The sequence below is a fragment of the Salmo salar genome, chromosome ssa02, assembly GCF_905237065.1.
Source record: "Salmo salar chromosome ssa02, Ssal_v3.1, whole genome shotgun sequence".
NCBI classification, from domain to species: Eukaryota; Metazoa; Chordata; class Actinopteri; order Salmoniformes; family Salmonidae; genus Salmo; species Salmo salar.
In genome coordinates this window covers 29,125,768-29,269,946 of record NC_059443.1, presented here as the reverse complement: position 1 = coordinate 29,269,946, position 144,179 = coordinate 29,125,768, and the positions used below count along the sequence as shown (strand labels likewise).

Genomic DNA, 144,179 nt, shown 5'->3' with positions numbered 1-144,179 from the left:
TAGGTGTCAGTGTTAGTATCATAGAGGTCGAAATTGGGAGAGTGAGCTGATTGTTCAGGATTATTTTTGTTTTGTCATGCAATGTTAATACCTTACTTGTACTTTTTTGGTGAAAATCACTACAATGAGTCTAAACCAAGCTTTAGCTGTCACCTTGACAAATTGGCTACGCTAGCTAGAAGCTAGCTCTCTGGCACCATTCAACATCCTTTCTCAGCTCGCGGGTCTCACGCAGTCTGTGTCCTGAGAAGGTATATAAAGGAGCCAGACCCTGTTGAATTATTTGTCATATCTGATATCTATCTGATCTTTTCCTTAATGTGTAAACAGCAACAACAACAAAAAACATGGAATCTGATCTTTTGAATTCATATTTGATCTACATCAGATTCTCAGACTTTTTGCTCTGAAGTTTTAGTTTTTTTGCACATGACCTGGAATTACTAAGACAACTACTCCCACATTCAAAGGAACAATGACAGGAAATTAGCATTGCATCTGTGTACTACTTCTGAGGCTACATCAGTGCGCATGTGCAAATCTGATATAGGTAAAATATGCTGTTTACACAGGCAGCCCAATTCTGATATTTTTTTCACAAATTATTTTTTGGGCCAATCAGATCTGAAAAAGATTTGATGTGAAAAGATATGATGTGATTGGTCAAAAGAACAATTAGCGGGAAAAATATCAGAATTGGGCTGCCTCTAAATGCAGCCACATGAAACTGAGTGTAGACAGTCAGAAAAAAAGATTCGATATGGAAAAAAATCTGAATCTGAACTGGGTTCTCAGGGTGGCTGTGTAAACACAGTGTCTGTGACATCTGTAGATTTGTGTGAATCCCAGTGGGATAGGCTACAGTGAAACATCTATAAAGTTGGCTTTGGGCTCTACCTTTCATACTGGGAGGACTACAGAGACACAAAAGAGCAGGAAGCAATGTTCCTATTTTTAAAATCACAAATTGTCCAATTGTCATGCAGGATAATGGGATTATATTTGGTTTTCCTATTAGTTGGTTTCTTAATTGGTGTCCAAACTGTGCGCACAGCGTGACCACGAGGGATTCCCTCAATCGTGTCGGCCATTATTGGTGGTGATTATTCTGCATCAACAGGCAATACAGTTATGCAAAAGTTACATTATTGACTTCAATGATAGATTTCTGCTAAAATCCAATTCATGCACAGAAATCTTAAGACTCGGCTCTGTTAGAGATTGCAGCCTAGTTGGACACCGACAGTTGTTGCTCTGTTAATATTAGCACTTGCTATCTTACCTTTTGTCAAATAAATGTTACCAATACGAATGTACGAAGAGCAGATGTTTTGGTAATTAGACCGCCATTTACATTTTGTAGGTACTGGTGGAACGTCTACCAATGGCATGCCCCTCTTTTAGTGAGAAATTACATTGGTCACTGAAAACGTGTAAAGCATAAATATCTGTCACTTTAGATTAGGGACTGCAAAAATACTAATGATTAGTAAATGGTTGATAAATGTGGGAGTAAAGATTAATAAATGGTGAAAACACTTTATAAATGCCTTATAAATAGTTTATTAGAGACCCTCAAAATAAAATGTTACTAAAAAGGGTATTCCAAGTATAAATACAGTAAAGTACACACACTAAATGGTGAAAAAAAAGTTTTTTAGACACAACTGCGAAGTTCAAGGATATGGTCAGATGGGAATCCATGATGTCATTGTCCTCCCCCTTGCTTGAGGAACAATAGAGGAGAAATAGAGAACAAAAGAAGAAAGGCCCCTCCTTGTGCTACTGTATGAGCCATGATTTCTTTGTCTCTCCCTCTCTGATCATGCCTAGATTATGAATGCCTTAATGCCAGTGATGCCTTGTAACTTATGGTTTTGCCTTGTATTATTTGACTTGCCTAATTAAATAAAAAATAAATAATTATATATATATATATATATATATATATATATATATATATAATGGAATCCATAAATTTTACAATGATATCAAATATTTAGTCTTATTATTAGGTATATACTGTATGAAAAAGATTCAAGCAGTACAATAACAAGAAATGTCTGCAAACTTATCTGTAGTTGTCACGTCCTGACCATAGAAAGCTTTTATTTTCTATGGTAGAGTAGGTCAGGGCGTGACTGGGGGGTTAGTCTAGTTTATTATTTCTATGTGTGGTTCTAGGTTTGTTTTTCTATGTTGGTGATTGTGTATGATTCCCAATTAGAGGCAGCTGGTAATCGTTGTCTCTAATTGGGGATCATACTTAAGTAGCATGTTTTCCACCTGTGGGTTATGGGATATTGTATTTTGAGTAAGTGTATGTAGCACCGCTGTAGTCACGGTTCGTTGTTCGTTTATTGTTTTTGTTGAGTTTCACTATTAATAAATTGGAACGCTACTCACGCTGCGCCTTGGTCCGATCATTCCAACGAACGTGACAGTAGTTTATATTGTCAGAATTGAAGAGGTGAATTGTGTATTCCTCTGTTGTGCTTGGGTAAGGGCTATGGGGTTTGAATTTCAGAAAAAGCTGCATCTCGGAAGCACCAATGGGTGATGGGTGGGGACGTTTCTAATTGATCAGTACTGGTGTGGTCCAGGTGAAGGCCACGTTAGATGGACATTTTAAGTGCCTTTATTTCTGTCCTGAGGACAGAAGGGAGACGTGAGGTTGATGTAGTTTCAGGCATTATTTAGGCCAGGGGTCTCATTTAGCAAAGGTGCGCTTGAATTAGCCAAACGTATTATATGTTATGAATTCTAGCTTGGTGGCTAAGTGGCTTAGGTTAGCTGGGTTAGGGGTTAGGGTTAAGGTTAGGGTTAAGTTTAGGAGTAAGGTGAAAGGGCTAGGGGAAGGGTTAGCTAAAAGGGTTAGGGTTAGGGGAAGGGTTAGCTAATATGCTAAGCAGTTTTAAAGTAGCTAAAAAGTAGTAAGTACTAATTAGCAAAAATACTCAAGTTGTCTGTGATGAGAGATTCAAACTCACAACCTTTGGGTTGTTAGATGTTTGTGTTATACGCCCACCCAATGAGATTCGAATTCACAACCTTTGGGTTGCTAGATGTTTGTGTTATATGCCCACCCAATGAGATTTGACCTCACAACCTTCGGCTTGCTAGATGTTCGTGTTATACGCCCACCCAATGAGATTCAAACTTGGGTTGCTAGATAATTGCGTTATACGCTCACCGATCCACCCCGACCAACCACCCCACTTTAATTTTTGCCTTAAGTAACCATCTGTCTTATGTAACCATACCAAACGTAACATATCACTCATTTACTATGTCACATCTAGTCCATGAGACCAGGCTGGCCTCATTTCTCATATGTGCATGTATACAAAAAAAGACTAAATGTTGCGTGGGCCAGTTTTCCCACAAAGGTTGGTATTTATCAATTTCGAACAATTCTTATTTTACATAGATGCAGGGGCGAAAATCTGATATCAACTTTGGAGGGGACAATTACATTACATTTTCTCAAGAGCAATTCCTGAGGGGGACACCAAAAGTAGTGCTGTAACACATAGCCTACGTTTAATATGGTAAATATATATTGAGGAACCAAAGAAATAAGGTGTTTGCCGTACTCCTAACTACCGGTACCCAAAACTACACAACTAATCACAACAGCAATACCATTGCCTTTAACAAATCTTAGTTCAGTCACCAGTTTAAGTTGAGAGTGGGGGTATCCATGGCATTTTCCAATTATGTTCCTATTTTACAAGTCCAAAAAATTGAGAACCTTTCATAATGTTGCCAAACAAAGACTCAACAAACTTACCTGAGACTCCCTGTCTCTGCCAGTCTGTCCCTGCATATCTGTCCCCAACTCTGCTGTCTGTGTGCCATCTGTTGCCTGCTCTGCCTAATGACATCATTGTGAAACATTTCCATTAGAATTTCATTTCTTTCTTATGAACATTTTATCAACTAGTCTTTGAGATATTAGGCTACTAGGGTTCTTACTTTGCGTTTTGGTGTACTGAAAAATACTCTGATGTCCATCTTTTTTCTGCCATTTTTTCTGCCATTTTTCTACCTGGCTGGCTACACACACACAGTATGTAGGTTATTTACAGTAGGAGATGGGCTTCTATCATCTTATCTTCTATCATTCTATATGGGCTTCGATCTAAAAGGTAGCTAGCAAATGTGAAACGGATTGCAGTGACAAGAGTTGACAGCTGTATGAGTTCACCATTTACACAACATATGCTGCAACCTTTTGTAATTTTAATCGTTTGTTTCATATTAGCTGGCTTCTAACAATAGCTGAATTTGCAAAGCTAGCGAGCACCAATTCAGTGGTGTTTGCTATAATCTTTGCTACCCGGGTTAAATAAAGGTGAAATAAAATATATAAATAAAAGTTCCCTTGCGACAATTTAGCTTTTGCAACGAGACCATTAAATATATTTAAAACAATGGTACAAGAGAGTGTAGTTCTGTTCAGTTTATCACTAACCTTATCACAGGGACTTTGAAGCACTAACTTACATGCATGCTGCTCTTGGAATAAATTGACGATAGCAAAGATTCCATCTTTGATGACGCCACATAAATGGAATAGGTACTAGCTAGCTTAATAGTTAATATTTGCGCGCTAGCGCTGCATATTCAGCTAGTGTGTGTGCGCGATTGACTGGATTAACCTCACATCAGTTACGTGCATTGAGTGCCTTTCAGACAGTAGATACGACCTCTACGTTACCTCGCAAGCTAAGGAACTGGCAGTGGATCAAACCATTGTGAGGCAAAGGGTGGGGGGGTCGCAATCTTTTGAAACTTAAAAACGAGCTATTAAGTGTCTATAATCAGCACAATTGCTTTCATTGCGTATTATTAATATTATTTAAATTACATAGTTATGTTTCAGTGATATATTGGGGGGGGACAAATCATATTTTTCCCAGGATGGGGGGGTCGTGTCCCCCCCGTCCCCCCCCGGGATTTCCGCCCCTGCATAGATGTGTGGGCTGTAGAATTTACTTTTAAATTGTTCAAAGGACAAACAATCTTGCATAATGCATGGCCAGTGTTTGGTACTTGCTAGGTGGCATGCATTTTTTTGTTTGGAAGTCACTGCAACATTCTGCCCACACCATTGCACTTTCTTTTAGGAGCTATCATGGCCCAGTTCCAACATCTCCAAATCATGCAGCAAATTAAGGTGTTTTTGTTATTATAAAAGGTGAATGGATGGTGTTTTCCATGATGCACAAATATTATACTGTTATTTCAACAAGGAACACAGACTGAGACCAAGGTCTCTTTTACACCTGGGCCCTGCGTATACATGTTTACACATACAGTTTAGGTACAATGATTAAGAAACTACACAAGACAAAAAAACGATCACAGATAACACAAAAAAATACAGCAGCAGATTGTTACATTTACACATAGGTTATTCCCCTAACAGCACAAGAACTTGCATTACCCGAAGCAGTTACAAGCAATACCCCCCAAAAATCCTCCAATAAATGTTTAAAATGGGCAAGGGGGACAAGAGTCTCAAGTTTAAGTTTAGTCTGCAGGCTATTCCATAGGCAAGGAGCGTAACAGGAAAAGGCATCCATACCCAACTCTGTGGAAATCACATGGGCCTCAAGTGTAATCCATGCTTGAGACCTGGTTTTAGGAATTCTAATTCTAATGTTGATGAGTGATGATAAATAAGAATGTAGTTTATAAAATGGCTCTACAGTGCGGGTAACATTTAAGATGAGGGAGGACGATAGATTTCTTATGAGCATGGCCTTATTTCTATTACAGCATATTAGATGACTGTCATACCTAGCTCAATGTAACATTGATAGGTTTAGGCTACTACATGATACTCAAATTTTCCAAATACCCATCATGAGGTTGCTGCAACCTAGCCTAGAGAAAAATTTGAGTACTCACAGACAGTGACACATTCAATACCGCCTTGCATACTCTTGTCTGCATCTAGCTAATCAAGGGTGTAGTCAAATCAAATCAAATCACATTTTATTGGTCACATACACATGGTTAGCAGATGTTATTGCGAGTGTAGCGAAATGCTTGTGCTTCTAGTTCCGACAGTGCAGCAATATCTAACAAGTAATCTAACAATTCCACAACAACTACCTAATACACACAAATGTAAGTAAAGGGATGGAATAAGAATATGTACATATAAATATATGGATGAGTAATGATTGAGCGGCATAGGCAAGATGCAATAGATGGTGGAAAATACAGTATATACATGTGATATGAGTAATGTAAGTTACAAACAAGAATTTCTATTGGGCAAATTCAGGTATGTTCAGCCCTGTTTTGTTCCATTTGCTTCAGTTTAAGAAATATTTTTCAACAGAATCGGTGGAATGAATACACCCCTGATCACATACAAACAGCATGATCATTTTACTAGTTGTAGAATTACTTCTCGCGACTAGGTGCTGTGCTCCTCTCACCTTTTCCCTTTGCTTGTGGACTTCATTGTACAACACATCAGCTGTCTGTGACCAGGCCAAAAATTATTTTCCAAGCCAAACCTACATATCATAACCGCTATCCGCTACACACAGCCTACCGACATAATCGTAGCTACTAGAACTAATGTGTTGGTAAACCCGCTACAATCATGCAGTACAGTGTAGGCTGCAAGAAGTTTAGCAGTTACAATGGCAGGCCCCAATGGCAATACGTTAACACAACCAAAATCTTACCTTGACTTGGAAGAGTTCCAGTGTTGGATAGCCAGTTAGCTAACATAGCTTCCCTTTCTGTTTGAGCCAGGTGTTTGAGTAGGCTAAACTAGCTAGCTGCATTCACTAGCTAAGTGAACGTGAGAGAAAAATACAACGAAATATAGCTATCTCTCTCTCTCTTTCTCTCTTGCTTCTCCTTCATTTTTAAATAAATAAATTTGTTCAAAACTGTTTATCTATTGTCTTTCTCTTTCTTTGAGTCAACTACTCACCACAGTTTATGCATTGCAGTGCTAGCTAGCTGTATCTTATGATTTCAGTATAATATTCATTCTCTGATCCTTTGATTGGGTGGACAACATGTCAGTTCATGCGACAAAAGCTCTGATAGGTTGGAGCACGTCCTCCGGAAGTTGTCATAATTACTGTGTATGTCTATAGAATGGGGTGAGAACCATGAGCGTCCTAGGTTTTATATTGAAGTCAATGTACCCAGGGGAGGACGGAAACTAGCTGTCCTTCGGCTGCAGGACAAGGGAAAGCTATAACTACAGGCAAAATGCTGCGTGTGGTCACAGCATTTCAAATAAAATCACCACACTGTTCATACCTGACAGACAGTTTGTTTATTTCCCAAAACTAAGAGCAGTCACCACATCACTGATTCACCATCATCATCCCTTTCATGTGCCAGTGTCATTTCTGACCCCAGTCATCACAGCCCTCTGTCCTGACCGTGCTGGAATAGAGAGTAAGATAGTGGAGCTGCAGGAAAATTACTAAGATCTGATGTTACCCATTTCTGGAGCCTTGTGTCAGACATAGAGTATCCACTTCTGAAGCAGTGTGTGCAAAAGGTGACATCATTTGTTGTCAGCACTTTTTCATGTGGAGCAACATTTTCAACAATGAGCATTGTGAAACAAAAACAGCGAAACAGACTGATCAATGCACACTTGGATTGCCTCACAAGGATAGCAACAACAGAATATACATTTAGAATGAATTCAGTCAAGGAGCAGAAGGGACATTTTCGCTCATCCAGCTACTGAGGTAACCCTGAATATTGGTCTTATACATGTGATGTAGCCTATTTTATGTGTGTATGTATATATTTGTGATGTGCTTTACATCAAATCAATTGCATGTATTTGCATATTGCTCTGAATTTGCTCTCAATTGATAATTGATAATATTGGATGAAAAAGTAGAACAAATTAAAGATATGTGTGGCCCTCTGAATGATTGTCTCACCCCAAAGTGGTCCCCTTACAAAAAATAGTGAGTAATACTGGTCTACACCATGGTGCTACCCTACAGAGTGCTGCTGAGGCTACTGCAGACTTTCACTGCAAAACAGTGTTTTTTCATCAATTATTTGGTGACATGTACAGTGCATTCGGAAAGTATTCAGATTCTTTGTCTTTTTCCACATTTTGTTACGTTCAGGGTTGGGGAGTAAGGTATTAGAAAAAACGGTAACTGTAATCCGTTACGTTACCAGCAGAAATATTGTAATCAGATTACCGATACTTTTGAAAAACTAGATAGAATCAGCATTGAAAAAAGGTGCAAATTTAAGTTTGTTCCACCTGAGACCACTATGATGACACGCCAAATGTGTTTGATGGATCTCGGGAAAAGAGCAGGAGTAGGCTTTTGTAGGCAACAGTCCAAGCTATGTCTTCCAATGGTGCAACTGCTGTCGGCATCCAAAGATTATCCAATTTGAATAAACGCTTGGAGGTAAGGATGACAGTAGTGGTGTAGTCTACAACATACGGATATCAATTATTCATGATATCTACATAGCGCATTGATGTGAATCACACTGCTGCTCTCTCATTTAGCTATTTGTGCCTTACGGATTGCGGTTGTTGCAGATGGCTGTTCACAAATCTAAATGTGTATTTGAACCCAATAATGTTTGAATTCAAGATGTTTAAGCTGCCTATACATCATTGTTTTCGAAACCAGTGGACAGCCAGTGAAAAATGTGCTCTTGCAACAGCTGCATAGTGCGGATCCCAGCCTATGGAATAAAAGTGGGGCTTTTATTGTTCAATCTAATTCATGCTGATAAAAAAATAAATCCATAGGCCTAATGGACACATGCTCAAACTTGCACACTTTTGATAGACTTAAAGGTAGTTGCTATCTATTTTTGGACGTATACATCATATATACTGTACCAGTCAAAAGTTTGGACACATCTCACATCAAATAAAATGAAATCAAATGTTATTGGTCACATACACATGGTTAGCAGATGTTAATGCGAGTGTAGCAAAATGCTTGTGCTTCTAGTTCCGACAGTGGAGTAATATCTAACAAGTAATCTAACAATTCCCCAACAACTACCTTATGCACACAAATCTAAAGGGGTGGATGAGAATATGTACTGTACATATAAGTATATAGATGAGCGATGGCCGAGAGGCATAGATGGTTTAGATGGTTTAAAATACAGTATATACATATGATATGAATAATGGAAGATATGTGAACATTATTGAAGTGGCATTATTTCAAGTGGTATTGTTTATAGTGACTAGTAATCCATTCATTAAAGTGGCCAGTGATTTGGTCTCAATGTAGGCAGCAGCCTCTCTGAGTTAGTGATGGCTATTTAACAGTCTGATGGCCTTGAGATAGAAGCTGTTTTTCAATCTCTCGGTCCCAGCTTTGATGCACCTGTACTGACCTCGCCTTCTGGATGGTAGCGGTGTGAACAGGCAGTAGCTCGGGTGGTTTATGTCCTTGATGATCTTTTTGGCCTTCCTGTGACATCGGGTGCTGTAGGTGTCATGGAGGGCAGGTAATTTGCCCCCGGTGATGCATTGTGCACACCGCATCACCCTCTGGAGAGCCTTGCGGTTGAGGACGGTGCAGTTGTCATACCAGGCTGTGATTCAGCCCAACAGGATGCTCTCAATTGTGCATCTGTAAAAGTTTGTCAGGGTTTTGGGTGACAAGACACATTTCTTCAGCCTCCTGAGGGGCTTCTACACCTGCATTGCTTGCTGTTTGGAGTTTTAGGCTGGGTTTCTGTACAGCACTTTGAGATATCAGCTGATGTAAGAAGGGCTATATAAATACATTTGATTTGATTTGATGGGGCACTATTGCGCCTTCTTCACCACACTGTCTGTGTGGGTGGACCATATCAGTTAGTCTGTGACGTGTACTCCAATTAACTTTCCACCTTTTCCACTGCTGTACCTTCGATGTGGATAGGGGAGTGCGCCCTCTGCTGTTTCCTGAAGTCCACAATCATCTCCTTTGTTTGAACACAAACCCTTGTGGGTTTGTTTTGAGGGTCAGCAAAGTGGAGATGTTGTTTCCTAACTTCAACAACTGGGGGCGGCCCGTCAGAAAGTCCTGGACCCAGTTGCACAGGCAGGGGTTGAGACCCAGGGCCTCCAGCTTGATGATGAGCTTGGAGGGTACTATGGTGTTGAATGCTGAGCTGTAGTCAATGAACAGCATTCTTACATAGGTATTATTTTTGTCCAGATGGGATAGGGAAGTGTGCAGTGTGATGGCGACACCTACTCATTCAAGGGTTTTTCTTTATTTGTACTATTTTCTACGTTGTAGAATAATAGTGAAGAATCAAATCTATGAAATAACACAAAGAATTATGTAGCAACAAAAAACTGTTAAACAAATCAAAAAATATTTTAGATTTTAGATTCTTCAAAGTAGCCACCCTTTGCCTTGATGAAAGCTTTGGCAAAGCATGCCATTCCATGAGCGCAGCATTTATTTTTCAAAATCATAAACAACAGAGTAGGGCTGGCTAATAAGTCCTTCGTTTTGGGGTCATGCTCAAGTAAAACAATTTGGCTAATCTATACGTCTATACGTCCACTCCTGCATTGTCTTGGCCATGTGCTTAGGGTCGTTGTTCTGTTGGATGGTGAACCTTCGCCCCAGTATGAGGTCCTGAGCACTCTGGAGCAGGTTTTCATCAAGTATCTCTCTGTACTTTGCCCCGTTAATCTTTCCCTCGATCCTGACTAGTCTCCCAGTCCCGGCCGCTGAAAAACATCCCCACAGCATGATGCTGCCACCACCATGCTTCAACATAGGGATGGTGCCAGGTTTCCTCCAGACGTGACGCTTAGCATTCAGGCCAAACAGTTCAGACTTGGTTTCATAAGACCAAATAATCTTGTTTTTCATGGTCTGAGAGTCTTTAGGTGCCTTTTGACAAATTGCAAATGGGCTGTCATGTGCCTTTTACTGAGGAGTGGCTTCCGTCTGGCCACTCTACCATGGAGGCCTGATTGGTGGAGTGCTGCAGAGATGGTTGTCCTTCTGGATGGTTCTCCCATCTCCACAGAGGAACTCTGGAGCTCTGTCAGAGTGACCAAGGCCCTTGCACCCTGATTGCTCAGTGTGGCCGGGCGGCCAACTCTAGGAAGAGTCTATGTGGTTCCAAACTTCTTCCATTTAAGAATTATGGAGGTCACTGTCACGTTCGTCTGAAGGATGAGATCAAGGTGCAGCGTGGCAGGCGAACATTTTCTCTTTATTAAAATGAACACTGTCAAAACAACGAAATACAAAAATGAACATAAAGTTCTGCAGGCTTTAAAACAGCTATACAAAAACAAGATCCCACAATCACAGGTGGGAGAAGGGCTGCCTAAGTATGATTCCCAATCAGAGACAACGATAGACAGCTGCCTCTGATTAGGAACCATACTCGGCCAAAGACAAAGAAATAAACAACATAGAATGCCCACCCCACATCACACCCTGACCTAACCAAATAGAGAAATAAAATGACTCTCTAAGGTCAAGGCATGACAGTCCCCCCCCCCCAAAGGTGCGGACTCCCGGCTGCAAACCTGAACCTATAGGGGAGGGTCCGGGTGGGCATCTACCCTTGGTGGCGGCTCCGCAGAGCCTGTAGTGATGATCGCTCTGCCCGCTGATCCCTCCGCTTTTCTGTAACCGGACTGTGGATCGTCGCCAGAGGAACCGGACCGTGTATCATCGCCGGAAGCTCCGAACTGGGAACCCCCGCTGGAGGCTCTGGACTGCCAACTTTCACTGGAGGCTCTGGACTGGGGACCATCGCTGGAGACTCTGGACTGGGGACCGTCGCTGGGGACTCTGGACTGGGGACCGTCGCTGGAGACTCTGGACCGTCGCTGGAGACTCTGGACTGGGGACCGTCGCTGGACACTCTGGACTGGGGACCGTCGCTGGAGACTCTGGACTGGGGACCGTCGCTGGAGACTCTGGACTGGGGACCGTCGCTGGAGACTCTGGACTGGGGACCGTCGCTGGGGACTCTGGACTGGGGACCGTCGCTGGAGACTCTGGACTGCGGACCGTCGCTGGAGACTCTGGACCGTCGCTGGAGACTCTGGACTGCCAACTTTCGCTGGAGACTCTGGACTGGGGACCGTCGCTGGAGACTCTGGACTGGGGACCGTCGCTGGAGACTCTGGACTGGGGACCGTCGCTGGAGTCTCTGGACTGGGACCGTCGCTGGAGACTCTGGACCGGGGACCGTCGTTGGAGACTCTGGACTGGGGACCGTCGCTGAAGACTCCGGACTGGGGACCGTCTCAGGAGGTTCCGGACTGCGGGCCGTCTCAGGAGGTTCCGGACTGTAGGCCGTCTCAGGAGGTTCCGGACTGTGAAACGTCGCCGGAAGATCTGGACTGGAAACTGTCGCCGGAAGCTCTGTGCCATGGATCATCACTACAGGCTCTGCGCCATGGATCATCACTGGAGGCTTCGTGCCATGGATCATCACTGGAGGCTTTGTGCCATGGATTATCACTGGAGGCTCCGGGCCATGGATTATCACTGGAGGCTTTGTGCCGTGGATCATCACTACAGGCTCCGGGCCATGGATCATCACTTGAGGCTTCGTGCCATGGATTATCACTGGAGGCTCCGGGCCATGGATTATCGCTGGAGGTTTCGTGCCATGGATCATCACTGGAGGCTTCGGACCATGGATCATCACTGGAGGCTTCGTACGTGGAGCCGGAACAGGTCTCACCGGACTGGGGAGACGCACTGGAGACCGGGTGCGTGGGGCTTGCACAGGATATACTGGGTCGTGGAGGCGCACTGGAGGTCTGGAGCGTAGGGCTGGCATAACCCGTCCCGGCTGGATGCTCACTTTAGCCTGGCAAGTGCGAGGCTCTGGCACAGGATGAACTGGGCTATGAAGGCGCACTGGCAACACAGTGCGTAGAGCAGGCGCAGGATATACTGGGCCGTGGAGGCGCACTGGAGGTCTGGATCGTAGGGCTGGCACAACCCGTCCTGGTTGGATGCTCACTTTAGCCCGACAAGTGCGGGGCGCTGGCACAGGACGAACTGGGCTGTGCAGGCGCACTGGCAACACAGTGCATAGAGCTGGCACAGGATATCCTGGACTGAGGAGGCGTACTGGAGACCAGGAGCGCTGAGCCGGCACAACCCATCCTGGCTGAATGCTCACTTTAGCCCGGCACATGCGGGGCGCAGGCAACGAGCACACCGGCCTGTGAATGCGCACCGGAGATACAGTGCGCATCACCGCATAACACGGTTCCTGACTGGTCACACGCTCCCCACGGTAAGCACAGGGAGTTGACTCAGGTCTCAACCCTGACTCCGCCAATCTCCCCGTGTGCCCCCCTAAAAAATATTTTGGAGCTGCCTCTCGGGCTTCCGTCGTTGCAGTGACTCACGATCTCGTCGCTGTCCTCCCTCACTGCTTCCACTTGTTCCCATGGGAGGCGATCCCTTCCGGCCTGGATCTCCTCCCACGTCCAGGATCCTTTGCCGTCCAGGATGTCCTCCCATGTCCAACTCGTCTTCCCTGTAGGCGCACGCTGCTTGGTCTTTTTGTGGTGGGATCTTCTGTCACGTTCGTCTGAAGGATGAGACCAAGATGCAGCGTGGCAGGCGAACATTTTCTCTTTATTAAAATTAACACCGTCAAAACAACAAAATACAAAAACGAACGTAAAGTTCTGCAGGCTTCAAAACAGCTATACAAAAACAAGATCACACAATCACAGGTGGGAAAAGGGCTGCCTAAGTATGATTCCCAATCAGAGACAACGATAGACAGCTGCCTCTGATTAGGAACCATACTCGGCCAAAGACAAAGAAATAAACAACATAGAATGCCCACCCCACATCACACCCTGACCTAACCAAATAGAGAAATAAAACGGCTCTCTAAGGTCAGGGCGTGACAGTCACTGTGTTCTTGGGGACCTTCAATGCTGCAGACATGTTTTAGTACCCTTCCCCAGATGTGTGCCTCGACACAATCCTGTCTCAGTGCTCTACAGACAATTCCTTTGACATCATGGCTTGGTTTTGGCTCTGACATGCACTGTCAACTGTGGGACCTTATATAAACAGGTGTGTGCCTTTCCAAATCATGTCCAGTTAATTGAATTTACCACAGGTGGACTCCAATCAAGTTGTTGAAAGATGTCAAGGATGATCAATGGAAACAGGATGAACCTGGGCTCAATTTCGAGTCTCATAGCAAAGGAAACAGAATATTTATATAAATAAGGTATTTCTGTTTTTTATTTTTAATAATTTAGCTGAAATTTCTAAAAACCTGTTTTCGCATTGTCATTATGGGGTATTGTGCGTAGATTGATGAGAGACATTTTTTTATTTAATCCAATTTAGAATAAGGCTGTAAAGTAACAAAATGTGGAAAAGTGGAAGGGGTCTGAATACTTTCCGAATGCACTGTATATAGTTTTATAGTTTTTAGAGTTTCATCTAAAAAGGATAAATTTGTTAATGTTTCACTATTTTTATGAAATTCACTGAGGAGGATTGTCCTCCCCATCCTCCTTTGAGGAGCCTCCACTGTGCTCTGTTTATCAATGACAACATGTGTAGCCTCTGGTACATCCTAGCATCTCCACGTATGCAGAATTTAAGTAACAAATGTGCGCATGGTTGATAAATGAGGCCCCAGAGTAAGCCTATTGTATTATGATTTGAATTAGGCCATTTCAGTTTTTGTTTGCGTCCTGTTTGTTATTTTTATTTGTAGACTCCATTCTGATCCTCACTCCACCGCCAAGAGCGTCCTCATCATAGGCACCAGCCAAGGCTCAGGCTTTAGAAAGAAAAGGCTTTTAGATGTGTGGGAAATAGAATCCATTACTCTGGAATATAATAAGGCCTAGATCAGAAGCTAGGCAGAATGTAGACCTACATGTTTTACTCTATAATGTTTCTATTTTGTATAATGTGGCCAGTTAAAGACCCAGTTGTTTATTAACCCCTGCCAGAAGTTATGCTTCCAGTGTTGCAGGTGAACAAGTGTAATTCTTCTACAACGCCCCTGTTAGGCCATCTGTTTTTTAAAGCCTACTTAGACAAGGCCCCACAAATTACCGGACTATTAAGTCCTTCACTGTATTTTGTTCATTACTTAATGTTGTTCATGTCGAGGGGACACAGCATGCATTCTTTCTTGGAGTTGGATCAATTGTGCCACAATTGTGCCTGTCAGCGAGAAAATGTAATTTGTCAGCTTGCTTGGCTTCTCTCCAGGAAAGACTTGACCTCGCGACCCTTCCCAGCAGGAGGTGAGCCAATTACCGGAGGTATAAAAACCCTGTCTGTCCCCGGAGACTCCAGTCCAGTGGGTTCTGAAGGCAAGGGCAACATTAAAGAAGTACCAAACTTACAAGGCTACGGTAAGACTTATTTTATTTGTCATTATAGTTTAAAAGTTGAAGAACAGAAGAGTAGTGAGACATAATGAGATATAACAATTAGCTTTTTAAGAATGTAATAATTTGTTTATTAATGTCACTTCTTAAATTGCTTTCATCATTGCTTAATTTTCAGTGAATAAATCCTTCTATTCTTTTTAGAGATGACGATCTGGCAACTGCCTTCCATGCTCCTTGTTTTTATATCAAGTGTCTCTCCTCATCCTCATCACTTATTTGAGTATGATGAGCTGAGCCAGTATGTTGACAGCCATCAGGAGGAATATGTACAGGCAAGTTTCTAAACAGAATAATGATGTTGTCTGATTTATTATCTGATAATACAATATTCATTATAAATAAATAGTGTGTGTGCATTTGTGTGTGTGTGTTAGACTCTGAGGGACTGGGTTGCTGTAGAGAGTGACTCCAGTGATATCTTGAGGAGGCCAGACTGCCATCGCATGATGGATATGACGGCTGAGAAACTACAAGCCATGGGAGGGAAGGTGGAACTAGTGGACATCGGCGTACAAGAGGTCAGTTTTCTGAAATGTGGTCAACTTAATGATTATGTTACAGGATCTTTTTGTTTGCTTTTAGCTTAGTCTTTAAAGTCCTTTGGTAGCAGATCAGACTGGTTTGCAGAAATAAATACTAAAAGTTGGGTGTTAACAGAAATGCTCCCTGCCTTGCAAACTGTATTCAGGTCATTTTCTGCAGCTACCGTGTCTTTTATCATCATGCTTAGCTGCCTGATGGCAAGACAGTGGCCTTACCCAAGGTGGTGACAGCCCAGTTTGGCAATGACCCCAGTAAGCAGACAGTCTGTGTGTACGGACATGTGGATGTCCAGCCTGCTAAGCTAGAGGACGGCTGGACCACTGAACCCTACAACCTGACAGACATCAACGGTAGGCTATGGCTTCCAACAGTAGTCTATGGTATCCAACGGTAGACTATGGGTTCCAACGGCTGGGTATGGCTTCCAATGGTAGACTATGGGTTCCAGCGGTAGGCTATGTTTCAAGGGTAGACTATGGGTTCCAACAGTAGGCTATGAGTTGCACCAGTAGGCTATGTTTCAAGGGTAGGTTACGGGTTCCAACTGTAAACTATGGATTCCAGGCATTCACAATCACTGCAATCAAATGTATTATAAGGATTTTTTACAGTGCTTTACAGTAATCCATTCTAGACCCAACGCATAGAAACATCTATCTACAACTAACAGCCATGAGATATTGTAGCTAATGTGAAGGAATGAAGTAAGTACTTGGGTGTGGGATGATTTTTACCATACATATTTTGAACCAATGAAATGTAACTGATGCAATTGAAACATGCATGTTAAATGTCAATGTGAGCTGAACATAATGGACATTTATTAGAAAAGAATTACTTTGATTCTACCCCTAAGGAAACCTCTACGGCAGAGGGGCGTCTGACAACAAGGCCCCTGTCTTAGCCTGGATCCATACAGTGGAGGTCTATCAGGCCCTCAGCATTGTGAGTGTCCAATAAGAAGAGATATCAGAGTGAACTCATAGGAGATGTAGAGACAAGATGTGGTGAAGTTAAGTTGCAGTCTAACTGACCATTATTAGTGAGCTTTCCTTTGTTATAATATATATATTTTTTCCCTCCTCCTCCTTTCCTCCTCTCCCCATGCAGGACCTGCCAGTCAATGTGAAGTTCATCATCGAGGGGATGGAGGAGACCGGGTCCAATGGCCTGGACGCCATGATCGTGGCGCAGAGAGACACGTTCTTCTCCGACGTCGATTACATCATCATCTCAGACTGTGGTTGGCTGAGCCGACGCCCCGCCCTCACCTACGGGACCAGGGGGAACTGCTACTTCTTTGCTGAGGTAGGATGGGCTGGGGGCATTTCCAATCTGTGGGACGTTACTTTTTCAAGATCATTAATGAATAGCCATGGTGACTTTGTATGTTTGGTAGGTAGAGGGCCCAAAACAGGACCTACACTCAGGGGTGTATGGAGGCACTGTTATAGAGCCTATGACAGATCTGATCGGCATATTGGGTGAGTTTTAAACCTCTTTGAGTGACAGAATGTAATACTATCTTAACACCTGCTGTATCATGTTTGCATGCAAAGCTATCGTCCGTGTGTCTGTATGAGCTCTCTATTGGCAGAAATAATAAAGTATTAGATATCCCTACAAATGTGTGTCCATAAGGACTGCTTGTGTGTTGACCTATCTCTCCCACACCCAGACACACTGATCAGCCCCAGTGGAAAGATCCTCATTCCAGGCATCAGAGAGGCCGTCGCCTCACTATCAGACGAAGAGTGGAAGATGTACCAGGACATTGAGTTTGATATTGAGAGCTTTAAGTCCAAGATCGGCGTCAGCCAACTCATGTACAGTAACAAGGTGATTCACAGGGGAGTGGATTTTTGTTGGGAAAGGGCTCGTAAGTAAGCATTTCACGGTAAAGTCTGCACTTGTTGTACTCGGTGCATGTGACAAATAAGATAAATTTGACAAATAAATTTGATTTATCAGGTAGATCTGCTGGCCCATCGTTGGCGTTACCCTACCGTTACCATCCATGGCATCGAGGGGGGCTTCTCTGGCCCTGGCTCTAAGACGGTCATCCCTGCTAAGGTCATTGCCAAGTTCTCCATCCGACAGGTCCCCAACATGGACCCAGCAGTGGTCAAGAAACAGGTAGGTGGTACACGCCTCTCACCCAGTGCATTGTACAGTTGCATGACAACACAATTACATACAGTTACACACACATTTCTGGAATTGTTCTAACCTTCAGACTCTCTTTATACAATACATCAAAGAAAAGGGAACATTCATCCAGGTTACACTATTATAATATACCTCATTCTGCTCATTCAGTTCATTTACTATTCAGTTATTCACTATTTCAGTTTGGTTTCAGTTAATGAAATAGATGTGAAGACTGCATGTATGCCTGTTACATATTTGTTCTGTTGTAGGTCACAGACTACCTGAACTCTGTGTTTGCCAAGAGAAAGAGCCCCAACAAGCTGAAGGTGACCATGATCATCGGGGCTAAGCCCTGGTTAGCAGACACCAAGCACCCCCTGTACGAGGCAGGGAAAGCAGCCGTGAAGAGAGGTACAGTTAGTCAACTCTGCTCTGGACAAACCAAAGGACGTTTCTTATGCTGCCTCTGTGTGTGTGTGTATGAACAGTGGTCATAGGGGTAATGATTACTGTATATTAGCTGACTGTGGACATTTATTGCACAACAGTAGCTTCACAGTGACAGGCCTATCTGTAGTCTTTAAAGTTACCAGACATAGATACATATCCTTATCGCTAAAAGAAGCCAGTGTGCTGTGGTTCTACTGTAGACCTATCAGTGGTTAAGGCATGACAGTGCAGCAGTCTTGTAATGTTTGTGTAGCAGAAAGGATTTGGAATGACAATCTCGCGAAGAGGCAGCCCTGTCTGATGCTTGTATTCCCAAATGACACCCTTGGACCTTGCAGATGAACTCTTGGTCTAACGGTTAAGACATTGACTTACTGAGCAGGAGACCTGGCTTCTAATCCCACTGGTTACAGTTGGTTTTCCTCTACTGCAGGTATAATGCATTATGACGCAGTCAGACTTGTCATTGTTTTCCTCTAGTGTTTAACGTGGAGCCAGACCTGATCCGTGAAGGGGGAACCATCCCCATCGCCAAGACCTTTGAGGACGTGACCGGGAAGAGCATCATCATGATGCCCATCGGAGGCTTCGACGACGGCCTCCACTCCCAGAATGAGAAGATGAGCAGGTTAGCCCTTCAGTGTCCTAATACAGTATGTATTAAAAACAAAATGACGATGAACATTTATAGATTTTTACGCATGCACACACGAACACATACATATAGACGTATCAACAGTGTCTTATTTCTGTTTATAGGACTGGTTGAGGACATATTGTTTTCTCTCACCCATTCCTTTCCCAGGTACAACTACATAGAGGGGACCAAGTTGTTCATCGCGTACCTCCATGAAGTGGCCCATCTCAAGAAGGACTGAGAGCACCTCTTTTCACCACCACCGTTATAAGACAGTTCTATATTGTTTAGCTTGTATGTGATCCCATCAGTGGAGTCAGGCTTTGTTTAGCCTTTTTCCTGACATCAACTTGTAACTTTTCTTGATTCTTTCCCTCTAAGCAAAACATTCCAGAAACCCTGTGAGTTCTTGGCATCTGATATAGCCTCAACACTCTCCCTCTCTCTCTCTCTCTTGCTCTCTCTCTCTCTCTCTCTCTCTCTTTCTGAATCTTTCTTCCTCCCTCACGTTCCTCCTTTCTCTCTCTCAATGCGCTCTCTCTCAATTTCTCTCTCATTCACATACAAATATCTACTTGATACAGCAAATAAAACTGGTTTGATGCACTATATGTTTTCTTAATCTTTTCTGTCTGGGATTCTTTAGAAAGAACATTGTCAAGTGTTAACCAATATCCACCACTCCAAGATATAAAGAACAAGTGTTTCACAATACAATCCCCGACTCCAAGACATAAAGAAGTGTTTCAAAATACCATCCCCGACTCCTAGACATAAGAGCAGCCACAAAAATGAAGAGCAACAAAAAATGCAGTTCTCTCCTTATGTTTGGCAGTATTATGGTGAGTCTTTACTATTTTAGCAAAACAGGTATACATTTTTTTCATGGAATTCCTTAATTAAGTGCACTACAAAGACTTTGTCATGGAAAAATAGAAGTGGCTGCATGTTCATAGAAGGTATGATGAAGAAGAAGGGTGAAATGACATGTAACTTAACAGAAAAGTGTGTGTGATATTGAACATCAATATGATTGTATGACGACCTGAGTGGGGTCATGTGTATGCATGCATAACAGGGTTTGCATGAGCAGCTAAGCTTGCTGGTGTAGTGTACTGTAGCCTAGATATTGTTAAGGCAGTATTATGGCATCACCAACTGTAACTTCTGTTATCATCCTTCATCCTCTGTATTAGTTCTGATAGAAAGTTAAACAGTAATCCCAGTTGAGACAGTGCTAAGTCGTGTGTTGGGTCACACTGACCCTGATCTTTGATCCTCGAGCCATGGCAGAGTCCTATCAAGTCAATCAGATACCAGAGACTACCTACAACCATAGACATTAGATTACTAGAGCAGACAATTCCATTCAAGTCACTGCTGTGTGTTGTTTTGGAATTCTATTTCTATGCCCCCACACTCTCAGGAGGAACATAGAAATCTAAACTCACCAAACCACCCATACCTCTACAAGTATATAATTCAGCAGCTAGAGACAAGTAGAAGCCAGTAGAACTAGATTGAGGCAAATATTGCTAGAATGTACGGTATGGCATAAGTTATTACTTGGTTATTATCATCACTGGCTTCCTGTGGCGTCTTACTCTCCCTCACAGACGAAGTTCATTGTTGTTGCGTTCCTGTTACTCCACACTTCGGCTTCCTCTTCTTCCTCCTCTTCCTCTTCTCCTGGAGCTGCAGGCATGTTGGAACCACTGTTTCAATACATACAGTGGGGGGAAAAAGTATTTGATCCCCTGCTGATTTTGTACGTTTGCCCACTGACAAAGAAATGATCAGTCTATAATTTTAATGGTAGGTTTATTTGAACAGTGAGAGACAGAATAACAACGAAAAATCCAGAAAAACGCATGTCAAAAATGTTATAAATTGATTTGCATTTTAATGAGGGAAATAAGTATTTGACCCCCTCTCAATCGGAAAGATTTCTGGCTCCCAGGTGTCTTTTATACAGGTAACGAGCTGAGATTAGGAGCACACTCTTAAAGGGAGTGCTCCTAACCGTAGCTTGTTACCTGTAAAAAAGACATCTGTCCACAGAAGCAATCAATCAATCAGATTACAAACTCTCCACCATGGCCAAGACCAAAGAGCTCTCCAAGGATGTCAGGGACAAGATTGTAGACCTACACAAGGCTGGAATGGGCTACAAGACCATCGCCAAGCAGCTTGGTGAGAAGGTGACAACATTTGGTGCGATTATTCGCAGATGGAAGAAACACAAAAGAACTGTCAATATCCCTCGGCCTGGGGCTCCATGCAAGATCTCACCTCGTGGAGTTGCAATGATCATGAGAACAGTGAGGAATCAGCCCAGAACTACACGGGAGGATCTTGTCAATGATCTCAAGGCAGCTGGGACCATAGTCACCAAGAAAACAATTGGCAACACGTTACGCCGTGAAGGGCTGAAATCCTGCAGTGCCCGCAAGGTCCCCCTGCTCAAGAATACATATACATGCCCATCTGAAGTTTGTCAATGAACATCTAAATGACTCAGAGTAAGTGTTGTGGTTAGATGAGACCAAAATGGAGCTCTTTGGCATCAACTCAACTCGCCGTGTTTGGAGGAGGAGGAATGCTGCCTATGACACCAAGAACACCATCCCCACCGTCAAACATGGAGGTGGAAACATTATGCTTTGGGTGTGTTTATCTGCTAAGGGGACAGGACAACTTCACCGCGTCAAAGGGACGATGGACGGGGCCATGTACCGTCAAATCTTGTGTGAGAACCTCCTTCCCTCAGCCAGGGCATTGAAAATGGGTCGTGGATGGGTATTCCAGCATGACAATGACCCAAAACACACGGCCAAGGCAACAAAGAAGTGGTTCAAGAAGAAGCATATTAAGGTCCTGGAGTGGCCTAGCCAGCGTCCAGACCTTAACCTCTATGGGCTAGGCGGGACGAATTCGTCCCACCTACGTAACAGCCACTTGAAGCCTGTGGCGCGATTTTCAAAACCTTAAAAATCCTATTACTTCAATTTCTCAAACATATGACTATTTTACAGCTATTTAAAGATAAGACTCTCGTTAATCTAACCACACTGTCCGATTTCAAAAAGGCTTTACAACGAAAGCAAAACATTAGATTATGTCAGCAGAGTACCAAGCCAGAAATAATCAGACACCCATTTTTCAAGCCAGCATATAATGTCACCAAAACCCAGAAGACAGCTAAATGCAGCACTCACCTTTGATGATCTTCATCAGATGACAACCCTAGGACATTATGTTATACAATACATGCATGTTTTGTTCAATCAAGTTCATATTTATATCAAAAACCAGCTTTTTACATTAGCATGTGACGTTCAGAACTAGCATACCCCCCGCAAACTTCCGGGGAATTCGCTAACATTTTACTAAATTACTCACGATAAACGTTCACAAAAAGCATAACAATTATTTTAAGAATTATAGATACAGACCTCCTCTATGCACTCGATATGTCCGATTTTAAAATTGCTTTTTGGTGAAAGCACATTTTGCAATATTCTAAGTACATAGCCCAGGCATCACGGGCTAGCTATTTAGACACCCGGCAAGTTTAGCACTCACCATAATCATATTTACTATTATAAAAGTTTGATTACCTTTTGTTGTCTTCGTCAGAATGCACTCCCAGGACTGCTACTTCAATAACAAATGTTGGTTTGGTCCAAAATAATCCATCGTTATATCCGAATAGCGGCGTTTTGTTCGTATGCGTTCCAGACACTATCCGAAATGGTAAAGAAGGGTCGCGCGCACGGCGCAATTCGTGACAAAAAAATTCTAAATATTCCATTACCGTACTTCGAAGCATGTCAACCGCTGTTTAAAATCAATTTTTACGCCATTTTTCTCGTAGAAAAGCGATAATATTCCGACAGGGAATCTCCTTTTCGGCAAACAGAGGAAAAAATCACAAAGGCGGGGGCGGTCGGGTCACGCGCCTAAGCCCAGTGTCCCTTGATCGGCCACTTGAGAAAGGCGATAATGTGTTTCAGCCTGGGGCTGGGATGACGACATTCTGTTTTTTCCCGGGCTCTGAGCGCCTATGGACGACGTAGGAAGTGTCACGTTAGAGCAGAGATCCTTAGTAAAAGATAGAGATGGAAAAGAAGTTCAAGAAATGGTCAGACAGGCCACTTCCTGTAAAGGAATCTCTCAGGTTTTGACCTGCCATTTGAGTTCTGTTATACTCACAGACACCATTCAAACCGTTTTAGAAACTTTAGGGTGTTTTCTATCCATATGTAATAAGTATATGCATATTCTAGTTACTGGGTAGGAGTGGTAACCAGATTAAATCGGGTATGTTTTTTATCCAGCCGTGTCAATACTGCCCCCTAGCCCTAACAGGTTTTAATCCCATAGAAAATCTGTGGAGGGAGCTGAAGGTTCGAGTTGCCAAACGTCAGCCTCAAAACCATAATGACTTGGAGAAGATCTGCAAAGAGGAGTGGGACAAAATCCCTCCTGAGATGTGTGCAAACCTGGTGGCCAACTACAAGAAACGTCTGACCTCTGTGATTGCCAACAAGGGTTTTGCCACTAAGTACTAAGTCATGTTTTGCAGAGGGGTCAAATACTTATTTCCCTCATTAAAATGCAAATCATTTTATAACATTTTTGACATGCGTTTTCTGGATATTTTTGTTGTTATTCTGTCTCTCACTGTTCAAATAAACCTACCATTAAAATTATAGACTGATCATTTCTTTGTAAGTGGGCAAACGAACAAAATCAGCAGGGGATCAAATACTTTTTCCCCCCACTGTAGATGACCACCAAAATCAGTTTGTTCAGGTGAGGAACGAGCACTATTATGGCATTCTACTTGGAGTTGGGACTCATACCTACTCTCTGTTACTGAACTGTACAATGATAGAAATATACATGTTCTTGTGCTGTAGCGCGGTGAATAGAGAGAAACCGAAGCAAAATAATGAGAGAGAGAGAATGAGAGACAGACAGACAGACAGACAGACAGACAGACAGACAGACAGACAGACAGACAGACAGACAGACAGACAGACAGACAGACAGACAGACAGACAGACAGACAGACAGACAGACAGACAGACAGACAGACAGACAGACAGACAGACAGACAGACAGACAGAGAATGGGAGAGAGAGAGAGAGAGAGAGAGAGAGGGGGAAGAAATGGGAAGGGGTTTAACACTTTCATGATAAATACTGTGGTCTCTGATAAAGTCATCAAAATGATTCTGAATGTGGGTCAGTGGGGCTGTTGCAATGTTCTCTGCACATATCCCTGACCTAGACAGTCTATGGCTGTGTCTAGTTATTATTATACAATCTATGCAATAGTCTGACCCTTTCCTGGTTGGTGCCTGACTCAGAGGCTGAAGGAGTGGGTTGCTGTTCAGAGTAACTCAGGAGATCACACAAAATGGGGAGAAGTTGAAAGGATCCTGAACATGACAGCAGTGAGGATCCAAGAGATGGGAGGCACAGTGGAGTTTGCAGATGTAGGCACTAATCAGGTAGGCTACAATACACACCATCAGTCATGCCTATTATTCTCCACATAATGTGACACAATTCGGTGTAATAATTTGTCTTAAAATACATTTTAAAAGAATGTACTTTTCTGGTCTATCACATAAGCTGCCCAGTGGGGAGACTGTGCCGCTTCCACCGGTGATACTGGCTGAGTTTGAGAGGGACCCAAAGAAAGCTAGTCTCTGTATCTACGGCCATGTGGATGTCCAGCCAGCCAAGATGATGGACGGCTGGACCACAGACCCCTTCAATCTAACAGAAATCAAAGGTATTGCTGCATGTTACATGCCATGAATGGAGAGGTTTGATGTATGTCCAAAATAATAACAGGAGCTGAAAAAAGTACATTTTGAGAGAACGTAATGTCCACTCACTGTTTTGCTGGGCCAAAATGGGATATTTTAAACAAATCAAAGTTTGATTACTTAGAGAAAAGAGGAATGTCCACTCACTGTTTTGCTGCTCCCATACGGGATCTTTTAATAAACCTTAGATGATATAATCACAACCAGGTTGCCTGCCTGCTATTCATAGGCCAGCTTCAGCTAGCTAATGTACCCTGGTATTACAAATGTGACAATATGAGAATGAAGGTGGCTCATGGTTTTGGTTCCCTAGGTAACCTGTATGGGCGAGGGGCCACGGACAACAAAGGGCCAGTCCTGGCCTGGCTTCATGCTGTGGAGTCCTACCAGGCCACAGAGAAGGTTAGGATTTGCCCTGAAACAGCACAGATGAAATCTGAATCTTAATGTTCTGCTTGCAGTCTCTAGTTAGTTTTCAGAAATGATCTAACCCATGCAGTGTTGCTTTACATAGCAATGGTTATTAAAGGGATTCTGTAATGCATATATCATAACCTCAATGTTTGGGGTAATCTGTGAGTCTGAATATAAAACAATTTGTGGGATTGTAGTGGTCAAACAGTATGTGAATAAGACAGCATGTCACTGACTGGTAGGATTGCCTAGATCTATTGATTTCAGGAGATACCAGTGAATATTACATTTACATTTTAGTAATTTAGCAGACGCTCTTATCCAGAGCGACTTACAGTAGTGAATACATACATTTCATGCATTTTTTAATTTGTTTTGTTTTTTGTACTGCCCCCCCGTGGGAATCGAACCCACAACCCTGGCGTTGCACACACCATGCTGGCGTTGCAAACACCATGCTCTACCAACTGAGCCACAGGGAAGGCGTATAAAGCTCATCATTGAGGGTCTGGAGGAGGTGGGCTCATACGGTCTGTTGGAGTTGACCAGGAAGAGAAACGACAGCTTCTTTGCAGATGTGGACTTCATAGTGATCTCTGACAACGTGTGGGCGACCAGAACCCCAGCCCTGACCTATGGAACCAGAGGGAGCAGCTATTTCTTTGTGGAGGTGATGCTATAGCTCATTTGATTGGTCAAATAAAAATATGACACACTCTACCAGGGTACCATTTGTTCAGTATCTTCCTCTGTTACGTGTTTCAGGTTGATGGCCCGAAACTGGACTTCCATTCTGATAGCCTTACTGGGTGAGATACAGAGGCGTTTGACTGACAGCTCTATCCAATCGTCAAGAAAATATAGGCGCAACTCTCTTGTCTGATAGAAAAAATATATAATTTCATTCCGTTATAGTTCAGGTCAGAAGTCCCTGCACCAAGCAAAAATTTAAGATAAAGGTGTATGTGAACTAAGGTGCTTACCCAAACTCAGTTCTAGTTAAAACATGTTTCATCCCAAAATGTTTTCATTATTTCTTATTCCTCCCAAACAGGAAGTCTGTTGGATCACAGTCTGGGGTCACTGATGATGTCGCGCCACTCACTGAGGATGAGAGGAAGCTCGATGACAACATCAGCTTTGACCTGGAGGAGATGAAGAGTATGGCTGGGGTCAAACACTTCCTACAGGACACTGAGGTACTTGTCTGACCAATTATGGTCATTGTCATGCCAAACATTGATAATGTGTCGCGAGAATTTTGCTATCTCAATGGTTGAACTCAACTATCACTCAAGCTTTGTCTATTTCCCCAGAGGTCGTAAATCTCCGGTTAATAAAGAATTAGACAAAGTCTCAGATTCTGCAATAGATCAATACTTTATTCAGAGAGCGCTCTGACTTCAAAATGAGAACACAATCTTTTTATAGCACACACACACACAAATGAACTCACATCAGTAGAAACTCCACCTCTCTTTAGGCGGGCTGTATTTATCCAAAGTTCACATACATTGTTTATCACCCTTCTGCAACATGTTTCTTCATCTTCTGCAAGCCTAGCCATTTCTAACAGTTTTTCTCCTCCATAGGGTGGGGAGGCCTCTTTCCAGTTATTAGTTTCAACGTTATCACAAGTCGACGGTTCAGTTGTCCTTGAATGTCTCAACTATACCCAGCTCATATTGCGAAATAGTAACACAATGGCCTAGTCACACACATTATTGGATTATGACTCTAACTTATTTCATACAATTATATGGTTTCAGGATGGAATACTTTAGTCATTATCTTAAACATACAAATTATTCTATCATAATGGCATAACAACCATTGGAGTTGGCTATACTAAACTAATCTGGGCGTGAGGAGGAAGACGTGTTTTGTCAGTGGGTACTGTAGAAGTCGATGTTTGACAGAGTGTGATTACTTTTTTTGGCCTAGTGGTTAGAGCGTTGGACTAGTAACCGAAAGGTTGCAAGATCGAATTTCCGAGCTGACAAGGTAAAAATCGGTCGTTCTGCCCCTGAACAAAGCAGTTAACCCACTGTTCCTAGGCTGTCATTGAAAATAAGAATTTGTTGTTAACTGACTTGCCTAGTTAAATAAAGGTGAAATATATATATTTTTTAAATACAAACAAAGTGTCTTAATATATATACAGGAGGAAGTCCTCATGGCTCGATGGCGTAACCCATCCTTGTCCATCCATGGGATCCAGGGGGCCTTCTCAGAACCAGGCACCAAAACTGTGATCCCCAAACAGGTCACAGGGAAGTTCTCCATCTGACAGGTCCCCAACATGGACCCTCCAGATGTGGAGAGGAAGGTACAGAGTATCTACCTGCCATGGTTTGAATGACAGGGGTACCATGGTTGGGACAGGAGAATACCCATAACAAATCCTTTAAGAATCAAAATACAAGCACGGACACCCCGTAACCCCTGTAACCCCTGTAACCAGTGAGTGAGTAGTAAGTGATTATAAGTTGCTCTGGATAAGAGCATCTGCTAAATTACCAAAATGTAAATGTATTGGTCTCTGAGTAAGTGTACAGTATAGAAAAGTTGGCTTGCTCTATCTATGCAGACATTAGATGAGATTTGGAGGATGCAACAGTTGTGTTTTTATTGATTATGCTGACAGGTCACTGTGTCAGTCTGCTAGAGGAGAAAACAGAGTGAGAGACTAAGAGAGAGAGAGAGAGAGAGAGAGAGAGAGAGAGAGAGAGAGAGAGAGAGAGAGAGAGAGAGACCTAAACAGAGAGTACACAGAGGCAGAATACCTGGCCACTGTGACTGACCCAAACTTAAGGAAACCTTTGACTATGTACAGACTCAGTGAGCATGGCCTTGCAATTGAGCATGGCCTTGCTATTAAGAATGGCCTCCATAGGCAGACCAGGCTCTCAAGAGAAGATAAGCTATGTGCACACTGCCCACAAAATGAGGTGGAAACTGAGCTGCACTTCCTAACCTCCTGCCAAATGTATGACCATATTAGAGACACATATTTCCCTCAGATTACACAGACCCAAAATAATTTGAAAACAAACCCAATTTTGATAAACTCCCATATCTATTGGGTGAAATACCACAGTGTGCCATCACAGCAGCAAGATTTGTGACCTGTTGCCACATTAAAAGGGCAACCCGTGAAGAACAAACACCATTGGAAAGGAAAGGAGGCTGCCTTAATCAACATCCATGTCTTCGGCACCCAGGGAACCGTGGATTAACAGCCTTGCTCAGGGGCAGAACAACAGATTTTTACCTTAGCATCTTGGGGATTCAAACAAGCAACCTTGCGGTTACTGGCCCAATGCTCTCATCGACAACGATGAGACAGCCTATAGGGAGGAGGTCAGAGACCTGGCCGTGTGGTGCCAGGACAACAACCTCTTCCTCAAGACAAAGGAGATGATTGTGGACTACAGGGAAAGAAGGACCGAGCACGCCCCATTCTCATTTTGGCATGGGTCCTCAGATCCTCAAAAGGTTATATAGCTGCACCATTGAGAGCATTCTGACTGGTTGCATCACTACCTGGTATGGGAACTGGTTGCATCACTGAAACTACAGAGGGTAGTGCGTATGGCCCAGTACATCACTGGGGCCAAGCGTCCTGCCATCCAGGACCGCTATATCAGGCGGTGTCAGAGGAAGGCCTTAAACATTTTCAAAGACTCCAGCCACCCTAGTCATAGACTGTTCTCTCTGCTACCGCATGTCAAGTGGTACCGGAGCGCCAAGTCTTGGTCCAAAAGGCTCCTTAACAGCTTCTACCCACAAGCCCCCCTACCCTATTTTACACTGCTGCTACTCTCTGTCTATTATCTATGCATAGTCACTTTAACTCTACCTACAGGTACATATTACCTCAATTACCTCGACTAACCGGTACCCCATGTACATAGCATCGCTATTGATCAATTATTTGTTACTTTTATTTTCAATTTTTTACTTAACACTTATTTTTCTTAAAACTGCATTGTTGGTTAAGGGCTTGTAAGTAAGCATTTCACTGAAAGGTTTCTACACCTGCTGTATTCGGCGCATGTGACAAATAACAACTGATTTGATTTGATTTCTAGCGAGGGAAAGATTAATGGAGAAAAGTACAGCGAGATATTTGATGAAAACCTGCTTCAGAGCGCTCAGGACCTCAGACTGGGGAGAAGGTTCAACTTCCAACAGGACAACAACCCTAAACACACAGCAAGACAACGCAGGAGTGGTCTCTAAAAGTCCTTGAGAGTGGCCCAGCCAGAGCCCGGACTTGAACCCGATCAAACATCTCTGGAGAGACCTGAAAATAGGTGTGCAGTGACGCACCCCATCCAACCTGACAGAGCTTGAGAGGATCTGCAGAAAACAATGGAAGAAACTCCCCAAATACAGGTGTGCCAAGCTTGTAGCGTCATACCCAAGAAGATTTGAGGCTGTAATCGCTGTCAACGGTGCTTCAACAAAGTGCTGATTAGAGGGTCTGAATACTTATGCAAACGTAATATTTCAGTTTATTTTTAATACATTTGAAAAAAGAAAAAAAAACTGTTTTCGCTTTGTCATTATGGTGTATTGTGTGTAAATTGATAAGGGAAAAAACGATTTAATTAAATTTAGAATAAGGATGTAACGTAACAAAATGTGGAAAAAGTCAAGGGGTTCTGAATACATTCCGAATGCACTGTAAGTGTTATCCAAGTGTTAAAAAAACACTTGGGTATTGTGAGAACATTTCAGGAAAAGCAGTGAGAACACACTTAAGTCTTTCATCTTCAACAATAAATGTTTATATTGTACATCAGATAGAGATCATCTGTGACTTACATTTGTGTGACTTGTCTGTCTGTCATCATTAGCTGGAGCAAGTGAGTCAGTCAGTGTGGATGTCTGTCAGAGAGAGTGGGCTGGGCTGGGAGGAGGCAGGGTTATGCCGACATTAGATGAGATTAGGAGGAAGTAACAGGTGTGTTTTTACTGAAGATACTGTCAGGTCACTGTGTCAGTCTGCTAGAGGAGAAAACAGAGTGAGAGACAGAGAGAGAGAGAGAGACAGGGACAAAGTGAGAGGAAGGGAGAGAGAGAGAGACAGAGAGAGGAAGAGAGAGAGAGGGAGAGAGAAAGAGAGCGAGAGAGAGAGGGGGAGACAGTGAGAGGAAGGGAGAGAGAGAGACAGATAGAGGAAGAGAGAGAGAGAGAGAGAGAGAGACGGAGGCAGTGAGAGAGAGAGGGAGAGAGAGCGGGAGTGTGTGAGAGAAACTGCAACGAGAGACTCCAAAATTGAGAATTGGACAGTACCACCAGAGAAAAATTATGGCGCCCATGGGTGATGTTCTCCACCTGTTAGTCATCCTGTCGTTGTTGGAGAAAGGCAATGCCAAAGTGGGAGACTTCAAAGCAGCAGGCGCTACAGCACCAGGAGATATCATCATTGGAGGGCTGTTTTCCATCCATGAGGGAGTAGAGGAATCCCCCAACATCTCAGCACCCCATGTATCACAGTGTGTCAGGTACAGTAAGTGCCAAAATAAGATTGGGTGTTGTAAAGAGATTCCTGAGGATTCTCTCTCTCTCTCTCTCTCTCTCTTTCTCTGTGGGGTGTGTGTGATTCTGTCCGCATTTATGACTAAGTTTTCGTGAGAGAGAGTTTATTTACTCACAGGTTAACCACAGACAGTGTGATGATCCAACTATGCCTTATGTACCTTACACAAACACACACACACACACACACACACACACACACACACACACACACACACACACACACACACACACACACACACACACACACACACACACACACACACACACACACACACACACACACACACACACAAACAGGTTCAACACGGACGGGTTCACCCAGGCATTGGCTATGATCCACGCTGTAGAGTCGGCCAACAGATCCCCTGTCCTGACTACACTAGGGATCTCTCTGGGGTACCGTATCCACGACTCCTGCTCTGATGTCACCACCGCTCTGAGGGCCTCAGCTGACTTCACACAGGTAAAGGCTCTTTAGCCAAAACGTTGGTCAGATCAATCCACAGCAAGTATAGATGAGTGTGTGACCTGTTCTTCATTTGTATAGTTTCTCTTCCATTAGCCAGCATCTCATTTAAATGACGTACATTCTTTACTTCACAGGAGCCCACCACGGACTGTGGGGGAGGGGTCAACACCTCTAACTCTTCCTCGCCAATCATGGCCGTCATAGGGGCCTCTTCCTCTGAGATTTCCATCTCCGTTGCCCGGCAACTCAACCTAAAGCTCATCCCTCAAGTAAGCAGCCAAAACCCACCCACAGAGTGATGGTTGATGGACAGTAACAAAATAAATAATAATAAAGAACTGAGTTGTGTAGAATAAATGAAATAGACAGCAATGATGATACAGATGATTGGCCAAATCAATCCAACACAATGTAGACAGAAATTCATTCTCTCTTCGAATCATCACAGATCAGTTATGCCTCCACTGCCATCATCCTGAGTGACAAGAACCGTTTCCCTGCTTTCCTGAGGACCGTGTCTAGCGACCTGTACCAGACACGGGCAATGGTCCAGTTACTTAGCGACAGCAAATGGACCTGGGTGGGCATGATCACAACGGATGGAGACTACGGCCTCTCTGCCCTGGACAGCTTCGTCTCCCAGGCAACCGCCTCAGGGATCTGTGTGGCCTTCAAGGAGATCCTCCCTAATTCGCTAACCAGTCCTGACGGCGAATCAGCAATCAGCCAAGCCGCCGCAACCCTCAAATTGAACCCCAATGTCAAGGTGGTGGTGTCATTCGCCAAGCCTACTCAGATGATGTACCTATACCAGAAGCTGAGGGGTGTGTGGTCGGGGCTGGGAGAGAGGGTGTGGGTGGCCAGTGACAGCTGGTCCTCGTCCAACGAGGTCTTGGGAGAAATGGACCTCCCAGATATTGGCAATGTGGTGGGCTTCTCCTTCAAAAGAGGGAACCTGGCTCCTTTCCATCACTACCTGATGAATCTGAGTGACATCAATGATGTCATAGGAAACAACTCCTTCCTAAAGGAGTTCTACTCCCTGCTAAACAGGTCGGACAACTCCAGGGTTTTGTCCCCAGCAGAGATCCTGCTACACAACAGCTTTGTCTTCAATGTGGAAATGGCTGTCAGTGCCATCGCCCATGCAGTGGCTGATATCTGCAGCAAAAAGGACTGCAAGACACCAGGCACGGTCCAACCCTGGGAGGTAGCTACTGCACAATTCCTCATGTCTACAGCACATCAGACTGCACTTATATACTGAATCTCATCTAATATTCACTGAATATACCAAACCTGAGGAACACCTTCCTAATATTGAGCTGCACCCACACTTTTGCCCTCAGAACAGCCTCAATTTGTTGGGGCATGGACTCTACAAGGTGTCAAAAGTGGTCTATAGTGATACTGGCCCATATTGACTCCAATAATTCCCACAGTTTTGTCAAGTTGGTTGGATGTCCATTGGGTGGTGGACCACCCTTGATTCACACAGGAAACTGTTGAGCATGATATACCCAGCAACGTTGCAGTTCTTGACACCTGGCACATACTACCATATCCCGTTCAAAGGCACTTAATAGCACACATACACAATCCATGACTCAATAGTCTAAAGGCTTAAAAATCCTTCTTTAACCTGTCTCCTCCCCTTCATCTACACTGATTTAAGTGGATTTAACATGTGACATGAATAAGGGATCACAGCTTTTATCTGGATTCATCTGGTCAGTCGATATCATGGAAAGAGCAGGTGTTCTCAATGTTTTTTATACGCAGTGTATTTTTGATATGGCTTGGGTCTATGGTATGTGAACTTACATATGAAAATGCATTTGCATGCATTCCAGGTGCTTGGAGCCCTGAAGGACAGTTGCTTTGAGCTGGAGGGGAAAAGCTACTGTTTTGATAAGAAAGGAGACATCAACATGGGCTATGATGTAACCCTGTGGAGGTCTGTGAGAGGGGTCATCAACGTCCATGACGTTGTAGCTGAGTACCATCCAATCAACAACAGCTTCAGCTACACCAACGGAAACACCAAAAATCTCACTGACCTGAGGGTAAGGGTAAGGGTAAAGGTTAGGGTTAGGATTAGGGTAAGGATTAAGGTTAGGTCTCAATCTCTTTGTCTGTTTGCTAGGCTGCCACACAAAGGTTCAAGTACACATCCATATTAACCTATTCCACTTGACATAGAGAGACACAAACACAAACAGGCCGGAATGTCAAAGAATTTACTTCTTCTTTCTCAAAGTGACTAAAGAAAACTAAACATACCTGTTTGAGAGACTTCTCAGCCAAACTGTAAAACAAGTAAAGATGGAAATTAAATAACTCCTAATCAGTGAAACAATGGGCATTGTTTGAATGTGAAAACCACATACCTTGGCACATACTGGGAGCACCTGTCTGTTATCACACATTCCTGTTTGATCTCAGTGATGATCTAAAAAACAAAAAACACAAAACTCAAAACACAAAACTGAATACACCTGGTCTATTGAACACGGTTTTAAATCGAGAGCTAGTTTAAACTGTGCCCAGGACACTGGTCTTACATGTAAAGGCTTGTTTGAATACTACTATTAATAGATTTCAGTCACAGTTTTCTTGGGTCAGCCATTTAAATTAGTGCATTGTGTCCCGGTGCAGGACGTGGTGTCTGTGTGCTCGCCTAGCTGTGAACCTGGGAAGTTCAAGAAGACTGCTGAGGGTCAGCACACCTGCTGCTATGAATGCATCAACTGCACTGAGAACCACTACTCCAACTACACTGGTTAGTTCTCCTGTAGTGTCTCTCTATACACACCAGCGTACTCTTTCTCTCCTCAGTAAACTGGTGTTGCCCTGTTGTTCACACAATCTTCCTCCATTTCTTCAATACTTTTCCTCAGATTTCCCAACACTGTCATTATCCAACAATGTTAGTACTAGGCAACAACACACACATTTCCACGCTAAACAGTTGTTCAAGTACTATCCTACCTTACAACCCTTCTCTCCAGACATGGACCAGTGTCTCTCTTGTGATACAAAGACAGAGTGGTCCCTGGAAGGGAGCTCTGGGTGTACCCATAAGACCCTGGAGTTCTTCTCCTGGCAGGATGGCTTCGCGGTGGTGCTGCTGGTGCTGGCGGCCCTGGGCATCGTCCTGGTTCTCCTGGTGGGGGCTCTCTTCCTACACCACCACCAGACCCCCGTTGTGAAGGCTGCCGGGGGGCCTTTCTCCCAGATCATCTTGCTCTCCCTAGTGGGAAGTTTTGCTAGTGCTGTGTTCTTTGTAGGTCATCCCAGCAGCCTACAGTGTAAGGTATGTACGGTACACACAGTTTGGGAAACACTGCTGTAATGCACTGTCTGTGACATTGTCTGAATGTACCAGTGTTATTTTGTGAATTCATGGTTTATTGTGTGTGTATTGTTCTGAACCTTTTGCACCTTTCTGGTAAGGAATTCAGTTTGTAGACGCAAAGCTAATTTAAATACAAAGAGATAGTACATTTCTGTCTCAATGTCGCATATTTTCTCATCTCATCATCAAGGTGCGCCAGGTGCTGTTTGGCCTCAGCTTCACCCTGTGTGTTTCCTGCATCTTGGTCAAGTCCCTGAAGATCCTGCTGGCCTTCCAGCTCAACCCTGACCTGAAGGACGTTCTCCGCCGCCTCTACCAACCCTATGCCATCATCTGTCTCTGCGTGGCCCTACAGGTCCTCACCTGCACCCTGTGGCTGGTCCTGCAGAGCCCCCGGGAGAAGGCCACCATCTTCACCACCACTGTGTTGGCCGAGTGTGACGAAGGCTCCCAAGTGGCGTTTGGTGTGATGCTGGGCTACATCGCTGTCCTGGCGCTCGTATGTTTTGCCTGCGCGTTTAAAGGCCGCAAGCTGCCACAGAAGTACAACGAGGCCAGGTTCATCACCTTCAGCATGCTCCTCTACCTCATGTCCTGGGTGATATTCGTGCCCATCTACGTGACCACCTCAGGGAAGTACCTGCCAGCAGTGGAGATGGTGGTCATCCTCATCTCCAACTATGGCATCCTCAGCTGTCATTTCTTCCCCAAGTGCTACGTCATCCTCTTCAAAAAGGAGCACAACACCAAGAGTGCCTTCATGAAGAACGTGTATGAGTATTCCAGAAAGGGCATTACTGTCTCTAGCTCTGTCTCTGAGACTTCAGTCTCTCAGACAGAAGACAAGTGCATCAGTCACCCTTACTCCATCAGTTCACCTTCCTTCTTCATGTCTACTACACCAGTAGAACCCACAGCACCTCAGAACTGCTGGTCCGTTGACCGGAACATTCAGAGCATTGACACTGCAACCCATTGCACCGTCGTAGACCATGGAGCGTTTTTCACAGGTCAGATGACTCGACCACACTGTCTGAGGAGAAGCATGAGCCTATGAGTGGAGTGGACCAGTGTCTGGAACTTTTACATCTTACAGTACATCGCACAGTGTTTCTCTGTGATCCTCTCTTTGGTTTGACTGTTCCCTTTTTGCTTAGTCTATTGCATGTTTTTTCCTAAGTTTTTCTTTTTTACATTCAAGGCAATATAGGTAACACTTTATTTGACACTTATATGGACATGACAGTGTCATAAACAAACAAACTCTGTCATACGGTGTTATATTCATCTATCTATATTTGTATTGGTTAAGCGTCAATGGTGTACAGGGTTGATTTATTTCTGAACTGCATATGATTTCTATACTGTGTGAAATGTTCTAACTAAGCATCATGGAGGATGTTGGTTTTTGCTATAGATATACCGTGATGTTGTGTGTTGGATCCCTGAATAGGCAGGTTCTATGTGTGATGTGTACAGTAAACAGCATTTCTATCGATTATGGGAGCCGATGCAGCAGGATACAAACGAGATATTACCTTTCATATTGAAAACAAGTCTACGATGAACACTATAGTTGGAATTTGTGTAAGGTTCTTAATGCATACCTAGTTTGTCAGTGGACGTTATTGAAGTTCTTGCATATTTCTAAATACCTTGAAATCTATTTCCACATTATTCATGTATATTATGAAATGTATATATTCACATTACTTTGTGTACAGTATATTAAAAGTTTGAATGTGCAGTTGACTTTCAGTTGCTGTTTCCATGCTCTAAATACATGTCCATTCAATTACTTACCCATTTAATTTGTTATGGATACATGGGACGGTAGCGTCCCACCTGGCCAACATCCGGTGAAATAACAGAGCGCCAAATTCAAATTAAATTACTATAAATATTAAACTTTCATGAAATCACAAGTGCAATGCATCAAAATAAAGCTTAACTTGTTGTTAATCCAGTCACCATGTCAGATTTCAAAAACGCTTTACGGCGAAGCAAACATGCGATTATCTGAGGACAGCCCTCAGCACACAAAACATTACAAACAGTTAGCAGCCAAGTAGATTAGTCACGAAAGTCAGAAATATCAATAAAATTAATCACTTACCTTTGATGATCTTCGTATGGTTACACTCAGTAAACTCCCGGTTACACAATAAATGTTCATTTTGTTCGATAAAGTCCCTCTTTAGATCCAAAAACCTCCATTTTGTTGGTGCGTTTTGTTCAGTAATCCAATGGCTCAAATGCGGTCACAACGGGCAGACGAAAATTCCAAATAGTATCCGTAAAGTTCGTAGAAACATGTCAAACGATGTTTATAATCAATCCTCAGGTTGTTTAGCCTAAATTATCGATAATATTTCAACCGGACAATAGCGTCGTCAATATAAAAGAAAAACAAGAAAGGCGCACTCTCGGTCGTGCGCAGAAACCAGCTCTGAGGACATCCCAGGGTCCACTCACTCAATGTTGTCATTCTCCCTCATTTTTCAGAATAAAAGCCTGAAAAATGTCTAAACACTGTTCACAACTAGTGGAAGCCATAGGGAACGCAATCCGGGTCATAACCATTTATATGGTGAATAGGCTTTCAATGGAAAAACACCCATTTCAAAATAATGGCAGTTCCTGGATGGATTTTCCTCAGGTTTTTGCCTGCCATATCAGTTCTGTTATACCCACAGACATTATTTTAACAGTTTTGGAAACTGTAGAGTGTTTTCTATCCAATTCTACCAATTAAATGCATATTCTAGCTTCTGGGCCTGAGTAGCAGGCAGTTTACTTTGGGCATGCTTTTCATCCAAAATTCAGAATGCTGCCCCCTATCCTAAAAAGGTTTTAAACAGGTGTAACTTCTCTCTCTCTCTGTGTCTGTTGACATCTTGACACCGTATCTGCTTCTTCTCACTGTCTGCTCTGTTTGCAGAGCCCACCTGAAGAGCACACATATGTTACCTATTTAGGCTGCAGGTCTAATGCCACAGTGACACAGGAAGAAAGAGAGAGAGAGAGAGTGCTGCTGGCATTTTCCCAGTGCCCAAACACACATGTTTGTAGTAACTGTATGTACACTGAGCTCTTCCCTCCATAGTCTGGAGCCCTGTCCTTCAAAGCTCAAATATCCTGGGCTCTACAGTAGTAGAACATTCCATGAATGAACTCTGGGCTGCTGCTCTGCTGCTGAACAGTAGTCTCAGAAACCTGACCCTAGGCAGCAGCAGAGACTAGGGTCTGGTTTCAATGACAAACTCTTTTGGCAACTTTGATAAGAGAAAAAAAATTCAGACAGACAACTCTCTCAACAAATCACGAGGAAGACATGCCAGAACGGCAGGATTTGAAACCAAAGTTTGCAGGGAAATCCTTTGCAGTGGTTTTAGTGAAAGTAGTTGATCCAAACTAGCCACTTAACTTATTCAAAATAACCTCTGTTATCCCCATCTTGCTAGCTACTATTTTAGATTTTAAAAAGAGTCCGTTATTGAAACTAGACCATAGTCACTGCTGAGAACAGCATGTCTGCTCTATATCTCTATGTCTTTGTGGTACAAGGGCTGTTTGTAGACCAGAGAGCACATTTCTGTGCAAACGGAGAGGCCCAAATCCATGATAGTAACTGAAGAATCTAAAATCGTCCATTGACATTAGTGCATTAATAACAATGTTTGAGTTAAGTGCACACATCTGAAGATATGTTTCATCTCATCTCTGTTGTCTCCTTCTCATCAGTAACTCCAGTGAACTTCCACTCCTGTCCCTGCCATTGTCACCAGACTTATCAATCATTTCAGGCTGATGTTGACTTTGGACCTGTTCAAAGCATCAACACCGTGTATCATGGGTAAATTGTGACTGACTGACTGATATACTGATATATTGATATAATAATGAGTGGTTATTTATGACGCAAGGTGATTTGTAGATCAGTCTGTCTCGACTCGCCTTCAAAGTTGGCTTCAATGTTAAACGCCCTCTTTCACTTGACCAAGTTTTTGAGGTGTGAGTCATTGAGGAGATGTTGAAACTTCGGTCTGTCCTAAATTCCACCAAACAACAAGTGATGATGAAGACTGCACAATCACTGGAATGAGGAAACAAACTATTCACTATCTCAAAAAATCTAAATCTGAAACCCATAGACATGCATGCATACCGACAGACATTCAAAGAGCCACACGGATAAAAAGATTCATAAAGATAATAACAGATCGTTATGATCGGTCTGCTAGAGTGAGATGATAACAGCTTCTGGGAAATCTACTGTCATGTAGTTTGTTCTACTCAGAGAATTTCGGGGGGGGTTGAGACAGAGCAAAAGAGGGATAGAAAGAGCGAGAGAGAGAGTTGGTGAGGTAGAGAGAGGATAACGGGTGTCCCTGGGGATAGTGTCTTGTGGTAGCCTTGAGTTAGAACTACAAGGCAAAATATGCAATCTCTGTAGACCTAATGTCATGATTTGCACAAAAATATGCTTCCACTATTGCAATAAGCACAATAGAGAACAAAGTTTCCTTTGATGGGAGCAATTTTGAGACACAGAGTCTGTGTCTGTCTAGCTGTGGTAAACAGTGTGAAGTGAAGTTGTCGTTGTTGTTTTACAGTAGATGCCTCCAGTCCTGTGACGTATGACACTCTCAAGTAGACTCCTACCGGTTTCTTCTCGTGATCACACTGAGGTTGAGTTAAGTGAAAAGGCTGGGGGGTGGAACTGGATCATTGGAACTGGAACTGGAAACCATTATTGCTTTTGTGCAGAATAACCCTACGAGGTCAAGTCAAAATCTCCTCAATTCCATCCACCAAGAGACCTTACATTATGTCTAAGATAGAATTTAATATATTTTTTCTAATTATTTTACAGTCAAGTCCACATTAACCCCTCATAGAAGAGCCAGACAACAGCTCCATGAGTAAGGCCTGCTTCACTCACAGCCCTCTGTGGTCTATTGGGTTAAAGGAAACAGAACCACAATGGTGGCATGATACGCTTGTCATGTTTTAGGGAAGACCCAGATGCAGATAGTTTTGAAGTAACACAAGTTTATTACTAGAACAGGGGACAGGCAAAACGGCAGGTCAAGGACAGGCAGAGATCAGAAATCCAGATCAGAGTCCAAAAGGTACAGAACAGCAGGCAGTCTCAGGGTCAGGGCAGGCAGAGTTAAATAATCCAGTGTGGTGTGGTGGGCAAGGTACAGCAGAGCAGGCAGGCTCAGGGTTAGGGCAGGCAGAATGGTCAAAACCGGGAAAACTAGAAAACAGGAACTATAGAAAAGACAGGCGCAAGGGGAAAACCACTGGTAGGCTTGACGAATAAAACGAACTGGCAACAGACAAACAGAGAACACAGTTATAAATACACAGGGGATACTGCGGGGAGATGGGAGACACCTGGTGGGGGGGTGGAGACAAGCACAAAGACAGTTGAAACAGATCAGGGTGTGACAATTCTAATCACCTAAACTAGGGGATTCTGGACAGAATACCCCAGAAGTTCTTATGGCCTCTGTATCAAAGCCGAAACAAAAACACAAAAAAAAACATTTCCAAATGGGAGAGAAATAAATCAACCTAAAACATAAAAATGATTTCATCCAATTGATCAAAAATGATAAATATTAGAAAACACCTTTTTTTATGTCTGACAAAATGTAGCATTAAACAATTTCCATCTCACTTAAATATATATATATATATATCATTTCCATCTCCTTGGATCAATTAACATGGTCCTCAAAATGTACACATTATCTACAATTTTCATAAAACATGTCAATAGTAAAGAGCCGTTCTGTGAGTTTGTGTGGCCTATCACTTTGAAGTTGAGCTGTTGTTGCTCCTAGACATTTCCACTTCACAATAACAGCACTTACAGTTGAACGAGGAAGCTCTAGCGGGGCAGAAATTTGACGAACTGACTTGTTGGAAAGGTGGAATCCTATTACGGTGCCACGTTAAGTCACTGAGCTCTTCAGTAAGGCCATTCAACTGCCAATGTTAAACTATGGAGATTGCATGGTTGTGTGCTCAATTTTACACCCCTGTCAGCAATGGGTGTGACTGAAATAGCCAAATCCACTAATTTGAAGGGGTGTCCACCTACTTTTGTATATTTAGTGTATATACAGTGGGGAGAACAAGTATTTGATACACTGCCGATTTTGCAGGTTTTCCTACTTACAAAGCATGTAGAGGTCTGTAATTGTTATCATAGGTACACTTCAACTGTAAGAGACGGAATCTCGGTCCCGTGTGGCTCAGTTGGTAGAGCATGGTGTTTGCAACGCCAGGGTTGCGGGTTCGTTTCCCACGGGGGACCAGTACGGAGAAAAAAAACTGTATGAAATGTATGCATTCACTACTGTAAGTCGCTCTGGATAAGAGCGTCTGCTAAATGACTAAAATGTAAAAATGTAAATCAAATATCCAGACAATCACATTGTATGATCTTTAAGTAATTAATTTGCATTTTATTGCATGACATAAGTATTTGATACATCAGCAAAGCAGAACTTAATATTTGGTACAGAAACCTTTGTTTGCAATTACAGAGATCATACGTTTCCTGTAGTTCTTGACCAGGTTTGCACACACTGCAGCAGGGATTTTGGCCCACTCCTCCATACAGACCTTCTCCAGATCCTTCAGGTTTCGGGGCTGTCGCTGGGCAATACGGACTTTCAGCTCCCTCCAAAGATTTTCTATTGGGTTCAGGTCTGGAGACTGGCTAGGCCACTCCAGGACCTTGAGATGCTTCTTACGGAGCCACTCCTTAGTTGCCCTGGCTGTGTGTTTTGGGTCGTTGTCATGCTGGAAGACCCAGCTACGACCCATCTTCAATGCTCTTACTGAGGGAAGGAGGTTGTTGGCCAAGATCTTGCGATACATGGCCCCATCCATCCTTCACTCAATACGGTGCAGTCGTCCTGTCCCCTTTGCAGAAAGGCACGCCCAAAGAATGATGTTTCCACCTCCATGCTTCACGGTTGGGATTGCGTTCTTGGGGGTGTACTCATCATTCTTCTTCCTCCAAACACGGCGAGTGGAGTTTAGACCAAAAATCTCTATTTTTGTCTCATAAGACCACATGACCTTCTCCCATTCCTTCTCTGGATTATCCAGATGGTCATTGGCAAACTTCAGATGGGCCTGGACATGCGCTGGCTTGAGCAGGGGGACCTTGCGTGCGCTGCAGGATTTTAATCCATGACAGCGTAGTGTGTTACTAATGGTTTTCTTTGAGACTGTGGTCCCAGCTCTCTTCAGGTCATTGACCAGGTCCTGCCGTGTAGTCCTGGGCTGATCCCTCACCTTCCTCATGATCATTGATGCCCCACGAGGTGAGATCTTGCATGGAGCCCCAGACCGAGGGTGATTGACCGTCATCTTGAACTTCTTCCATTTTCTAATAATTGCGCCAACAGTTGTTGCCTTCTCACCAAGCTGCTTGCCTATTGTCCTGTAGCCCATCCCACCCTTGTGCAGGTCTACAATTTTATCCCTAATGTCCTTACACAGCTCTCTGGTCTTGGACATTGTGGAGAGGTTGGAGTCTGTTTGATTGAGTGTGTGGACAGGTGTCTTTTATACAGGTAACGAGTTCAAACAGGTGCAGTTAATACAGGTAATGAGTGGAGAACAGGAGGGCTTCTTAAAGAAAAACTAACAGGTCTGTGAGAGCCGGAATTCTTACTGGTTGGTAGGTGATCAAATACTTATGTCATGCAATAAAATGCAAATGAATTACTTAAAAATCATACAATGGGATTTTCTGGATTTTTGTTTTAGATTCCGTCTCTCACAGTTGAAGTGTACCTATGATAAAAATTACAGACCTCTACATGCTTTGTAAGTAGGAAAACTTGCAAAATGTCAAATACTTGTTCTCCCCACTGTATATAATTTCCAACTCCTTGGATCAATTAATACGGTACTCAAAATGTACAAGGCATTTGCAATTTAAACAAATCTTAACCAGGAGCCAGGTTTCAGGAGTGGGTTTGATGATGAGATTAAAGCTAAAAGAAAAGTAGAATGCTGAAATACTGTGCTTGTTATCACACACACTAATACAAGCTCAGCAGTTCAGTGTAGCCAGGTTGGGTTTCCTCCACCAATCAAGAGTTCATGTCATTTAAAATAAAACATTTAACACCATTTTCTATAAGACGTTCTAAAAAAAACATATTCTAGAAGAACTTCTAAACAAAACATGTTCTAGAAGCCGTTAAAAAAAAACATATTCAAAAGCAGTTCTAAACAAAACATATTTGAGAACAACTTCTAAACAAAACATGTTCTAGAAGCCATTCTAAACAAAACATGTTCTAGAAGCAGTTCTAAACAAAACATGTTCGAGAAGCCGTTCTAAACAATACATGTTCTAGAAGCAGTTCTAAACATAACATTCTAGAAGCAGTTCTAAAAATGAGGGGAACCAGAGGAAACAAACACATGACCAACAGAAGATCAGAATAAAGCAGCAAAGACTCAACCATTAGTACAACACTACATATCTAAACTAGAAAACACATTATTCTGCATTTAATAATTCACACCTTCCACTTAGTATGTACAGTTGAAGTCGGAAGTTTACAGCTTCCTGTTTCCTGTCACAACTTGCAGACTTGTTTACGCTGCTGTGCGTTTTGTTGGCGATCTTACTTTGCTACCTGACGGTTTTTTACTTTTTCATTACCGTATATTTTTACTTTTTCCCTCACTCAACTTTTTTCATTCAACTTTTTCACCCCGGAGGTTTTATCTGGACATGGTTCGTCAGGACTTCAAACAGCCGAAGCTAAGTAACATTAACATGATGCCTTCTAATTGCAGTTGTTGTACTTATAATATACAGGAGAACGATCGCCTTACGGCAAGGATAGCTGTGCTGCAAGCCCAGCTTCAGACGCGATCGTTAAGCAAGGGTAATTTCAGTGTAGGAAAGGATGAAACAGCGTCTGTGCCACCAGTAAGTACAGATAGTAACGTTAGTATAAACCCCCTCGCACGGTCCCCGCAGCCGGACATCTTTCTCATGGCTTCTGGAGGGAAACGCTGTAGGAATGCTCAACCAGTGTCGCTTATTCAGCCGACAGAAACTTTCAACCGGTTCTCCCCATTAAGCGAGTCGGAGTCGGAGGCCGAGACTTCTCTGGTCTCTACTCCTCCCGTTGTGGGGTCTGAGACGCCGACGGCTCCCACCATTAGCTCTGACAAATTGAAAACCCTAGTCATTGGCGACTCCATTACCCGCAGTATTAGACTTAAAACTAATCATCCAGCGATCATACACTGTTTACCAGGGGGCAGGGCTACCGACGTTAAGGCTACTCAGCCTACTCACTCACTTTTTATAGCTACTGTTTACAGGCCTCCTGGACCATATGCAGTGTTCCTCACCGAGTTCCCTGAATTCCTATCGGATCTTGTAGTCATAGCAGATAATATTCTAATTTTTGGTGACTTTAACATTCACATGGAAAAGTCCACAGACCCACTCCAAAAGGCTTTCGGAGCCATCATCGACTCAGTGGGTTTTGTCCAACATGTCTCTGGACCTACTCACTGCCACAGTCATACTCTGGACCTAGTTTTGTCCCATGGAATAAATGTTGTGGATCTAAATGTTTTTCCTCATAATCCTGGACTATCGGACCACCATTTTATTACGTTTGCAATTGCAACAAATAATCTGCTCAGACCCCAACCAAGGAGCATTAAAAGTCGTGCTATAAATTCTCAGACAACCCAAAGATTCCTTGATGCCCTTCCAGACTGCCTCTGCCTACCCAAGGACGTCAGAGGACAAAAATCAGTTAACCACCTAACCGAGGAACTCAATTTAACCTTGCGCAATACCCTAGATGCAGTTGCACCCCTAAAAACTAAAAACATCTGTCATAAGAAACTAGCTCCCTGGTATACAGAAAATACACGAGCTCTGAAGCAAGCTTCCAGAAAATTGGAACGGAAATGGCGCCACACCAAACTGGAAGTCTTCCGACTAGCTTGGAAAGACAGTACCGTGCAGTATCGAAGAGCCCTCACTGCTGCTCGATCATCCTATTTTTCCAACTTAATTGAGGAAAATAAGAACAATCCAAAATTTCTTTTTGATACTGTCGCAAAGCTAACTAAAAAGCAGCCTTCGCAAATGGAGGATGGCTTTCACTTCAGCAGTAATAAATTTATGAACTTCTTTGAGGAAAAGATCATGATCATTAGAAAGCAAATTACAGACTCCTCTTTAAATCTGGGTATTCCTCCAAAGCTCCATTGTCCTGAGTCTACACAACTCTGCCAGGACCTAGGATCAAGGGAGATACTAAAGTGTTTTAGTACTATATCTCTTGACGCAATGATGAAAATAATCATGGCCTCCAAACCCTCAAGCTGCATACTGGACCCTATTCCAACTAAACTACTGAAAGAGCTGCTTCCTGTGCTTGGCCCTCCTATGTTGAACATAATAAACGGCTCTCTATCCACCGGATGTGTACCAAGCTCACTAAAAGTGGCAGTAATAAAGCCTCTCTTGAAAAAGCCGAATCTTGATCCAGAAATTATAAAAAACTATCGGCCTATATCGAATCTTCCATTCCTCTCCAAAATTTTAGAAAAAGCTGTTGCACAGCAACTCACTGCCTTCCTGAAGACAAACAATGTATACGAAACGCTTCAGTCTGGTTTTAGACCCCATCATAGCACTGAGACTGCACTTGTGAAGGTGGTAAATTACATTTTAATGACGTCAGACCGAGGCTCTGCATCTGTCCTCGTGCTCCTAGATCTTAGTGCCGCTTTTGATACCATCGATCACCACATTCTTTTGGAGAGATTGGAAACCCAAATTGGTCTACATGGACAAGTTCTGGCCTGGTTTAGATCTTATCTGTCGGAAAGATATCAGTTTGTCTCTGTGAATGGTTTGTCCTCTGACAAATCAATTGTAAATTTCGGTGTTCCTCAAGGTTCCGTTTTAGGACCACTATTGTTTTCACTATATATTTTACCTCTTGGGGATGTCATTCGAAAACATAATGTTAAATTTCACTGCTATGCGGACGACACACAGCTGTACATTTCAATGAAACATGGTGAAGCCCCAAAATTGCCCTCGCTAGAAGCCTGTGTTTCAGACATAAAGAAGTGGATGGCTGCAAACTTTCTACTTTTAAACTCGGACAAAACAGAGATGCTTGTTCTAGGTCCCAAGAAACAAAGAGATCTTCTGTTGAATCTGACAATTAATCTGGATGGTTGTACAGTCGTCTCAAATACAACTGTGAAGGACCTTGGCGTTACTCTGGACCCTGATCTCTCTTTTGAAGAACATATCAAGACTGTTTCAAGGACAGCTTTTTTCCATCTACGTAACATTGCAAAAATCAGAAATTTTCTGTCCAAAAATGACGCAGAAAAATTAATCCATGCTTTTGTTACTTCGAGGCTGGACTACTGCAATGCTCTACTTTCCGGCTACCCGGATAAAGCACTAAATAAACTTCAGTTAGTGCTAAATACGGCTGCTAGAATCCTGACTAGAACCAAAAAATGTGATCATATTACTCCAGTGCTAGCCTCCCTACACTGGCTTCCTGTTAAGGCAAGAGCTGATTTCAAGGTTTTACTGCTAACCTACAAAGCATTACATGGGCTTGCTCCTACCTATCTTTCCGATTTGGTCCTGCCGTACATACCTACACGTACGCTACGGTCACAAGACGCAGGCCTCCTAATTGTCCCTAGAATTTCTAAGCAAACGGCTGGAGGTAGGGCTTTCTCCTATAGAGCTCCATTTTTATGGAATGGTCTGCCTACCAATGTGAGAGACGCAGACTCAGTCTCAACCTTTAAGTCTTTACTGAAGACTCATCTCTTCAATAGGTCCTATGATTAAGTATAGTCTGGCCCAGAAGTGTGAAGGTGAACGGAAAGGCTGGAGCAACGAACCGCCCTTGCTGTCTCTGCCTTGCCGGTTCCCCTCTTTCCACTGGGATTCTCTGCCTCTAACCCTTTTACATTGGCTGAGTCACTGGCCTACTGGTGTTCTTCCATGCCGTCCATGGGAGGGGTGCGTCACTTGAGTGGGTTGAGTCACTGACGTGGTCTTCCTGTCTGGGTTGGCGGCCCCCCCTTGGGTTGTGCCATGGCGGAGATCGTTGTGGGCTATACTCGGCCTTGTCTTAGGACGGTAAGTTGGTGGTTGGAGACATCCCTCTAGTGGTGTGGGGGCTGTGCTTTGGCAAAGTGGGTGGGGTTATATCCTGCCTGTTTGGCCCTGTCCGGGGGTATCATCGGATGGGGCCACAGTGTCTTCTGATCCCTCCTGTCTCAGCCTCCAGTATTTATGCTGCAGTAGTTTATGTGTCGGGGGGCTAGGGTCAGTCTGTTACATCTGGAGTATTTCTCTTGTCTTATCCGGTGTCCTGTGTGTATTTAAATATGCTCTCTCTAATTCTCTCTTTCTGTCTTTCTCTCGGAGGACCTGAGCCCTAGGACCATGCCTCAGGACTACCTGGTATGATGACTCCTTGCTGTCACCAGTCCACCTGGCCGTGCTGCTGCTCCAGTTTCAACTGTTCTGCCTGCGGCTATGGAACCCTGACCTGTTCACCGGACGTGCTTGTTGCACCCTCGACAACTACTATGATTATTATTATTTGACCATGCTGGTCATTTATGAACATTTTAACATTTTAACATCTTGACCATGATCTGTTATAATATCCACCCTGCACAGCCAGAAGAGGACTGGCCACCCCTCATAGCCTGGTTCCTCTCTAGGTTTCTTCCTAGGTTTTTGGCCTTTCTAGGGAGTTTTTCCTAGGGAGTTTTTCCTAGCCACTGTGCTTCTTTCACATGCTTTGCTTGCTGTTTGGGGTTTTAAGTTGGGTTTCTGTACAGCACTTTGAGAATATCAGCTGATGTACGAAGGGCTATATAAAAATAAATTTGATTTGATTTGATTTGACATACACCTTAGCCAAATACATTTAAACTCCGTTTTTCACAATTCCTGACATTTAATCCTAGCAAAAATCCCCTGTCATAGGCCAGTTAGGATCAGCACTTTATTTTAAGAATGTGAAATGTCAGAATAATAGTAGAGAATGATTTATTTCAGCTTTCATTTCTTTCATCACATTCCCAGTGGGTCAGAAGTTTACATACACTCAATTATTATTTGGTAGCATTGCCTTTAAATTGTTTAACTTGGGTCAAACGTTTCAGGTAGCCTTCCACAAGCTTCCCACAATACGTTGGGTGAATTTTGGCCCATTCCTTCTGACAGAGCTGGAGTAACTGAGTCAGGTTTGTAAGCCTTCTTGCTAGCACACGCTTTATCAGTTCTGCCCACAAATGTTCTATAGGATTGAGGTCAGGGCTTTGTGATGGACACTCCAATACCTTGACTTTGTTGTCCTTAAGCCATTTTGCCACAACTTTGGAAGTATGATTTGGGGTCATTGTCCATTTGGAAGACCCATTTGCGACCAAACTTCCTGACTGATGTCTTGAGATGTTGCTTCAATATATCCACATAATTTTCCTACCTCATGATGCCATCTATTTTGTGAAGTGCACCTGTCCCTCCTGCAGCAAAGCACCCCCACAACATGATGCTGCCACCCCCGTGCTTCTCGGTTGGGATGGTGTTCGGCTTGCAAGCATCCCCCTTTTTCCTCCAAACATACCAATTGTCATTATGGCCAAACAGTTATATTTTTGTTTCATCAGACCACTAGAACATTTCTCCAAAAAGTACGATCTTTGTCTCCATGTGCAGTTGCAAACCGTAGTCTGGCTTTTTCATGGAAGTTTTGGAGCAGTGGCTTCTTCCTTGCTGAGCGGCCTTTCAGGTTATGACGATATGTCGATATAGGACTCGTTTTACTGTGTACATAGATACTTTTGTACCTGTTTCCTCCAGCATCTTCACAAGGTCCTTTGCTGTTGTTCTGGGATTGATTTTCACTTTTCGCACCAAAGTACGTTCATCTCTAGGAGACAGAACGTGTCTCCTTCCTGAGCTGTATGACGGATGCGTGGTCCCATGGTGTTTATACTTGTGTACTATTGTTTTTACAGATGAACGTGGTACCTTCAGGCATTTGGAAATGGCTCCCAAGGCTGAACCAAACTTGTGGAGGTCTACCATTTTTTTTCTGATGTCTTGGCTGATTTCTTTTGATTTTCCCATGATGTCAAGAAAAGAGGCACTGAGTTTGAAGGTAGGCCTTAATACATCCACAGGTACACCTCCAATTGACTCAAAGGATGTCAATTAGCCTATCAGAAGCTTCTAAAGCCATTACATACTTTTCTGGAATTGTCCAAGCTGTTTAAAGGCACAGTCAACTTAGTGTATGTAAACTTCTGAAGCACTGGAATTGTGATACAGTGAATTATAAGTGAAATAATCTGTCTGTTAACAATTGTTGGAAAAATTACTTGTGCCATGCACAAAGTAGATGTCCTAACCGACTTGCCAAAACAATAGTTTGTTAACAAGTAATTTGTGGAGGGGTTGAAAAACGAGTTTTAATGACTCCAACCTAAGTGTATGTAAACTTCCCACTTCAACTGTATATTATATACAGTACCGGTCAAAAGTTTGCATACACCTATTCCTTTAAAGGTTTTTCTTTATTTTAAAAATGTTTTACATTGTAGTATAACAGTGAAGACATTAAAACTAGGAATTAACACAGATGGAATCATATAGTAACCAAAAAAGTGTTAAACAAATCAAAATAGATTATTATGTTTGAGATTCTTCAAAGTAGCCACCCTTTGCCTTGATGACAGCAAGTTACATGCCTCGCTGTCCTACACTATGTTTCTACAATACTGCAGCCAGTTTCATGCAACTGGTGTCCTGAATGTTATTCTTTTTTGAAGATTTTTTGTACTTGTTTACCCATTTTTCTCCCCAATTTTGTGATATCGAAATGGTAGTTACCGTCCTGTCCCATCGCAACTCCCGTACGGATCGAACCCGGGTCTGCAGTGACACCTCTAGCAGTGCGATGAAGTACCTTAGACCGCCTCACCACTCGGGAGGCCCCTGAATGTTATTTTAACCTTAATATTGCAGCCAGGGCCAAAGAGTGGAGAGGAGAGGAGCAGATAACAATAATTACAGTTTTTGACCATCTTTCTTTCAAATTAGCAGAAAGCCATTTGATCAGAATAATTAAGATTAGGAATCTCCAGGTCAACCATAGTCCATTTCTTAATTGAAGAGAGACCCCAGAGAAAGAGATGTAATAATAATATACATACAATAATATACAACATAATAACATATCACTGGAATACACACATCATCATTATCATCTTGACACAATGTACATCCTCCACTGACACAGTACAACTACATTGAGGGGGCGAAGCTGTTAGCTGCTAATTTTTATGAGCTCTCACTACTACAGTAGATGCAGGATATATTGTATTTCCATCCAAGCTGTGACAATGATAAGTATGCTGTAGGTGACAGTATTGTGCCAGTTGAGTGCCTGGGTTGCCATCAATAATGGCTGATCCCATGCTGTGACTCCACTCTCCCAGGGTTTCTCAGGGGGAGTGTGCTATGCAAAAACCACATGTCCATTTCACCACACAATGAATAGGTTACACACTTATACATGTGTGAAACAGGACAAATATAAGCACCCCTATTTGACCTTTGAAGTGTTAATATTACATAGCCTATTTGAGGTTTATTACTTACCATAGGAACAACATTTTAGCACCCTCTAGAATAACTATTTCTACTATTTGTATTTTATGCATGTATTCTACTGTGGATGAACTAATAAAGGGGGCAAAGACAAACGGTGGCATGTCTTGTGAAATCAATGTATTGGTGATGGAGGAGTGGCTGACTCAATAAATGCTTAAGTGTTATCCAAATGTTAAAAGATCCAAATGTAAATAAAAATAAAAAAACTTGGATCTTGTGAGAATATTTCCGGAAAAGAGGGGAGTCACCACACTTGCGTCTTTCACCTTGAACAAAAACATTTTTATATTGCACTTCAGACAGATATAATCCGTTACTTATTTGTGTGACTTGTCTGTCTGTCACCTTTAGCTGGAGCAAGTGAGTCAGTCAGTGTGGATGTCTGTCAGAGAGAGTGGGTTTGGCTGGGAGGGGGCAGGGTTATGCAGACATTAGATGAGATTTGGAGGATGCAACAGGTGTGTTTTTATTGATTATGCTGACAGGTCACTGTGTCAGTCTGCTAGAGGAGAAAACAGAGTGAGAGACTAAGAGAGAGAGAGAGAGAGAGAGAGAGAGAGAGAGAGAGAACTTTCCAAGCAAGCTGGTCCTGGGGCTCTGTTCACAAACAAACAGACCCCACAGAGCCAGGTCAGCAACACAAATCATGAGAAAACAAAAAGATAATTACTTGACACATTAGAAAGAATTAACAAAATAACAAAGGAAACTAGAATGCTATTTGGACCTAAACAGAGAGTACACAGAGGCAGAATACCTGGCCACTGTGACTGACCCAAACTTAAGGAAACCTTTGACTATGTACAGACTCAGTGAGCATGGCCTTGCTATTAAGAATGGCCGCCATAGGCAGACCAGGCTCTCAAGAGAAGATAAGCTATGTGCACACTGCCCACAAAATGAGGTGGAAACTGAGCTGCACTTCCTGCCAAATGTATGACCATATTAGAGACACATATTTCCCTCAGATTACACAGACCCAAAATAATTTGAAAACAAACCCAATTTTGATAAACTCCCATATCTATTGGGTGAAATACCACAGTGTGCCATCACAGCAGCAAGATTTGTGACCTGTTGCCACATTAAAAGGGCAACCCGTGAAGAACAAACACCATTGAAAAGGAAAGGAGGCTGCCTTAATCAACATCCATGTCTTCGGCACCCAGGGAACCGTGGATTAACAGCCTTGCTCAGGGGCAGAACAACAGATTTTTACCTTAGCATCTTGGGGATTCAAACAAGCAACCTTGCGGTTACTGGCCCAATGCCCTCATCGACAACGATGAGACAGCCTATAGGGAGGAGGTCAGAGACCTGGCCGTGTGGTGCCAGGACAACAACCTCTCCCTCAAGACAAAGGAGATGATTGTGGACTACAGGGAAAGGAGGACCGAGCACGCCCCATTCTCATTTTGGCATGGGTCCTCAGATCCTCAAAAGGTTATATAGCTGCACCATTGAGAGCATTCTGACTGGTTGCATCACTACCTGGTATGGGAACTGGTTGCATCACTGAAACTACAGAGGGTAGTGCGTATGGCCCAGTACATCACTGGGGCCAAGCGTCCTGCCATCCAGGACCGCTATATCAGGCGGTGTCAGAGGAAGGCCTTAAACATTTTCAAAGACTCCAGCCACCCTAGTCATAGACTGTTCTCTCTGCTACCGCATGTCAAGTGGTACCGGAGCGCCAAGTCTTGGTCCAAAAGGCTCCTTAACAGCTTCTACCCACAAGCCCCCCCTACCCTATTTTACACTGCTGCTACCCTCTGTCTATTATCTATGCATAGTCACTTTAACTCTACCTACAGGTACATATTACCTCAATTACCTCGACTAACCGGTACCCCCTGTATATAGCATCGCTATTGATCAATTATTTGTTACTTTTATTTTCCATTTTTTACTTAACACTTCTTTTTCTTAAAACTGCATTGTTGGTTAAGGGCTTGTAAGTAAGCATTTCACTGTAAGGTCTCTACACCTGCTGTAATAAATGTTTATATTGTACTTCAGATAGAGATCAGCTGTGACTTACATTTGTGTGACTTGTCTGTCTGTCATCTTTATCTGGAGCAAGTGAGTCAGTCAGTGTAGATGTCTGTCAGAGAGAGTGGGCTGGGCTGGGAGGGGGCAGTTTTATGCAGACATTAGATGGGATTAGGAGGAAGCAACAGGTGTGTTTTTACTGAAGATACTGTCAGGTCACTGTGTCAGTCTGCTAGAGGAGCTTACAGAGTGAGAGACAGAGAGAGAGAGAGAGAGAGACAGGGACAAAGTGAGAGGAAGGGAGAGAGAGAGACAGAGAGAAGAAGAGAGAGAGAGAGAGAGAGCGAGAGAGAGAGGGAGAGAGAGAAAGAGAGAGAGAGAGAGAGAGGGGGGGAGACAGTGAGAGGAAGAGAGAGAGAGAGACAGATAGAGGAAGAGAGAGAGAGAGAGAGAGAGAGAGAGAGAGAGACGGAGGCAGTGAGAGAGAGAGTGAGAGAGAGCGGGAGTGTGTGAGAGAAACTGCAACGAGAGACACCGAAATTGAGAATTGGACAGTACCACCAGAGAAAACTTATGGCACCCATGGGTGATGTTCTCCACCTGTTAGTCATCCTGTCCTTGTTGGAGACAGGCAATGCCAAAGTGAGAGACTTCAAAGCAGCAGGAGCCACAGCACCAGGAGATATCATCATTGGAGGGCTGTTTCCCATCCATGAGGGAGTAGAGGAATCCCCCAACATCTCAGCACCCCATGTATCACAGTGTGTCAGGTACAGTAAATGCCAAAATAAGATTGGGTGTTGTAAAGAGATTCCTGAGGATTCTCTCTCTCTCTCTCTCTCTCTCTCTCTCTCTCTCTATTTCTCTGTGGGGTGTGTGTGATTCTGTCCGCATTTATGACTAAGTTTTCGTGAGAGAGAGTTTATTTACTCACAGGTTAACCACAGACAGTGTGATGATCCAACTATGCCTTATGTACCTTACACAAACACACACACACACACACACACACACACACACACACACACACACACACACACACACACACACACACACACACACACACACACACACACACACACACAAACAGGTTCAACACGGGCGGGTTCACCGAGGCATTGGCTATGATCCACGCTGTAGAGTCGGCCAACAGATCCCCTGTCCTGACTACACTAGGGATCTCTCTGGGGTACCGTATCCACGACTCCTGCTCTGATGTCACCACCGCTCTGAGGGCCTCAGCTGACTTCACACAGGTAAAGGCTCTTTAGCCAAAACGTTGGTCAGATCAATCCACAGCAAGTATAGATGAGTGTGTGACCTGTTCTTCATTTGTATAGTTTCTCTTCCATTAGCCAGCATCTCATTTAAATGACGTACATTCTTTACTTCACAGGAGCCCACAACGGACTGTGGGGGAGGGGTCAACACCTCTAACTCTTCCTCGCCAATCATGGCCGTCATAGGGGCCTCTTCCTCTGAGATTTCCATCTCCGTTGCCCGGCAACTCAACCTAAAGCTCATCCCTCAAGTAAGCAGCCAAAACCCACCCACAGAGTGATGGTTGATGGACAGTAACAAAATAAATAATAATAAAGAACTGAGTTGTGTAGAATAAATGAAATAGACAGCAATGATGATACAGATGATTGGCCAAATCAATCCAACACAATGTAGACGGAAATTCATTCTCTCTTCGAATCATCACAGATCAGTTATGCCTCCACTGCCATCATCTTGAGTGACAAGAACCGTTTCCGTGCTTTCCTGAGGACCGTGTCTAGCGACCTGTACCAGACACGGGCAATGGTCCAGTTGCTTAGCGACAGCAAATGGACCTGGGTGGGCATGATCACAACGGATGGAGACTACGGCATCTCTGCCCTGGACAGCTTCGTCTCCCAGGCAACCGCCTCAGGGATCTGTGTGGCCTTCAAGGAGATCCTCCCTGATTCGCTAACCAGTCCTGACGGCGAATCAGCAATCAGCCAAACCGCCGCAACCCTCAAATTGAACCCCAATGTCAAGGTGGTGGTGTCATTCGCCAAGCCTACTCAGATGATGTACCTATACCAGAAGCTGAGGGGTGTGTGGTCGGGGCTGGGGGAGAGGGTGTGGGTGGCCAGTGACAGCTGGTCCTCGTCCAAGGAGGTCTTGGGAGAAATGGACCTCCCAGATATTGGCAATGTGGTGGGCTTCTCCTTCAAAAGAGGGAACCTGGCTCCTTTCCATCACTACCTGATGAATCTGATTAACATCAATGATGTCATAGGAAACAACTCCTTCCTAAAGGAGTTCTACTCACTGCCAAACAGCTCGGAAAACTCCGGGGTTTTGTCCTCCTCCACACTCCCAGCAGAGATCCTGCTACACAACAGCTATGTCTTCAATGTGGAAATGGCTGTCAGTGCCATCGCCCATGCAGTGGCTGATATCTGCAGCAAAAAGGACTGCAAGACACCAGGCACGGTCCAACCCTGGGAGGTAGCTACTGCACAACTCCTCATGTGTACAGCACATCAAACTCTACTTATATATTGTATCTCATCTAATATATCTAACATATTTGGTATATGGCTTTGGTCTACGGTATGTGAATGAACATGCATTTGCATTCATTCCAGGTGCTTGGAGCCCTGAAGGACAGTTGCTTTGAGCTGGAGGGGAAAAGCTACTGTTTTGACGAGAAAGGAGACATCAACCTGGGCTATGATGTAACCCTGTGGAACTCTGTGAGAGGGGTCATCAACGTCCATGACGTTGTAGCTGAGTACCATCCAATCAACAACAGCTTCAGCTACACCAACGGAAACACCACAAATCTCACTGACCTGAGGGTAAGGGTAAGGGTAAAGGTTAGGGTTAGGATTAGGGTAAGGATTAAGGTTAGGTCTCAATCTCTTTTAGTCTGTTTGCTAGGCTGCCACACTAAGGTTCAAGTACACATCCATATTAACCTATCCCACTTGACATAGAGAGACACAAACACAAACAGGCCGGAATGTCAAAGAATTTACTTCTTCTTTCTCAAAGTGACTAAAGAAAACTAAACATACCTGTTTGAGAGACTTCTCAGCCAAACTGTAAAACAAGTAAAGATGGAAAATAAATAACTCCTAATCAGTGAAACAATGGGCATTGTTTGAATGTGAAAACCACATACCTTGGCACATACTGGGAGCACCTGTCTGTTATCACACATTCCTGTTTGATCTCAGTGATGATCTAAAAAACAAAAAACACAAAACTCAAAACACAAAACTGAATACACCTGGTCTATTTAACACGGTTTTAAATCGAGAGCTAGTTTAAACTGTGCCCAGGAAACTGGCCTTACATGTAAAGGCTTGTTTGAATACTACTATTAATAGATTTCAGTCACAGTTTTCTTGGGTCAGCCATTTAAATTAGTGCATTGTGTCCCGGTGCAGGACGTGGTGTCTGTGTGCTCGCCTAGCTGTGAACCTGGGAAGTTCAAGAAGACTGCTGAGGGTCAGCACACCTGCTGCTATGAATGCATCAACTGCACTGAGAACCACTACTCCAACTACACTGGTTAGTTCTCCTGTACTGTCTCTCTATACACACCCGCGTACTCTATCTCTCCTCAGTAAACTGGTGTTGCCCTGTTGTTCACACAATCTTCCTCCATTTCTTCAATACTTTTCCTCAGATTTCCCAACACTGTCGTTATCCAACACTGTTAGTACTAGGCAACAACACACACATTTCCACGCTAAACATTTGTTCAAGTACTATCCTACCTTACAACCCTTCTCTCCAGACATGGACCAGTGTCTCTCCTGTGATACAAAGACAGAGTGGTCCCTGGAAGGGAGCTCTGGGTGTACTCATAAGACCCTGGAGTTCTTCTCCTGGCAGGATGGCTTCGCGGTGGTGCTGCTGGTGCTGGCGGCCCTGGGCATCGTCCTGGTTCTCCTGGTGGGGGCTCTCTTCCTACACCACCACCAGACCCCCGTTGTGAAGGCTGCCGGGGGGGCTTTCTCCCAGATCATCTTGCTCTCCCTAGTGGGAAGTTTTGTTAGTGCTGTGTTCTTTGTAGGTCATCCCAGCAGCCTACAGTGTAAGGTATGTACGATACACACAGTTTGGGAAACACTGCTGTAATGCACTGTCTGTGACATTGTCTGATTTTACTAGCGTTATTTTGTGAATTCATGGTTTATTGTGTGTATTGTTCTGAACCTTTTGTAACTTTGTGGTAAGGAATTTAGTTTGTAAATGGAAAGCAAATTTTAATACAAAGAGATAATATATACTGCTCAAAAAAATAAAGGGAACACTTAAACAACACAATGTAACTCCAAGTCAATCACACTTCTGTGAAATCTAACTGTCCACTTAGGAAGCAACACTGATTGACAATACATTTCACATGCTGTTGTGCAAATGGAATAGACAACAGGTGGAAATTATAGGCAATAAGCAAGACACCCCCAATAAAGGAGTGGTTCTGCAGGTGGAGACCACAGACCACTTCTCAGTTCCTATGCTTCCTGGCTGATGTTTTGGTCACTTTTGAATGCTGGCGGTGCTTTCACTCTAGTGGTAGCATGAGACGGAGTCTACAACCCACCCAAGTGGCTCAGGTAGTGCAGCTCATCCAGGATGGCACATCAATGCGAGCTGTGGCAAGAAGGTTTGCTGTGTCTGTCAGCGTAGTGTCCAGAGCATGGAGGCGCTACCAGGAGGCAGGCCAGTACATCAGGAGACGTGGAGGAGGCCGTAGGAGAGCAACAACCCAGCAGCAGGACCGCTACCTCCGCCTTTGTGCAAGGAGGAGCAGGAGGAGCACTGCCAGAGCCCTGCAAAATGACCTCCAGCAGGCCACAAATGTGCATGTGTCTGCTCAAACGGTCAGAAACAGACTCCATGAGGGTGGTATGAGGGTCCGACGTCCACAGGTGGGGGTTGTGCTTACAGCCCAACACCGTGCAGGACGTTTGGCATTTGCCAGCGAACACCAAGATTGGCAAATTCGCCACTGGCGCCCTGTGCTCTTCACAGATGAAAGCAGGTTCACACTGAGCACATGTGACAGACGTGACAGAGTCTGGAGACGCCGTGGAGAACGTTCTGCTGCCTGCAACATCCTCCAGCATGACCGGTTTGGCGGTGGGTCAGTCATGGTGTGGGGTGGCATTTCTTTGGGGGGCTGCACAGCCCTCCATGTGCTCGCCAGAGGTAGCCTGACTGCCATTAGGTACCGAGATGAGATCCTCAGACCCCTTGTGAGACCATATGCTGGTGCGGTTGGCCCTGGGTTCCTCCTAATGCAAGACAATGCTAGACCTCATGTGGCTGGAGTGTGTCAGCAGTTCCTGCAAGAGGAATGCATTGATGCTATGGACTGGCCCGCCCGTTCCCCAGACCTGAATCCAATTGAGCACATCTGGGACATCATGTCTCGCTCCATCCACCAACGCCACGTTGCACCACAGATTGTCCAGGAGTTGGCGGATGCTTTAGTCCAGGTCTGGGAGGAGATCCCTCAGGAGACCAGCCGCCACCTCATCAGGAGCATGCCCAGGCATTGTAGGGAGGTCATACAGACACGTGGAGGCCACACACACTACTGAGCCTCATTTTGAATTGTTTTAAGGACATTACATCAAAGTTGGATCAGCCTGTAGTGTGGTTTTCCACTTTAATTTTGAGTGTGACTCCAAATCCAGACCTCCATGGGTTGATAAATTCGATTTCCATTGATTATTTTTGTGTGATTTTGTTGTCAGCACATTCAACTATGTAAAGAAAAAAGTATTTAATAAGATTATTTATTTCATTCAGATCTAGGATGTGTTGTTTAAGTGTTCCCTTTATTTTTTTGAGCAGTGTATTTCTGTCTCAACGTCTCATATTTTCTCATCTCATCATCAAGGTGCGCCAGGTGCTGTTTGGCCTCAGCTTTACCCTGTGTGTTTCCTGCATCTTGGTCAAGTCCCTGAAGATCCTGCTGGCCTTCCAGCTCAACCCTGACCTGAAGGACGGTCTCCGCCGCCTCTACCATCCCTATGCCATCATCTGTCTCTGCGTGATCCTACAGGTCCTCACCTGCACCCTGTGGCTGGTCCTGCAGAGCCCCCGGGAGAAGGCCACCATCTTCACCACCACTGTGTTGGCCGAGTGTGACGAAGGCTCCCAAGTGGCGTTTGGTGTGATGCTGGGCTACATCGCTGTCCTGGCGCTCGTATGTTTTTCCTGCGCGTTTAAAGGCCGCAAGCTGCCACAGAAGTACAACGAGGCCAGGTTCATCACCTTCAGCATGCTCCTCTACCTCATGTCCTGGGTGATATTCGTGCCCATCTACGTGACCACCTCTGGGAAGTACCTGCCAGCAGTTGAGATGGTGGTCATCCTCATCTCCAACTATGGCATCCTCAGCTGTCATTTCTTCCCCAAGTGCTACGTCATCCTCTTCAAAAAGGAGCACAACACCAAGAGTGCCTTCATGAAGAACGTGTATGAGTATTCCAGAAAGGGTATTACTGACTCTAGCTCTGTCTCTGAGACTTCAGTCTCTCAGACAGAAGACAAGTGCATCAGTCACCCTTACTCCATCAGTTCACCTTCCTTCTTCATGTCTACTACACCAGTAGAACCCACAGCACCTCTGAATTGCTGGTCCGTTGACCTGAACATTCAGAGCATTGACACTGCAACCCATTGCACCGTCGTAGACCATGGAGTGTTTTTCGCAGGTCAGATGACTCGACCACACCGTCTGAGGAGAAGCATGAGCCTATGAGTGGAGTGGACCAGTGTCTGGAACTTTTACATCTTACAGTACATCGCACAGTGTTTCTCTGTGATCCTCTCTTTGGTTTGACTGTTCCCTTTTTGCTTAGTCTATTGCATGTTTTTTCCTAAGTTTTTCTTTTTTACATTCAAGGCAATATAGGTAACACTTTATTTGACACTTATATGGACATGACAGTGTCATAAACAAACAAACTCTGTCATACGGTGTTATATTCATCTATCTATATTTGTATTGGTTAAGCGTCAATGGTATACAGGGTTGATTTATTTCTGAACTGCATATGATTTCTATACTGAAATGTTCTAACTAAGCATCATGGAGGATGTTGGTTTTTGCTATAGATATACCGTGATGTTGTGTGTTGGATCCCTGAATAGGCAGTTTCTATGTGTGATGTGTACAGTAAACAGCATTTCTATCGATTATGGGAGCCGATGCAGCAGGATACAAACAAGATATTACCTTTCATATTGAAAACAAGTCTACGATGAACACTATAGTTGGAATTTGTGTCAGTTTCTTAATGCATACCTAGTTTGTCAGTGGACGTTATTGAAGTTCTTACATATTTCTAAATACCTTGAAATCTATTTCCACATTATTCATGTATATATTCACATTACTTTGAGTACAGTATATTAAAAGTTTGAATGTGCAGTTGACTTTCAGTTGCTGTTTCCATGCTCTAAATACACGTCCATTCAATTACTTACCCATTTAATTTGTTATGGATACGTGGGACGGTAGCGTCCCACCTGGCCAACATCCGGTGAAATAACAGAGCGCCAAATTCAAATTAAATTACTATAAATATTAAACTTTCATGAAATCACAAGTGCAATGCATCAAAATAAAGCTTAACTTGTTGTTAATCCAGTCACCATGTCAGATTTCACAAAGGCTTTACGGCGAAGCAAACATGCGATTATCTGAGGACAGCGCTCAGCACACAAAACATTACAAACAGTTAGCAGCCAAGTAGATTAGTCACGAAAGTCAGAAATATCAATAAAATTAATCACTTACCTTTGATGATCTTCGTATGGTTACACTCACTAAACTCCCGGTTACACAATAAATGTTAGTTTTGTTCGATAAAGTCCCTCTTTAGATCCAAAAACCTCCATTTTGTTGGTGCGTTTTGTTCAGTAATCCAATGGCTGAAATGCGGTCACAACGGGCAGACGAAAATTCCAAATAGTATCCGTAAAGTTCGTAGAAACATGTCAAACGATGTTTATAATCAATCCTCAGGTTGTTTAGCCTAAATTATCGATAATATTTCAACCGGACAATAGCGTCGTCAATATAAAAGAAAAACAAGAAAGGCGCACTCTCGGTCGTGCGCAGAAACCAGCTCTGAGGACATCCCAGGGTCCACTCACTCAATGTTGTCATTCTCCCTCATTTTTCAGAATAAAAGCCTGAAAAATGTCTAAACACTGTTCACAACTAGTGGAAGCCATAGGGAACGCAATCTGGGTCATAACCATTTATATGGTGAATAGGCTTTCAATGGAAAAACACCCATTTCAAAATAATGGCACTTCCTGGATGGATTTTCCTCAGGTTTTTGCCTGCCATATCAGTTCTGTTATACCCACAGACATTATTTTAACAGTTTTGGAAACTGTAGAGTGTTTTCTATCCAATTCTACCAATTAAATGCATATTCTAGCTTCTGGGCCTGAGTAGCAGGCAGTTTACTTTGGGCATGCTTTTCATCCAAAATTCAGAATGCTGCCCCCTATCCTAAAAAGGTTTTAAACAGGTGTAACTTCTCTCTCTCTCTGTGTCTGTTGACATCTTGACACCGTATCTGCTTCTTCTCACTGTCTGCTCTGTTTGCAGAGCCCACCTGAAGAGCACACATATGTTACCTATTTAGGCTGCAGGTCTAATGCCACAGTGACACAGGAAGAAAGAGAGAGAGAGAGAGTGCTGCTGGCATTTTCCCAGTGCCCAAACACACATGTTTGTAGTAACTGTATGTACACTGAGCTCTTCCCTCCATAGTCTGGAGCCCTGTCCTTCAAAGCTCAAATATCCTGGGCTCTACAGTAGTAGAACATTCCATGAAGGAACTCTGGGCTGCTGCTCTGCTGCTGAACAGTAGTCTCAGAAACCTGACCCTAGGCAGCAGCAGAGACTAGGGTCTGGTTTCAATGACAAACTCTTTTGGCAACTTTGATAAGAGAAAAAAAATTCAGACAGACAACTCTCTCAACAAATCACGAGGAAGACATGCCAGAACGGCAGGATTTGAAACCAAAGTTTGCAGGGAAATCCTTTGCAGTGGTTTTAGTGAAAGTAGTTGATCCAAACTAGCCACTTAACTTATTCAAAATAACCTCTGTTATCCCCATCTTGCTAGCTACTATTTTAGATTTTAAAAAGAGTCCGTTATTGAAACTAGACCATAGTCACTGCTGAGAACAGCATGTCTGCTCTATATCTCTATGTCTTTGTGGTACAAGGGCTGTTTGTAGACCAGAGAGCACATTTCTGTGCAAACGGAGAGGCCCAAATCCATGATAGTAACTGAAGAATCTAAAATCGTCCATTGACATTAGTGCATTAATAACAATGTTTGAGTTAAGTGCACACATCTGAAGATATGTTTCATCTCATCTCTGTTGTCTCCTTCTCATCAGTAACTCCAGTGAACTTCCACTCCTGTCCCTGCCATTGTCACCAGACTTATCAATCATTTCAGGCTGATGTTGACTTTGGACCTGTTCAAAGCATCAACACCGTGTATCATGGGTAAATTGTGACTGACTGACTGATATACAGATATATTGATATAATAATGAGTGGTTATTTATGACGCAAGGTGATTTGTAGATCAGTCTGTCTCGACTCGCCTTCAAAGTTGGCTTCAATGTTAAACGCCCTCTTTCACTTGACCAAGTTTTTGAGGTGTGAGTCATTGAGGAGATGTTGAAACTTCGGTCTGTCCTAAATTCCACCAAACAACAAGTGATGATGAAGACTGCACAATCATTGGAATGAGGAAACAAACTATTCACTATCTCAAAAAATCAAAATCTGAAACCCATAGACATGCATGCATACCGACAGACATTCAAAGAGCCACACGGATAAAAAGATTCATAAAGATAATAACAGATCGTTATGATCGGTCTGCTAGAGTGAGATGATAACAGCTTCTGGGAAATCTACTGTCATGTAGTTTGTTCTACTCAGAGAATTTCAGGGGGGGGGTTGAGACAGAGCAAAAGAGGGATAGAAAGAGCGAGAGAGAGAGAGTTGGTGAGGTAGAGAGAGGATAACGGGTGTCCCTGGGGATAGTGTCTTGTGGTAGCCTTGAGTTAGAACTACAAGGCAAAATATGCAATCTCTGTAGACCTAATGTCATGATTTGCACAAAAATATGCTTCCACTATTGCAATAAGCACAATAGAGAACAAAGTTTCCTTTGATGGGAGCAATTTTGAGACACAGAGTCTGTGTCTGTCTAGCTGTGTTAACAGGAGGCATTAGTCCTATGTGTGACAGAAGGAAGCATACCTCCAGACACTTTCTGTGTGTGGGTGCTGTCTATGCAGCTGATCCAGTTCCACCCCCCAGCCTTTTCACTTAACTCAACCTCAGTGTGATCACGAGAAGAAACCGGTAGGAGTCTACCTGAGAGTGTCATACGTCACGGGACTGGAGGCATCTACTGTAAAACAACAACGACAACTTCACTTCACACTGTTTAACAGATTAATATGGATGTGTACTTTAAACTCTGTCTTTGTGTGGGAGCCTAGAAAATAGACTAAAAGAGATTGAGACCTAAACTTAACCCTTACCCTAATCCTAACCCTAACCTTTACCCTTACCCTTACCCTCAGGTCAGTGAGATTTTTGGTGTTTCCGTTGGTGTAGCTGAAGCTGTTGTTGATTGGATGGTACTCAGCTACAACGTCATGGACGTTGATGACCCCTCTCACAGAGTTCCACAGGGTTACATCATAGCCCAGGTTGATGTCTCCTTTCTCGTCAAAACAGTAGCTTTTCCCCTCCAGCTCAAAGCAACTGTCCTTCAGGGCTCCAAGCACCTGGAATGAATGCAAATGCATGTTCATTCACATACCGTAGACCAAAGCCATATACCAAATATGTTAGATATATTAGATGAGATACAATATATAAGTACAGTTTGATGTGCTGTACACATGAGGAGTTGTGTAGTAGCTACCTGCCAGGGTTGGACCGTGCCAGGTGTCTTGCAGTCCTTTTTGCTGTAGATATCAGCCACTGCATGGGCGATGGCACTGACCGCCATCTCCACACTGAAGACTACGTCCGCATGGCTGTTGTTTAGCAGGATCTCTGCTGGGACTGTGAAGGAAGACAAAACCTTGGGGTCTCCCGACCCATTTGGCAGGGAGTAGAACTCCTTTAGGAAGGAGTTGTTTCCTATGACATCATTGATGTCACTCAGATTCATCAGGTAGCGATGGAAAGGAGCCAGGTTCCCTCTTTTGAAGGAGAAGCCCACCACATGGTCGATTTCAAGGAGGTCCATATCTCACCCTCTCCCCCAGCCCCGACCCCAGCGCCTGACCACTCAACACCCGGTACAGGTACGTCATGCGAGTAGGCTTGGCGAATTACACCACCACCTTGACCTTGGGGTTGCTACGGATGGTTTTCTGGCATTTTTGACAGCTGAGTTGATGTCAAGGCTGGTCAGCGAATCAGGGAGGATCTCCTTGAAGGCCACACAGATCCCTGAGGCGGTTGCCTCGGAGACGAAGCTGTCCAGGGCAGAGCGGCCGTAGTCTCCATCCGTGGTGACCATGCCCACCCAGGTCCAGTTGCTGTTGCTAAGCAACCGAACCATGGCATGCGTCTGGTACAGGTTGTTAAGCACGGTCCTCAGGAATGCAGGGAAACGGATCTTGCCACTCAGGATAATGGCGGTGGAGGCGTAACTGATCTGTGACGATTCAAAGCGATAAGGTCATGTTGGATCAGAAGAAAATATTTAATATGGGCTATGATTGGAACAGTTTTTCTAATCAGGTCACATGATTTAAAAAAAACTCCTGGATTGACTCCTGGCTTTGGGGAGGATGACAACTCTGTCAAACTGCAACAGCCTTGTACTTGTTCATATGAATTATATTTTAAAGAGGGGGGGGCGTCAGGAAGTCCAGGACCCAATCAACGGGGTTGAGACCCAGGGCCTCTAGCTTAATGATGAGCTTGGAGGGTACTATGGTGTTGAATACTGATCTATAGTCAATTAACAGCATTCTTACATACTGTAGGTATTCCTCGTGTCCAGATGGGATAGGGCAGTGTGCAGTGTTATAGTGTTATGGCGATTGCATCGTCTGTGGACTTATTGGGGCGGTAAGCAAATTGAAGTGGGTCTAGGGTGACAGGTAAGGTGGAGGTGGGTGGGATTGGACTGCTTGCCTGAGAAATGAGCTCCAGGTTGTACAACCTTTATGTGAGGTGCTGACTAATGGAAGATAAACTATACAAATAGTTTATCCTTGCTGTGGATTGATCTAACCAACGTTTTGGCTAAAGAGCCTTTACCTGTGTGAAGTCAGCTGAGGCCCTCAGAGCGGTGGTGACATCAGAGCAGGAGTCGTGGATACGGTACCCCAGAGAGATCCCTAGTGTAGTCAGGACAGGGGATCTGTTGGCCGACTCTACAGCGTGGATCATAGCCAATGCCTCGGTGAACCCGTCCGTGTTGAACGTGTGTGTGTGTGTGTGTGTGTGTGTGTGTGTGTGTGTGTGTGTGTGTGTGTGTGTGTGTGTGTGTGTGTGTGTGTGTGTGTGTGTGTGTGTGTGTGTGTGTGTGTGTGTGTGTGTGTGTGTGTGTGTGTGTCTGTGTGAAAGGTACATAAAGCATAGTTGGATCATCACACTGTCTGTGGTTAACCTGTCAGAGTAAATAAACTCTCTCTCACGAACACTTAGTCATACATGTGGACAGAATCACAGAGAGAGAGAGAGAGAGAGAGAGAGAGAGAGAGAGATCTTTGCACTCACCTGACACACTATGATGCATGGGGTGCTGAGAGGTTGGGGGATTCCTCTACTCCCTCATGGATGGAAACAGCCCTCCAATGATGCTGTGGCTCCTGCTGCTTTGAAGTCTCCCACTTTGGCATTGCCTGTCTCCAACAAGGACAGGATGACTAACAGGTGGAGAACATCACCCATGGGTTCCATCACCTCTCTGTTGGTACTGTCCAATTCTCAATTTTGGTGTCTCTCGTTGTAGTTTCTCTCACACTCCCTCTAACCCTCCCTGACTGTGTCAGTTTCTCTCTCTCTCACACACCCTCTCTCTCACTGCCTCCATCTCTCTCTCTCTCTCCTCTCTCTCTCTCTCTCTCCCTTCCTCTCACTTTGTCCCTGTCTCTCTCTCTCTCTCTGTCTCTCACTCTGTAAGCTCCTCTAGCAGACTGACACAGTGACCTGACAGTATCTTCAGTAAAAACACACCTGTTGCTTCCTCCTAATCTCATCTAATGTCTGCATAACCCTGTCCCCTCCCGCCCAGCCCACTCTCTCTGACAGACATCCACACTGACTAAAAATGTTTTTGTTCAAGGTGAAATACGCAGTGTGGTGACACCTCTTTTCCAGAATTGTTTTCATAATACCCAAGTTTTTTTTCACAGTTGCGTCTTTTAACACTTGAATGACACTTAAGTGTTCATTGAGTCACAATGTTTAAGTCTCCTGTTAGCCACTCCTTCATCATCAATGCATTGATTTCACAAGATATCCAACCATTTGTCTTTGCCCCCTTTTTAGTTAATCCACAGTAGAATACATTCATAAAATGATAGAAATAGTTTTTGCTTTCTTTAAAAATTACTGTATGAGGTCCTGTATCATATCCAATTGCAGTAGTAACACAATGCAAACACTATAATAAATACATTGACCATGCTTTTCCAAGAAGACTACTAGAGGATGCTAAAATGTTGTACTTATGGTAAGTAATAACCCTCATTCAGGCTATGTAATAATAACGCTTCAATGGTCAAATAGGGGTGCTTATATTTGTCCTGTTTCACACATGTATAAGTGTGTAACCTATTCATTGTGTGGTGAAATGGACATGTGGTTTTTGCATAGCACACTCCCCCTGAGAAACCCTGGGAGAGTGGAGTCACAGCATGGGATCAGCCATTATTGATGGCAACCCAGACACTCAACTGGCACAATACTATCACCTACAGCATAATTATCATTGTCACAGCTTGGATGGAAATACAATATATCCTGCATCTACTGTAGTAGTGAGAGCTCATAAAAATTAGCAGCTAACAGCTTCGCCCCCTCAATGTAGTTGTACTGTGTCAGTGGAGGATGTACATTGTGTCAAGATGATAATGATGATGTGTGTATTCCAGTGATATGTTATTATGTTGTATATTATTGTATGTATATTATTATTACATCTCTTTCTCTGGGGTCTCTCTTCAATTAAGAAATGGACTATGGTTGACCTGGAGATTCCTAATCTTAATTATTCTGATCAAATGGCTTTCTGCTAATTTGAAAGAAAGATGGTCAAAAACTGTAATTATTGTTATCTGCTCCTCTCCTCTCCACTCTTTGGCCCTGGCTGCAATATTAAGGTTAAAATAACATTCAGGGGCCTCGCGAGTGGTGAGGCGGTCTAAGGTACTTCATCGCACTGCTAGAGGTGTCACTGCAGACCCGGGTTCGATCCGTATGGGAGTTGCGATGGGACAGGACAGTAACTACCATTTCGATATCACAAAATTGGGGAGAAAAATGGGTAAACAAGTACAAAAAATCTTTAAAAAAGAATAACATTCAGGACACCAGTTGCATGAAACTGGCTGCAGTATTGTAGAAACATAGTGTAGGACAGCGAGGCATGTAACTTGCTGTCATCAAGGCAAAGGGTGGCTACTTTGAAGAATCTCAAACATAAAATCTATTTTGATTTGTTTAACACTTTTTTGGTTACTATATGATTCCATATGTGTTAATTCCTAGTTTTAATGTCTTCACTGTTATACTACAATGTAAAACATTTTTAAAATAAAGAAAAACCTTTAAAGGAATAGGTGTATGCAAACTTTTGACCGGTACTGTATATAATATACAGTTGAAGTGGGAAGTTTACATACACTTAGGTTGGAGTCATTAAAACTCGTTATTCAACCACTCCACAAATTACTTGTTAACAAACTATTGTTTTGGCAAGTCGGTTAGGACATCTACTTTGTGCATGGCACAAGTCATTTTTCCAACAATTGTTAACAGACAGATTATTTCACTTATAATTCACTGTATCACAATTCCAGTGCTTCAGAAGTTTACATACACTAAGTTGACTGTGCCTTTAAACAGCTTGGAAAATTCCAGAAAATTATGTAATGGCTTTAGAAGCTTCTGATAGGCTAATTGACATCCTTTGAGTCAATTGGAGGTGTACCTGTGGATGTATTAAGGCCTACCTTCAAACTCAGTGCCTCTTTTCTTGACATCATGGGAAAATCAAAAGAAATCAGCCAAGACATCAGAAAAAAAATGGTAGACCTCCACAAGTTTGGTTCAGCCTTGGGAGCCATTTCCAAATGCCTGAAGGTACCACGTTCATCTGTAAAAACAATAGTACACAAGTATAAACACCATGGGACCACGCATCCATCATACAGCTCAGGAAGGAGACACGTTCTGTCTCCTAGAGATGAACGTACTTTGGTGCGAAAAGTGAAAATCAATCCCAGAACAACAGCAAAGGACCTTGTGAAGATGCTGGAGGAAACAGGTACAAAAGTATCTATGTACACAGTAAAACGAGTCCTATATCGACATATCGTCATAACCTGAAAGGCTGCTCAGCAAGGAAGAAGCCACTGCTCCAAAACTTCCATGAAAAAGCCAGACTACGGTTTGCAACTGCACATGGAGACAAAGATCGTACTTTTTGGAGAAATGTTCTAGTGGTCTGATGAAACAAAAATATAACTGTTTGGCCATAATGACAATTGGTATGTTTGGAGGAAAAAGGGGGATGCTTGCAAGCCGAACACCATCCCAACCGTGAAGCACGGGGGTGGCAGCATCATGTTGTGGGGGTGCTTTGCTGCAGGAGGGACAGGTGCACTTCACAAAATAGATGGCATCATGAGGTAGGAAAATTATGTGGATATATTGAAGCAACATCTCAAGACATCAGTCAGGAAGTTTGGTCGCAAATGGGTCTTCCAAATGGACAATGACCCCAAATCATACTTCCAAAGTTGTGGCAAAATGGCTTAAGGACAACAAAGTCAAGGTATTGGAGTGTCCATCACAAAGCCCTGACCTCAATCCTATAGAACATTTGTGGGCAGAACTGATAAAGCGTGTGCTAGCAAGAAGGCTTACAAACCTGACTCAGTTACTCCAGCTCTGTCAGAAGGAATGGGCCAAAATTCACCCAACGTATTGTGGGAAGCTTGTGGAAGGCTACCTGAAACGTTTGACCCAAGTTAAACAATTTAAAGGCAATGCTACCAAATAATAATTGAGTGTATGTAAACTTCTGACCCACTGGGAATGTGATGAAAGAAATGAAAGCTGAAATAAATCATTCTCTACTATTATTCTGACATTTCACATTCTTAAAATAAAGTGCTGATCCTAACTGGCCTATGGCAGGGGATTTTTGCTAGGATTAAATGTCAGGAATTGTGAAAAACGGAGTTTAAATGTATTTGGCTAAGGTGTATGTAAACTTCCGACTTCAACTGTACATACTAAGTGGAAGGTGTGAATTATTAAATGCAGAATAATGTGTTTTCTAGTTTAGATATGTAGTGTTGTACTAATGGTTGAGTCTTTGCTGCTTTATTCTGATCTTCTGTTGGTCATGTGTTTGTTTCCTCTGGTTCCCCTCATTTTTTAGAACTGCTTCTAGAATGTTATGTTTAGAACTGCTTCTAGAACATGTATTGTTTAGAACGGCTTCTAGAAAATGTTTTGTTTAGAACTGCTTCTAGAACATGTTTTGTTTAGAACGGCTTTTAGAACATGTTTTGTTTAGAACGGCTTCTCAAACATGTTTTGTTTAGAACTGCTTCTAGAACATGTTTTGTTTAGAATGGCTTCTAGAACATGTTTTGTTTAGAACAGCTTTTGAACATGTTTTGTTTAGAACTGCTTCTAGAACATGTTTTGTTTAGAATGGCTTCTAGAACATGTTTTGTTTAGAACAGCTTTTGAACATGTTTTGTTTAGAATGGCTTCTAGAACATGTTTTGTTTAGAAGTTGTTCTCAAATATGTTTTGTTTAGAACTGCTTTTGAATATGTTTTTTTTAACGGCTTCTAGAACATGTTTTGTTTAGAAGTTCTTCTAGAATATGTTTTTTTTAGAATGTCTTATAGAAAATGGTGTTAAATGTTTTATTTTAAATGACATGAACTCTTGATTGGTGGAGGAAACCCAACCTGGCTACACTGAACTGCTGAGCTTGTATTAGTGTGTGTGATAACAAGCACAGTATTTCAGCATTCTACTTTTCTTTTAGCTTTAATCTCATCATCAAACCCACTCCTGAAACCTGGCTCCTGGTTAAGATTTGTTTAAATTGCAAATGCCTTGTACATTTTGAGTACCGTATTAATTGATCCAAGGAGTTGGAAATTATATACAGTGGGGAGAACAAGTATTTGACATTTTGCAAGTTTTCCTACTTACAAAGCATGTAGAGGTCTGTAATTTTGATCATAGGTACACTTCAACTGTGAGAGACGGAATCTAAAACAAAAATCCAGAAAATCCCATTGTATGATTTTTAAGTAATTCATTTGCATTTTATTGCATGACATAAGTATTTGATCACCTACCAACCAGTAAGAATTCCGGCTCTCACAGACCTGTTAGTTTTTCTTTAAGAAGCCCTCCTGTTCTCCACTCATTACCTGTATTAACTGCACCTGTTTGAACTCGTTACCTGTATAAAAGACACCTGTCCACACACTCAATCAAACAGACTCCAACCTCTCCACAATGTCCAAGACCAGAGAGCTGTGTAAGGACATTAGGGATAAAATTGTAGACCTGCACAAGGGTGGGATGGGCTACATGACAATAGGCAAGCAGCTTGGTGAGAAGGCAACAACTGTTGGCGCAATTATTAGAAAATGGAAGAAGTTCAAGATGACGGTCAATCACCCTCGGTCTGGGGCTCCATGCAAGATCTCACCTCGTGGGGCATAAATGATCATGAGGAAGGTGAGGGATGAGCCCAGAACTACACGGCAGGACCTGGTCAATGACCTGAAGAGAGCTGGGACCACAGTCTCAAGGAAAACCATTAGTAACACACTACGCTGTCATGGATTAAAATCCTGCAGCGCACGCAAGGTCCCCCTGCTCAAGCCAGCACATATCCAGAGCCGTCTGAAGTTTGCCAATGACCATCTGGATAATCCAGAGAAGGAATGGGAGAAGGTCATGTGGTCTAATGAGACAAAAATAGAGATTTTTGGTCTAAACTCCACTCGCCGTGTTTGGAGGAAGAAGAATGATGAGTACACCCCCAAGAACGCAATCCCAACCGTGAAGCATGGAGGTGGAAACATCATTCTTTGGGCGTGCCTTTCTGCAAAGGGGACAGGACGACTGCACCGTATTGAGTGAAGGATGGATGGGGCCATGTATCGCGAGATCTTGGCCAACAACCTCCTTCCCTCAGAAAGAGCATTGAAGATGGGTCGTGGCTGGGTCTTCCAGCATGACAACAACCCAAAACACACAGCCAGGGCAACTAAGGAGTGGCTCCGTAAGAAGCATCTCAAGGTCCTGGAGTGGCCTAGCCAGTCTCCAGACCTGAACCCAATAGAAAATCTTTGGAGGGAGCTGAAAGTCCGTATTGCCCAGCGACAGCCCCGAAACCTGAAGGATCTGGAGAAGGTCTGTATGGAGGAGTGGGCCAAAATCCCTGCTGCAGTGTGTGCAAACCTGGTCAAGAACTACAGGAAACGTATGATCTCTGTAATTGCAAACAAAGGTTTCTGTACCAAATATTAAGTTCTGCTTTGCTGATGTATCAAATACTTATGTCATGCAATAAAATGCAAATTAATTACTTAAAGATCATACAATGTGATTGTCTGGATATTTGATTTACATTTTTACATTTTAGTCATTTAGCAGACGCTCTTATCCAGAGCGACTTACAGTAGTGAATGCATACATTTCATACAGTTTTTTTTCTCCGTACTGGTCCCCCGTGGGAAACGAACCCGCAACCCTGGCGTTGCAAACACCATGCTCTACCAACTGAGCCACACGGGACCGAGATTCCGTCTCTTACAGTTGAAGTGTACCTATGATAACAATTACAGACCTCTACATGCTTTGTAAGTAGGAAAACCTGCAAAATCGGCAGTGTATCAAATACTTGTTCTCCCCACTGTATATACACTAAATATACAAAAGTAGGTGGACACCCCTTCAAATTAGTGGATTTGGCTATTTCAGTCACACCCATTGCTGACAGGTGTATAAAATTGAGCACACAACCATGCAATCTCCATAGTTTAACATTGGCAGTAGAATAGCCTTACTGAAGAGCTCAGTGACTTTTAACGTGGCACCGTAATAGGATTCCACCTTTCCAACAAGTCAGTTCGTCAAATTTCTGCCCCGCTAGAGCTTCCTCGTTCAACTGTAAGTGCTGTTATTGTAAAGTGGAAATGTCTAGGAGCAACAACAGCTCAACTTCAAAGTGATAGGCCACACAAACTCACAGAACGGCTCTTTACTATTGACATGTTTTATGAAAATTGTAGATAATGTGTACATTTTGAGGACCATGTTAATTGATCCAAGGAGATGGAAATGATATATATATATATATTTAAGTGAGATGGAAATTGTTTAATGCTACATTTTGTCAGACATAAAAAAAGGTGTTTTCTAATATTTATCATTTTTGATCAATTGGATGAAATAATTTTTATGTTTAGTTTGATTTATTTCTCTCCCATTTGGAAATGTTTTTTTTGTGTTTTTGTTTCGGCTTTGATACAGAGGCCATAAGAACTTCTGGGGTATTCTGTCCAGAATCCCCTAGTTCAGGTGATTAGCATTGTCACACCCTGATCTGTTTCAACTGTCTTTGTGCTTGTCTCCACCCCCCCACCAGGTGTCTCCCATCTCCCCGCAGTATCCCCTGTCTATTTATAACTGTGTTCTCTGTTTGTCTGTTGCCAGTTCGTTTTATTCGTCAAGCCTACCAGTGGTTTTCCCCTTGCGCCTGTCTTTTCTATAGTTCCTGTTTTCTAGTTTTCCCGGTTTTGACCATTCTGCCTGCCCTAACCCTGAGCCTGCCTGCTCTGCTGTACCTTGCCCACCACACCACACTGGATTATTTAACTCTGCCTGCCCTGACCCTGAGACTGCCTGCTGTTCTGTACCTTTTGGACTCTGATCTGGATTACTGATCTCTGCCTGTCCTTGACCTGCCGTTTTGCCTGTCCCGTTCTAGTAATAAACTTGTGTTACTTAAAAACTATCTGCATCTGGGTCTTCCCTAAAACATGACAAGCGTATCATGCCACCATTGTGGTTCTGTTTCCTTTAACCCAATAGACCACAGAGGGCTGTGAGTGAAGCAGGCCTTACTCATGGAGCTGTTGTCTGGCTCTTCTATGAGGGGTTAATGTGGACTTGACTGTAAAATAATTAGAAAAAATATATTAAATTCTATCTTAGACATAATGTAAGGTCTCTTGGTGGATGGAATTGAGGAGATTTTGACTTGACCTCGTAGGGTTATTCTGCACAAAAGCAATAATGGTTTCCACGGAACTTGTCTGTTTAATTTATAAAACAGACAGACGCTCCACGCACGCACGCACGCACGCACGCACGCACGCACGCACGCACACACACACACACACACACAGAGGACCTTACAATAGACCTTGTCTAGCCTGTTACAGTTCCTAAAGGTGACTAGCAGTGGCTGTTACTGCAGCTGGTTTTAGAAGTCTGGTCCTGGCCCTGTTATCAGAACATCTTTGTCTGAGGTAACAGTGCATTCATTAACCCCACCTGACATACAGAGACACAAACATAAACAGGGCGGAATGTCAAACAATTGACTTCTTCTTCCTCAAAGTGACTAAAGAAAACTAAACATACCTGTTTTGAGGGACTTCTCAGCCAAACTGTAAAACAAATACTGATGTAAATTCAGAAACTCCTAATCAGTCAAACGGTGTGTCTCTGTGATCCTCTCTTTGGTTTGACTGTTCCCATTTTGCTTAGTCTACTGGTATGTTTTTTGCCCAAGTGGGTTGTTTTTACATTCAAGTCAATTTGGGTAACACTTTATTTGACACTGATATGGACATGACAGTGTCATAAACAAATAAACTCTGTAATACGGTGTTATGTTCATCTGTCAATATTTGTATTGGTTAAGTGTCAATGGTGTACAGGGTTGATTTATTTCTGAACTGCATATTGGGCGGCAGGTATCCTAATGGTTAGAGCATTGGACAAGTAACTGAAACATTGCAAGATTGACTCCCCGAGCTGACAAGGTAAAAGTCTGTCCTTCTGCCCCTGATCAAGGCAGTTAACCCACTGTTCCTAGGCCGTCATTGAAAATAAGAATTTGTTCTTATCTGACTTGCGTAGTTAAATAAAGGTCAAATATGAATAAATAATAAATACGATTTCTATACTGTGTGAAATGTTCTAACTAAGTATCATGGAGGATGTTGGTATTTGCTGTGGATATGTTGTGTGTTGGATCCCTGAATAGTCAGTTTCTAGGTGTAATGTGTACAGTAAACAGCATTTCTATCGATTATGGGAGCTGATGCAGCAGGATACAAATGAGATATATTGAAAACATGTATACAATGAACGCTATAGTTGTAATTTCTGTCAATGTTTCTTAATGCATGATTGGTTTGAAATGAATAGAATTTAATTTGTTTTGGGTAACAGACATATACAACAAAATGTACAATGTGGATCCAGAGGATATCACTTGAAAATATGAACGCTTGTTTCCAAAGTGGTCCTCGATGGTAAAAACAATACCACATATAATAATTAAAAGACAAGACAAAATTACAAACAACCATAAATACATTCATTTATGTTGACATCCTAAAAAGTGGCACTACTCACTGCGCTTCTCCCTAACCTTAAAGTCAACAATCTATTAATCTATTAATTGCACATCATACCGATCCTTCAAATAAATACACCTGGCCAGCAGTAGGGGGCACAAGGAGCAATGGAGTGGTTTCTCTTACTTAGACAACCTTGTACAAATGAAAAACTTTGCCCTCTTTTTAAAGCTATTTTCCAAGGAAGGCTATTCCATAGACAAATACCTGTATGGAAAAACGTGCTCCTCGCAGTACTGTTTACTCCTGGGATTTTACAAGACATAACACTAGCTCTGGTATTGTAACTGTGTTGGTTATAGACCATATCAATGTGGTTTTTCATGTAACTTGGGGCACGATCATTTAAGATGTCAAACATATGATTAAGTTTAAGTTGGTCCACTATGGACTCCAAAAGCAACAAGCCCACCTCCCGGAACTCCTGTACCCCTATGTGGGTCCTAGGGGGAACATTCAGCATATACCTGATAACATTATTTTGTATGACCTACATTCTCTTTTTCAGCTTTTTTGATAGTACACTATACCAAGCAGAGCAGGCATTATCAAAATGACACTGAATCAAGGTTGACACAAGCAGTTTCTTAACGTTAATGTTAAAATATCTAGTGTCAATTGACATTCTTGAAGTTCTTACATATTTATAAATACCTTGAAATCTATTTCCACAATATTTATGTATATTATGAAATGTGTCACGACTTCCGCCGAAGTTGGCTCCTCTCCTTGTTCGGGTGGCGTTCGGCGGTCGACGTCACCGGCCTTCTAGCCATCGCCGCTCCATTTTTCATTGTTCCATTTGTTTTGTCTTGTTCCCTGCACACCTGGTTTTCATTCCCTAATCACACTGCATGTATTTATTCTTCTGTTCCCCTCCATGTCTTTGTGTGAAATTGTATTTGTTACGTGTTTCATGTGTATGCGCCAGGCTGGGTTTTTCCCGTTATTTCCGTGGTATTTCACGAAGGTTGTTCATTGTAACATTTGCTCATTTTTTGTGACTGTTTCGCGCCTTTGCACTTTTCCTTTGGCTGGAGGTTTTGACACAGTGGCGTCCGTCTGTTTTATTGCCTCTACCCTAATAAAGTGTGCGCCTGTTCACAACTCTCTGCTCTCCTGCACCTGACTTCTCCACCAGTAGCGCTCACCGTGACAAAATGTATATATTCACATTACTTTGTGTACAGTATATTAAAAGTTTGAATGTGCAGTTGACTTTCAGTTGCTGTTTCCATGCTCTAAATACATGTCCATTCAATTACTTACCCATTTAAGCAGGTGTAACTTCTCTCTCTGTGTCTGTTGACATCTTGACACCGTATCTGCTTCTTCTCACTGTCTGCTCTTTTTGCAGAGCCCACCTGATGAGCACACATATGCTGTCTCTTTAGGCTGCAGGCCTAATGCCACGGTGACACAGGAAGAAAGAGAGAGAGAGAGAGTGCTGCTGGCATTTTCCCAGTGCCCAAATACATGTGTTTGTAGTAACGGTATGTACATTGAGCTCTTCCCTCCATAGTCTGGAGCCCTGTCCTTCAAAGCTCAAATATCCCGGGCTCTACAGTAGTAGAATATTCCATGAAGGAACCCTGGGCTACTGCTATGCTACTGAACAGTAGTCTCAGAAACCTGACCCTAGGCAACAGTACAGGCTAACTCTTTTGGCAACTTCGATAAGGTGAAAAAAAATTCAGACAGACAACCCTCTCAACAAATCACGAGGAAGACATGCCAGAACGGCAAGATTTGAAACCAAAGTTTGCAGGAAAAACCTTTGCATTGGTATTAGTGAAAGTAGTTGATCCAAATTAGCCACTTGCAAAATGAACTTGCTAGCTGCTATTTTAGATTTTATTCAGGCAGATAGGGTAGGGACCTAGGCAGTGACGCTGTACTTCTATGCCAAAAGAGTCCGTTATTGAAACTAGACCCTAGTCACTGTTGAGAACAGCATGTCTGCTCTATATCTCTATGTCTTTGTGGTACAAGGGCTGTTTGTAGACCAGAGAGCACATTTCTGTGCAAACGGAGAGGCCCAAATCCATGCTTGTAACTGAAGAATTCACAAAAATCTTCTATTGACATCAGTGCATTATTAACAATAAGTTTGAGTTAAGTGCACACATCTGAAGATATGTTTCATCTCATCTCTGTTTTCTCCTTCTCATCAGTAACTCCAGTGAACTTCCACTCCTGTCCCTGCCATTGTCACCAGACTTATCAATCATTTCAGGCTGATGTTGACTTTGGCCATGTTCAAAGCATCAACACCGTGTATCATGGGTAAATTGTGACTGACTGACTGATATACTGATATAATAATGAGTGGTTATTTATGATGCAGGGTGATTTGTAGATCAGTTTGTCTCGACTCGCCTTCAAAGTTGGCTGCAATGCTTTGACTTGACCAAGTATTTGAGGTGTGAGTCATTGAGGAGATGTTGAAACTTCGGTCTGTCCTAAATTCAACCAAACAACAGGTGATAATGACTGCAAAATCATTGGAACGAGGAAACAAACTATTCACAATGTCAGATTTGTTTTTCAGAGACCCATTCAGACATGCATGCAAACCGACAGACATTCAAAGAGTCACATGGATACAAAGATTCCTAAAGATAACAGATCATAATGGTGTCTGCTAGAGTGAGCTGATGGGAAATCTGCTTCTGGGAAATCTGTCATTTAGTTTCTTCTACTTAGAGAAATCCCCATTCTGAACCTGCCTGTCTGGTTGTGACACAATGACACCATGAGGAGAGAGAAGCGGTAGAGACAGATTAAGAGAGGGAGAGAAATAGAGACAGAGAGTTGGTGAGTTGGAGAGAGGGTGACAGGTATCCCTCGGGATGGTGCAGAAGAATAGACAGATGTCCAGATGACAAAATCCACCAAATGTCATCCAACAAGGGTAACAGATAATTGTATTTATTTATTATTCATTGTTTTACAGTCAAGTCCTCATTAACCCCTCATAGAATAGCCAGAACACAGCTCCATGAGTAACACAGTCCAGCTTCACACACAGCTTTCTGTGTTCCATTGGGTTAAAGGAAACAGAACCACAATGGTGGCATACGGTAATCACCTAAACTAGGGTATTCTGGACAGAATACCCCAGAAGTCCTTATAAGCTCTGAATCAAAGCCAAAATGAAAACACAAAACAATTCCCAAATGGGGGAGAAATAAATCAACCTAAAATGTAAAAATTATATATCATCCAATCGTACAAACATGAGAAATATTAGAAAACACCTTTTTTAATGTGTCTGACAAAATGTAGCACTAAACAGTTTCCATCTCACATAAATATACACTACCGGTCCAAAGTTTTAGAACACCTACTCATTGAAGGGTTTTTCTTAATTTTTTACTATTTTCTACATTGTAGAATAATAGTGAAGACATCAAAACTATGAAATAACACATATGGAATTATATAGTAACCAAAAAAAATCTTAAACAAATCAAAATATATTTTAGATTTTAGATTCTTCAAATAGCCACCCTTTGCCTTGATGATAGCTTTGCACACTCTTGGCATTCTCTCAACCAGCTTCACCTGGAATGCTTTTCCAACAATCTTGAAGGAGTTCCCACATTTGCTGAGCACTTGTTGGCTGCTTTTACTTCACTCTGCGGTCCAACTTATCCCAAACCATCTTCAAGGTGGGAACCACACATGTGGAGATCATCCGGTCACCTACTCTGTGTCTCACAAAGACACAGCGGTTGGAATCAAAAATCTCAAATTTGGACTCATCAGACCAAAGGACAGATTTCCACAGATCTAATGCCCTCATGTTTCTTGGGCCAAGCAAGCCTCTTCCGCTTTTTGGTGTCGTTTAGTAGTGGTTGCTTTGCAGCAATTCGACCATGAAAGTCTGATTTACACAGTCTGCTCTGAACAGTTGATGTTGAGATGTGTCTGTTACTTGAACTCCGTGAAGCATTTATTTAGGCTGCAATCTGAGGTGTAGTTACCTCTAATGAACTTATCCTCTGCAGCAGAGGTAACTCTGGGTCTTCCTTTCCTGTGGCGGTCCTCATGAGAGCCAGTTTCATCATAGCGCCTGATGGTTTTTGCGACTGTACTTGAAGAAACTTTCAAAGTTCTTCAAATGTTCCGTATTGACTGGCTTTCATGTCTTAATGTAATGATGGACTGTCGTTTCTCTTTGCTTATGTGACCTGTTCTTGCCATATTATGGACTTGGTCTTTTACCAAATAAGACTATCTTCTGCATACCACCCCTACCTTGTCACTACACAACTGATTGGCTCAAATGCGTTAAGAAGGAAAGAAATTCCTCAAATTAACTTTTAACAAGGCACGCCTGTTAATTGAAATGCATTCCAGGTGACTAGCTGGTTGAGAGTATGCAAAGATTGTGCAAAGCTGTCATCAAAGCAAATGGTGGCTACTTTGAAGAATCTCAAATATAAAATATATTTTGATTTGTTTAACACTTTTGGGTTACTGTCACGTTGGTATGAAGGATCGGGAGACAGGCGCAGGAATGCGTAATAGGGGTTTTTATTTCCCAAATTACAGCGTACAGTGTAAAGGCACGGGGACGAAGACCAAGCAAACAGGTATACAAAACACAGGGTAGAAACCCAAACAAAAGAGCGAGGAGTACCTCGAATAAATACACAATTGCACAATGATTATCATATAGGACGAGACCCGTAATCACAATATACGTGGCACGAAAGCCAAAACAACATAGCACAGGTACTCACACGAACCAAAGGACATTGGAACAATAATCGACAGGACAACGGTGAACAAAGGGCACACTTATACAATTACAAGATATCCGTGACAGTTACTACATGAGTCCATATGTGTTATTTCATAGTTTTGATGTCTTCACTATTATTCTACAATGTAGAAAATAGTACAAATAAAGAAAAACCCTGGAAAGAGTTGGTGTCCAAACTTTTGACAGGTACTGTATATATATATATCCTCTATAATTTCTTCCATATAATTTCTTACATTTATAGATAATATGCAGAGCATTTTCTATCTTTGTCCAAAATCGTTAAGTAAGTCCAATGCAAGGTTAACCACCACTGATTAAACAAAAAGACTGCAGGCAAAACGAATAACGGTGCATGTACACCAGATAGAGGTAAATTGTGTCGCTTAGGCCGCCCATTGTGACTCGCTTGTGGGCGTGCTGGTAGCATATGACAGCATGTTCGATTGTGCATCAAGAATTCAGCATAGCAAGTTTGTATGAAGGTCTGGTTATTAAATGGGTACATAGTTCAATCGATTTTTCCTCAAAAACTCTGGTGACAAACAAACTTTGCTCCCTGTTTCCAATTGTCCACATGGCTGGGAGAACCTATTCAAGTAAGTAAATACATTTTGAAAATGTAAAAAAACTATGTATTATTAGCTAACTAGCTACAGTGCAGGCTAACTCAAATGAGCTGCTAAATGAGCTAGCTAGTTGGCTTCAACTTCACATACTGTAGATAGCTAGCTAAGTGAATTAAATATCATCAGCTACCTAACTTCATATTAGCTAGCTATATTGATGTATTTATTACTATAAAAAACAAACTCCAAATGCATTTGTAGGTAGCTAGCTAACAGCCATGGAGGAGGGTGAAAGGATAGCAGCCCCAACTGTAAAATTGAGAGAGTAGGCTATTCTGGATAGGGCAGGTACTTTTGTGTAGTTCCTGTCCCTAACAGTAGGGACGGAGATAATAGTTAAATAATCTTCAGTGCCGTGTAATTTGACTATAATGAAGTCTGTTTCTTGTGATGTTTTCTGTCCTCAGATAAAGAGCGCTTTGAAAGCCTAACTACATATGAAGAGGTCCCAATGAAGAGCAGTGGTTCACAGTCCTGGTCGGGGGACTCAAAGTGTTGCACATTTTTGTTTTTGCCTTAGCACTGCACAGCTGATTCAAATGATCAACTCAGATTCAAGCTTCAAGGGGTATTTATGTATTAATTTGTGATGCTATCCTTGATATGATCCTGTTATTGTCACATGCATGCACATATTTGTCCATGCATGTGTCAATCCAATGTTATCATGATTTGTTATCAGGGATATTATACTTTAGTAATCCACAATGACCTGGTGATGTAAAAGTCTAATAATTACATTGTCTTCCACATTCCTACAGATACCTTGTAACTGGAGATTCCTTCAAAACGATTGCCTACAGTTAACTTGTAGGGCACTGCAAGGTTGGGTGACCAGGGCCATCTGGGACTGCCTCCTGGAGGAATTCAGATGTGTGAAGGCTACCTGTGTCCTGCATAAGTTCATGGCTGACTTGTTTACGTGCTGCTGTGCGTTTTGTTGCTAACCTTACTTTGCTACCTGACAACTTTAGCCCAGCTTCAGACGCAATTGTTAGGCAAGGGTAATTTCAGTGTAGGAAAGGATGAAACAGCGTCTGTGCCACCAGTAAGTACAGATAGTAGTATAAATCCCCACGCATAGTCCCCGCAGCCGAACAATTTTCTCATGGCTTCTGGAGGGAAATGCTGTAGGAATGCTCAACCGGTGTCACTCACTCAGCCGACAGAAACTTTCAACCGGTTCTCCCCATTAAGCAGCGAGTCGGAGTCAGAGGCCGAGCCTTCTCTGTTCTCTACTCCTCCCGTTACGGGGTCTGAGACGTCGAAGCCTCCCACCATTAGCTCTGACAAATTGAAAACCCTAGTCATTGGCGACTCCATTACCCGCAGTATTAGACTTAAAAATAATCATCCAGCGATCATACACTGTTTACCAGGGGGCAGGGCTACTGATGTTAAGGCTAATCTGAAGATGGGGCTGGCTAAAGCTAAAACTGGCGAGGGTAGAGAGTATAAGGATATTGTTATCCACGTTGGCACCAACGATGTTAGGATGAAACAGTCAGAGGTCACCAAGCACAACATAGCTTCAGCGTGTAAATCAGCTAGAAAGATGTGTCGGCATCGAGTAATTGTCTCTTGCCCCCTCCCAGTTAGGGGGAGTGATGAGCTCTACAGCAGAGTCTCACAACTCAATCGCTGGTTGAAAACTGTTTTCTGCCCCTCCCAAAAGATAGAATTTGTAGATAATTGGCCCTCTTTCTGGGACTCACCCACAAACAGGACCAAACCTGGCCTGTCAAGGAGTGATGGACTCCATCCTAGCTGGAGGGGTGCTCTCATCTTATCTACGAACATAGACAGGGCTCTAACTCCCCTAGCACCACAATGAGATAGGGTGCAGACCAGGCAGCAGGCTGTTAGCCAGCCTGCCATCTTAGTGGAGTCTGCCACTAGCACAGTTCTGGCATGGTTTAGATCTTATCTGTCGGAAAGATATCAGTTTGTCTCTGTGGATGGTTTGTCCTCTGACAAATCAACTGTAAATGTCGGTGTTCCTCAAGGTTCCGTTTTAGGACCACTATTGTTTCCACTATATATTTTACCTCTTGGGGATGTCATTCGGAAACATAATGTTAACTTTCACTGCTATGAGGATGACACACAGCTGTACATTTCGATGAAACATGGTGAAGCCCCAAAATTGCCCTCACTGGAAGCCTGTTTTTCAGACATAAGGAAGTGGATGGCTGCAAACGTTCTACTTTTAAACTCGGACAAAACAGAGATGCTTGTTCTAGGTCCCAAGAAACAAAGAGATCTTCTGTTGAATCTGACAATTAATTTCGATGGTTGTACAGTCGTCTCAAATAAAACTGTGAAGGACCTTGGCGTTACTCTGGACCCTGATCTCTCTTTTGACGAACATATCAAGACTGTTTCAAGGACAGCTTTTTTCCATCTACATAACATTGCAGAAATCAGACATTTTCTGTCCAAAAATGATGCAGAGAAATTAATACATGCTTTTGTCATTTCTAGGTTAGACTACTGCAATGCTCTACTTTCTGGCTACCTGGATAAAGCACTAAATAAACTTCAGTTAGTGCTAAATACGGCTGCTAGAATCCAGGCTAGAACCAAAAAATGTGATCATTACTCCAGTGCTAGCCTCCCTATACTGGCTTCCTGTTAAGGCAAGGGCTGATTTCAAGGTTTTACTGCTAACCTACAAAGCATTACATGGGCTTGCTCCTACCTATCTTTCTGATTTGGTCCTGCCGTACATACCTACACGTACGCTACGGTCACCAGACGCAGGCCTCCTAATTGTCCCTAGAATTTCTAAGCAAACAGCTGGAGGCAGGGCTTTCTCCTATAGAGCTCCATTTTTATGGAATGGTCTGCCTACCCATGTGAGAGACGTAGACTCGGTCTCAACCTTTAAGTTTTTATTGAAGACTCATCTCTTCAGTAGGTCCTATGATTGAGTGTAGTCTGGCCCAGGAGTGTGAAGGTGAACGGAAAGGCACTGGAGCAACAAGCCACCCTTGCTGTCTCTGCCTGGCCGGTTCCCCTCTCTCCACTGGGATTCTCTGCCTCTAACCCTATTACAGGGGCTGAGTCACTGGCTTACTGGTGCTCTTCCATGCCGTCTCTAGGAGGGGTGCGTCACTTGAGTGGGTTGAGTCACTGACGTGGTCTTCCTGTCTGGGTTGGTGCCCCCCCTTGGGTTGTGCCGTGGCGGAGATCTTTGTGGGCTCTACTCGGCCTTGTCTCAGGATGGTAAGTTGGTGGTTGAAGTGGTGTGGGGGCTGTGCTTTGGCAGAGTGGGTGGGGTTATATCCTGCCTGTTTGGCCCTGTCCGGGGGTATCGTCGGATGGGGCCACAGTGTCTCCCGACCCCTCCTGTCTCAGCCTCCAGTATTTATGCTGCAGTAGTTTATGTGTTGGGGGGCTAGGGTTAGTTTGTTATATCTGGAGTATTTCTCCTGTCTTATCCGGTGTCCTGTGTGAATTTAAGTATGCTCTCTCTAATTCGCTCTTTCTCTTTTTCTTTCTTTCTCTCTCTCGGAGGACCTGAGCCCTAGGACCATGCCTCAGGACTACCTGGCATGATGACTCCTTGCTGTCCCCAGTCCACCTGGCCGTGCTGACCTGTTGCACCCTCAACAACCACTGTGATTACTATTATTTGACCATGCTGGTCATTTATGAACATTTGAACATCTTGGCCATGTTCTGTTATAATCTCCACCCGGCACAGTCAGAAGAGGACTAGCCACCCCTCATAGCCTGGTTCCTCTCTAGGTTTCTTCCTAGGTTTTGGCCTTTCTAGGGTGTTTTTCCTAGCCACCGTGCTTCTACACCTGCATTGCTTGCTGTTCGGGTTTTAGGCTGGGTTTCTGTACAGCACTTTGAGATATCAGCTGATGTAAGAAGGGCTATATAAATACATTTGATTTGATGAAGATGAAGATGATGATGGACACGAGGACCAGAAGGGGATCTGCAGCTCACCGCTGTGTGCCAGAGGAGAAGTCTGCTGTTTTGCAGGTTGTTTCAAGGATGGGGTCCAACAACGCAGCAAGACAGGAAATCCGTGTGCGGGAGATCTTCACCTCCTACTTCTTCGAAGAGGGTGCTGTTCCCTGGCAACAGCATAGACTACGCTATGCACAACCAAAGGCTCTTTTAAGAGCCATTCACATTGCAATAAGAGTATTCTTCCATTTACTTTGCTATGTCAACTGCAGGTACTCAATGTCCAGATTCTCTCCCTTTGATTTTTACTTCTCAGGTGAGGGTGCTGTTTAGGTAAGGGTGTGATGTCTGTATCCAAACAAAGCAGGCTATTTTAAATCACCCATATTGAATGTAAATCAATTAGAAACCCTACAACACACACCTACACACTTATGTATCAATCTGATTGATGGATTGTGTTATGCAGTAAGCAGGCTCAGGTGTATAAATGTGGCTTTTTCCACCTTCAAAGAATAGGCAAGAGGGCCAAGCACGGAGAATAGTAAGACACTTCATTATTTCTATAGCTACGCTATATTGTTTGTCCTCGTGTGTCCGTTCATGTTTTTCAGCATAACGTACTCTGCAGCCACTTAGTGTGGTGTGGACACCAGGTGAGGCCACACACACAGATTCCTGTTGAGCACTGTCTTTAACCTGTTGGGGGTAGGGGGCAGTATTGACACGGCCGGATAAAAAACGTACCCAATTTAATCTGGTTACTACTCCTGCCCAGTAACTAGAATATGCATATAATTATTGGCTTTGGATAGAAAACACCCTAATGTTTCTAAAACTGTTTGAATGGTGTCTGTGAGTATAACAGTACTCATATGGCAGGCAAAAACCTGAGAGGATTCTATATGGGAAGTGGCCTGTCTGACAAGTTGTTGTTCATCTGGGCTCTTTTTATTGAAGACTGAGGATCTTTGCTCTAACGTGACACTTCCTACGGCTCCCATAGGCTCTCAGAGCCCGGGAAAAAGCTGAACGATATCGAGGCAGCCTCTGGCTGAAACATATTATCGCTTTTGGCAAGTGGCCGATCAGAGTACTATGGGCTTAGGCGCGTGCCCGAGTCGACCCCATGCTTTATTTTCTTTCGTCTGTTTACCTAAATGCAGATTCCCGGTCGGAATATTATCGCTTTTTTATGAGAAAAATGGCATAAAAATTGATTTTAAACAGCAGTTGACATGCTTCGAAGTACGGTAATGGAATATTTAGAATTTTTTTGTCACGAAATGCACCATGCTCGTAACCCTTATTTACCCTTTCGGATAGTGTCTTGAACGCACGAACAAAACGCCGCTATTTGGATATAACTATGGATTATTTGGGACCAAACCAACATTTGTTATTGAAGTAGAAGTCCTGGGAGTGCATTCTGACGAAGAACACCAAAGGTAATAACATTTTTCTTATAGTAAATCTGACTTTGGTGAGTGCTAAACTTGCTGGGTGTCTAAATAGCTAGCCCTGTGATGCCGGGCTATCTACTGAGAATATTGCAAAATGTGCTTTCACCGAAAAGCTATTTTAAAATCGGACATATCGAGTGCATAGAGGAGTTCTGTATCTATAATTCTTAAAATAATTGTTATGCTTTTTGTGAACGTTTATCGTGAGTAATTTAGTCAATTCACCGGAAGTTTGTGGGGGGTATGCTAGTTCTGAACGTCACATGCTAATGTAAAAAGCTGGTTTTTGATATAAATATGAACTTGATTGAACAAAACATGCATGTATTGTATAACATAATGTCCTAGGTGTGTCATCTGATGAAGATCATCAAAGGTTAGTGCTGCATTTAGCTGTCTTCTGGGTTTTTGTGACATTATATGCTAGCTTGAAAAATGGGTGTCTGATTATTTCTGGCTGGGTACTCTGCTGACATAATCTAATGTTTTGCTTTCGTTGTAAAGCCTTTTTGAAATCGGACAGTGTGGTTAGATTAACGAGAGTCTTGTCTTTAAAATGGTGTAAAATAGTCATATGTTTGAGAAATTGAAGTAATAGCATTTCTAAGGTATTTGAATAACGCGCCACAGGATTCCACTGACTGTTACGTAGGTGGGACGATTTCGTCCCGCCGGCCCTAGAGAAGTTAACTACCTTATTTCTCAATAACAGTCTCTCCTTCACATCATTCCTCTCTCCTCTTCTCCCTAAATCCTCTAGGTTATATCTGCTGTGTCAGTGAACCCCTCCCACATCTGAACTGGCTACATAGAGGGCACAGCATGATCAGAGGTGAGAGGTCACTTGGTCAGGTCAACAGGAAGTATTATTAAAGAAATGCTTTACATTGAAATACAGATATAGATGCAGTAGTTCCAGAGTTAATGATCCAAGGTCAGTTTTGCATTTCACCTCCTGATTATTATGATGACTAACAATGTTAGAATAACAAATAAAAACACAAGGCTTAAACATGCTATCTCTCTCTCACCATCTGTCTCTTGTCTGCAGATATGATATCCCATCATCGCCACCTCACCCACTTTTAATAAGATAACCTTCGGGCCGACTAGAGACAATTATGTAATTATGATGAACTGAGAGAATATTTGGATAGCACTGTGATTCATTAATCATATGCTGCCTTCCCTGCTCCTATGTTCTTACCTCTTTCCCTTTCTGTCTTTTACACCACCTCTTTCTTCCTCTGTTTTATAAAGCACAACAGATGTGCATTGAAGTACAGTATTTAAAATAATAGAATTATAATATTTATAATGCATGTATTTATAACACTTGGATAATGAACTTCTTTCAATAAAGGGTTTCACATTCTCTACTGGTTGAAATTAAGTCTCTCATTTGATGAAATACTACACCTATCCTGTGTTTATCAGATCAATGCAGATGAAGGGCATTAGATATTGAGATGAACCGAGTATTTACATGATGCATAGGAAGTGTAGTGTACTGTTTTTTTATTATATTTCTGTATATATGAATTACAAAATCAGCCTTTAACCAGGGGCGGAGCCAAAGGGGTGTCCGGGGTGGCACTGGACACCCCTGACATCTGATTGGCCACCCCGGGTGCCACCCCAAAATTTCATACGCTACTGGCTTGATGCTGATTGACATCTCATTTCACCTCTTGTTGAAAGAAGCATTTATTTTGATGTTCCGTGGCGCATTTTTCAAATCGAGGACGAGGAAGAGAGAATATTAACGTTGGTTGCGAGATACAGAAGAATAAGAATAAGAAGAACATACAGAAGAAGAAGAGAGAATATTTCCACAGCTCCACAAGCTCTTTTCGCGATTGGCGAAGCATCATATTTGAAGTAAGTTTTAAGGTTTAGCATCGGGTTTAGGTTTCCTGAACAACTTTTACGAAAGTTGAGTCGCTGTGTAAGTTAACACTAGACCTTTGGCTCCATTAACAGACAGCTAATCAGATAAGAGAGATCGGTTCCCAATTTAGCCTAACATTATGTTTACATTATGTTTATGCGTAATACACGCATATACAGTGCAGTGTCGTAAGTTACAGTATACGAATGTTGAGCTAATGTGGGGTAACTAGTAGGCTACAGCTGTCAGTGTTCAGAAAGTTAACATTCAGCAATTTCAAATCCATTAACTCAGTTAGATTTTCATACTTGAACTCAAAACGAACAATTGTTATTATCCATCTGTTAACGTTACTCAAAAGATTACCATAATTTGCAGATAGCCTGTTTGCTATTGTAAAGGTGTAAGAAATTCTAGCTTGCTAAGTTACTTACTGCAGAGTAGGGCTAGCCATGATCTAACTAGTAACTTAGGCTGGTAGTTGATTTTAAGGTACAGTTATGATAATGGGGATTTGTAATTAAGATTGAGATTGGACTAAAATGTGGTAATTGGATGCTTAGATGTAACCACAGAAGTCTTATTTTTGCATAGGGTCAATTAAACATGAAAAGAAAGGGAGAGATATCATACTTCTGTTCCAAAAGGACCCAATGGTAGGCCAGGCCTATACTTTAAAGTACACATTTTAGTTAGCAGCTGTTAGTATCTAATCTTGTGGATCCCTTAATTATACATTTCCATAGAAATATGACACATTATTTAACATGTATTTCAGACATTTCAAGATCCAGACAAGGGGTCCTGTACAGCCGTGTTTGAAAACATTTCCCAGAACTCAGCATGGTACTAGGAACAGGGCTTTCAACAGCTCCTGGTATAAGGACAATTCATGGCTTGAATATTCTGTAAGTCAAGATTCGACTTATTGTTTCGCCTGTAGGAATTTTTCTCTGCCCAATACACCTGAATCTGCCTTCACATCAGAGTCAGGGTTTTCTGAACTGGAAAAGACGCTGTTTAAAGATTCTGAGTTTACGCTCCATTCGAAGGCAAAGCATCATATCAATGCTATGTATGCTTGGAATCAGCATAAAAGGGCTATTGACAGCAACTCATCCATGTTAGATGTCATAAATGAGGACCGGAAAAAAAAAGTGGAGGAAAACTGTACTGACATTAAAACAACTGCAGATGTGCTCCTATTAACTGACACTCAAAATATAGTGCAGAGAGGTCATCGAGAGTCTGATGACTCTAACAAGTCCTCAACTGGCATCTTCATTAAATGGTACCCGCAAAACACCCGTCTCAACGTCAACAGTGAAGAGGCGACTCCGGGATGCTGGCCTTCTAGGCAGAGTTCTTCTGTCCAGTGTCTGTGTTCTTTTGCCCATCTTAATAGTTTATTTTTATTGGCCAGTCTGAGATATGGCTTTTTCTTTGCAACTCTGCCTAGAAGGCCAGCATCCCGGAGTCACCTCTTCACTGTTGACGTTGCAGGTACTATTTAATGAAGCTGCCAGTTGAGGACTTGTAAGGCGTGTGTTAAGCTAGCTAGCTACACATCCATAGGTATACAGGTATTTTTATCCTCCACTGCACAATAAGCAAGAACATAGCTAGCTATGTTATTTCATCTATCTGCATGTCAAAAATCAGCAAGGAAAGCTTACAAATGTGTACATTCAATTTGCAGTAAATGCTTTAGCTTGCTAGATTCTTTACATCCACTGTTTCACACGACGACTGCCTGGTTTGCTGGTTGTTTCAGGAGTCCCTAAAACATTAAACAACCAGAATTACAATTTCATACTCATGTCACAACACCTATAAAGCTATCCAGCTATCTGGCTAATGTTAGCTAGTCAGCTAGCTTGCTAAATAGTGATTTTTGGAAATTTACTTCATGCTAAAAATATATGCATAATCGTTTGTCTCTACATTAACTAACATATTTCTGTCAACTGTACATTTTTTGCATGATTCATTATGACCTTATAATCACTTATATTTGCTTCCATCCTAGTATTTTTGTCAGCCATCTTTGCTGAAGAAAGTCTCCAGCCTTGTGTCGCAAAGCGTCAAATTCGTCATGGGAACCACTAGATATGATTGGTCATCGCCCAGCGGATGCCGCTGGTGATTTGCAAAAAGTTGGGAAAAGTTCATATTTTTCACTGCCTCTCACACCACCCAAAGGTCCCCCGCCCTCTCCGCTTCTCACTGCTTTCCTTCGATTGAATTGAATGGGAAGGTTTGTTTCACCCCGCGGCAACCTGTGCTAGTGTATCATGCCCGTCAGTAATGATATCATAATAACTCATGGTGAGATGAAGGAAAAAACAACTACAAAAGAACTCTGAGAGCCTGTGTTTTTATTCACCTGGAGATTGTTAGACACTGCATCACATTACACATATCTACATTACTGCAGCCAGTTTCATGCAACTGGTGTCCTGAATGTTATTCTTTTTATTGTTTTTTTGTACTTGTTTACCCATTTTTCTCCCCAATTTTGTGATATCGAATTGGCAGTTAGTCTTGTCCCATCGCTGCAACTCCTGTACAGTGACACCTCTAGCAGCATGATGAAGAACCTTAGACCGCCGCACCACTCGGGAGGCCCAAGAATGTTATTCTAACCTTAATATTGCAGCCAGGTCCAAAGAGTGGAGAGGAGAGGAGCAGATAATAATAATTACAGTTTTTGACTATCTTTCTTTCAAATTAGCAGAAAGCCATTTGAGCAGAATTATTAAGAATCTCCAGGTCAACCATAGTCCATTTCTTCAACGTAAGAGAGACCCCAGAGAAAGAGATGTGCAGCTGCCTTCCAACATAATAATATATCACTGGAATACACACATCATCATTATCATCTTGACACAATGTACATCCTCCACTGACACAGTACAACTACATTGAGGGGGAGAAGCTGTTAGCTGCTAATTTTTATGAGCTCTCACTACTACAGTAGATGCAGGATATATTTCCATCCAAACTGTGACAATGATAATTATGCTGTAGGTGACAGTATTGTGCCAGTTGAGTGCCTGGGTTGCCATCAATAATGGCTGATCCCATGCTGTGACTCCACTCTCCCAGGGTTTCTCAGGGGGAGTGTGCTATGCAAAAACCACATGTCCATTTCACCACACAATGAATAGGTTACACACTTATACATGTGTGAAACAGGACAAATATAAGCACCCCTATTTGACCTTTGAAGTGTTAATATTACATAGCCTATATGAGGTTTATTACTTACCATAAGTACAACATTTTAGCATCCTCTAGTAGTCTTCTTGGAAAAGCATGATCAATGAATTTATTATAGTGTTTGCATTGTGTTACTACTGCAATTGGATATGATACATGACCTCATACAGTAATTTTTAAAGAAAGAAATAACTGTCACGTCCTGACCAGTAAAAAGGTTATTTGTTATTGTAGTTTGGTCAGGACGTGGCAGGGGGTGTTTGTTTTATGTGTTTCGGGGTTTTTTGGTTTATGTTCTATGTTAGTCTATTTCTATGTCTGTGTCTAGTTATTCTATTTCTATGTTTAGTTTATTGGGTTGACCTTCAATTGGAGGCAGCTGTTCCTCGTTGCCTCTAATTGAAGGTCCTATTTAGTAGGGGTGTTTTTTCATGGGTTTTTGTGGGTAGTTGTTTCCTGTTTAGTGTTAGTTGCACCTGACAAGACTGTTTTCGTCGTTCTTTTTGTTCAGTGTTCATTTTCTTTGGTTAATAAAGATGATAATGAGCATTCACATTCCCGCTGCGTTTTGGTCCAATTCATACGACGCCCGTGACAATAACTTTTTCTACTATTTGTATTTGATTAATGTATTATACTGTGGATTAACTAATTAAAAGGGAAAAGACAAATCGTTGGATATCTTGTGAAATCAATGCATCGATGATGAAGGAGTGGGTAACAGGAGACAGTCAATAAATACATTTATCTCTGAAATGTCAAGCTTAAACATTGTGACTCAATAAACACTTAAGTGTAATCCAAGTGTTAAATGATGCAAGTGTTTGAAAAAAACGTGGTTATTATGAAAACAGTTCTGTCTTTCACCTTGAACAAAAACATGTTTATATTGCAGATCAGTTGTGACGTATTTGTGTGACTGTCTGTCACCTTTAGCTGGAATCAAGTGAGTCAGTCAGTGTGGATGACTGTCAGAGAGAGTGGGCTGGGCTGGGAGGGGGCAGGGTTATGCAGACATTAGATGGGATTAGGAGGAAGCAACAGGTGTGTTTTTATTTATTATGCTGACAGGTCACTCTGTCAGTCGGCTAGAGGAGAAAACAGAGTGAGAGACAGAGAGAGAGAGAGAGAGAGAGGAGACGGACACAGTCAGGGAGGGTTAGAGGGAGTGTGAGAGAAACTGCAACGAGAGACACCAAAATTGAGAATTGGACAGTACCAACAGAGAGGTGATGGAACCCATGGGTGATGTTCTCCACCTGTTAGTCATCCTGTCCTTGTTGGAGACAGGCAATGCCAAAGTGGGAGACTTCAAAGCAGCAGGAGCCACAGCACCAGGAGATATCATCATTGGAGGGCTGTTTCCCATCCATGAGGGAGTAGAGGACTCCCCCAACATCTCAGCACCCCATGTATCACAGTGTGTCAGGTGAATGTCAAGATAAGATAGGGTGTTGTATAAAGATCTGTATGTCTGTCTGTCTCTCACTCTCTATCCCTCTCTCCCTCTGTAAAATGTCACATTATTATGCAATTATATCTAAAATAGAAGAGAAGAATATTTATTCAATTTTTTCAAATGTTCGGTTAGTGAGGGGTCAGGGGTCATTCCAATACGGACGAATGGAACGTTTTGAAGGGACGTTTCCCATATAGATAAAAGTGTGTACAGTCGTGGCCAGGGGCAAAAATCTGATATCCACTTTGAAGGGGACAATTACATGAAATTTTCTCAAGAGCAATTCCTGAGGGGGACACCAAAAGTAGTGCTGTAACACATAGCCTACATTGTAATATGGTAAATGTATATTGAGGAACCAAAGAAATAAGGTGTTTGCCGTACTCCTAACTACCGGTACCCAAAACTACGCAACTAATCACAACAGCAATACCATTGCCTTTAACAAATCTTAGTTCAGTCACCAGTTTAAGTTGAGAGTGGGGGTATCCATGGCATTTTCCAATTATGTTCCTATTTTACAAGTCAAAAAATTGAGAACCTTTCATAATGTTGCCAAACAAAGACTCAACAAACTTACCTGAGACTCCCTGTCTCTGCCAGTCTGTCCCTGCATATCTGTCCCCAACTCTGCTGTCTGTGTGCCATCTGTTGCCTGCTCTGCCTAATGACATCATTGTGAAACATTTACATTAGAATTTCATTTCTTTCTTATGAACATTTTATCAACTAGTCTTTGAGATATTAGGCTACTAGGGTTCTTACTATGCGTTTTGGTGTATTGAAAAATACTCTGATGTCCGTCTTTTCTTTTTCTGCCATTTTTCTACCTGGCTGGCTACACACACAGTGTGTAGGTTATTTACAGTAGGAGATGGGCTTCTATCATCTTCAATCATTCTATATGGGCTTCGATCTAAAAGGTAGCTAGCAAATGTGAAACGGATTAAAATGACAAGAGTTGACAGCTGTATGAGTTCACCATTTACACAACATATGCTGCAACCTTTTGTAATTTTAATAGTTTGTTTCATATTGGCTGGCTTCCAACAATAGCTGAATTTGCAAAGCTAGCGAGCACCAATTCAGTTTCAGTGGTGTTTGCTATAATCTTTGCTACCCGGGTTAAATAAAGGTGAAATAAAATAAATAAATAAAAGTTCCCTTGCAACAATTTAGCTTTTGCAACGAGACCATTAAATATATTTAAGACAATGGTAGATGAGAGTGTAGTTCTGTTCAGTTTGGACTTCAGTTTATCGCTAACCTTATCACAGGGACTTTGAAGCACTAACTTACATCATCTGCATGCTGATTCCATCTTTGACGACGCCACATAAATGGAATAGGTACTAGCTAGCTTAATAGTTAATATTTGCGCGCTAGCTCTGCATATTCAGCTAGTGTGTGTGCGCGATTGACTGGATGAACCTCACAGCAGTTACGTAGCAAGCTAAGGAACTGGCAGTGGATCAAACCATTGTGAGGCAAAGGGCGGGGGGGTCGCAATCTTTTGAAACTTAAAAACGCGCTATTAAGTGTCTATAATCAGCACAATTGCTTTCATTGCGTATTATTAATATTATTTAAATTACATAGTTATGTTTCAGTGATATATTGGTGGGGACAAATCATATTTTTCCCAGGATGGGGCGGTCGTGTCCCCCCGTCCCCCCCGGGATTTCCGCCCCTGGTCGTGGCCAAAAGTTTTGAGAATGACACAAGGATTAATTTCCACAAAGTTTGCCACTTCAGTGTCAGATATTTTTGTCAGATGTTACTATGGAATAGTGAAGTATAATTACAAGCATTTCATAAGGGTCAAAGGCTTTTATTGACAATTACTTGAAGTTGATGCAAAGAGTCAATATTTGCAGTGTTGACCCTTCTTTTTCAAGACTTCTGCAATCCGCCCTGGCAATCCGCCCTGGCATGCTGTCAATTAACTTCTGGGCCTCATCCTGACTGATGGCAGCCCATTCTTGCATAATCAATGCTTGGTGTTTGTCTGAATTTTTTATTTATTTTTTGTCCACCTCCCTCTTGATGATTGACCACAAGTTCTCAATGGGATTAAGGCCTGGGGAGTTTCCTGGCCATGCACCCAAAATATCGATGTTTTGTTCCCCGAGCCACTTAGTTATCACTTTTGCCTTATGGCAAGGTGCTCCATCATACTGGAAAAGGCATAGTTCTTCACCAAACTGTTCCTGGATGGTTGGGAGAAGTTGCTCTCGGAGGATGTGTTGGTACCATTCTTTATTCATGGCTGTGTTCTTAGGCAAAATTGTGAGTGAGCCCACTCCCTTGGCTGAGAAGCAACCCCACACATGAATGGTCTCAGGATGCTTTACTGTTGGCATGACACAGGACTGACGGTAGCTCTCACCTTGTCTTCTCCGGACAAGCTTTTTTTCGGATGCCCCAAACAATTGGAAAGGGGATTCATCAGAGAAAATGACTTTACCCCAGTTCTCAGCAGTCCAATCCCTGTACCTTTTGCAGAATATCATCAGTCTGTCCCTGATGGTTTTCCTGGAGAGAAGGGGCTTCTTTGCTGCTCTTCTTGACACCAGGCCATCCTCCAAAAGTCTTCGTCTCACTGTGCGTGCAGATGCACTCACACCTGCCTGGTGCCATTCCTGAGCAAGCTCTGTACTGGTGGTGCCCCGATCCCGCAGCTGAATCAACTTTAGGAGACGGTCCTGGCGCTTGCTGGACTTTCTTGGGTGCCCTGAAGCCTTCTTCACAACAATTGAACCGCTCTCCTTGAAGTCTTGATGATCCGATAAATGGTTGATTTAGTTGCAATCTTGCTGGCAGCAATATCCTTGCCTGTGAAGCCCTTTTTGTGCAAAGCAATGATGACGGCACTTGTTTCCTTGCAGGTAACCATGGCTGACAGAGGAAGAACAATGATTCCAAGCACCACCCTCCTTTTGAAGCTTCCAGTCTGTTATTCGAACTCAATCAACATGACAGAGTGATCTCCAGCCTTGTCCTCGTCAACACTCACACCTGTGTTAACGAGAGAATCACTAACATGATGTCAGCTGGTCCTTTTGTGGAAGGGCTGAAATGCAGTGGAAATGTTTTTGGGGATTCAGTTCATTTGCATGGCAAAGAGGGACTTTGCAATTAATTGCAATTCATCTGATCACTCTTCATAACACTCTGGAGTATATGCAAATTGCCATCATACAAACTGAGGCAGCAGGCTTTGTGAAAATTGATATTTGTGTCATTCTCAAAACTTTTGGCCACGACTTTTGTTGCTTAGTGAAAAGGTTTCAGCATATAACTTATGCTTATTCTTATTGCAGTCAGGATTAACCTCATAGAGGATTTATTACAGGAAATCTGTCCCTTTAAATGACTGTATTTCTGGAGTCCATCAGTCTACAGCCAAATCATTTTGCATGCACACTGTACTTCTTAGAGTGATAATACACTGCAAATGAGAAGAGGGCTGCATTGCATACTTTGACTTTTCACAAAGTGTTAAGGCGATTCGGACGAGTAATTAATACATTATGTAAGATACAGAAAGCTCCAAAAGTATTGGGACAGTGACAATTTTGTTGTTGTTTTGGCTCTGTACTCCAGCACTTCGGAATTGAAATGATACAATGACTATGGGGTTAAAGTGCAGACTGTCTGTGACGTGGTAAGGTTGGACCCAGGTGCAGAGAAGAGACCAGACGAGGAATCAGTGGCTAAGGATAAACATAATACTTCAGTGAGAAATGGTAGCTTCAGGATTACAGTACACTTGAAAAAACAACAAACACTAAGTCTCGAAAACTCACTCAGGAAACAAACGCACACAGTAAACAATTCAAGCTTCTGTAAAGGACCACAGAAAATACAGCTCTTTTAACAGGGACACAATCATTAAATAATAAGACACACTTGAGTCCAATAAAAGTCTCTAGTGCGGTCTTAGCCGCCCTCTGGTGCCAGGAGGAACCATGACAGTAATCCCCCCCTCCCCTCCAGGTGCGGATCTAGCCGCAGAGCCATGACAACCACCATGTGGTTGTTTGAAGTCTCTAACAAGACACGGATCCAGGATGTCCCGGGCAGGCACTCAAGCCCACTCCCCGTGATCGTAGCTCTCCCAGTCCACCAGGTACTGCAGGGTCCCTTGGACCCGACAAGCCGCCAACAGATGCCGGACCGTGTAGGCCAGGAGGTCATCCACAAGTCGAGGGGGCGGAGGAGCAGGTGTGGGGGAGAGAATGGACTGGTCTTACCGGTTTGAGATGGGAGACATGAAAGGACGGACAAACCCTCATGGACCTGGGGAGCTGGAAACGATAGGTGTCCAGGTTGATGCGACTCAGGATCTTGAATGGTCCTATGAAGCGAGGAGCGAGCCTCATTGAGTCCACCTTCCGTAGACACCTGAAACCCCACCTCTTTAAGGAATACCTGGGATAGGATATAGTATTCCTTCTAACCCCCCCCCCCCAAAAAAAAAATATATAGATGTACTATTGTAAAGTGATTGTTCCACTGGATATCATAAGGTGAATGCTCTGGATAAGAGCGTCTGCTAAATGACGTAAATGTAAATGTAAATGTAAGATCACAGGTGGACAGACACACCCGTTGACCCGGTAGAAGAAGCCAAAGAGGTCTTTGATGCCGGTTTGCCAGATGTTGGTGTCGGGCAGAGGAGTGGAGCAAGGAGGATCGCGCTCTGATCCAGGTGCGTCAACATCGTCAAATGAATGCCTCGGCTGATGGCACCCCCGCTTCGGCCTCTTGTTCGGGAAACAGGGGGCGGCGAACCCGAACTGACACTCAAACGGCAACAGTCCAGTGGACGAGTTCGGCAGTGTGTTATGCACATACTCCTCCCAGATGAGGAACTTAATCCAGTTGCTGGCCTAGGTGGAGACGAAGCAGCGGAGGAACTTCTCCAGCTCCGGGTTGTCCCACTCAGTTTCCCCATTCGACTGAGGGTGGAACCCCGAGGAGAGACTCACCGATGCTCCCAACAGGGAGCAGAAGGCCTTCCAATACTGTGCAATGAACTGGGGCCCACGATCTGAGACAATGTCCTGGGGAAGTCCCTGTAGGTGAAAGACAAGGGTAACCATGAGATCAGCGGTCTCCTTTGCTGAAGGCAATTTGGGTGAGACGATGAAATGGGCTGCCTTGGAGAACCGTTCGATGGCCACCAGGATAGTGGTAAGCCCTTGAGATGGCGGTAACCCTGTGATAAAGTCTACAGACAGATGAGACCAGGCCCGGCTGGGGATGGGTAGAGGTTGGAGCAACCCGGCCGGTCGCTGACGTGAAGACTTGCTTTGGGCGCCGATGGAACATGCCACAACAAATGATCTCACGTCTTCCATCATGTTGGGCCACCAGAATTTCCACCTCAGGAACTCCAGTGTCCGATTAACCCCTGAATGCCCAGTTAATTTAGAGGAGTGTCCCCATTTTAGTTTTCGGGACCGGGCTGACCACGGAACATAGTCTGTTAGTGGGTCCCCCGCCGGGGTCAGGTTCTTGGGTCTGGGCTTGTCGGACCGTGGTCTCAATACTCCATATCACAGGGGCCACAATGCGTGAGCTGGGGATGATGGGCTTGGGTTCCCTCTCCTCGTTAGAGACATCGTGTTGGCGTGACAGGGCATCTGCCTTCTGATTCCTGGATCCAGGGCAATAAACTAGTGTGAAATCGAACCTGTTAAAAAAAACAGAGCCCACCTAGCCTGGTGAGCATTCAACCTCTTGGCTTCTTGAATGGAGATCAAGTTCTTATCCTTTCGTGATCTAGACGGACCATGAGGTGCCCCCTCCAACCACTGTCTCCACCCCTCAAGAGCCCACTTAACTGCCAAGAGCTCCCGGTTGCCTACATCGTAGTTGTGTTTTGCTGGCGAGAACCGCTTGGAGAAAAAGGCGCATGGGTGCAGTTTCTTGTCCCCCTCATTCTGCTGTGAAAGGACTGCCACTGCTCCGGTGTACGAGAAGTCCACCTACACCACAAAGGGACGAGTCGTATCAGGATGGACGAGGATGGGTCCAGAGGTGAAACGTCCCTTGAGCTCCATGAATACTCTGTCAGCCTCTGGGGTCCAGCAAAAACGGGTCTGGGACTTGTGGGTTAGGACTGTGAGAGGCGCTGCCCCTGCACCAAAGTTGCTTATAAAACGCCTGCAAAAATTTACAAACCCAAGAAACCGCTGAACCTGCTTGAGTGAGGTGGGACGGGGCCAGTTGGCAACCACCTCAATCTTTATGGGGTCTATTTGGATGCCTGCAGTAGAGATAATGTAACCCAGGAAGGAAACCTGGGATATGTGGAACTCACACTTCACTATCTTGACGTATAGTTGACTCTGCAGGAGGCGTCTCAGGACTAGGTGGACATGCAGCATGTGTTCCGGAAAGGTCTTGGAGAAGATCAAGATGTCATCGAGGTAAACATATATGAACCGATTCAACATATCCCTTTGGGTGTCATTGACCAATGCTTGAAAGACTGCCGGTGAGTTCGATAATCCAAAGGGTATGAAGAAATACTAATTGTTGCCACTAGGGGTGTTAAAGGCAGTCTTCCACTCATCTTCCTCCCTGATTCTCACCAGATTGTAAGCGTTGCGGAGGTCCAGTTTGGTGAAGAATTGGGCCCCTTGGACCAACTCCAATGCAGAGGACATCAGGGGTAGGAGGGGGTAACGATTCTTGATCGTAATCTGGTTCAGTCCTCTGTAATTGATGCATGGACGCATGCCTCCATCCTTCTTACCCATGAAGAAGAAACCTTCACCAGCAGAGGATGTAGAGGAGCAAATGAAATCTGCCTCCATCGACTCCCAGGTTGTAATTGTCGATGACTGCTGCTTCAGGGGTCGAGAGGGAGTACAGACAACCCCGGGGAGGTGTGGCACCGCGTTGGAGTTCTATGGCACAGTCGTAAGGACAATGAAGGGGAAGGGTGGCGGTCTGCCTCTTACTGAAGGCCTCCCAGAGGTAGAAGTATTCGGGAGGGAAAGCGTTAAAGTCTTGGTCTTCAAGGGATGCAGGAGGACACTGCGAGGCTGTTGGTGGGGGTCTTAGACATTTAGTCTGGCAGTCCTTACTCCAGTCTAGTAGGTGTCCCATGGACCAGGAAACTAGTGCTAGCCAGGGGTACCCTAGGATAAGGTGGTCTCAGAGTGGTTCACCCCAACCTGCAGTAGAATGGGCTTGGTCCGATATGACCGGAGCCAATGGGGCGTCCATCGAGGGCTTGAATCTGCAGAGGGATGGGACACTTCACACAGGGGATCTGTAACTCTCTGGTGAAGTCTTGATCAATGAAATTATCTGCAGCCCTGGAGTCCACAAAGTCTTGAATCTGGTGCTGATGATAGTCCCAGTGGAGGGTTGCGGGTAGTAACAGACGGTGACTGGGTAGCCAGGAGGTAACTGCACAGCTCGTCGGGGTCTCCCCCTGTCCTGGCAAGCCCTGGTGTTTCCCATCAGCTCTGGGCAGGTAGCAAGGAGATGGCTGAGACCTCAGCAGTAGAGGCAGCAGCCTTTGTGCATGCGTCTTTCACGCTCCTTTGGACTCAGACGTGTGCGACCCAGCTGCATTGGATCCTCCACCAGGGACTTGAGGTCCTCTCCCAGATCCCAATGGAGTTAAACAGACCGTGGTGGAAAATGGTAACCAGTGCCTCCGTATTCCATCCACTCTCGGCGGTGAGGGTGCTGAACTCAACGGCAAAGTCAGCCATTGGTCTGGCCCCTTGGCAGAGGTTGAACAGATGGCTGGCCGATTCTTGGACGCCGACAGGGTGGTCGAAAACTCGTCGCAGCTCGGCATTGAAGGCTACTATGGATCTGCAAGATGGTGGCTGCTGTTTCCACACCGCCGTTGCCCACGCCAGGGCCTTGCCAAAGAGTAAATAGATGAAGTAGGCGATCATGGCCTGATCGGTGTGGAACGAGGAGGACTGTAGTTCGAACACCAGTGAACCCTGATTGAGGAACCCCTTGCATCCTCCCTGGTAGCCATCATACCGCTCAGGGGCTGGGATCTTGGGTTCCCGGTGCATGTTCCCTGGAGCAACCACAACGACATCTGTAGCACAGGGTGATGAGACCTGCGCATTGGCTCCTCATGGGTTGGGTGCGTGCTGTGGGTGGAGGGACACGGCAAGTGCCCGAAGGGTCCCGGAGATTTGGGAGAGATGTTCTTGCTGCCGTCCTAACAGTGCTCCTTGGTCGGCTATCGCATTCCAGATCTGGGTGATCTCTGCTGGGTCCATGTTATGGCAGAAGCTTGCTGTGACGTGGTAAGGTTGGACCCAGGTGCAGAGAAGAGACCAGACAAGGAATCAGTGGTTAAGGATAAACATAATACTTTACTGAGAAACGGTAGCCACAGGATCACAGTACACTTAACCTCTTGGGGCTAGGTGGGACGCTAGCGTGCCACCCGTGGTGCACTCCATCAACAGCAGGTGCATTTCAAGAGCGGCAAATTTGAATCCAAATAAATGTCAAAATTCAAATTTTTCAAAAATACAACTATGTTACACCATTTGAAAGATAAACATCTCCTTAATCTAACCACGTTTTACGATTTCAAAAAGGTTTTACGGCGAAAGCATAAATTTAGAGTATGTTAGGACAGTACATTTACAAGAGTTGTGTGTAATGTTTTGTCAAGTCAAAGACAGGGTCACCAAAACCATAAAACCAGCTAAAATGATGCACTAACCTTTTACAATCTCCATCAGATGACACTCCTAGGACATTATGTTAGACAATGCATGCATTTTTAGTTCTATCAAGTTCATTTTTATATCCAAAAACAGACTTTTACTATGGCATTGATGTTGAGGAAATCGTTTCCCTCCAATAACCGGCAGTCAAGTCAGCGTCAGAAATTAAATAATTAAAATTAGAAAACATTGTTAAAATATTATATTGTCATTTAAAGAATTATAGATTTACATCTCTTGAACGCAATCAACTTGCCAGATTTAAAAATAACCTTACTGGGAAATCACACTTTGCAATAATCTGAGCACTGCGCCCAGAAAAATACGCGTTGCGATACAGACTAGACGTCATGTTGGGGAGATCTAAAATCGAAAATACTATGTAAATAATCCATTACCTTTGATTCTCTTCATCAGATGTCACTTCCAGGTATCACAGGTCCATAACGAATGTAGTTTTGTTCAAAAAAGCTCATCATTTATGTCCAAAAATCTCCGTCTCGTTAGCACATGATGTAAGCCAGCCGGACTTCTCGTCATGAACGAGGGGAAAAAATATATTTACGTTCGTTCAAACATGTCAAACGTTGTATAGCATAAATCATTAGTGCCTTTTTTAACCAGAACATGAATAATATTCAAGGTGGACGAATGCATACTCTTTTATAACGTATTGGAACGAGGGTACCCAACATGAAGTAGCGCGCCAGGTGTCTAATGGGACATCACCGTTCCATGGCTCTTGTTCGGTCAGATCTCCCTCCAGAAGACTCAAAACACTTTGTAAAGGCTGGTGACATCTTGTGGAAGCAATAGGAAGTGCCAAAATATTCCTAAACCCCTGTGTTTTTCAATGGGATAGGTTTAAAGTCAATACAACACATCAGGTATCCACTTCCTGTCAGAAAATGTCTCAGGGTTTTGCCTGCCAAATGAGTTCTGTTATACTCACAGACACCATTCAAACAGTTTTGGAAACTTTAGAGTGTTTTCTATCCATATATAATAAGTATATGCATATTCTAGTTACTGGGTAGGATTAGTAACCAGATTAAATCGGGTACATTTTTTTTATCCAGACGTGCAAATGCTGCCCCCTAGACCCAACAGGTTAAAAATCACTAGGTCTCGAAAACTCACTCAGGAAACGGCCGCACACGGTAAACAATTCAAGCTTCTGCTAGGACCACAGAAAATACACACCTCTTTTAACAAGGACACAATCATGACATAATAAGACACACCTGAGACCAATAAAAGTCTCTAGGGGGGTCTCTGACGCCCTCTGGTGCCAGGAGGAACCATGACACTGTCAGCTTTAATTTGAGGGTATTTGCATCCATAGCGGATGAACCGTTGAGAAATTACAGCACTTTTTGAAGATATTCCTCCCATTTTAGGGGACCTAAAGTATTGGGACAAATTCACTTACAGAACCAGTTAAAAATGTGGACACACTGACTCATTCAAGGGTTGTTTTTTTATAAAGCTATTTTCTACATTGTAGAATAATAGTGAAGACATCAAAACTATGAAATAACACATATGGAAACATGTAGTACCACAAAAATTGTTAAACAAATCAAAATATATTTTAGATTTTAGATTCTTCAAAGTAGCCAACCTTTGCCTTGAAAACAGCTTTTCTCAACCAGCTTCACCGGGAATGCTTTTCCAACAGTCTTGAAGGAGTTCCCACATATGCTGAGCACTTGTTGGCTGCTTTTCCTTCACTCTGCAGTCCATCTCATCCCAAACCATCTCAATTGGGTTGAGGTCGGGTGATTGTGGAGGCCAGGTCATCTGATGCAGCACTCCATCACTCTCCTTCTTGGTCAAATAGCCCTTACACAGCCTGGAGGTGTGTTGGGTCATTGCCCTGTTGAAAAACAAATGATAGTCCCATTAAGCGCAAACCAGATGGGATGGCGTGTCGCTGCAAAATGCTGTGGTAGCCATGCTGGTTAAATGTGCCTTGAATTTTAAATAAATCACAGACAGTGTCACCAGCAAAGCACCCCTCCCCATCACACCTTCTCCTCCATGCTCCACAGTTGGAACCACAAATGCAGAGATCATCCATTCACCTACTCCGCTTCTCACAAGGACATGGTGGTTGGAACCAAAAATCTCAAATTTGGAATCATAATATGTTTCTTAACACTTCTACATTAATGTGGGTGCTACTATCATTACGGATACTCCTGAATCAATTGTGAATAAGGATGAGTGAGAAAGTTACAGACGCACATATCCCCCCCCAATTTTTTTTTAACCTTCCCTGTTTTTGTAGTGGTTAGCATGTCTTGGGGGTATGATATTTGTGAGTCTGAAACTTTCTCAATCATCGTTATTCAAGAATGACTAAGGTAGATCCGTCAGCATGGTAGCATCCACATTAATGAATGTAAAAGTGTTTAGAAACATTGTTATTTACAATAAAAGTGACACGGGGGTGTATGTTTCCTGATTTACATCTCATGGTGTAGTTGTAACAACATATAGGAACTCAAGCCCTTTTGTTCACCTGACCTAGAATTCCTCTCAATCAAATGCCGACCGTATTATCTCCCAAGAGAATTCAGTTATTGTCACAGCCGTGTATATCCTCCCTCAAGCCGATACCACGACGGCCCTCAAGGAACTTCACTGGACTTTATGCAAACTGGAAACCATATATCCTGAGGCCGCATTTATTGTAGCTGTGGGTTTTAACAAAGCAAATTTGAGAACAAGGTTACCTAAATTCTATCAATATATTGACTGCAGTACGCGTGCTGGCAAAACTCTGGATCACTGCTACTCTAACTTCCGCGATGCATACAAGTCCCTCCCCCGCCCTCCTTTCGGCAAATCTGACCCCGACTCCATTTTTCTCCTCCCTTCCTATTGGCAGAAACTCAAACAGGATGTACCCATGTTAAGAACTATTCAACGCTGACCAATCGGAATCCACGCTTCAAGATTGTTTTGATCACGTGGACTGGGACATGTTCTGGGTAGCCTCAGATAATATCAATGTATACGCTGATTCGGTGAGTGAGTTTATAAGGAAGTGCATAGGAGATATTGTACCAACCGTGACTATTAAAACCTACCCTAACCAGAAACCGTGGATAGATGGTGGCATTCGCGCAAAACTGAAAGCATGATCCACCGCATTTAACCATGGAAAACTGACTGGGATTATGGCCGAATACAAACAATGTAGTTATTTCCTCCACAAGGCAATCAAACAAGCGAAATGTCATTATAGAGACAAAGTGGAGTCGCAATTCAACGGCTCAGACACGAGACATGTGGCAGGGTCTACAGACAATCACAGACTACAAAAAGAAAACCAGCCACGTCACGGACATGACATCTTGCTTCCAGACAAACTAAACACCTTCTTTGCCCGCTTTGAGGATAATACCAAGGACTACCAAGGACTGTGGGCTCTCCTTCTCCGTGGCCGACGTGAAACAGAGATTTAAACGTGTTAACCCTCGCAAGGTTGCCGGCCCAGACGGCATCCCTAGCCGCGTCCTCAGAGCATGCGCAGACCAGTGTGTTTACGGACATGTTCAATCTCTTCCAATCCCAGTCTGCTGTCCCCACATGCCTCAAGATGGCCATCATTGTTCCTGTACCCAAGAAGGCAAAGGTAACTGAACTAAATAACTATCGCCCTGTAGCACTCACTTCTGTCATCATGAAGTGCTTTGAGAGGCTAGTCAAGGATCATATCACCTCCACCTTACCTGTCACCCTAGACCCACTTCAATTTGCTTACCGCCCCAATAAGTCCACAGACGATGCAATCGCCATAACACTGCACACTGCCCTATCCCATCTGGACAAGAGGAATACCTACAGTATGTAAGAATGCTGTTAATTGACTATATATCAGTATTCAACACCATAGTAACCTCCAAGCTCATCATTAAGCTAGAAATAACATCTCCACTTTGCTGATCCTCAACACTGGGGCATGCTCAGCCCCCTCCTGTACTCCCTGTTCACCCATGACTGCGTGGCCATGCATGCCTCCAATTCAATCATCAAGTTTGCAGACGACACAACAGTAGTGGGCTTGATTACCAACAACGACGAGACAGCCTACAGGGAGGAGGTGAGGGCACTGAGTTTGGTGTCAGCAAAACAACCTCTCACTCAACGACAACAAAAAAAAGGAGATGATCGTGGACTTCAGGAAACAGCAGAGGGAGCACCTCCCTATCCACATCAATGGACAGCATTGGAGAAGGTGGAAAGTTTTACAATCCCGGACAAACTAAAATGGTCCACCCACACAGACAGTGTTGTAAAGAAGGCGCAACAGCGCCTCTTCAACCTCAGGAGGCTGAAGAAATTTGGCTTGTCACCTGAAACTTCACAAACTTTTACAGATGCAGAATTAAGAGCATCCTTTCAGACTGCATCATCGCCTGGTATGGCAACTGCACCGCCCTCAACCGCAAGGCTATCCAGAGGGTGGTGCAGTCTGCACAACACATCACCGGTGGCAAACTACCTGCCCTCTAGGACACCTACAGCACTCTATGTCACAAGAAGGCCAAAATAATCATCAAGGACAACAATCACCCGAGCCACTTTCTGTTCACCCCTGCTACCATCCAGAAGGCGAGGTCAGTACAGGTTTATCAAAGCTGGGACCGAGAGACTGAAAAGCAGCTTCTATCTCAAGGCCATCAGACTGTTAAACAGCCATCACTAACACAGAGAGGCTGCCTCCTACATACAGACTTGAAATCATTGACCACTTTAACAATGCCACTTTCATAATGTTTACATATCTTGCATTACTCATCTCATATGTATATACTGTATTTTATACCATCTATTGCATCTTGCCTATGACGCTCTGTCATTGCCAATCCATATAATTATATGTAAAAAAAATGTATTCAATTCCTTTACTTAGATTTATGTGTATTAGGTAGTTGTTGTGGAACTGTTAGATTACATGTTAGATATTGCTGCACTGTCGGAACTAGGAGCACAAGCATTTCACTACACTTGAATTAACATCTGCTATCCATGTGTATGTGACCAATACCATTTGATTCGATCTGATTTGAAAAATGACAAAATTTAGCAATAATTTCTATTGAGCACAAAATAATCGGAACCACAACCAGAACAAACAGCAAATGCATCCAACACGTTTGTAGAGTCACAAGCTTGATGCAATCATTGCTTCCTAGGAATATGGGAACAAATACTGAACTTTTGACTACTTTAATACACATAGACAGTGCCTTTGGAAAATATTAAATAAAAAATGTTCCTCAACCTGACAGAGGATCTGCAGAAAAGAATGGAAGAAACTCCCCAAATACAGGTGTGCCAAGCTTGTAACGTCATATCCAATAAGACTCGAGGTTGAACTCACTGCCAAAGGTGCTTCAACAAAGTACTGAGTAAATGTCACGCCCTGACCTGAGAGAGACGTTTTTCTCTGTTTAGTTAGGTCAGGGTGTGATATGGGGTGGGCATTATATGTATTTTATTTCTATGTTTTGGCCATGTATGGTTTCCAATCAGAGGCAGCTGTCTATCGTTGTCTCTGATTGGGAACCATACTTAGGCAGTCCTTTTTCTCTCCTTGAGTTGTGGGATCTTATTTTTTGTACTGCTCGGTAAGCCTGCAAGACGTGACGGTCGTTTACCTTTGTTTATTATTTTGTGTAAGTGTTCTGATTTAAATAAAATATCAAGATGAACACTTACCACGCTGCACCTTGGTCTACTCCTTTGGACAACTGTTACAGTAAAGGGTCTGAATAATTAGGTAAATGTGATATTTTCGGGGGTGGTTTTTCTCCTAAATTTGCAAAAATGCTAAAAAACCTGGTTTTGCTTTGTCATTATGGGGTATTGTATGTAGATTGATAACATTTTTTTATATATACTGCTCAAAAAAATAAAGGGAACACTTAAACAACACAATGGTAAAGAAAGTCAATCACGCTCTGTGAAATCAAACTGTCCACTTAGGAAGCAACACTGATTGACAATAAATTTCACATGCTGTTGTGCAAATGGAATAGACAACAGGTGGAAATTATAGGCAATAAGCAAGACACCCCCAATAAAGGAGTGGTTCTGCAGGTGGAGACCACAGACCACTTCTCAGTTCCTATGCTTCCTGGCTGATGTTTTGGTCACTTTTGAATGCTGGCGGTGCTTTCACTCTAGTGGTAGCATGAGACGGAGTCTAAAACCCACACAAGTGGCTCAGGTAGTGCAGCTCATCCAGGATGGCACATCAATGCGAGCTGTGGCAAGAAGGTTTGCTGTGTCTGTCAGCGTAGTGTCCAGAGCATGGAGGCGCTACCAGGAGACAGGCCAGTACATCAGGAGACGTGGAGGAGGCCGTAGGAGGGCAACAACCCAGCAGCAGGACCGCTACCTCCGCCTTTGTGCAAGGAGGAGCAGGAGGAGCACTGCCAGAGCCCTGCAAGATGACCTCCAGCAGGCCACAAATGTGCATGTGTCTGCTCAAACGGTCAGAAACAGACTCCATGAGGGTGGTATGAGGGCCCGACGTCCACAGGTGGGGGTTGTGCTTACAGCCCAACACCGTGCAGGACGTTTGGCATTTGCCAGAGAACACCAAGATTGGCAAATTCGCCACTGGCGTCCTGTGCTCTTCACAGATGAAAGCAGGTTCACACTGAGCACGTGTGACAGACGTGACAGAGTCTGGAGACGCCGTGGAGAACGTTCTGCTGCCTGCAACATCCTCCAGCAATACCGGTTTGGCGGTGGGTCAGTCATGGTGTGGGGTGGCATTTCTTTGGGGGGCCGCACAGCCCTCCATGTGCTCGCCAGAGGTAGCCTGACTGCCATTAGGTACCGAGATGAGATCCTCAGACCCCTTGTGAGACCATATGCTGGTGCGGTTGGCCCTGGGTTCCTCCTAATGCAAGACAATGCTAGACCTCATGTGGCTGGAGTGTGTCAGCAGTTCCTGCAAGAGGAAGGCATTGATGCTATGGACTGGCCCGCCCGTTCCCCAGACCTGAATCCAATTGAGCACATCTGGGACATCATGTCTCGCTCCATCCACCAACGCCACGTTGCACCACAGACTGTCCAGGAGTTGGCGGATGCTTTAGTCCAGGTCTGTGAGGAGATCCCTCAGGAGACCATCCGCCACCTCATCAGGAGCATGCCCAGGCATTGTAGGGAGGTCATACAGGCACGTGGAGGCCACACACACTACTGAGCCTCATTTTGACTTGTTTAAAGGACATTACATCAAAGTTGGATCAGCCTGTAGTGTGGTTTTCCACTTTAATTTTGAGTGTGACTCCAAATCCAGACCTCCATGGGTTGATAAATTGGATTTCCATTGATTATTTTTGTGTGATTTTGTTGTCAGCACATTCAACTATGTAAAGAAAAAAGTATTTAATAAGATTATTTCTTTCATTCAGATCTAGGATGTGTTGTTTAAGTTATCCCTTTATTTTTTTGAGCAGTGTATATATACATTTCACAATAAGGCTGTAAAGTAACAAAATGTGGAAAAAGTCACGGGTCTGAATACTTTTCGAATCCACTGTAAGTGAATTTGTCCCAATACTTTTGGTCTCCTAAAATGGGGGGACTATATACAAAAATTGCTGTAATTTCTAAACAGTTCACCTGATATGTATGAAAATAACCTCAAATTAAAGCTGACAGTCTGCACTTTAACCTCATAGTAATTGTATTTTTCCAAAGTGCTTGAATACAGAGTCAAAACAATAAACCATTTGTTACTGTCCCAATACTTTTGGAGCACACTGTATCTTGAGCTTGGAAAGAGATACAGTTAAGAATTTTCAGGGCTACTTCATGAGTTGACATATCCAAAGCACATGTCTCTTCTACTAAGTCTTCATATTTTACACAGGTCAGTGGTTGTTCCATACGGATGAATGGAACATTTTGAAGGGCCATTTGCCAAGTCAATAACATGTATTTACTTAAATGACGGTTTTCTAGCATTAATGGTTCACAGGGGGACATGGGATGTGCAAATAGACATGAATAGATAAGTCACGTTACAAGGAAGTGCTTTTGGTGAAAAAGTTACATAGAGGCCCTATAGAGTTATATGGCCCATAGATCTCAAGAAAGATCAGTATGTAATATGATAGGAGGCCCTATCATATTAAAAGTATCAACGAGGTCATTTCAAGCAGCAAAAAGGCCCTATCATGGTAGTAAGGAGGCCCTGTCTGTATCAAATAGGCCCTTTTTCAGATTGCATAGAGGCCTTTACAGATCTCTCCCTCTCTCAAGTTAAGCAAGTTTAGCTATATATAAACTAAACTAAATTCTCTCTCTCTCTCTCTGTCTCTGTGTGTGTGTGTGTGTGTGTGTGTGTGTGTGTGTGTGTGTGTGTGTGTGTGTGTGTGTGTGTGTGTGTGTGTGTGTGTGTGTGTGATTCTGTCCGCATGTATGACTAAGTGTTCGTGAGAGAGAGTTGATTTGCACTGACAGGTTAACCACAGACAGTGTGATGATCCAACTATGCTTTATGTACCTTTCACACACACACACACACACACACACACACACACACACACACACACACACACACACACACACACACACACACACACACACACACTCAGGTTCAACACGGACGGGTTCACCCAGGCATTGGCTATGATCCACGCTGTAGAGTCGGCCAACAGATCCCCTGTCCTGACTACACTAGGGATCTCTCTGGGGTACCGTATCCACGACTCCTGCTCTGATGTCACCACCGCTCTGAGGGCCTCAGCTGACTTCACACAGGTAAAGGCTCTTTAGCCAAAACATTGGTTAGATCAATCCACAGCAAGGTTTGATGTGTATGTGGCCTCTTTTTCGTTTGTATAATTTATCTTCCATTAATCAGCACCCAAAATAAAGGGTGTACATTCTTTACTTCACACAGGAGCCAACCAAGGACTGTGGGGGAGGGGCCAGCACCTCCACCTGTCCCCCGCCCATCATGGCCGTCATTGGGGCCTCTTCCTCTGAGATTTCCATCGCTGTTGCCCGGCAACTCAACCTGGAGCTCATTCCTCAGGCAAGCAGTCCAATCCTACCCACAGAGTGACGATTGATGTAACAAAAGGGTTGATAAAATAATAAATAACTAAGTTGTGTTGAATAAATGAAATAGACAGCAATGATGATACAGATGAAGGACAAAATCATTTCAACATTGGACACCCAGAAATTAATTCTCCCTTCGAATCATCACAGATCAGTTACGCCTCCACTGCCATCATCCTGAGTGACAAGAAACGTTTCCCTGCATTCCTGAGGACCGTGTCTAGCGACCTGTACCAGACACGGGCCATGGTCCAGTTGCTTAGCGACAGCAAATGGACCTGGGTGGGCGTGGTCACAACGGATGGAGACTACGGCCTCTCTGCCCTGGACAGCTTCGTCTCCCAGGCAACCGCCTCAGGGATTTGTGTGGCCTTCAAAGAGATCCTCCCTAATTCGCTAACCAGTCCTGACGGCAAATCAGCATTCAGACAAGCCGCCGCCACCCTCCTCAGGAACCCCAATGTCAAGGTGGTGGTATCGTTCGCCAGGCCTATTCACATGATGTACCTGTACCAGGAGTTGAGGGGTTGGGGGTCGCTTCTGGGGGAGAGGGTGTGGGTGGCCAGTGATAGCTGGTCCTCGTCCAAAGAGGTCCTGGGAGAGATGGATCTCCTAGATATCGGCCATGTGGTGGGCTTCTCCTTCAAAAGAGGGAACCTGGCTCCTTTCCATCACTACCTGATGAATCTGATTAACATCAATGATGTCATAGGAAACAACTCCTTCCTAAAGGAGTTCTACTCACTGGCAAACGAGTCGGGAGACCCCGGGTTTGGGTCCTCCTTCACAGTCCCAGCAGAGATCCTGCTAAACAACAGCCATGCGGACGTAGTCTTCAGTGTGGAGATGGCGGTCAGTGCCATCGCCCATGCAGTGGCTGATATCTGCAGCAAAAAGGACTGCAAGACACCAGGCACGGTCCAACCCTGGCAGGTAGCTACTGCACAATTCCTCATGTCTACAGCACATCAGACTGCACTTATATACTGTATCTCATGTAATATATCTCATATACACTGAATATACCAAACATGAGTAACACCTTCCTGATATTGAGTTGCACCCCCGAATTTGCCCTCAGAACAGCCTCAATTTGTCGGGGCATGGATTCTACAAGGTATCGAAAGTGGTCTACAGGGAAGCTGGCCAATGTTGACTCCAATGCATCCCACAGTTGTGTCAAGTTGGCTGGATGTCCTTTTTGTAGTGGACCATTCTTGATACACACAGGAAACTGTTGAGCGTGAAAAACCCAGCAGGGATGCAGTTCTTGACACCTGGCACATACAGTTGAAGTCGGAAGTTTACATACGCCTTAGCCAAATACATTTAAACAACATTTTTCACAAATGCAGACATTTAATCTGAGTAAAAAATCCCTGTTTTAGGTCAGTTAGGATCACCACTTTATTTTAAGAATGTGAAATGTGAGAATAATAGTAGAGAGAACGATTTATTTTAGCTTTTATTTTTTTCATCACATTCTCAGTGGGTCAGAAGTTTACATACACTCAATTAGTATTTGGTAACAATGCCTTTAAATTGTTTAACTTGGGTCATATGTTTTGGGTAGCCTTCCACAAGCTTCCCAAAATAAGCTGGGTGAATTTTGGCCCATTCCTCCTGACAGAGCTGGTGTAACTGAGTCAAGTTTGTAGGCCTCCAAGTTTGTAGGCCTCCTCCTCCACACATCTTCTATGGGATTGAGGTCAGGGCTTTATGATGGCCACTCCAATACCTTGACTTTGTTGTCCTTAAGCCATTTTGCCACAACTTTAGAAGTATGCTTGGGGTCATTGTCCATTTGGAAGATCCATTTCCGACCAAGCTTTAACTTCCTGACTGATGTCTTGAGATGTCGCTTCAATATATCCACGTAACTTTCCTTCCTCATGAAGCCATCTACTTTGTGAAGTGCACCAGTCCCTCCTGCAGCAAAGCATCCCCACAACATGATGCTGCCACCCCTGTGCTTCATGGTTGGGATGGTGATCTTCAGCTTGCAAGCCTCCCCCTTTTTCCTCCAAACATAACAATGGTCATTATGGCCGAACAGTTCTATTTTTGTTTCATCAGAACAGAGGACATTTCTCCAAAAGTACGATCTTTGTCCCCATGTGCAGTTGTAAACCGTTGTCTGGCTTTTTCATGGCGGTTTTGGAGCTGTGGCTTCTTCCCTACTGAGCGGCCTTTCAGGTTATGTTGATATAGGACTCATTTTACTGTGGATATAGATACTTTTGTACCTATTTCCTCCAGCATCTTCACAAGGTCCTTTGCTGTTGTTCTGGGATTGATTTTCACTTTTCGCACCAAAGTACGTTCATCTCTAGGAGACAGAACGTGTCTCCTTCATGAGCGGTATGACGGCTGTGTGGCCCCATGGTGTTTATACTTGCGTACTGTTTGTACAGATGAACGTGGTACCTTCAGGCGTTTGGAAATTGCTCCCAAGGATGAACCAGACTTGTGGAGGTCTACCTTTTCTGAGTTCTTGGCTGATTTCTTTTGATTTTCTCATGAAGTCAAGCAAAAAGGCACTGAGTTTGAAGGTAGGCCTTGAAATACATCCACAGGTACACCTTCAATTGACTCAAATGATGTCCATTAGCCTATCAGAAGCTTCTAAAGCCATGACATCACTTTCTGGAATTTTCCAAGCTGTTTAAAGGCACAGTCAACTTAGTGTATGTAAACTTCTGACCCACTGGAATTGTGATACAGTGAATTATAAGTGAAATAATCTTTCTGTAAACAACTTCTGTCTGTGAAAAATTACTTGTGTCATACACAAAGTAGATGTCCTAACCGACTAGCCAAAACTATAGTTTGTTAACAAGAAATTTGTCGAGTGGTTGAAAAACGAGTTTCAATGACTCCAACCTAAGTGTATGGAAACTTCCCACTTCAACTGTACTATCATATCCCGTTCAAAGGCACTTAATGGTACACATACACAATCCATGTCTCAATTGTCTCAAGGCTTAGAAATCCTTCTTTAACCTGTCTCCTCCCCTTGATCAATACTGATTGAAGTGGATTTAACATGTGACATGAATAAGGGATCACAGCTTTCGTCTGGATTCACCTGGTCAGTCTATGTCATGGAAAGAGCAGGTGTTCATAATGTTTTGTATACACAGATGTACTTTTGATATGGCTTGGGTCTATGGTATGTGAACTTACATATGAAAATGCATTTGCATTCATTCCAGGTGCTTGGATCCCTGAAGGACAGTTGCTTTGAGCTGGAGGGGAAAAGCTACTGTTTTGATAAGAAAGGAGACATCAACATGGGCTATGATGTAACCCTGTGGAGGTCTGTGAGAGGGGTCATCAACATCCATGACGTTGTAGCTGAGTACCATCCAATCAACAACAGCTTCAGCTACACCAACGGAAACACCAAAAATCTCACTGACCTGAGGGTAAGGGTAAGGGTAAAGGTTAGGGTTAGGATTAGGGTAAGGGTTAAGGTTAGGTCTCAATCTCTTTTAGTCTGTTTGCTAGGCTGCCACACAAAGGTTCAAGTACACATCCATATTAACCTGTTATTCTCACTTGACATACAGAGACAAAAACACAAACAGGTCGGAATGTCGAAAAATCTACTTCTTCTTCCTCAAAGTGACTAAAGAAAACTAAACATGGAAATTCAATAACTCCTAATCAGTGATACAATGGGCATTGTTTGAATGTGAAAACCACATACCTTGGCACATACTGGGAGCACCTGTCTGTTATCACACATTCCTGTTAGATCTTAGTTTGAATACACCTGGTCTATTGAACACGGTTTTAAATCGAAAGGTAGTTTAAACTGTGCCCAGGAAACTGGCCTTACATGTAAAGGCTTGTTTGAATACTACTATTAATAGATTTCAGTCACAGTTTTCTTGGGTCAGCCATATAAATTAGTGCATTGTGTCCCGGTGCAGGATGTGGTGTCTGTGTGCTCGCCTAGCTGTGAGCCTGGGAAGTTCAAGAAGACTGCTGAGGGTCAGCACACCTGCTGCTATGAATGCATCAACTGCACTGAGAACCACTACTCCAACTACACTGGTTAGTTCTCCTGTACTGTCTCTCTATACACACCAGCGTACTCTATCTCTCCTCAGTAAACTGGTGTTGCCCTGTTGTTCACACAATCTTCCTCCATTTCTTCAATATGTTCCCTAAGATTTCCCAACACTGTTCTTATCTAAAACAGTTAGTACTAGGCAACAACACGCATATTTGTAAATGCTAGACAGTTGTTCATGTACTATCCTACCTTACAACCCTTCTCTCCAGACATGGACCAGTGTCTCTCTTGTGATACAAAGACAGAGTGGTCCCTGGAAGGGAGCTCTGGGTGTACCCATAAGACCCTGGAGTTCTTCTCCTGGCAGGATGGCTTCGCGGTGGTGCTGCTGGTGCTGGCGGCCCTGGGCATCGTCCTGGTTCTCCTGGTGGGGGCTCTCTTCCTACACCACCACCAGACCCCCGTTGTGAAGGCTGCCGGGGGGCCTTTCTCCCAGATCATCTTGCTCTCCCTAGTGGGAAGTTTTGCTAGTGCTGTGTTCTTTGTAGGTCATCCCAGCAGCCTACAGTGTAAGGTATGTACGGTACACACAGTTTGGGAAACACTGCTGTAATGCACTGTCTGTGACATTGTCTGAATGTACCAGTGTTATTTTGTGAATTCATTGTTTATTGTGTGTATTGTTCTGAACCTTTTGCACCTTTCTGGTAAGGAATTCAGTTTGAAGACGCAAAGCTAATTTAAATACAAAGAGATAGTACATTTCTGTCTCAATGTCATATATCTTCTCATCTCATCATCAAGGTGCGCCAGGTGCTGTTTGGCCTCAGCTTTACCCTGTGTGTTTCCTGCATCTTGGTCAAGTCCCTGAAGATCCTGCTGGCCTTCCAGCTCAACCCTGACCTGAAGGACGTTCTCCGCCGCCTCTACCAACCCTATGCCATCATCTGTCTCTGCGTGATCCTACAGGTCCTCACCTGCACCCTGTGGCTGGTCCTGCAGAGCCCCCGGGAGAAGGCCACCGTCTTCACCACCACTGTGTTGGCCGAGTGTGACGAAGGCTCCCAAGTGGCGTTTGGTGTGATGCTGGGCTACATCGCTGTCCTGGCGCTCGTATGTTTTGCCTGCGCGTTTAAAGGCCGCAAGCTGCCACAGAAGTACAACGAGGCCAGGTTCATCACCTTCAGCATGCTCCTCTACCTCATGTCCTGGGTGATATTCGTGCCCATCTACGTGACCACCTCTGGGAAGTACCTGCCAGCAGTGGAGATGGTGGTCATCCTCATCTCCAACTATGGCATCCTCAGCTGTCATTTCTTCCCCAAGTGCTACGTCATCCTCTTCAAAAAGGAGCACAACACCAAGAGTGCCTTCATGAAGAACGTGTATGAGTATTCCAGAAAGGGTATTACTGACTCTAGCTCTGTCTCTGAGACTTCAGTCTCTCAGACAGAAGACAAGTGCATCAGTCACCCTTACTCCATCAGTTCACCTTCCTTCTTCATGTCTACCACACCAGTAGAACCCACAGCACCTCAGAACTGCTGGTCCGTTGACCAGAACATTCAGAGCATTGACACTGCAACCCATTGCACCGTCGTAGACCATGGAGTGTTTTTCGCAGGTCAGATGACTCGACCACACCGTCTGAGGAGAAGCATGAGCCTATGAGTGGAGTGGACCAGTGTCTGGAACCTTTACATCTTACGGTACATCACACGGTGTGTCTCTATGATCCTCTCTTTGGTTTGACTGTTCCCATTTTGCTTAGTCTACTGGTATGTTTTTTGCCCAAGTGGGTTGTTTTTACATTCAAGTCAATTTTGGTAACACTTTATTTGACACTGATATGGACATGATAAACAGGCATAAATCCTGTCATACAGTGTCATTTTTATCCAGGGGCACAACTTTGGTTTAAGAAATGGGGGGGACATAATTTACACTACCATAAACACATCAAAATTGTGAAATAACACATGGAATCATGTAGTAACCCAAAAAGTCTTAAACAGTTCATAATATATTTTATATTTGAGATTCTTCAAATAGCCACCCTTCTCCTTGATGACAGCTTTGCACACTCTTGGCATTCTCTCAACCAGCTTCATGAGGTAGTCACCCGGAATGCATTTCAATTAACAGGTGTGCCTTCTTAAAAGTTAATTTGTGGAATTTCTTTCCTTATTAATTCGTTTGAGACAATCAGTTGTGTTGTGACAAGGCAAGGGGGGTATACGGAAGATACCCTATTTGGTAAAAGACCAAGTCAATATTATGGCAAGAACAGCTTAAATAAGCAAAGTGAAATGACAGTCCATCATTACATTAAGACATGAAAGTCAGTCCATATGGAACATTTAAAGAGCTTTGAAAGTTTCTTCAAGTACAGTCGCAAAAACCATCAAGCGATATGATGAAACTGACTCTCATGAGGACTGCCACAGGAATGGAATACCCAGAGTTACCTCTGCTGCACACGATAAGTTCATTAGAGTTACCAGCCTCAGAAATTGCAGCCCAAATAAATGCTTCACACAGTTCAGGTAACAGACACATCTCAACATCAACTGTTCAGAGGAGGCTGTGTGAGTCATGCCTTCATGGTCGAATTGGTGCAAAGAAACCACTACTAAAGGACACCAATAAGAACAAGAGACTTGCTTGGGCAATGAAACACACGCAACAGACATTAGAACGGTGGAAAATTGTCCTTTGGTCTGGAGTACAAATCTGAGATTTTTGGTTTCAACCGCTGTGTCTTTGTTAGACGTGGTGTGGGTGAACGGATGATCTCTGCATGTGTTTTTCCCACCTTAAAGCATGGAGGAGGAGGTGTTATGGTGTGGGGGTGCTTTGCTGGTGACATTGTCTGTGATTTAATTAGAATTCAAGGCACACTTAACCAGCATAGCTACCACAGCATTCTGCAGCGATACGCCATCCCAAATTGGGATGGGCTTAGTGGGACTATCAATTGTTTTTCAACAGGACAATGACCCAACACACCTCCAGGCTGTGTAAGGGCTATTTTACCAAGAAGGAGAGTGATGGAGTGCTGCATCAGATGATCTGGCCTCCACAATCCACCAACTTTAACCAAATTGAGATGGTTTGGGATGGAAAAGCAGCCAACAAGTGCTCAGCGTATGTGGGAACTCCTTCAAGGCTGTTGGAAAATCATTCCAGGTGAAGCTGGTTGAGGGAATGCCAAGAGTGTACAAAGCTGTCATCAAAGCAAAGAGTGGCTATTTGAAGAATCTCAAATATAAAATATATTTTGATTTGTTTAACACTTTTTGGGTTACTACATGATTCCATGTGTTATTTCATAATTTTGATGTCTTCACTATTATTCTGCAATGTAGAAAATAGTAAAAAGAAAGAAAAGCCCTTGAATGAGTGTTCTACAAACTGTCTGTGCTAGCAAAACAGTCCTGTAGCTTAGCGTCTGCGTCATCTGACGACTTCCGTATTGAGTGAGTCACTGGTACTTCCTGCTTTAGTTTTGCTTGTAAGCAGGAATCAGGAGGATAGAGTTATGGTCAGATTTGCCAAATAGAGGGCGAGGGAGAGCTTTGTATGCGTCTCTGTGTGTTGATGCAAACCGCATGCAAACTTGCATGCAAACCGACAGACATTCAAAGATTCACACAGATACAACAATGCACAAATTTTCATCACAAGCCAATGTATTTGAATAAGAAATAGTAATCATATGTATGTACCATATGCATTTACATTGAGGTACAAGGTAAAAACAATTGACTTATTGTCAAATATTGGATGAGAGGGTTGGTTTAGCATGGATAATAGCAGATCATTGCGGTCAGTCTGCTAGCTTTAGATGATAACAGCCTCTGGCAAATCTTCTGTCATGTAGTTTCTTCTACTCTGAGAATTCCCCATTCTGAACCTGCCTGTCTGGTTATGACACAATAACACCATGAGGAGAGAGACAGTGAGAGGGAGAAAGAGAGAAGGGATGGAGAAAGAGAGCAAGAGAGGGAGAGAAAGAAAGAGAGTTGGTAGGGTACAGAGAGGGTAACAGGTGTCCCTAGGGATAGTGTATTGTGGTAAGCTTGAGGTTAGAGGCAGCATCAAAATGAAACCATGATGTCTCTGTCAAGAATATCTTTATCAATAATGTTTGTCCTAATCAATTCAGATGATACCCTCACTAAGTACATAACAGCTAAATATTAGTCATAAAGAGTTCCACAGAAACTCAGCTTATACCATCCTCACACTTCGAACCCATCTCAATTCCGGTTATCTAACATTGGACAAATACTACACCAAAATAGGATGTGGATGGAATTCTTCTCTTAGAATGCCTAGTCACTGACACAGAATGCCTAGTCACTGATAATCGCCCTTGAGCAGGAAGAGCCAGCTTTAACTGGGAGTGTTTATACTTTACTATTCTATGACAGCAATCCTGATTCTGGATTGCTAATCAACTTGTTAGTGAGAAAAGGTGACAATGTGTTATAAATAGGGATAGTTTAGGTGTTTTTTTGTGTGGATGCAAAATATGTAAGCTCTGTAGACCTGCTATCATGATGTGAACAAACAATATGCTTCCACTGTCACACATAAAAATACAATAAACAACACAGTTTCCTTTGATGGGACCAATTCAGAGACGCGGTATACCTTGTTGTGAAGTTGTTGTCGTTGTTGTTTTACAGTAGATGCCTCCAGTCCTGTGACGTATGACACTCTCAGGTAGACTCCTACCGGTTTCTTCTCGTGATCACACTGAGGTTGAGTTAAGTGAAAAGGCTGGGGGGTGGAACTGGATCAGCTGCATAGACAGCACCCACACACAGAAAGTGTCTGTAGGTGTGTGTGTGTGTTTCATAGGAATTGAACAAGTTCTGTCGAAACCATCATTGCTTTTGTGCAGAAGAATAGACAGATGTCCTTGTGTATCAGATCATTTGATGTATTTATTTTTCATTATTTTACAGTCAAGTCAACATTAACCCCTCATAGAAGATCGAGACAACAGCTCCAAGACTAACACAGAGAGGAGCTGTTAAGTCCAGCTTCACACACAGCCCTTTGTGGTCCAATGGGTTAAAGTAAACAGAACCACAATGGTGGCATGTTACGGTAACCACCTAAACTAAGGGATTCTGGACAGAATACCCCAGAAGTCCTTATAGCCTCTGTATCAAAGCCAAAACGAAAACACAAAATGATTCCCAAATGAGGGAGAAATAAATCAGCCTAAAACATAACAAAATACACATCATAAAATTGTACAAACATGAGAAATATTAGAAAACTATACACCATTTTTGATGTGCTTGACAAAATGTAGCATTAAACTGTTTACAGTTATAAATAGGGAGGGTTAAGGTGTTTTTTTGTGTGCAACACAACAGTTAGAACTACAGGGCAACATATGCAAGCTCTGTAGATCTGCTATCATGATGTGATTTTTTTTTAAATACAATAAACAACCGTTTCCTTTGATGGGACCAATTTTGAGACGTAGAGTCTGTGTCTGTCAAGCTGTGGTAAACAGTGGTGTGAAGTGAAGTTGACGTTGTTGTTTTACAGTAGATGCCTCCAATCATGTTTGATGCACTCAGGTAGACTCCTACTAGTTTCTTCTTGTGATCACACTGAGGTTGGCTTAGGTCAGCGTTTCCCAAACTCGGTCCTCGGGACCCCAAGGGGATACTAATTTTGTTTTTTGCCCTAACACTAAACAGCTGATTCAAATTATCAAAGATTGATGATTAGTTGATTATTTGAATCAACTGTGGGTGGAACTGGATCAGCTGCATATACAGTGCCCACATACAGAAAGTGTCTGGAGGTATACGTGCCTTCAGAAAGTATTCATACCCCTTGACTTATTCCAAAAAAAATTGTGTTACAGCTGGAATTCAAAATGGATAAAAGTATGTAATTTACATAAGTATTCACAACCCTGAGTCAATACATGTTAGAATCACCTTTGGCAGCGATTACAGCTGTGTGAGTTTTTGGGGGAAAGTCTCTGACAGCTTTAAACACCTGGATTATACAATATTTGTACATTAATCTTTTTAAATTATTCAAGCTCTGTCAAGTTGGTTGTTGATCATTGCTAGTCAGCCATTTTCAAGTCTTACCATAGATTCCCAAGGCGATTTAAGTCAAAACTGTAACTGGGCCTCTCAGGAACATTCAATGTCATCTTGGTAAGCAACTCCAGTGTATATTTGCCCTTGTGTTTTAGGTTATTGTCCTGCTGAAAGGTGAATTTGTCTCCCAGTGTCTGTTGGAAAGCAGAATAAACCAGTTTTTTATCTAGGAATTTGCCTGTGCTTAGCTCTATTCTGTTTATTTTTACCAACAAAAAAACTCCCTAGTCATTGCCAATGACAAGCATACCCATAACATGATGCAACCACAACCACCTTGAAAATATGAAGAGTGGTATTTAGTGATGTGTTGTGTTGGATTTGCCCCAAACATAACACTTTGTATGAAAGGCAAAGATAAATCCTTTGTAATTTTTGTTTTGTTTTACTTTAGTGCCTTATTGCAAACAGGATGCATGTTTTGGAATATTTGTATCCTGTACAGGCTTCCTTCTTTTCACTCTGTCATTTAGGTTAGTATTGTTGAGTAGCTACAATGTTGTTGCTCCATCCTCAGTTTTCTCCTATAACAGCCATTAAACTTTGTAACTATTTTAAAGTCACCATTGGCCTGAGAGGTTCCTTCATCTCTGGCAACTGAGTTAGGAAGGATGCCTATATCTTTGTAGTGACTGGGTGTATTGATACACCACCCAAAGTGTAATTAATAACTTAATAATTGTACCCATCTACCAATAGGTGCTGTTCTTTGCAAGGCACTGGAAAACCTCATTGGTCTTTGAGGTTTAATCTGTGTTTGAAATACACTGCTCGACTGAGGGACCTTACAGATAATTGTACAGTTGAAGTCAGAAGTTTACATACACTTAGGTTGGAGTCATTAAAACTCATTTTTCAACCACTCCACTAATTTCTTGTTAACAAACTATAGTTTTGGCAAGTCGGTTAGGACATCTACTTTGTGCATGACACAAGTCATTTTTCCAACAATTGTTTACAGACAGATTATTTCACTTATAATTCACTGTATCACAATTCCAGTGGGTCAGAAGTTTACATACACTAAGTTAACTGTGCCTTTAAACAGCTTGGAAAATTCCAGAAAATTATGTCATGACTTTAGAAGCTTCTGATAGGCTAATTGACACCATTTGAGTCAATTGGAGGTGTACCTGTGGATGTATTTCAAGGCCTACCTTCAAACTCAGTGCCTCTTTGCTTGACATCATGGGACAATAAATAGAAATCAGCCAAGACCTCAGAAAAAATATTGGAGACCTCCACAAGTCTGGTTCATCCTTGAGAGCCATTTCCAAATGCCTGAAGGTACCACGTTCATCTGTACAAACAATAGTATGCAAGTATAAACACCATGGGATCACACAGCCGTCATACCGCTCAGGAAGGAGACACGTTCTGTCTCCTAGAGATGAACGTACTTTGGTGCGAAAAGTGCAAATCAATCGCAAAACCACAGCAAAGGACCTTGTGAAGATTCTGAAGGAAATAGGTACAAAAGTATCTATAGCCACAGTAAAACGAGTCCTATATCGACATAACCTGAAAGACCACTCAGCAAGGAAGAAGCCACTGCTCCAAAACCGCCATAAAAAAGACAGACTACGGTTTGCAACTGCACATGGGGACAAAGATTGTAATTTTTGGAGAAATGTCCTCTAGTCTGATGAAATAAAAATAGAACTGTTTGGCCATAATGATCATCGTTATGTTTGGAGGAAAAAGGGGGAGGCTTGCAAGCCAAAGAACACCATCCCAACCGTGAAGCACGGGGGTGGCAGCATCATGTTGTGGGGATGCTTTGCTGCAGGAGGGACTGGTGCATTTCACAAAATAGATGGCATCACGAGGGAGAAAAATTATGTGGATATATTGAAGCAACATCTGAAGACATCAGTCAGGAAGTTAAAGCTTGGTCGCAAATGGGTCTTTCAAATGGACAATGACCCCAAGCATACTTCCAAAGTTGCGGCAAAATGGCTTAAGGACAACAAAGTCAAGGTATTGGAGTGTCCATCACAAAGCCCTGACCTCAATCCCATAGAAAATGTGTGGGCAGAACTGAAAAAGCATGTGCGAGCGAGGCCTACAAACCTGACTCAGTTACACCAGCTCTGTCAGGAGGAATGGGCCAAATGTAAACCCACTGGGAATGTGATGAAAGAATTAAAGCTGAAATAAATCATTCTCTCTACTATTATTCTGACATTTCACATTCTTAAAATAAAGTGGTGATCCTAACTGACCTAAACAGGGAATTTTTACTAGGATTGAATGTCAGCAATTGTGAAAAATTGAGTTTAAATGTATTTGGCTAAGGTGTATGTAAACTTCCGACTTCAACTGTATGTGTGGGGTATAGAGATACGGTAGTGATTAACAAATCCTGTTAAACACTAATATTTCACACAGAGTGAGCCCATGCTTGTGACTTAAGCAAATTTTACTCCTGAACTTATTTAGGCTTCCCAGAACTAAAGGGGTTAAATAGTTAATGACTCAAAACATTTCAGATTTTCATTCTTAATTTGTAAACATTTCTAAAAACATAATTCCACTTTGACATTATGCGGTATTGTGTGTAGGCCAATGACTCAAAATCTCAATTTAATCAATTTTTAATTCAGTTTGTAACACATCAAGGGGTGTAAATACTTTCTGAAGGCACTGTACTTCCAGCAGTCACACATAGGACTACTGCCTCCATGTAGTGTATGCACTGTTACCTCAAAGAAGCTCTGATAACAGGGACAGGACCAGTCTTCTAAAATCAGCTGCAGTCAGAGTCACTACTAGTCCCCCTTAGGAACTATAACAGGCTAGACAAGGTCTATTGTAAGGTTGTGTGTGTGTGTTTCATTCATAAGAATTAAGCAGATAAGTTCCATTAACACCATAATTGGTGTGGCTCAGTTGGTAGAGCATGGTGTTTGCAACGCCAGGGTTGTGGGTTCGATTCCCCCAAAAAATGAAAAAACAATTAAAATGTATGAAATGTATGCATTCACTACTGTAAGTCGCTCTGGATAAGAGCGTCTGCTAAATGACTAAAATGTAATAATTGAAGACAAAATCCCCAATATTCCAGCTGACAAGAGGCCTTGTGTAACAGATCATTTTATTTCTTTATTCTTCATTATTTTACAGTCCACATTAACCCATCAAAAGAGAGCCAGACAACAGCTCCATGAGTAACACAGAGAGGAGCTGTTGAGTCCAGCTTCACACACAGCCCTCTGTGGTCCATTGGGTTAAAGTAAACAGAACCACAACGGCGGCATGATACGGTAACCACCTAAACTAGAGAATTCTGGACAGAATACCACAGCAGTCCCTATAGCCTCTGTTTCAAAGCCAAAACAAAACAATTCCCAAATGGGGGAGAAATAAATCAACCTAAAACATAAAAATAATATCATCCAATCGTACAAACATGAGAAATATTAGAAAACTATACAATTTTTAATGTGCATGACAAAATGTAGCACTACAAACTGTTTCCATCTCACGTAAATATATATATAATATTTCCAAGTCCTAGGATCAATTAATATGGTACTCAAAATGTATACAGCATCTACAATTTTCAAAAACGTAACATGCCAAAAGTAAGGAGCCAGGTTTCAGGAGTGATGAGTTTTAAACTAAAAGAAAAGTAGAATGCTGGAATACTGTGCTTGTAGTCACACACAAACACTAATAAAGGCTCAGCAGTTCAGTATAGCCAGGTTGGGTTTCCTCCACCAATCAAGAGTTCATATAAAAAATAAAAAAAAGTTTAAATGTAAGGAGTTCTAAACAAAACATGTTCTGGATGCCGTTCTAAAGGTGAGGGGAACCAGAGGAGACAAACACATGACCAACAGAAGATCAGAATAAAGCAGCAACAGGTAAGTGTGCAAAGACTCAACCATAAGTACAACACTACTGCATCTCAGTCAGAAAACACATACTGCAATTAATAAATCACCCCTTCCAATAAGTAGGTATTTCTTTCCCCTATATACACATTTCTTACATGTATATATAATATACAAAGCACTCGAGTTCAACTGAGCATTTTCTATCAACGTCCAATAGCGTTAAGTCCAATGTAAGGTTAACCACCGTCAATTAAAGGAAAAGACTGCAGTAAAACAAATAAGTCACAACATAATAACTCATGGTGAGATGAAGGAAAAAACAACTACAAAAGAACTCTGAGAGCCTGTGTTTTTATTCACCTGGAGATTGTTAGACACTGCATCACACGACAGACGCTAGTCACTGAACCTAACCCGTCTGGTCCTGTACTGTGGCCTGCTGGCGGCGCTTCAATAAGGAGCACTCGCACAAGCAGAACACTCAACGTTACCCTAACGTTGTGTCAATCCTACCGTAACATTGTTACAGATAAGCATAAGCCTGGCTAAACACTATGCTGACTAATGCAGCAAGTTACATGCAGTGCTGCCCTACACAATGCATCTACATTACTGCGGTCAGTTCGATGCAACTGGTGACCTGATGTTATTCTAACGTTAATATTGCAGCCAGGGCCAAGGAGTCGAGAGAAGATGATAATGACAGTTTTTGACCATCTTTCTCTCAAATGAGCAGAAAGACATTTCAACGGAATAAATAAGATTAGCCATCTCCAGGTCAACCATAGTCCATTTCAACATTGAAGAGAGACCCCAGAGAAAGATGTGCAGCTGCTTTCCAACTTAAATAATATGTCACTGGAATACACACATCATTATCATCTTGACACAATGTACATCCTCCAACAAAAACAGTAGGCTGTCTGTAGCTTACCGTTCTCTCAGCTCTGGTCAAAGGGTACAAGTGAGGAAATGAGCTGATACAGTCACTAAACCTCTTCAGGACACTAGTTGGGATAGTTTTACTTGGACTATCTGGTGAAATCCAGAGAATCCTCAGTGAAATGCTTCATGTGTTCATATCTTTTGTTTTATTTTTGAAGACTGAAGAGGTAATTTCACATTTAAAAAGGAGATACGGAGGACGATTGAGACACCAGTGTCATAATAATAATAATAATGTATTATAATAATATCACAGGAAATAATGATTAAAAAAAAAATACATTTTAGGGAGTAAGACAAAATATCAGCCAACTCTTTCTTTCATATCCATACAGCTCCAGGAAGTCTCAAACACTAAGAATGAGCTGTCCTCAGTCAGTCAGTCTTTCAGTCAGGCTCTCTCGTGCTCGCTCTTTCCAGATAGGGTGGTGTGGCAGGGCAAGGCTAGCCTTGCAGGAGAGGAAGATTTGGAGAGAGAGGTGGAGCAGGTGGGTCCAGTGAGAGAGGAGAGATGGGGTAGTGTCATCAGTTCAGGTCTAAAACAGCCCTATGGAGACTGGACTCTCTGGGGTGATGGGGGGGTAGTAGTAGATACTCAGAGGGGTGAAGGTCAAAGGTCAGGGAGTGGTTAGAGCTGGAAGCCCTCCATGGGCCCATCCTGCTGCTGGAAGATGAACTGGCCTTGGTTCTGGTCCACCTGTGGGGCGATGCTAGCGTCCTCCTCCTCCACACCAAAGTAGTGCTCGATCAGGTCAAAAGCCTTCTGGTAGATCTCCTGATTCTCATGGCTCTGCAGGAACTCTATCTTGTCCAGACCTGCCGTGGACATTTTTACATTTAGCAGATATTATCCAGAGCGACTTACAGTCAGTGCATTCAATGAAGGTAGGTACGACATCCACACAGTCATCGCAAATACAACTTTCCTCAATAAAGCAGCCATCAGCTAAATCAGTGCTAGTAAGAAAAGCCAGTGGAAAAACTCGCACACAAATTAATATCAGGCCTTGGTGACTCAGATGCCAATACTGAGTCATAATCACTAACTAATGGCTGTTTACATTTGGCAGCACGTGTCCTTGCATCTCATTAGATAAGAACTACAGAGCACAGTATTCACTTCACAGCAACATCTCTACTGCCATCTAGTGGAACAGTGTGTGCATTCCACAGGCTAAGTGACTATCCATAGCCTAATGACATTTCTCCTCCCTGAAGAGTGCAATCGTTCCCTCTCCCTCCTTACGTCAGTGCATTCCTTATAAATCCACGCGACATTTGCTATTTCAGTGAGAAGGTGGAGAAACAGATTTGAGCGTACATCTAAGGATTGATTCCTGTCCCATTCTCATATGTTGTGTGTGTGTGTGTGTAAAACATACCATAGGCTTCCTCTATGAGGGCACAGTAAGGATTGATGCCGGTGCCATTCTGCTTGGCCTCCTGCTCTCCCAGTCTCAGGATGTTCTCCAAGCCATTCAGAGACACCTGCACTATCTTACTGTCCATCACTGTCAGCAGGTCACACATGGGCTTGATGGTGTTCAGACTAACCAGGTACCTACAGGGACAGCAAGATAGACAGTGTTAGATTGACACTTATTCACATTTGTTAATTTAGTTTAGCAGAGACACGGTTATACAGGCCTGCTACACTGGGACAAAACTTTTGCCGAGCATGAGACTACTCCCATTCACTTCAGGAATTCTTGGTGTAAGCAGCGAGTCTCCAAAATGATGCTCCGGTTCTATTTAAGAACTTGACGCGCGTTATTACCTGATCTGCTCAGGAGTGCCCCCAGAGGTAGCGTTGGTTATAGCCCACGCTGCTTCCTTTCTGGTGCGGAACTCTGCCTTCTGAAGAATCTCTATCAGCACTGGAAAGATGTTGGCATCTATCACCGTCTGACCATGACAGAGAGATAGAACAGTGAGATGACATTATACACACACACACACACCAATAGGTTGTTGTCAATAAAACATCACAATAAGGTGCAGAGTGTTCGATTTGCCTGCTGGGGGTAAAAGAGACCCCCAGCTCCTCTAAAACCATTGACAACTACATGCCGTTTGTAATATCTTAACCTCTTGAAGAGCATAGTTAGAACTACACAGTTCAGATTATTCCACATTTAGCTCTCAGAGTTAAACAGCAAGTAACCATGCTTGTCATGATCAGTAAACATCAATTGGTCATGTAATTTCAGATACTTGAGGGTAACCTCCCGATATCTCTCAAGACTGGCCACCATGAAGAGGATGATATTACAACCAAATAGTGAACATTTATTTAACAACCCCTTGAAAACAGCATGTAGTTGTCAATGATTCTAGCAGAGCTCGCGGTCTCCTTGCCCCCCAGCAGGAAAATTGAACGCTATGCACCTTGTTGTGACATTTTAGCGATAATGAAATACAGAGTGTACAAAACATTATGAACACCTGCTCTTTCCATGACAGACTGACCAGGTGAAAGCTATGATCCCTTATTGATGTTACTAGTTAAATCCACTTCAATCAGTGTAGATGAAAGGGAGGAGACAAGTTAAAGAAGGATTTTTAAGCCTTGAGCCCTGGATTGAGCATACGTGCCATTCAGAGGGTGAATGGGCAAGACAAAAGATTGAAGTTCCATTGAACAGGGTATGGTAGTAGGTGCCAGGCGCACCGGTTTGTGTCAACAACTGCAACACTGCTGGGTTTTTCACGCTGAACAGTTTCCCGTGTGTATCAAGAATGGTCCAACACCCAAAGGACATCCAGCCAACTTGACACAACCGTGTGAAGCAATGGAGTCAACATGGGCCAACATCCCTGTGGAACGCTTTCGACACCGTGTAGCGTGCATGCCCTGATGAATTACAGCTGTTCTGAGGGCAAAAGGGGGTGCAACTCAAAATTAGGAAGGTGTTTAATATTTTGTACACTCAGTGATAAAAAGCCTTCAGACAACTACTTAAAACACCGTGCTACCATCAAGCACGGTACACACACACACACACACACACACACACACACACACACACACACACACACACCTGGATCTGTGCTCTGTTCCCAGCTGTAATGTTAGACACAGTCCAGCAGGCCTCCTTCTTGATGGACTCCTTGGGACTGCTGAGCAGGTGTAATAGGCATGGCAACGCCGAGCAGTTCAGAATCACCTGGAACAATCCACACACAGAGTGAAGATTACACACCAGTTCACACACACAGCTAGGACCATGTGAAGGATCAAAACTCCACACACATCAGGGTGAAGAGAGACAAAGCCATTGGGAGGTAGCAAGAAAATAAAAACTAGTTCTACCTGAGTCTGAATGTCATCTCCTGTCACTATGTTTCCCACAGCACGCAGCGCAGGAGAGACCACCTTATAGTCACTGTGCCTGGGGAAGACCAAAAACACCAGTCAGTGTGCACCAACATCTCAATTTCTTGTGTGTGTGTGTGTGTGTCTAGTAGTACTTACATGAGTAGCTCCACCAGTCTGCGGCAGACCCCAGAGTCGATGACGGTCTGTATCTTGTCATTGGGTCCGTCAGACAGGTAGGAGAGGGCCCAGCAGGCATCAGCCAACACATCTGGGTCACTACTGAACAGCAGCCTGGACAGCACACTCAGACAGGGAGACACCTGGGGGAGGGGGAGAGAGAGAGAGCAAAGAAGAAAATAGCGAGGGGGAGGAAGAAAGACAGAAAGAGGGATAATGGTGAAAGGAGAACATTAAGTTTTGCTAAGAGAATGGCTTTGAGAGAAATTAGTCAAAATCCCAGAGCGGTTTGTGCATTTGACAGGAGAGATCTGTTGGAATGTTAGAACTGTCCTCTGATTGGGCAATGTGGGAATGGACCATATTACCTTGGTGAAGTCAGGAGGGGGGTTCTTCCCTCTACACAGGTTAGACAGAGCCCATACAGCATTCCTAGTTGTGGTAAGACGGTTGGATTTAGCCAGCAGCCTGCGGGGGTAGAGAACAGTTTTCAGTACACCTTGTTTCTCTGACCGCAATTAAACTGTTAAACCTGACTAATCTGATTATACAATGTATTAGGTAACTCTACTTCTCCTTGTTAAAACGACATGGGCCTACAGACTGATAAAACCAAGCTCGCACACACACGTACTGTTGTAGGGAGGGCAGAATGCCACAGTTGAGAACGTAGTCTCTGCACTCTGCGTTGTCCCCGGCGATGTTCCCCAGGGCCCACACGGCCTGAAATACACCAATCACTCGTCACCTCTAAACTAGCAGCCATGCATATTGCCATTCCATTGCAGCTATATTGCATGCAGCTAGGAGCCATATTATACAGTGCTGCAGCTAGGCTATATTTCCACACAAACATCAGCACCATATAGAGCTGGGCTTGGAGGGCCATAGCATATACTGCTACAACTATATAACCACACAGCTAGGACCATATCGGGCTGGGAATGCTTAGTATTTGGCTTTGTCCCGGGTAGAGAAGGGTAGAGAATCAGAATGCAGCCACAGCGTTTATATTTACGGAATGCAAACATAGTTGGTTTACTATTCAGATAGGATCTTCTTGGCGGGACAAATCCCATGACGGGACAAATCCCATGACATCTTATTCCCATTCCTGCTAGACATCCCTGTGACCCATGTGTTAGTGTCCCATCATGCTACAACTCCTCCCCAGGGCTTCAGACCCCCCCAGGCTGTTCAATCACCTGCTCCTGGACGTCCTCGTAGTCCGAGCTGAGCAGCTCGATGAAGATGGGCACGGCTCCCGTCTCGATAACCACCTTGGTGTGCAGAAAGGTCCCAGAGGCAATGTTGGTCAGGGCCCAGGCTGCCTCAAACTGTGTCACACACACATTTCACACCACGGTCACATGGTGAGCATAGTACAAGCCCTCATAGACAGATACACAGGCTGAAGAGTTATGATTGACTGAGTGTCATAAAGAGGGAGAGGAAAGTTCACTAGCTATGTCTTTTGGCAGGGAGCAATACAATGCAGATGGCATGCAGACTGACTAATGCCAACAGGATGTGATATAATATTACAGAATCTGACTTCATTTCATATATTCCAACAGCTTTCTGTTAGTGTCATTTTGTGTAGTGAATACATTTTACGATTTCTAACAGACCAAACCAAGAATTCCCAGCACATCCAACTAAGGGACAGACAGAGACCCAGCCACCTGACCCACCTGAAGAGTGCAGTTCTCACTCCTCTTGAGAAACTCCACAAACTTATTGACGACCCCTGGGGTGAGAATGACCTCATCGATGGGAGGGTTGGGCTCTGATGAGGAGATAGAAAAGAGAGCATGACAATGACATCCTACTACTAGCTTAAAAACATTGTGGTTCATGGCTGAAAACATGTGATACTGAATCATTCCAATATGGTGTTGAAGGAATAGCATCAGGTCCAACAAAGGCATTAATTGCAGACATTTGGCATGAGAAATCCATCTTTGTTGTTGAGAAAACATACCGTCCCAAACGGAACCCTATTCCCTATATAGTGGGTCCTGGTCAAAAGTAGTGCACTAAATAGGGAATTGGGTCCCAATGGAGACATCCTAGATAATACAGGTGGCTTGAGCCCTGCATTGGGGGTGTTATGAATTGCATGTTTCACACAGACCTTTGGAGAGTAACTTCCTGAATTTCTGTGTGGCGATCAGCTGCTGGTCTGGATCCTCGGAGAAGATCATCTGGATCATGTCTGGAGTTATGACACCTTCCTACAAACACACACAAGTCAACATACATAAAGACGTGAATGACTTACAAAACCATGTACTTTGACACTATACACACATTATGCAGAGCAAGCGATGTAGTGCTACACCTGACCGGTTTATCACATAAAGTGCACTTAGGTCTAATGACCGTCATCTAGTTTTAATCACAGATTGATTCGAAAACTAAAAACTCTTGTCTTTTTTTGGATACTCGAGAGCAAAGACTTAAGTAACCATGGGTTTCAGAATCTTCTGTTTCCCCCAAAATTATTTGCACTTATTTTATGGAGTAATGGCATTGTCTTTCAACAGGTAACTAGTCCTACGGTGCAGAGTGTAGACCATGAGAGCAAGACAATGGGACAATTGGAGTAATAGTCACTTACACCTGAGACTGGTGCAGTGGAGCTGATGTCGGGGTCCTGGATAGGGCATTCCAACATGGACTCGTCGCCCGAGGGCACACACACATTCCTCCTCTTGAACAGCTGGGGGAAGAGGGAGAGGTAAGTGTTAGTAGGACACTGACTCACTACAACACAAACAAACCAAAGACAACTATAACAGGTCAATAAAAAAATTACTCATATCTGGAGAAGATTTACCATTCAAAAGGCATTTGCATGGTCAAATTGGATGAGATTAGGGTTGTCTCCACAGAATGGAGAGTAGCTGATTCAGTGGTCCAGGCGTAAGAACTAGAAGCACCCTACCTGCTCTTCTCTCTTCTGTTTGCGGAGTTGGATCCCCTCCTCCTCTCTCCTCCGGCGCATCTCCTGTGGGTTCAGCGCTTTGTTCTTGTAACTCTTCATTCGTTCATTCCCTGGGCTTGCCATCTCGTCTGGGGAAATAAGGATAAACATAACATTATACTGAACGATCAAATATACAAACTTTTTAATTCACAGCAGCCACAACCAGCCAAACTTAACTGACTAGCTAGCTAATGTTGATGTTAACATAGGCGCTAATGGAAAATCAAATAAATTAAATCACTCTCGATGTGAATTTGGATTTGTTGGCCAAAAGAGGATTTGAACACAAACCCTGCCATGTGCATCTCCAAACGAAAACAGCAGTTGGGGTGACAGTTTGATAGCTGATTAAGACTGGTGATCAAAGTAACAATACCAACTGTTTCTCGCTCGCTGTCATCAGCTGTTAGTAATCTTTGTGTTAGCTAGTGAGTCAAAGAATGCCATTCCTGGCTCGCTAGATAAAGATGACAAGCGCATCAGCTAGCTAGCTAGCTAATGAATGTTAGCTAACATTAACCACGGTCTTGCTGACAGCGTCACATAGACATTGTTTGTTGTATTTTCTGGGGGAAATCAGTGGTCTTCCAGGCTGGATATCTCCAATCGCAAGAAACCGGTTTCCTCTCTAGCTAGTAGTACAGTACGGCCTAGCACAGTGGTTCCAAACCAGCGGTACTACCTAGTAGGACGCCTCGCCTGGGAGGGGTACTTGGCCTATCCACAGGGGGTACTTGAGAAGACTCACGAGACCTTAGGCTTACTGGTAAAATGCACATGATGGGGTACTTCAGGGGTACTCCAGGCAGAACAAAATTCAGTTGGTGGAACAGTAACCCAAAAAGGTTGGGAGCCACTGGCCTAGCACACAGCAACTAGTAGTAGCATGCTGGCTACCTCGCTAATACATTATTCGTGTTAATTAAATTACATTGTGTTCAAAAACCTACCGTATTCGTATCGTTAGCAAAATAATAATAATAATACTTAAAATCAACTGTAAAACCAATTATAATAGGCAATGGTAGCTAAAACTGCTATTAGACCCAAGTCACAGCTTTTTAAGATTGAACTTGCTAATAACACAGCTAGCGTTAGCAAGCTAGATAGCTAGCTAGCTCCTTCACACATCTCTCCTGTCCCCTCTTGTTTAGCAACCATCGTCATGCCAAGTTATCAGATAATTCGTGATAAAAAAGAAAACGACAATAAAAAAAGTTGTGACGATTGTATTGCACTTACCCATTTAAAATGAATAATGTCAGAAACGCCTAGGTGTAGCTAGGTATTATTATTTCCTTCACGCAAACTCCCGAGTCCAGCTGAGAGCAATATGGCGTCTTGTATCGCTTAAAATTTCCCAGTAACCCTCCTTGGATCAACAACCAGTGACGTCAAATCCATCAGCTCAGACTGAAGGAGGAGAAGCCAACTGGGCCAGTAAAGTGAAGTTGTTCGTTAGCGAGCATTGCTAAACTGGCATATGAATGAAAAGTGAAACCGAAACACATTTATTTTGAAAGTAGTCACGTAAGTCAAGCATTAGAACGGCATATCGTCCATATTCTTGAAATCGGTGAGTAACATGATGGTTAGCTAGCTAACAATCTCCGTGTTTTGAAGTCATGTTTTAGCCCATAGCCTGACATGTTGGCTAGACAAGTTCTGAATTAACTATGCTAGCTGAGTTAGAATTTGGCTAGCTATCTTGGCTGACAAAGATGGGAATTGCGTTGTTGCGTCTTGGCTGACAAAGGTGGGAATTGCGTTGTTTCGTTATTGGGTACATTTGGTGTACATTGGATTGACATCCTTCCTGTTAATTCCTATTTATTTACTGACAATTAATGCTAAAATAATTTATCTTCATATCAGTGTCCAGGTGAGCACCAGAAACAAGTGGCCATGCTGACGTGTGAGTTCTGTGGCGAGGAATTGGTGTTGGAGGAGGACATGAAGACCCATCTCCTCCTGAGCCACCCGGAGAACAACATGGGCTGCCCCCTCTGTTCCTGGTCCGGAGTCGCCTACGACAAACTCAGCTTCCACATCAATACCACACACAAAGAGAAACAGGACCATGATGGAGGAGGAGCAGAGGGTAGAGGTGGTCACAGGCCCAGCTCAAGTCCTACTCCCACTACCACCATAGTGGACAGTCACTGCAAACAAACCATTGGTTTGTCTAGGTCTGAGGGTTCTGAAGCAGGAGTAGCCAATGGGAACAGGTTTGACACCATTGGAGGGGGGGTCTCACCCAGGACATCCAACATCCAACTGGAGTCTGAGCAAATTACTGTAACCACCCCAGCTTTTAGTAGGGGGGAGTCCGGTGGAGGGCGAGCAGTGGCCATTGTTGAACCCCCCTCTTCAGTGTCTACAGGCTTTCTGAGATCAGCTCAGGACTCCAGTAGGCCTAGTAGCAGACACTGTAATGCTGAGGAGTCTGTGGGAGTGGGATCCGCAGAGCACACCAAAGTCAAACAGAAGCGTTTCTCCTCCCCACTTAAAGGTTTATTTTAGTGTGTCTGAAATGTGTTTGTTTATTCAACATGTTGTTACATCTTTACTGGTTTGTTGTACTGACTGACAGTTGGTTTTGTTGTACTGACTGACATTAGTTGGTTTTGTCGTACTGACTGACATTAGTTGGTTTTGTCGTACTGACTGACATTAGTTGGTTTTGTCGTACTGACTGACATTAGTTGGTTTTGTCGTACTGACTGACATTAGTTGGTTTTGTCGTACTGACTGACATTAGTTGGTTTTGTCGTACTGGGTTTGTCGTTAGCTGGTTGTTTATACTGACAGATATATATTGTCCTACTGACTGATTAGTTGGTTTGTCGTACTGGGTTTGTCGTACGGACTGTTGTTAGCTGGTTGTTTATACTGACAGATATGGTTTGTCGTACGGACTGATATTTGTCGTACTGACTGACATTAGTTGGTTTTGTCGTACTGACTGACATTAGTTGGTTTTGTCGTACTGACTGACATTTGTAGGTTTTGTCGTACTGTCTGATATTAGTTGTTTTTTTTGTATTTTGACTGATATGATTTTGTTTGTCATACTGACTATTAGTGGGATTGATTGTCTATTGATGAATTGTCAATGCATCCCATTAACAGTCCATGCTGTCTGGCACTCGCGGGCTCTGCCTCGCTTTAATCAGTCGTCGATTGCATCACTATTTTGTAAACCTCATCAGTCAGTACAAAAAACGGACTAATATTAGGCCTAGTTGGTTTGTTGTACCGAAGCGGAAGAGAGAGGCCCAACTCATCAGAAAATCTCTCCCTCCGTCAGGTGTTGTTTTCTGTTGTTTCGCCCACAAAGCAAGAGAGTGTTGAATTTAGCCAACAATAAAATGAATGGCTTATTTGCTACGTGAGGTTTATTTATAATAGATGTTTCGTTATGCTTAAGTTATGAGTGTACTGATATAAGTAGGACACATGACATCATTGTCACTTGAGAACACTATCTCGGAGATGGCAATGCATATTCATGGAGTGAGGCTAGGAGCATCTCTCTCCATTGAATACAGGCGGTTAACGTCACAACCCTCATCGAATATTCAAAAAGGATTACAATAATCCACCAATCCAAAGCAAAGATAGGCAGGAGCTAGTCAGTCTGCCTTGCCGCTTTGTGGACAACAACTCCCATCGTTAGGGCGGGGAGACATGTATCTTGTCAGTATATCCATAATCTTTGGTTGTACTGACTGATATCTGTTGGTTTGAGTAGAGTAGTACTTTATTGATCCTAACTTGGGAAATAGTTTTCACTCAGCATCACTAATAAATTACAAAGACAATGACAAACACATGATAAAAATGCATAATAAGACACCTAAGAAGGCACCTGCATGTTGATAGCCATAAAAGATGGAGACAAGTTTAACATAAATACTGTTGTCTATCCTACTGCTGGGAAACAAGCAATAACAACATTCCTATTAAGAAGGCACCATAAATGAGTCATTTACACTCGTTAAAAAGCCTCATGGCTGTGGGTTAAAATGGCCTTCTGAACTGCTCTGTGGAGCTTCTGGCCAGGATGAACCTGCTACCAAAGCTGCTCCTGTGCGGCATTCAAGTGCTGTGTGGAGTGGGTTGTAAAACTCCTCGCTATGGATTGAATTAGTCTTGTCATCATCCTGTGTCTCATTGTTATGTATTGTGTGTCTGTTGTCGTAGAGAAGCGGTTTTCCTGTCCTATGTGTACTCTGGTCTGCACCGACGCCTTCATCCTACAGGAACATGTTGAATTGCACTTGCTAGAAGAGAGCCCAGCTGAAGGTACAGTATCTACAGTTCAGAACATATAGACCACACAGTTCAGCACAGAACACACTGTGATTGTACAAACTCATGACAGTTTGAGTCTACACAGTTCAGCACAGACAGAACATGAGGCCCAATCCATTGTGTTAAGTCTCTGACTCCGACATAATCTGTATCTGTCTTTTCAGAGGCTGTCCTGGGGGCCACATCATCAACCGAGGCAGCATCATCCAGCAACAGCTCAGGTTCGTCTCATTCCTTTCATCATAGGAACAAATATAGTTCAACCAAACAAAGGAAGAAGCCTGCCTATGGCAGATCCACAGAGGTTGAGGCTCTCTCTCTGCCCATGTCTTACCGATATTCCCCCAAAAAGCAAAATGAACTTGCAAGAGAGGTTTTATCTCAACAAGAATAACTTGGATGAATAATGATTTAAATAAAAATGCCCTGTCGATATCCCTTTTAACCACTGAGTGTGTCCCTGACCTCGTCCTCAGGTGGGAAGAGTTATGAGTGTCCCCTGTGTTCTGTGGTGTGTGGAGACTGCTACTCCCTACAGGAACATGTGGAGCTGCATCTTGACTATGGCACAGCCACTAGTGCAGGTATGGCTTGATTTAAACAATCATATGTGATGGGAACACAGGTTTCATTGGGATTTTGTGTTTACACTTGTGGGAATTGTCCTATAGGGATAGGGCTAAATTGGAAGTGTATCTTAAGGAAGAAATATGAAAAGCAGATGAAAAACCATGGTAGCAATTGAAGGGGAAGAGTTTGGTCTACTAATTTCCCCATAATTGCCAAAGGTGAGGACACAACAGTTCACCTGACCCAAGACTGAATCCAAACATTACACTGTTGTTTGTATGTGCATTTTACATTTACTGTACTTTTTGCTGCATTTGTTAATAACAAAATCTGAAAATACTCTGGATACATTCAGTAACATGATAAGAATATTCCTGGAAAATGTGGGCATAGATGCAAGATCAGACAAAATAAATACGAGAGTTTGAGTGAGAGGACTAACTGGTGTCTCCTAGCGGTCACACACCTCTCCAAAGTGTGCACAGTTCCTAAGTCATTTCAATGAACTTTTGACTCAAAGAAAAGTCTTAAACTATAAGGTGCTTTTTTTTTTAGCTCTCCTAGCTGTGCTGTTGAGGACTAGAGCAAGCACACTTGTAGTTGTTTTGTTTGGAACACAGTCCTGCGTCCCCGCCATCACACAATTACTGTTGTTGTTTACACAATCCCAAAATTGTCCATTATAAAGCGCAGTCTGGGTCAGATGGGCATCATTTCAAAGCCTGTTATATTGCCAACATGACTAGCTAAGTTATAAAATACAATGTTACAGTGATAGGCTTTCACAATGCAATTCGGAGAACCAGATCATAATTTTGGTGCGCATAGAAATGAGTCCTGAGTGCATTCAGGTGCGTATGCCTTTGCAAATTTTCTTCACAATTAACAAACATGGGCTCATTTTGTTCAGAACAACACAGGACATTACGCCAAGTCATCTTGTACATCAAACATAGTGATCATAAGTGGTGACACTGTATATGACACAAGTTTTGTGATATGGAAGTGCACATTTGGACTCACGGGTGTTTGGCTTGTTTGTATGACATCAAAGCGAGATTTATTATAGTTCTCAACGTCTGATCTTTCAAAATACATGGAGTCCTTTTAATTTACAGCATTTCCCTCGCTCGGACAACAAAGCATTTGCAAAAGTTGCCCAATTAGCGGGAGGTATGGGCACAACTTCTTGTAGGGCGAGATGCTCAAGTTCAGAACTGCTGTCGGGCAAAACCCATACAGTGCTGTGAAGTGCAGGGCCAGAGCTCTGACGTCACGTATAGCATGTACTGTACAGCCAGTGCGTTCCAATTTACGCATTTATTAGTGCCCAACTCTGCTATTTTCTACCGGAATATGGGTACGAGTGTAAAGGGTTAATGAGAAATCTATTTAGTTCCCACTTATGCTTACAGCACGTTTTATTTCCTGCTTGGATGTAGCCATGTTATAACAACATTATGACTGTTATTATACCATAAACAGGGTCTCGGTAGAGAGAGAGAATGGTGTAGTACCCCATATTTGATTTGCACATGCACTCTATTGCCAGCCAACTCCTGAAGTTGCAATATAATGTGTCATTTGTCCTTTGTGATCGGTTTTGAACTATGAATTTCCCTCTGAGGACTATAAAGTTTGAACCGAACGGAACTTCTACTACCTGCTAGCTCATCCCGCTGAGCTCACACATGCAGCTGTCCTCACATCAGTTTTGTGTGTACAGGGTTGATTCCCATGGTGTATTCGAGAGAGGGAATTGTGACTGACGCTGTGTTGCTGTGTGGGTTGCAGTGAGCCCTGGCTCAGACCTGAGGCTGGCCAGACGGCTGCAGGAGGAGGAGAAGCAGAGGAGGAAGGAGCAGGAGGCCAAGCAGGAGGCAGAGGAGTTCAAGAAGCTGCAGGTTCTTATAAAGCACAACCATAATAAGCCTGGAGTAGTGGATTTGACCTTGCTGCATGATGCACAATATGACGCGTCTGTACTTTGTCACATGGCTTATGTAGGAAGTGTGTGGTTTATTTGTGTTTCTGCACGTCAACAAGATTTACAGTATACGTGTGTCTGCTTATGTATGCTGAGTGTGGTGGTGACCTCACCTGAACCCTTGCTCTGTGTGTGTGTGTTTAGAGGCAGTTTGGTGTGGATGGGAGGGGGGGCTACCGCAAACAGATGGAGAGGACCATGGAGAAAGCCGTGTCTCGAGGTGTCATGGTGCCTGCTGACTTCCACAACAAGAGAGCTGAGATGATGGAGGCTCTGGCCTCAGGGGTCGACGATGGCAGGACCAGAACGCAGGGTGTGTGTGTGAGATTCAATTTCTTCTCCGGATCTTGACTAACATAGCTCCCTCATTATTTACTATGTTTTCAAACTGAGTTGTTTAGATCACGTTATGTTTATACAGCTGTCTATCTACCACCTACATCAATGTTTTGCCTACGTTTTATTTAGCCTACAAGGTATGTATGTGATTAATAACTGTCTTCCTTCAATTGATAAAAACTAAATGCCAGCTCCACCTTAGCCCTCTCTTTCTCTCCGTCTTTGTCATTCTCTTTGTTTATTGTATTCCTCTCATTCTGTCAGGTGTGCTGGGTGCTCTGGATGCTTACTACCAGAGGGAGGCCAGAGACTGTGTCCATGTGTGGCTGAGTGCTGACACAGACCACTACTGCTCATCAGAGGGGGATAAGGGCTGGGGATGTGGCTACAGAAACTTCCAGATGCTCCTGTCTTCTCTGCAAAGAATGGCGCCCTATACTACCTGTCTCTCAGGTACACACAGACAGAAACACATATATCAAAACATCACATTCTACAATTGTTTACCATTCTTTCAAATCCAGTAGCTGTCTGGATTGCTTAATGAAACTGTTGAATGCAGCCCTCTCAAAAAGCCGTTTCACCATGTAATCTCCTAAACTAACTTTCTCTCTTAAATCTTCTATCATGGAATCTTTTCCTTGCCCCCCTCCCCTCTCTCTCTCTCCTTTCCCAGAGGGGTCAGTACCCAGCATCCCCCGGGTGCAGGTGTTGATAGAGGGGGCGTGGCGGGAGGGGTTAGACCCACAGGGCGCCACCCACTTTAACCAGCGACTACAGGGCACACGGGCCTGGATAGGAGCTACGGAGATCTACGCTCTCTGCACCTCCCTCAGAGTCAGGTTAGAGCCCAGAGAGTCACACACAGAATGATAACATACAACACGCATTAGAGCATAACACATTTGTGTAGCCAGCTATATTTGAATTAGATGCGTCTGAATGGACTCTCACACTAAGTATACAAAATAAAAAGAACACCTACTCTTTCCTTGACATGGACTGACCAGGTGAATCCAGGTGAAAACTATGATCCCTTATTGATGTCACTTGTTAAATTCACTTTAATCAGTGTATATGAAGGGGAGGAGACAGCTTAAAGAAGGATTTTCAAGCCTTGAGACAAGTGAGACATGGATTGTGTATGCGTGCCATTCAGAGGATGAATCTGCAAGACAGAAGATTTAAGTGACTTTGAACGGGGTATGGTAGTAGGTGCCAGGCGCACCGGTGTGTGTCAAGAACTGCAACGCTGCTGGGTTTTTCTTGCTCAACAGTTTCCTGTGTGTATCAAGAATGGTCCACTACCCAGACATTCAGCCGACTTGACACAACTATGGGAAGCGTTGGAGTTAACATGGACCAACATCCCTGTGGGGTGCTTTTGAAACCTTGTAGAGTCCATGCCCTGACAGATTGAAGCTGTTCTGAGGGCAAAAATGAGGGGGGGAGAGGGGGGGGCTCAATATTAGGTGTTCCTTATGGGCTTGGTATACTCAGTGTACACACACAGAGTCACTAGAATGTACATGGTTGAAAATGGAGTCTGTTCTCAGTCAGTTACCTCTATCCTGTGTCCCCACAGTGCCCGTGTTTTAGACTTCCACCAGCCCACGGGCCCAGGGGACACCCACCCCCGCCTCTTTGACTGGGTGAAGCAGTACTTCTCTCAGACTGCCACCAGAGGCGCCAGACTACTGCCCCGGGTGGTGCAGACCACACAGCCGCCCCTCTACCTCCAGCACCAAGGTAATCTTAACATGGGTTTAGTGGATTGGATGGATTAGCTGATGATGGTTTACTGATATCCAATGTAAAACTTGTTTATGGCGTGTCTATTTTATGTTTTCTTGTGTGTCGTTTAGTACTGAGCGATTAGTGTTTTTTGAGGTCGGTTGTGTTTTGGTTCGATCATTCAAAAATAATAACGGTTTTCGGTTTGGATATTTTTTACATTAAATGCACTATACATTTTGTGGGTTGAATACTGTAACAACACATAATAAAACAAAAGTCCCATGATTTTAGTGACTGCCCATTACTGCTTATCACTTATTCACATTTACTTTAATAGAATATTTCAGTTGTTGTGTATATTACATTTGTTTTATACAATGACTTTATTATTTCATTCCAAGTCATCATCTCATCTCTATAGAGCTGCTGCCTATGCTGTCTGCCAAAATCACTATTTTAGTAGTTCAAAGTAAATAAAGCATACTTTTATGACTGCTGAATACCAACTATCCAACACTTAGATCATGTATTTTCAGGTAGAGATACCTCTCAAAGCAACTGCTTTCTATCTCGCTCGATCACGCGTGCTCCACACAGACCGGACAAGTAGGCGGGTGCGCAATGGATTATAGTCATTGTAGTTAATTAACACATTTTCTGCACTAAAATATGTTGAAAAATGGCCTGTTGGAAGCTTCAACTCACTACTACATCACACAGTTTGGGCTTGATCTGATTTATCTCCAGAGAAACTGCACATCGAGCTCACAGAACAAAAACGAATGAAATGGAATTAAAATAATTGAATCTGTCGGTCATTTAGTTGATTAAAAACTGAAAAATAACTTAAATGTTGGTTAACCTGTTGGGGCTAGGGGGCAGTATTTTCACGGCTGGATAAAAAAACGTACCCGATTTAATCTGGTTACTAATCCTACCCAGTAACTAGAATATGCATATACTTATTATATATGGATAGAAAACACCCTAAAGTTTCTAAAACTGTTTGAATGGTGTCTGTGAGTATAACAGAACTCATTTGGCAGGCAAAACCCTGAGACAGATTCTGACAGGAAGTGGATACCTGATGTGTTGAATTACCTTTAAGCCTATGCCATTGAAACACACAGGGGCTTATTAATGTTTTGGCACTTCCTATTGCTTCCACTAGATGTCACCAGCCTTTACAAAGTGTTTTGAGTCTTCTACTGTGAGATCTGACCGAACAAGAGCCTTGGAACGGTGATGGCCGATTAGACTCTGGCGCGCGAGGTCATGTTGGGTACCCTCATTCCAATACGTTTTAAAAGAGAATGCATTCGTCCACCTTGAATATTATTCATGTTCTGGTTAAAAAAGGCACTAATGATTTATGCTATACAACGTTTGACATGTTTGAACGAACGTAAATATATTTTTTCCCCTCGTTCATGAAGTGAAGTCCGGCGGGCTTAGATCATGTGCTAACAACATGGAGCTTTTTGGACATAAATGATGAGATTTTTTTAACAAAACTACATTCGTTATGGACCTGGGATTCCTGGAAGTGACATCTGATGAAGAGAATCAAAGGTAATGGATTATTTACATAGTATTTTCGATTTTAGATCTCTCCAACATGGCGGTTAGTCTGTATCGCAAAGCGTATTTTTCTGGGCGCAGTGCTCAGATTATTGCAAAGTGTGATTTCCCAGTAAGGTTATTTTTAAATCTGGCAAGTCGATTGCGTTCAAGAGATGTAAATCTATAATTCTTTAATATAAATATGAACTTGATAGAACTAAAAAAACATAATGTCCTAGGAGTGTCATCTGATGGAGATTGTCAAAGGTTAGTGCATAACTTTAGCTGATTTTATGGTTTTGGTGACGCCTGTCTTTGAATTGACAAAACATTACACACAGCTATTGTCAATGTACTCTCCTAACATAATCTAACTTTATGCTTTCACCGTAAAACCTTTTTGAAATCGGACAACGTGGTTAGATTAAGGAGATGTTTATCTTTCAAACGGTGTAAGATAGTTGTATGTTTGAAAAATGTGAATTTTGACATTTATTTGGTTTCAAATTTGCCGCTCTTGAAATGCACCTGCTGTTGATAGGGTGCACCACGGGTGGCACGCTAGCGTCCCACATAGCCCCAAGAGGTTAATCGCTCAGTACTAGTGTGTTTGAGGGAGATTTGTTTGTTTCATCTGTGTGTACATCTGACGTCTACGTTATCTCTAAAGCCGTGTTCACATTGGCAGTTTGAAGTGACTCAAATCCTATTTATTTGCATATCCGATTCAAATCTGTTCTGTTTCTTGCAGTCGGAACTGCCAAAAAGCATATGGAGTCTGATATTTCAAACCACCTTCGTATGTGTTTTTAAAGTCAGATACAAATCTGATTTGTGTGAACGGTCAAATCAGATTTATTTGTCCTCAAGTGGTTTTTAGACTTATTTGGCATATCTTGTTGCTTGCTAGCTACTCCGTTGACAGTTTGACAAGAACATCTGGTAGTAACTTGCTTGTTAATTGTTTACAAACAAATGAGTGAATGTTCTAGAAAGCTAAACTGCTACCTAGCTAGCTAGTTGACTGCTGTGGCTAGCCAAAAGATTCCATTTGAAAGTTGGATCATCTTATCCTTTTGAGGCTTTTAGTGTTCTTACATTATGATTTTGAACATGCCAAGCAACTGGGGAAACATCCATGGCAGGGATTGTTATCACCTTAGCTTGCTACATAACTTCTGAGTGATAGGAAGCATGAGCACTACCACCAATCAGCCTACACCACTGTGCATACACCCATAGTTACTATGATAACTAGCGTAGCCATGTCAGCAAATGAATGCTGTCTGAACACACACATCTGATTTGGTCACTTGTAACATGCTGTTTTGAAAGTCAGTAGTCCAAAATGGATTTGAAAAACATAACTGATTTGGGCATTAAGACCTGCAGTGTGAACAAGGCTTTGTGTGTTTCCTCCATGTCTTCTATCGACATCCTCAGGCCATAGCCGCTCTATAGTAGGAGTGGAACAGAAGAAGAATGGCAGCCTGTGCCTGTTGCTCCTGGACCCTGGCTGTACACCAGGAGATGTGAGGAAACTGCTGAGCCAAGATGGCTCCACTGTTAGCAAAGCTGTCTACCGCATGAGGAAGTTCCCTGGCAACCTGAAACATAGGCAGTACCAGGTGGTGGCTGTAGAGGGCGTGCTCTCCCCCGTGGAGAAACAGGTGAGTCTGAGTGGCTCTTAACTGCATACATGTACAGTATTTGGTCGTCTGGATGGTGTTCCGTAGGGATAAAAACATTTGTAACAAAGTGAAACAGGGAGGTTGTACCTGAAATTCTCCAGTAAGAACACAGGTTTTGACATTAAAGTGTTTTGCTACGATGTGCCCTGAACTGGGAATCAACTATTCGATATTGATTTGTTTTTTTGTTTGTCAGACCCGCATTCTCAACTCAAGAACACTGCGAGCCGAGAGGATCCCTTGATGCTGGAATACAGTTTTGTAAATGTATAACTGCCAAAAACATTTCATGTTGAATTTTCTTTGACATTTTATTAAGGTAATAAATGATGTATTTTAACATTTGCCTTTTTCACTGTTCTGTTGAAATCCTCAACATATTCCTGTGTGTAGAATTGGGACCTTGTAGAAGGCGTAAGGACACACTCTGAGAATGGAACATGTATTCATATATTTATTGAACTACCAGAAATGACTGTAACCAAACATTATAGATTACTGGTAAATGACAAGGATTAACTGTAATATATATATATATATATATATATATATATATATATATACACATTACCATTCAAACATTTGGGGTCACTTAGAAATGTCCTTGTTTTTGAAAGAAAAGCAAATGTTTTGTTCATTAAATTAACATCAAATTGATCAGAAATACAGTGTAAACATTTAATGTTGTAAATTACTATTGTAGCTGGAGTTGGCTGATTTTTTTTATGGAATATCTACATAGGCG

At 43.1% G+C, this 144,179-nt stretch overlaps 6 protein-coding genes and 1 pseudogene across 12 annotated transcripts; 6 read left to right on the top strand and 1 right to left on the bottom strand.

The window, feature by feature from the left end:
- The first annotated feature begins 7,580 nt into the window (after positions 1 to 7,580).
- LOC106579285 (cytosolic non-specific dipeptidase) lies at positions 7,581 to 19,831 on the top strand. The gene is made up of 13 exons (XM_014159069.2): positions 7,581 to 7,748; positions 15,255 to 15,400; positions 15,581 to 15,711; positions 15,814 to 15,957; positions 16,170 to 16,332; positions 16,839 to 16,927; positions 17,093 to 17,290; positions 17,382 to 17,466; positions 17,661 to 17,821; positions 17,954 to 18,118; positions 18,403 to 18,544; positions 19,064 to 19,211; positions 19,389 to 19,831. The coding sequence occupies exons 3-13, from the start codon at positions 15,583 to 15,585 to the stop codon at positions 19,459 to 19,461; spliced, it is 1,497 nt and encodes a 498-aa protein (XP_014014544.1). The 5' UTR covers positions 7,581 to 7,748; positions 15,255 to 15,400; positions 15,581 to 15,582; the 3' UTR covers positions 19,462 to 19,831.
- A 4,165-nt stretch (positions 19,832 to 23,996) lies between these two features.
- Positions 23,997 to 27,841, top strand: LOC106579028 (beta-Ala-His dipeptidase-like; annotated as a pseudogene).
- Positions 27,842 to 30,449: 2,608 nt separating this feature from the next.
- Positions 30,450 to 36,604, top strand: LOC106579297 (G-protein coupled receptor family C group 6 member A). The gene is made up of 8 exons (XM_045701767.1): positions 30,450 to 30,995; positions 31,330 to 31,495; positions 31,636 to 31,770; positions 31,950 to 32,711; positions 33,355 to 33,567; positions 34,160 to 34,283; positions 34,513 to 34,817; positions 35,050 to 36,604. Exons 1-8 carry the CDS (start codon positions 30,799 to 30,801, stop codon positions 35,914 to 35,916), a joined length of 2,769 nt encoding a protein of 922 aa, XP_045557723.1. The 5' UTR covers positions 30,450 to 30,798; the 3' UTR covers positions 35,917 to 36,604.
- A 16,385-nt stretch (positions 36,605 to 52,989) lies between these two features.
- On the top strand, positions 52,990 to 60,063 carry LOC106579301 (G-protein coupled receptor family C group 6 member A). The gene is made up of 8 exons (XM_045701759.1): positions 52,990 to 53,387; positions 53,708 to 53,873; positions 54,014 to 54,148; positions 54,328 to 55,101; positions 55,242 to 55,454; positions 56,049 to 56,172; positions 56,402 to 56,706; positions 58,520 to 60,063. Exons 1-8 carry the CDS (start codon positions 53,191 to 53,193, stop codon positions 59,384 to 59,386), a joined length of 2,781 nt encoding a protein of 926 aa, XP_045557715.1. The 5' UTR covers positions 52,990 to 53,190; the 3' UTR covers positions 59,387 to 60,063.
- A 31,496-nt stretch (positions 60,064 to 91,559) lies between these two features.
- On the top strand, positions 91,560 to 115,687 carry LOC106579594 (G-protein coupled receptor family C group 6 member A). Its single transcript, XM_045701755.1, has 8 exons — positions 91,560 to 91,912; positions 109,314 to 109,479; positions 109,622 to 109,756; positions 109,936 to 110,718; positions 113,001 to 113,213; positions 113,724 to 113,847; positions 114,079 to 114,383; positions 114,614 to 115,687. Exons 1-8 carry the CDS (start codon positions 91,716 to 91,718, stop codon positions 115,478 to 115,480), a joined length of 2,790 nt encoding a protein of 929 aa, XP_045557711.1. The 5' UTR covers positions 91,560 to 91,715; the 3' UTR covers positions 115,481 to 115,687.
- A 7,329-nt stretch (positions 115,688 to 123,016) lies between these two features.
- On the bottom strand, positions 123,017 to 132,702 carry ima5 (Importin subunit alpha-6). Of its 2 annotated transcripts, XM_014158332.2 has the most exons (14): positions 132,473 to 132,702; positions 131,189 to 131,316; positions 130,862 to 130,963; positions 130,376 to 130,475; positions 129,933 to 130,027; positions 129,444 to 129,575; positions 128,873 to 128,961; positions 128,607 to 128,706; positions 128,218 to 128,381; positions 128,056 to 128,134; positions 127,784 to 127,909; positions 126,520 to 126,647; positions 126,125 to 126,303; positions 123,017 to 125,558 (listed from the first exon to the last, which is right to left on the bottom strand). In XM_014158332.2, the coding sequence occupies exons 1-14, from the start codon at positions 132,474 to 132,476 to the stop codon at positions 125,371 to 125,373; spliced, it is 1,614 nt and encodes a 537-aa protein (XP_014013807.1). In that variant the 5' UTR covers positions 132,477 to 132,702; the 3' UTR covers positions 123,017 to 125,370.
- Positions 130,733 to 143,774, top strand: zufsp (zinc finger containing ubiquitin peptidase 1). Of its 6 annotated transcripts, none has more exons than XM_045696200.1 (12): positions 130,733 to 130,981; positions 133,106 to 133,742; positions 135,437 to 135,538; positions 135,712 to 135,768; positions 136,024 to 136,131; positions 137,912 to 138,021; positions 138,249 to 138,417; positions 138,708 to 138,896; positions 139,120 to 139,285; positions 140,029 to 140,192; positions 143,187 to 143,413; positions 143,631 to 143,774. In XM_045696200.1, the coding sequence occupies exons 2-12, from the start codon at positions 133,136 to 133,138 to the stop codon at positions 143,676 to 143,678; spliced, it is 1,947 nt and encodes a 648-aa protein (XP_045552156.1). In that variant the 5' UTR covers positions 130,733 to 130,981; positions 133,106 to 133,135; the 3' UTR covers positions 143,679 to 143,774.
- Positions 143,775 to 144,179: the final 405 nt, after the last annotated feature.

Coding starts and splice junctions, on each gene's coding strand:
- ima5 (XM_014158332.2), bottom strand. Junction 130,964..131,188: donor AACAGAAGAGAGAAGAGCAG/GTAGGGTGCTTC, acceptor CTCTTCCCCCAG/CTGTTCAAGAGGAGGAATGT. Junction 128,962..129,443: donor ACGAGGACGTCCAGGAGCAG/GTGATTGAACAG, acceptor GGTGTATTTCAG/GCCGTGTGGGCCCTGGGGAA.
- LOC106579297 (XM_045701767.1), top strand. CDS start 30,799: ATGGCGCCCATGGGTGATGTTCTCCACCTGTTAGTCATCCTGTCGTTG. Junction 31,771..31,949: donor ACCTAAAGCTCATCCCTCAA/GTAAGCAGCCAA, acceptor GAATCATCACAG/ATCAGTTATGCCTCCACTGC. Junction 34,284..34,512: donor CCACTACTCCAACTACACTG/GTTAGTTCTCCT, acceptor CCTTCTCTCCAG/ACATGGACCAGTGTCTCTCT.
- LOC106579285 (XM_014159069.2), top strand. CDS start 15,583: ATGACGATCTGGCAACTGCCTTCCATGCTCCTTGTTTTTATATCAAGT. Junction 15,712..15,813: donor ATCAGGAGGAATATGTACAG/GCAAGTTTCTAA, acceptor TGTGTGTGTTAG/ACTCTGAGGGACTGGGTTGC. Junction 15,958..16,169: donor TGGACATCGGCGTACAAGAG/GTCAGTTTTCTG, acceptor CATCATGCTTAG/CTGCCTGATGGCAAGACAGT.
- LOC106579301 (XM_045701759.1), top strand. CDS start 53,191: ATGGCACCCATGGGTGATGTTCTCCACCTGTTAGTCATCCTGTCCTTG. Junction 55,102..55,241: donor GCACGGTCCAACCCTGGGAG/GTAGCTACTGCA, acceptor CATTCATTCCAG/GTGCTTGGAGCCCTGAAGGA. Junction 55,455..56,048: donor CAAATCTCACTGACCTGAGG/GTAAGGGTAAGG, acceptor GTCCCGGTGCAG/GACGTGGTGTCTGTGTGCTC.
- zufsp (XM_045696200.1), top strand. CDS start 133,136: ATGCTGACGTGTGAGTTCTGTGGCGAGGAATTGGTGTTGGAGGAGGAC. Junction 135,539..135,711: donor AGAAGAGAGCCCAGCTGAAG/GTACAGTATCTA, acceptor CTGTCTTTTCAG/AGGCTGTCCTGGGGGCCACA. Junction 136,132..137,911: donor TGGCACAGCCACTAGTGCAG/GTATGGCTTGAT, acceptor TGTGGGTTGCAG/TGAGCCCTGGCTCAGACCTG.
- LOC106579594 (XM_045701755.1), top strand. CDS start 91,716: ATGGAACCCATGGGTGATGTTCTCCACCTGTTAGTCATCCTGTCCTTG. Junction 113,214..113,723: donor AAAATCTCACTGACCTGAGG/GTAAGGGTAAGG, acceptor GTCCCGGTGCAG/GATGTGGTGTCTGTGTGCTC. Junction 114,384..114,613: donor CCAGCAGCCTACAGTGTAAG/GTATGTACGGTA, acceptor CTCATCATCAAG/GTGCGCCAGGTGCTGTTTGG.